The sequence below is a fragment of the Mesoplodon bidens genome (genome assembly GCF_964165515.1).
Source record: "Mesoplodon bidens genome assembly, chromosome: 14".
NCBI classification, from domain to species: Eukaryota; Metazoa; Chordata; class Mammalia; order Artiodactyla; family Ziphiidae; genus Mesoplodon; species Mesoplodon bidens.
Window position 1 is genome coordinate 12,484,971 of NC_138170.1, and position 112,791 is coordinate 12,597,761.

General features: G+C 44.9%; 3 protein-coding genes across 6 annotated transcripts; 2 read left to right on the forward strand and 1 right to left on the reverse strand.

The window, feature by feature from the left end:
- Positions 1 to 7,273: 7,273 nt before the first annotated feature.
- On the forward strand, positions 7,274 to 35,757 carry ZC3H8 (zinc finger CCCH-type containing 8). Of its 2 annotated transcripts, none has more exons than XM_081253767.1 (9): positions 7,274 to 7,461; positions 10,589 to 10,685; positions 20,356 to 20,593; positions 21,482 to 21,621; positions 23,950 to 24,072; positions 24,473 to 24,584; positions 25,305 to 25,414; positions 26,899 to 26,948; positions 35,168 to 35,757. In XM_081253767.1, the coding sequence occupies exons 1-8, from the start codon at positions 7,382 to 7,384 to the stop codon at positions 26,926 to 26,928; spliced, it is 930 nt and encodes a 309-aa protein (XP_081109893.1). In that variant the 5' UTR covers positions 7,274 to 7,381; the 3' UTR covers positions 26,929 to 26,948; positions 35,168 to 35,757. The 2 variants fall into 2 exon arrangements, with proteins under 2 accessions (XP_081109893.1, XP_081109894.1); XM_081253768.1 differs by lacking the exon at positions 35,168 to 35,757 and adding an exon at positions 29,502 to 32,162.
- A 9,430-nt stretch (positions 35,758 to 45,187) lies between these two features.
- On the forward strand, positions 45,188 to 58,426 carry LOC308627512 (uncharacterized protein). 2 transcript variants are annotated; one of them, XM_081253769.1, is made up of 4 exons: positions 45,188 to 45,270; positions 46,007 to 46,122; positions 49,052 to 49,146; positions 58,108 to 58,426. In XM_081253769.1, exons 1-4 carry the CDS (start codon positions 45,224 to 45,226, stop codon positions 58,300 to 58,302), a joined length of 453 nt encoding a protein of 150 aa, XP_081109895.1. In that variant the 5' UTR covers positions 45,188 to 45,223; the 3' UTR covers positions 58,303 to 58,426. The 2 variants fall into 2 exon arrangements, 1 of the variants encoding a protein (XP_081109895.1); XR_014017410.1 differs by lacking the exons at positions 45,188 to 45,270; positions 58,108 to 58,426 and having other exon boundaries at positions 45,839 to 46,122; positions 49,035 to 49,450.
- FBLN7 (fibulin 7) lies at positions 52,723 to 96,913 on the reverse strand. Of its 2 annotated transcripts, XM_081253765.1 has the most exons (8): positions 96,784 to 96,913; positions 75,334 to 75,493; positions 70,785 to 70,955; positions 60,710 to 60,835; positions 57,862 to 57,999; positions 56,708 to 56,845; positions 55,623 to 55,761; positions 52,723 to 54,181 (listed from the first exon to the last, which is right to left on the reverse strand). In XM_081253765.1, exons 1-8 carry the CDS (start codon positions 96,856 to 96,858, stop codon positions 53,809 to 53,811), a joined length of 1,320 nt encoding a protein of 439 aa, XP_081109891.1. In that variant the 5' UTR covers positions 96,859 to 96,913; the 3' UTR covers positions 52,723 to 53,808. The 2 variants fall into 2 exon arrangements, with proteins under 2 accessions (XP_081109891.1, XP_081109892.1); XM_081253766.1 differs by lacking the exon at positions 57,862 to 57,999.
- Positions 96,914 to 112,791: the final 15,878 nt, after the last annotated feature.

Sequence of the window (112,791 nt, forward strand, 5' to 3'; positions counted from 1 at the left end):
CTCTTTCGAACTTTCTTTAGGGCCTTTGGTTTGCTGTGGTGTGGAGCAATGAATACAGTTCTCCCTAGGTGAAAAGCCTCCTTCCTAACCCTTGATGCACACCACTCAATAGGGCATCATCAGGCCCTGGTCTTTTCCCTTGGGTAGCTGAAAGGGAGTGACAATGTGGGTGGTATGGAGGGCAGGAGGTGGTGCTCCTTTGAAGCTATGTGTTTCTAATCTAAAAGTGCTCAGAGATGTTAGATAAAAAATATTTAAGTTGAGGGCTCATCCAAACTCAGCATTCCTCACCTTTAACTGCCTAAATTAAGAAGGGGGCTTCCCTGGGGGCTTCCCTGTTGGTGCAGTGGTTGAGAGTCTGCCTGCCGATGCAGGGGACACGGGTTCGTGCCCCGGCCCGGGAAGATCCCACATGCCGCGGAGCGGCTGGGCCCGTGAGCCACGGCCACTGAGCCTTATGCATCCGGAGCCTGTGCTCCGCAACGGGAGAGGCCACAACAGTGAGAGGCCCGCGTACCGGGAAAAAAAAAAAAAAAAAGAAGGCATGCATTCATCACAGAGATTAAACGAGGTCATTAGTTTTCAACCTCGTAAATGTTACCTAACATTGAAAGATGGACCATAAGAACTGCAGAACTCTCTGCACATAACAACTCCAGGGAAACCTCTGCCCCAAGAGACAGCTGTATTCAAGCATGACTTCTAGTAGCATAAGACCAGACCCTTAGGAGGACTCCCACCTCCCATTAAAACGCCCGTCTGAGAAAGCTCAATGCTGCCAGGAGAATTACTGTTTGTTCTAGCCAACACATGACACAGGCCCCTGACCCCTGTACTTTTGTTTCTCCTACAATTCAGGAGTGTCTTTCTCAAGGACCTAAAAGCCATTCCTTTGAAATGTAATCATCAGGAAGATAAGCCCCTGTCTCCCAGTCTCTGGCGGGGGTGGGGGTGGGGGTGGGGCATTACAAATACCTGTTTTAATCACATTCTTTGGAAATTTTCCAAAGAAAAACAAGCACCTGGATATTAGCCCAGGCTTTGCAAAAGTGCTTTCAAAATGTTGCCTCCAAATAAGATTAAGATACTGACACAGATGGCAGGCTCCATCTCCAAAAAAGACGGCGGTGGTCCCTTCTCTAGTTCATGCTCTCTGATAGCCTCAGATGGAAAAGGTCAGGATTGGTCCATAGAACACTTCAGGTGTCTGTCTCAAACGTAGAATTCAGAGGTCAATAAGTCATATCAGGGGAATTCCCTGGCCGTCCAGTGGTTAGAACTCGCAGCTTTCACTGCTAAGAGCCAGGGTTCAATCCCTGGTCGGGGGACTAAGATTCCCAAGCTCCACAGTGCAGCCAAAAAAAAAAAAAAAAAGTCATCAGAACTTCCTTAAGCCTGTTTCTTAAATACTTGCCTCCAAATTCTTTATTATTCTTCCCCAAAGATAATGAACTCAGAGGCAGCTCTCAGCAGTTGTGAAAGCATTTTCTGATGCAAAAAACAAAAAAAAATAGTCTTTATTTTAGGATATCACTTATGTACACCTGCAGTAGAAATGTGGGTTTGTTTGTTTTTTCCAGTAGTAGGAATGGTATGTGCTGAGCTCTATATATCCCTGACCCCCACCTTTTAATCTTAGAAGAATTGAATCACTGATTTGTTTACTCAGCAAGGATTTATTGATCATGTCAGTATGCTTTAGATATTGTGCTATTTTCTGAGCACAGAGTTGTGGATAAACTACTTGGGATGTCTGTTCTCATGGAGCTTAGAGTCTAATAATTTGCACTTGTGAAGTTTGCATTTATCAAAATACTAATTGGGGTCAAGGGTGCTTACTCAGTTAAAATTGAACTTGACTGCATATAATGAAAACTCAGCTATATGGCTTAACTTAAAACAGGTTTTAAGTTTCTTTAATTACAATATATCTGGATGTAGGAGTCCAAGACTGATGCAAGTGCTCACAGAAGTCATTATAAACACAGGCTCCTGTTGGCTTCTTGCTCTGAAATTCATAGCCCAAAGCTTTCATCCTTAACTTCTAGCTCAACTATCATGTGTTCTAGGGCATGGTCTATATAATATCTATTCTTTAAAATGTATTGATGCTTTATGTACATGATTAATTTTTATAAATATTCCATGCATGCTTAAGAAAATATAAATTCTCTCAAATGTCCGTGATTCTGTTTCAGAAAAGTTTATTTTTTTATTTTCTCCTCCCACGAACCTCCCAAGCTGCCCCCATCCCAAGCTCAAGACACACACCATGGACAACATTTCAAAGTAGCACCTCCTCCTGTAAACTCCACCATTACCCTTGGATCCCCAGTGGTTTCTTACAATTTTCTGTTTCTTGTTACTTTGTTAATATTTTACTCTATTTGCTTTAGTGTACTACTAGTTATCTATATTTCCCTCTATCCATCCATCAATCCATCTAATTTTTTGACACATTTACTTGTTTTTTCTGTGGCTGATTTCAAATTTTTCTCTGCTTTTCTGCAGTTTCACTATGATGTGTCTAGGCGTGAATTTCATTTAATTATTTTGCTAGGTATTTGTTGAGTGTCTTGATGTGTGGATTGGTATGTTTCATCAGTTCTGGAAAATCTTAGCCTTTTCTCTTCAAACATTTCCTCTGCCTTGTTCTCTTTCTCGTCTCGTGATTAAAGTTAATTATATTTAGACATTTTGATTTATTATTGCTATTTCTAATAGTCTCTTTTGTAGATTCTTTTTTTTTTTTTTTAATTTTTATTTATTTATTTATGGCTGTGTTGGCTCTTCATTTTTGTGTGAGGGCTTTCTCTAGTTGCGGCAAGTGGGGGCCACTCCTCATCACGGTGCACGGGCCTCTCACTATCGCGGCCTCTCGCTGCGGAGCACAGGCTCCAGATGCGCAGGCTCAGTAACTGTGGCTCACGGGGCTAGTTGCTCCGCGGCATGTGGGATCTTCCCGGACCGGGGCACGAACCCGTGCCCCCTGCATTGGCAGGCAGATTCTCAACCACTGCGCCACCAGGGAAGCCCTAGATTCTTTTTTTAAAGGTGGGGAGGTCTCTCTGGATAGTTTCTTCTGACTTGTCTTCCAGTTCACTAATTTCCTCTTCCACCCTGTCTAGTTTTCTATTAAAGAGTGTCTTATTAATCAAGGTTCAGTCAGAGAAGCAGAATCACTAAGAGATAGATAGGTTTACAGGCAGTTGGTCTTATGCAGTTGTGGGAACTGTTTAAAATAATCTCTGTAAAGTTTTTGTCTGAGTCTAGAACTTAAGATCTTCAAGGCAAGGGTTCAGGAAGGGAAGTTGGATGTAAAGAAGGACAGTAGAAATGAACTGGAACCCTTAAGGACAAACTAGAACCTGTATTAGTCTCTCACCACATCCAACTTTTATGATGTGGGTGCTTTGAAGGAGAATCTTGTGCCTTTTATCATGGAGCTAAACATACCTTGCCCAGAATTTGGAGAAGCTGAAGGAAGATCTGTGAGAAAGTGTGTCAGCTGAAGGTCTGATTGTTGCCCCATTTCAGCAGGGTGAACTAGCAGATAAATGATAATGTGCATGTGTTGCACCAGCATCTGTCACCCCTGCAGTAACTTCCTGAGTATAAAAACAATATGACTGCTCTTTCACTTCCACCTTCCAAATTTTGTGCAAAAATCTCTCTGATAGCCCATTCTAACTGGAAACATGCAAGGATAGGAATCCTGCAAAATGTAGAGCAGCCCAGCCGAGATGACACACTAGAAAACCACCAAGTACACACTTTTCAACTAGGCATCCATATGTACCACTTTAACTCATACTTAACTTCCATCCAGAATAACAACAATAGTAAAGTCATGCCTTTGCCTATTATGATGCAGCTACACAATGTTCAGCCAAAAACATGTTAACCCTTTCCCCTAAAAAGGATAAAAACTCTCTTTTACATCTTTGGGTGATATTTATACTTCTAGTTTTTCCTTTAGCTCAGTCACACTCCTTTCATATCAAATAACTTGAGTAATGAGATATAAAGTTAACTACTATTAATATATCATGTGTTAGTAGGAGAATGGGAGAGGGGAAGATTTCATATATTATGTAAAATATACATATTTATATTTCACACACATGTATGTGTACACATACACATTTATATCAAATTGAGCATGAAATATTCATAACCACTACAATCATTTTTGCTACTGGCCATTTGGGAATCAATCTACCACAAACATATGTATAGCTTTTTATAGTCTTTATCTGAAAAGGCTAGTATCTGAAGCCTTTGCAGGTAAGTTTTTCTTGCTTGCTGATTTTCCTGTGTGTGTGTGTTTTTTTTTTTAACCTATCACTTTAATTTCCTTTGGTTGCCTGGTTATCTTTTGCTGTATGCTGGACATTTTATGTGAAAAAGTATGTATGGTAATAATTTTTTTTTTTAACTTGGGATCTTAGCTCCCCGGCTGCAGATGGAACCTGCACCCCCTGCAGTGGAAGCGTGGAGTCTCAACCGCTGGATCACCAGGAAGTCCTATAATTTGAGTTTTGAAATACAGCACTTTCCTCCAATGAAAGGATACTAAAGGTAGCTTAATTCAATTTCCCTCTTAATTTTTAGTAATGATTCATGTACAAAAGAAGGTGACTGCCAATAATATAAACAACAGGGGAAAGTACAGCTTCTCTGGGAAGATGTCTGGCTTCAAAGAACTTCCCTTGTCTTGTCTGTGAAGTGGACCCTGATTCCTGCCAGGAGTCAAACAGTCCTTCACTAAGAGAAGCAAGTCAGGCTCTCTATCATTGGTCCAACCTACCTTTTGAGGTTTTTTTCCCCACAATTCCCTTATACTGTCATTATATTAAGCAAAACTAAATAATTCCCCATTTTTCAGACTGTACTTTATTTTCCTGCCTTGATACATTTCTCTCCACGTGTGATGCCAATTTAACTTCATCTCTTTGAATGGAAATTACCTCAAGACCAAGCTCAAATATACCCCTTTTAAGAAGCCTTCCCAACCAATGTGCTTTTTTCTCTTCTGAATCCTCTTGGCACTTAGTACCCACTTTTTTCCCCCCAACTAACCCTGGGCATCTTCATTTCAGAAAAGCCCCCATCAACTGTTTTTTTTTTTTCCCCGGTACGTGGGCCTCTCACTGTTGTGGCCTCTCCTGTTGTGGAGCACAGGCTCCGGACGCGCAGGCTCAGCGGTCATGGCCCACGGGCCCAGCCACTTCGTGGCATATGGGATCCTCCCGGACCGGGGCATGAACCCGCATCCTCTGCATCGGCAGGCGGACTCTCAACCACTGCGCCACGAGGGAAGCCCCTATCAACTGTTTTTTAATAGACTTTGTTTTAGAGCAGTTTTAGGTTTATACAAAAATTGAGAAGTACAAAGTTTCCTTGCCCCCCCAAAACAGTTTCCCCCATTATTTACATCTTATGTTAGTTTGGTATATTTGTTACCATTGTTGAACCAATATTGATACATTAACATCCACAGTTTACATTGGATTCACTCTGTGTTGTACATTCTATGGGTTTTGACAGACATATAACAACACGTGGCCCTCATTACTGTATACGGAACAGTTTCCTGGCTCTAAACATCTGCTGTGCTCTTACCTATTCGTTCCTCCTTCCCTACCCTACCCCCACCCCAACACTTGGCAACTGCTGATTCCAAATAATTGACCCAAAATCCCGGAACTAATAAGCAATTAAAGCAAGGTTACTATACAAAAGTCAATTGCTTTCCTACCTACTAGCCATGAACAACTGAAATGTGAACTTAAAATCCTTTACATTAGTACCAAAAAAACCCAAAAAACCCTCAAGTGTAAAGCTAACAAAATATGTACATAATCTATATGAGGAAAACTACAGACCTCTGATGAAAGAAATGAAAGAAAATCTAAATAAATGGATATTCCTTCATTGAATTTTAAAAGCAAACTCTCCACTCAGTGAGAATCGGTGACTGGCAGAGCAGAGGGGCAACCACTCATTACAGCCCTTTATTGGCTTGGGCTGGTTACACAGGACCCACCTCTTAAATCAGAGATTTAGAAATGCCTTCCTTCACAATGATGGTTAACAAAAAAAATCCCCCAAACAAAGGTAGCCCCACAGGTGTGCAGCTTCCAGTGAAAAGCCCAGGGCCCTCACCCCTGTTAGTTGCAGCAGGGAAAGAGGCGCCAAGATAAAATACAAACAAGCGTTTCGTATACATGTATAAGTCCTAAATATTGCCTGGAACGTACTCATACTAAAATGTAAAAAAGTTATTTGTAGCTTAGCCAAAATTCAAATGTGTCTCCTGTATTTCTATTTGTGATATCTGGCAACCCTACTCCAAGGCCTCACTGTGGCAGAGACTTAGAACGAGGAAAAACAAGTATCTTAGGTGTATTCTGTGGTTGATATTTTTCAAAGCCTTTCAACTCTTTTCTCTCAGGATCTTCCTACAAGTCTGAGAGGAAAGCAGAACAAGCATTTCCATTCTCATTAACAAGATGGGAAAAAAACCCAGACACCCCCCCCACCCCCCCCAAAAGAAAAAAAAAAAAAAAACAGAGCAAAAAAACAAAACAGGGAACAAGAAATGGAGGGACGCCTACCCAGGTCAGGAACACAGCTGGCTCTGATCATTCTTAAGCCCACCTGTTGAATTAGCCCAGGTTCAACCTTGGACTCACCTAGGGAACTGCCCAAAACCTGCTGATGCCCGGACCCCACTCCTAAAGTCTGGGCGTCTTTTAAAAACATTTTACCTATCTACTTATTTATTAATTTAAGTCAATTTTTTTTTAACCTTTGGACCCCCTCCACTCATTTCTCTTAGCACGTGGTACTTTCAGTGGACTTTTCGGCCTTAAAGTCATCTTTATTTTAATCTCATTAGATTGTAAAGAGTCTGCAAGTCGCAAAATCAGTCCACCGCTCTGGTTACTCATCTGAAAATGTGGGAGGTAACAGTGTATTTCTTAGAGGGCTGTTGTTAAGATTAGGTGAGCAAAAATGTGAAATGATGCCTGGTACAAAGTGAGCGCTCAAATAAACGTCAGCTACCATGCCTTAGAAACACTGTGACTTCGATCGAAGAGTTTTCACTAAAGGGAAATAAAGCAGGACTAAGTTTTAAAATTCTACTAAATACTTGAGATAACGTGTCGAGAAGTATACACGCAAACGGCCAGAAGGAGAACAGCGCCTGCGCAGGACCGTGGGGGCGGGGGCGAGAGCGGGCATGCGCAGAGCCGGGGATGGAAAAGCGCATGCGCGGGGCGTCCTGCCCGTGGTGCGCGGCGTCCTTCTCGTGGTGCGCGGCGCTGTCTTCGCGCTGCGCCTGTTCCTCGGTAGCTGCCGGTCTCTGACAGGAATGATGGATTTTGAGAATCTTTTCTCCAAACCCCCTAACCCGGCTCTCGGCAAGAAGCCCGCCACGGACTCTGACCAAAGGTGACCCCCGTTTTTTTCATGCTTTGAACCAGGGGATGCAGTTAGGTTCCGCCCCTTTGTTCCTTCGGGAGACCGCGCAGGCAGGGCCGCCAGGTCCCGCGGGGAGCGAGTCGGGTCGGCCGGGCCGGTGCGACGGCCGGGCGCCCACAGGTCTTTCCGGGGCAGGGGTTAGAAGCCGGGGATGGGGCCCGGTTCCTAGGCCGCCGGGGCCAGCGGTGCCGGGAGCCTGGGCCGGGGGGAGCGGCGGGGCCCAGACGGCCAGGGAGGCCCGGGATGCTCCCCTTTCTCTGCGCCCCGGCCCCTCCGGCCGGGTGGGAACCCGCCTGCGGCCCCATAGCGCTTTGCCCTTGCAGGCAGTCAGCTCCTAGGGGACAGAGATCATTTGTCATTCTCACTGCACGTGCTAGGTAGGCGTTTTTGGGTAGAACAGACGTGCGGTGAGGGATAAAGAGTCTCCTGATTTACGTCGGAAGATCGTAAAGACCATAATAGAGCAGCGAACTGCATTGGGATATACTGTTTCCTTTAGGTTGAAAAAGGCATTGAGACTGCCACGGAGAAAATGGAAGCAGTTTAGGGAGGTAGGAGAGGATGGGATGGTAGGGAGGAGGTAGGTGTTTTAAGGAAGGGAGGTAAGGAAAGCCTCACTAATAACATGGATAATTAATATTTGAGTAGGGACCTGAAGGAGGTGAGAGAGGTTGATTATCTAGTGGGCAGAGTATTCCATATAAAGGCCCTGAGGTGCAGTGAGCTAGCCGTGATGGGGTGTTGGGAGCGAAGTAGCCAGAAAGACAACTGGCGTGGAGTAAGAATAGTGGGTCTGGAAGAGAGGAACTCGAGAGGTATTGGGATGGGGGGCGGAGAGGGAGGCAGCTTGTGTAGGGACTTGTAGGTGCCGTAATAAGGACTCTGGCTCCTACCCTGAGGGAGGTGAGAGATCTTGGAGGGTTTTTAGCCGAGAGTGACATATTAGTGGGACTATCTGGTTATGTGGAGAGTAGAACGGGGGTGGGGCGCAGAGTAGCTTGGATCGTAGTTTTAGCAACAAGAGGTGGTCAGGTAAGGATATATTTGGAAGATAAACTATTTCCTCACAGATTGGATGGGCAAGTTAAGAGGAGTTAAGGTCAACTTCAAGGTTTTGGGTCTGTATCATTAGAAGGTTGGAGTTGCTGTTTAAGATTGCAGGAGGATTAGATCAAGAGTTCAGTTTTGGGGAGTTCCCTGGAGGTCCAGTGGTTAGGACTGGGCGCTTTCACTGCCGTGGCGCAGGTTCAATCCCTGGTCTGGGAACTAAGATCCCGCAAGCCGTGCAGTGCGGCCAAAAAAAAAAAGAAAAAAAAGTTCAGTTTTGGATATATTGAGATTTTGTCTAGTAGATATCCAGGTGCATATTTTGAATAGGAAGTTGGCTCTGCCTGCCTGGACTCAAATCTCAGCTCCACCGTTTGCTAGATTTTAGGCAGGTTACGTAAGCCTTCCGTATTCCGTTTTCTTATCTGTAAAATGGGCTTTTAAACCATAGTATATATGTCATAGGGCTGTTCTGATGTGTGTAACGTGCATGGAACAGCGCCTGGCACAGAGTAAGCGTAATGCAAGAGTCAGCTGCTGCTGTTATTGCTGCTGTGGTCATTATTGCTCTGCCTAAGGAGAGGTTGCTTCCTACTCCGTAAGATGATTCATTACTGAAAACTAGAACAGTGAAAGTCCCCAGCATTTGGTTTATTGGCTCTTGTAACGATGGCCTCTGTAGAAGGCGCACACCTTAGTCTCTCATCTGATGGACGTGACTGAAGCTCTGACTAGGGACAGATGGGCGTAGTGAACTGTTGGATTGGATGAGGCTGTGAAGCCTGAGCTCCTCCTGTAACTTGGAAAGAAGCACAAAACCACCCTTCACATTCCAGTGCTAACAGTGCCTTTCCACTCGCAACATGTTCTTTTGAGAACATACACATTGCCTAGTCCTTGCCTTTATCTGGTGTGCAACTCAGATCTTAAGCTTTTATCTCTTGGTCACTACTTGCTGAGACACAGTTGTCTTCAGACTTCTGTGTCTATAGCATCAACCATTATTTAGATTTACCTGTACACTTTATTGGCTTCTTTGTTTCTTTTATTTCCCATCTTCATCTTTCTCAGGTTATTTTTAGTTTTGCTGGAATAACCTCAAGTAGTCATCTCAGATGGTATCTGTGCATGTTCAGCTTCTCAATCCTAATGACCCTGAAAACAACTTTTCTTTTTCTTTTTTTTTAAATTAGTTTCTGCTTTATAACAGAGTGAATCAGTCATACATATACATCTGTTCCCACATCCCTTCCCTCATGCATCTCCCTCCCTCCCACCCTCCCCATCCCACCCCTCCAGGCGGTCACAAAGCACGAGCTGATCTCCCTGTGCTCTGCGGCTGCTTCCCACTAGCTATCTACCTTACGTTTGGTAGTGTATATATGTCCATGCCTCTCTTTCGCTTTGTCACAGCTTACCCTTCCCCCTCCCCACAACTTTTCTTTTTCATCTTCCCACTTGAATATAAGTTGAGTTCTCTCCTGACCTCGGAAGGCACCCTGCATTCTACCTGAAATGCTCTCCTCCCTGACATTCCTCTTTGTTTTTCATTCTTACATATCTTTTAGGTTAGGAAAACTTTTGGCCCCCAGATCTAGGTTAAGTGTTCCTCATGTATGCACTGCTACTTAGCACACCATACTGAAGTTGCTTTCTTTTTTTCTCCCAAGTAGATAGAAAGTTCTTAGAAGGCAGGAACAAGGTCTTTTTCATTGTTGTATTCCAGGATTTAAGGTCCAGAGCCTGGTGTACGGAGGATACTCAGTATTTGTTGAGTGAATGGATGGTTTATATAGCTGCTAATAGTTAAACATTAAGGTTATGTAATATAAAGTTTCAGCTTTGCGGTTTACTCATAAACATATGTTGACATTTACTATTCATCGTAATTTTGGACCTTATTTCTCTGGAATATTTGGGGTAGATTTTGAATTTGGAATTTCTTTGAGGGCAAGTTGAAGGTAAACCAAAGCAGTGAACTTTAATGTTGTGGTATGAACCCTTTTCATGTTGAAAAACCCTTTTGTGTTACTTGATATTTTTGCTGCAGAATCGATGGTGAAATAGATGATACAGAAGTTGAAGAAACACAAGAAGAGAAAGTAAAATGGAAAGTAAAACTGAAGTGTGAGCAAATTTCCAAAAAAGTAAGATTAAGTTGATGTATTGAAAAAACAGACAGAAATGGATGTGAGAAGTTGATTAGGGATCCTTTTTGTCTCCTTTTAGTCAGCATTTGAGACCAGGTTACTTATGTCAAAGGAAACCTTGTTATACTTAAAAAAAAAATTAATCATTTAAGAACTTTGTTGTTTAACATGACCTGTTTTTAGTGCATTGTCTGTATTTTGGTTTCCCCTATCTTTGAAATGGTTGTTAACGGTTTCAAAAACTTCTTTCTTTTCAAATTAGATTAAAAATTTTGATTTGCTAAACTTAACTAACCGTAGTGATTTATAGCTTGAAGCTTGTATTCAGTTGCTAGGACTGCCGTAACAAAGTACCTCATACTGGGTGATTTAAACAACAGAAATTTATTGTCTTGTGTTTCTTGAGGCTTGAAGTCCAAGAGCAAGCTGTCGGGAGGGTTGGTTCCTTCTGACAGCCGTGAGGAGGAATCTGTTCCATGCCTCTGCCCTAGCTTCTGGTTGGTTTGCTGGCAATCTTTGGTCTTCCTTGGCTTGGCTTCCAGAAGCATCATCTTGATCTTTACCTTCATGTTTGAAGGGCATTCTCCCTGTGTGAATACGTCTGTGTCTAAATTTCCCAGTTTTATAAGGACACCAGCCATATTGGATTAAAGCCCACCCTAATGACCTCATCTTAACTAATTATACATATAATGGCCCTATTTCCAAATGAGGTCACATTCTAAGCTACTAGGGGTTAGGACTTCAACATAAGAATTTGGGGAGGACACAGTCCACCCACAGCAACACCAATATCTGCTCCTTCCTTGCTTTTTCTCTTTTTGAACTTTTTTTATTGTGAATTTTAACGCACTGCAAAAGAATGGGTTCAAATTGACAATGAGACTCACAAGACACACATGGGCTTTAATACGATATTCTTATACTCAGCTTTATAAAAGGATGCAGGACAGAAAATCCAGCAGGTACAGCATCTTCATCTCAGGAAGCCTCTCAGCTACCCAAGTACATAACTTCTTTTGCCCTTATGGGGCATATATGGCTGCTGTGGACGAGAGCTGTGGTTGACACCAAGAAACTGCAGTTTGGGTTTCCCACACCCTTTTTATGCTATTTTAGTCATGTAGGTCCCAGTCTTTCATGCCCACTTAAAGTTCCCCAGTCCGTGTATAACACCACACAGGAGATAGGCAGGTACAGCCTTCTACGATTATCTTAAGGAGTTTCCCAGAAACAATACTGTGAGAAGATGGATACCTAGATTATTTCTAAGTAGGCTTACTTCAGGCCAGGCTCTTTACTTATGAGTGTGTAAAACAGAAATGTGTAGTATCACAGCTAATTAAAAAGAGAACACCCATGTAGACACTGTGCAAGTCAAGAAAGCTTTACCCACAGTGCCTCTGATGCCTCCTTTTTCAGTTGTATTCCCTTTTCTCCTCCTGGAGGTAACTACTGTCCGAACTTGTGTACTAATCACTTCCTTGTTCTTCACAGTTTTACTACTGATGCTGTCACCCTTCAGAATGCAGTTTTCTCTTGCCTGTTTTTGCACTTTATAGAAATAGAATAGTGTTGTATGTGCCCTTTGCTGTCTTATTTTTCTCAACGTTATATTTATAAGGATCATAGTATACACGATATATACATGTAGTATATACATAGTATCCACAAGGGGCATATACTGATTTGTTCATTTTCTTAGCTGCATAGCATTCCATTATTTGAATATACTAGGTTCTGGTGTTGGTAGACATTTGGTCTCATGTCCACTTTTGGGGGTTATGGGCAGTGCTGCTACGTCTCTCACTTGCATCCTGCTGCACATCTACTCTGTTTACCTCGGAGTGGAACTGCTGGGTCTTAGAGTACAAGCATCTTTCCCTTTACCATGATGCCAAACTGTATTCCAGAGTGGTTCTACTGATTTTTATTCCCAAAGGCAGTGTATGAGAGGCTGTATTTCTACTGCTGCTCACTTGATATTTGTTACCTTTCTTATTTTCTGCCATCTGGTGAGATACCTTCATTGTCATTTAGTTTGCATTTTCTTGATTACAATTGAGCATCTTTTCATGTTTGTCCAACTTGGATTTGCCTTTTTTGTGTGCCACTTTAAGTCTTTTTTTCATTTTTTTCTTTATTCTGGATATAGGGGATTTTTTCCCCTTCTTTGTGGATTGTGTGTTGCAAGTATCTGCTCATTTTGTGGCTGTCTTTCCAGTCAATGACAGTTTTTGATAAAAGGTTTATAATTTTAATGTATTCAAATTTATTAATCTGTTCCTTTATAGTTAATGTTTTATATGTTTTATTTAAATATCCTGAGGTAATAAAAATATTTCCCTACAGTGTCTTCTAGAAGTTTTGTTGTTTTTCTTTCCCATTTATGTTTATAATGACCCAGAATTGATTTTTGTGTATACTATGAGGTAGAGGGGACAAATTTCGTTTTACTTTTTTTTCATTATCATACCCAATTGTTCCAGCACCATGCGTTGGGGGGAAAGAGCTGTCTTTTCCCCCATGAGTCTGCAGTGTCATTGGTGTCAAAAATCCAGTGTTTGTGTTCTGGTGGGTCCGTTTCTGGACTCTCTCGTCTCATCTGCTGGTTTATATGTCTGTCCCTTCCCCCAAGACCTCACTGTGTTGATTATTACAGTTTTATTATAATAAGTTTGGATATCAAATAAGTCCTCTCACGTTGTTTTTCTTCTTTAACTGTCTCAGCTATTCTTAGCCCTTTGCATTGCCATATAAACTTTAGAAAGAGTTTGTAAAGTTCCACAAAAAATCCTGTTGGGATTTTCACTTTGGAATGCATTGAATCTTCAGGTCATTTGGAAGAGAATTGACATCTTTAGAATATTGGATTGTCCAATCTTTAACTCCTCTTTAATTTATCTCAGCAGTGTTCTATAATTTTCTCTGTAGATGTCTTCCATCTTATATACCTTTTGTTAGATTTATTGCTAGGTGTCTGATGAGACTATTGTGAGTTACATCCTTTTTCTTTTTTTTTTTAAGCACCATTTTCTAACTTGTTTTCTCATTTAGCTGGCATACATTGTTATATAGGAATGCATGGAATTAAACTTTTGAGTTCTTGTAACATTTCTGAAAATATCTTGACTTTATTCTCATAGCTGATAGGTAATTTGGCTGAAATAGAATTAGGCTTGAGCTTATTGCCCCATTTTCTTCTACTGTCCAGTGTTGCTAGTGTGAAGTCTTGGCAATCTAATTCTAGTTACTTTGTTAAGTATCCTGTTCTCCCTGGAAGCTTTTAGAGTCTTCTCTTTATTCTTGGTGTTGTTAGAGACTGTGAATCTTTTTTCATTCATTGTGCTTGTGTTTGGTGAGACTGTTTACTCATACCCTTCATGTACAGGAAATATCTTCTATTTTTATTCTCTTTGCCTTTTTTCTTTATATTCTAAGACATTTCCTCTATTTCTATTTATCTTCATTTCATAAATCATAATTATCAAGAGTTCTTTCTTGTTCTGTTGTTACAGCTTTCTAGCATTTTAAAAAAATATACCATCTTGATATCTTTGTGTATTTATTTAAAAATTTTTGTGCTCTTTTCTTTTCCTTGAATTGTATTTGCTTCTTCTGGATCAGGTTTTCTCTTTCTCCTGCTTTTTTGTTTTATTCTGTAGATCAGGAGTCAGTAAATATTTTCTGTAAAGGATAGGCTTTGCAAGCGAAAAGCAAAATTGAGGGTAGAATGTAGCTACTGGTATAACAAGTGGGAGAAAACAAATTTCCACAGCATTTTTATTGACAAAATTTAACGTACAATAATAAATGACTTTTTTGTTGTACAGGTTTACTAATGAGAACGGGGGGGATTCTTCTTTTGGGGTAATAATTTGTTTAACTGGAGTTCAAAGTTAGTATTCCCTATCAAAATTGATTGCAAAGATTCATCTGTTAGTGCTGATCTGTAATTAGACTCTATACATCTCATCTTTAAAGGTGTCTTTTTACTGTAGGTACTGCAGAAAAAAACTCTTATCAGTTCACCAGCATGATTGTTATTGAGTATATTCATTGCTTGGAAGGCATTTTTGAAACTTTATTAGATTTTTCTCTTGAGATTTGTCTTTTAGCATGTCATTACATTGCAGATTAATTACTTCCAATTGAAGGTTAGGTAATAACTCCTCAGTTGCACAGTTAAATGGATTTTGAAATAGCGATTTCATTTGCATATATATTAAAATCTGAAAAACACTGCTGGAACTGTAGTTTGAGCTTGGAAGATAAATCTACTGCAAATTTGCGTGAGAATAGAGATCTTGCTTCTTGTTTTAACTTTGGACAGCACAGTGATGTGAGCAATGTCAGTAACATCTGTCAACTCATCAAGAGCCAAGGAAAACCACTTGATATCATTTGTCTTATTTCTTTAGTTGTCAGAGTTTCTCCCAGTTTCCTCACGTCTTTGAGAAACTTGTTGCCAAAAGGCCAATTTTCTTAAACAACTTTTTCTCTGGACAGTTCTTCAATCGCTGCAATCAAACATGATTTAATTAACACACCATCAGCTTTCTTTGGCTAACAAATGAACCACTCAGAAACTTACTTTGATTGCAACCTCATTTTCATTTTTGATTTTTGTGAGGAAATAATTTTGTGATGAGATATTTTGCTTAAATGTTCTAATTTTTCTCACCATGGCTTTCCTGTGAGTTGGGATTATTGTGATGAATGCTTAATATTGTCAATAATGTCAACATATATTGTGTTCCTTCAGCACTGCTGTAGTATCATTGTGTAATAACCGTAATGCTTTGCCACCTAATTTGACAGTAAAATAATCCACACTTTACTGTGTCTTAAATGCGTGGCATTCAAAGTCTGCTTTTCATGTTTTGACATGGTGGGTGTGCACTGGTAATGAAACAAAAAAGTATCATGACTGGGTGATATGTGACGTATTCAACATGCTGTCAAGTTATAACTGTCAGGGCTTCCCTGGTGGCGCAGTGGTTAAGAATCCTCCTGCCGGTGCAGGGGACCACGGGTTCGAGCCCTGGTCCGGGAATATCCCACATGCCACGGAGCAACTAAGCCTGTGCGCCACAGCTGCTGAGCCTGTGCTCTAGAGCCCGCGAGCCACAACTACTGAAGCCCGCGTGCCTAGAGCCCGTGGTCCACAACAAGAGAAGCCACTGCAATGAGAAGCCTGCGCACCGCAACAAAGAAGCCTGCGCACCCAGCTCGCAGCAACTAGAGAAAGCCCGCGTGCTGCAATGAAGACCCAACGCAGCCAAAATAAAATAAATTTATTTATTTATTTATTTATTTTTTTTTTAAAAAGTTATACCTGTCACTGAAATTCATGGTATGCTGAGCATGAGTGTAAAGTGATGAGAGAGCCACAGCCACCTACGGTCTCTTTTGTATCTGCTCAGCTCTGAAAGCAGCCAGTGTAATACGTAAATGAGTGAGCATGGCTGTGTTCTGATAAAACTTTATGGATGCTGAAATTAGAATTGTATATAATTCTCGTGTCATGAAATGTTATTTCATTTTTTTTCCCCCAACCATTTAAAAAATGTAAAGACCATTCTTAGCTTGCTGACTATTATGAAAACAGGTAGCAGGATAGATTTGGCCCTTGGTTATATTTTGTTTTGTTTTGTTTTTTTGCGGTACACGGGCCTCTCACTGTTGTGGCCTCTCCTGCTGCGGAGCACAGGCTCCGGACGCACAGGCTCAGTGGCCATGGCTCACGGGCCTAGCCGCTCCGCGGCATGTGGGATCTTCCCGGACCGGGGCACGAACCCGTGTCCCCTGCATCAGCAGGCAGACTCTCAACCACTGCGCCACCAGGGAAGCCCGGCCCTTGGTTATATTTTAATGACCACTGCTCTAGATTTCATCATTAGCTTTTGTTTTTCTTTATGTCTCTTGATTTAAGAAAGGCCTGGAGAGCTGATGGATGTTCTTTGCTGGTCTGTTGGTAGGTCTATGTCTCCATAGGCCTTTCTTCTAAATGGAAAGCCTGATGGGGCATTCAGTGCGTGAGTGGGCTGTGTGCATCTCTAGGTTTCCAGCAGCATAGTAGTTCTTAACCTTCTTTGTGCCATGCACCCCCTTTGGCAGTCTGGTGAAGCCCATGGGCCCCTCATAATAATGTTTTTAAGTGTATAAAATATGTTGGATTATAATGGAAATTGATCTTATTGAAACAGTTATCAAAATATTAAAGAACAAATGTGGTGGGAGTAATATACTCTTTATAAATGCACTAAATAATAAGATCCAGCGTTAGGTCTAATTATTGTAATTTTGACATAGTGATGAACATAAAAGATATTTTGAGGTCTGCAATAACTATAATATATGAAAGTGCCTGTGATTTCTAGTGGTGAGAGTCGCAGCTGCTGCTAATACTACTGTGGTTTGTTGCTGTAGTTCAAAGCAGAAGAAAATGCCAAATGTCAATTTAGAGGTTGATGAAAATAATGTGTGATTTTTATTACTATCCAAGTTCATTGAATTCTATCCATAGACCCTTGGCCAGGGGCAGGGCGGGGTGGAGCCGTCTCTGGACAGGAGGTTAAGAACCCTGATATAGGGTGAGTGGATAGAGTGTTTTTCTGGTGGGAGTTGCTCCCAAATGTCAGAATATGGAGGACTTCACTCTGGGGTCTTAGTACCCATACAAGAAGACGTGGCTTTTATCAGACATTTTAATACATTTCTTTAGCGAATAGCTCTCTTTTTGCCCAGGGTAAATTTTTTTTTTTAATAGATTTAAAAAAATTATTTATGGCTGCGTTGGGTCTTTGTTGCTGCGTGCGGACTTTCTGTAGTTGTGGCGATTGGGGGCTACTCTTCATTGCTGTGCACGGGCTTCTCATTGCAGTGGCTTCTCTTGTTGCGGAGCATGGGCTCTAGGCACGCGGGTTCAGTAGTTGTGGCACGTGGGCTCAGTAGTTGTGGCTCGTGGGCTCTAGAGCGCAGGCTCAGTAGTTGTGGCGCACGGGCTTAGTTGCTCCGGGGCATGTGGGATCTTCCTGGACCAGGGCTCGAACCCGTGTCCCCTGCATCGGCAGGCGGGTTCTTAACCACTGCGCCACCAGGGAAGTCCCCTGCCCAGGGTAAATTTTTGTTTGATTGTATTCTGGGTTGGGGGCGGGTGGGCAGAGATAATTTGTTACAATAGCTTTGTTTGTTTTTATGTAGAATTTTAAGTCATTCTCATTTATAGCCCTATTTCTCACACCACACCCTAAGCCCAACCTCCACATTATAACTTGCTTTTTGTTTGTCAGAAATTTGCCAGGAATTTGTTGAACTTTTCTTAATTCCTAATGAGTGTACTTCATTCCCCGTCTCCTTTACACACGCTATTTTAGGACTATTAATTTTTGTATTTCTGTACTTTTATTTCTGTGGAATTTCAGGAGGCCATACGAGTTCTATATACCATCCTGAATCACATGCAAGAAAATCTTTTACTTAAAAAAGAAGAAAAATGCTTTATGTAGACTCCTTTATAAAACATAAAAAAGTTGTAATATCATGTTCTTATACTTTCCAAATTATATAGAGAACAACAGACATCGAAGCAATGAGTTTATAGTTAGCTGCATGAAGAAAAGTATTTAAGCAATCATTTGTATCTTGTGTATTTCGGTGCCCTCTGAAAAGAATCATATCAATTAGAAATACTTCTCTATAGTAAAACAACATAGTTGATGATTGTCCTGGTTTTATAATGTTGCCAAGTCATCTCATCTCTTCATTTAATACAAATAAGTCAGTTTTGTTACTACTTGCAGTAAAAGGGGTCTGCTTCAGTACTGCAGGCCTCCACATCTTGTGCGGGGGAGGGGGAACACATAATCACTCATTTGGATCCTCGTAATATTTTGATTCAGATGCACTGAATAGAATCTCATGTTTGAGCTAAACTTCTTGTGAACTGTTGCATATTGAATGATTTTTTTGGTTCTCCCTGTGCCTACTAAATAAAATTAAAGGCCAAAACCAAGGTAAACATAATAATTATCACAGGAGTCAGCCAACTTTTTCATAAAGGACCAGATAGGTGCATCTTTTTGACTTTGTGAGCCATATCGTCTCTGTCACAGCTAAGCAGCCATAAATTAATGAATGAATGAGTGTGACTGTTCCAGCAAAACGTTATTTATAAAAGCAGGAGGCCAGGCCTAACCTCTGACCCGAAGCTGTTTACAAGTTTGTTCTATGGTATGTTGGAAAAGGGTGCTCTTTTCTTGAGGACTCGGAGATGAGAAACTTGGAGGCTTGAAGATTGGATTGGTTGGTAGTCTTGTCTGGTGTAATGAAGATAAGATGTACAGTGAAGCCCTTGTCAGGTTAGGCAACCTTCTCAGCTTGTTCGGATTCTTCAAGCAGGGGGAAAATTCATTTTCTAGGCTACAGTCAACCCTCCAGTGGTACAGCTCCTAGCTTGGAAGTTAACCATCAAAGGTAAACCATTAAACTGGACCACCTAGTATATTTTGTGATTCTCCTTTGCTGCCTTCATCAGTTATGTGAGGATAGATGAGACCAGGCCCAAAAGCTCTGGAGCAGGATAATTGGCCAATTTAATGATAGACATATCATCTCTTCCTGAGATCAGAATAGGAGCCCTTTGGCAGTTGGGCTTTTTAAAAATAAATTTTTTAATTGAAAGGTACTGGTTGTAATTATACAGCTTGATACACCTGTGTCACCAAGTATAGACACCTGTGTAACCAGTACTTGGAAATTTTTATATGCAAAATGCTTTAAGTTGTCTGCTTTGATCACCTCAGGCTGCTTCAGGGTCAGCTGCCATACCTGAGTTCCTGTTCCAGTGGATGCCTGTGTTTGTAGCTGTCACCTTGGGGCAGCTCCAACAACGGAGTTAGAAGACTATTTCTGAAAGTAAAATTAACTTAATTACAGAGAATGGGGCAATTCTTTCTTCTCATCATTGCTGCCACATTCTATGCCACCAGTGCTGTGAGTTATAGGGAAAAAGTAGGCTTTGGTATGTGTGATGTATCTTACTTAGTATAGAGGGTTTTCAGTTGGGCCATTACAGTGTACTTGTTCTTTTATGAAATGATGAGCTATTGAGTTAAACCGTTTAAAAGTGTAGTCTATGCAAAGGGAGAAATGAAATGTGAACTATAATTCTGTAGTTCCTTTATATCAAATAATTAAGATATAGGGCGTTAGTCTTTCTTTTTTCTTTTCTTTTTTTCTTTTATTGGGGTATAGTTGTTTTACAATGTCGTGTTAGTTCCTACCGTACAGCAAAGTGGAGTTCCCTGTGCTATACAGCAGGTTCTGATTAGTTATCTGTTTTATACAGATTAGTGTATATATGTCAATCCCAAAATGCGATTCGTCCCACCCACCGGGGCTTTAGTCTTTCAATTCAGTAAAATACACACAGTGTACAAATTCAGAATCTTCCCTCAAACCATCTTTAAGGATAGATTTTTTTTTTTAATTCTGGAAAATTTAAAATACATAAGAATGGAAAGAATAGCATATGAAACCCCTATGTACCCATCTCCCAACCTCAACAATGATCAATTCATGGCCAGTCTTTGCTGCTTCTTTATAACCAGATTGTTTTGAATCGTGCTAGGTTTTAAAAATTGAAAATGTAATTTTCACTTAGTTTAGGCACTTTGGAAACTCTACATCACGGAAGAATTTGCAACGTAGAAAATCAAGAAGTAAGGACTATGATGTATATAGTGATAATGATATCTGCAGTCAGGAATCAGAAGATAATTTTGCTAAAGAGCTTCAACAATATATACAAGCTAAAGAGATGGCAAATGTTACTCAATCCTTATCTCTTCCTGAAGAATCTGTGAAGAAAGAGGGAGCAAAGGATACCCAGAAGGGTAAAGGTAAGAGTCCAATTATTTTATCATTTAAAGTTATCTGGAGAAGCAGTCACATTTGTCCATATATGGATGGGGGGTGGGGTTCGCTTGCATTTTATCTCATGATAAGATCACGTTTTCCTGGATCTTTACACCAAATGTGAGCTGGTCACTTGGTGTACAAACGCTTAGTTTGCTGGAGGAGCGGAGAGTGCAGGAGGGTTTTCAAAGGACATGACTACTTTGAAAGGGAGAATGCTAAATCCCTGGCCTCCGCATGTGTGAAGGACAGGAAATACCTGTTTGCTGTCCTCTAAAGAAGAATGGGTTTAATTAATGTCTGGGATGGTAGTGTGTCAGACTAAACTCAGAAATATATTCTTTTAGATTACTAAAATGAAATTAAGCCACAGGTATGAGAATAAATGACAATTGTAAATGAAATTCTTAATCTTCTCATTTTATTTTTTCCCCTCTTTAAATATTCTTCTATTTAAAATGGATCTATAGATAAACAATATATAAAATGTTTTCAGTGAGTAAGCTGACAGCCATATATGAGGTCATTTAAAACATTTGAAGGTTTTACTGTTACAGTGTTATAGCAGTTCCTACTTAGATCCATTGTACTCTGAACACTTCAAAAGGATCTGGCTGATGGCTAGCAAGATTGATTTCATGAATTATCTTGTTTTTTTCCCCAATAATACCTTATATATTTTCACAAAGAGTTAATTTGGTATCCAGAATATATTAATCCAAGAGCTTCTAGAAAGACAGGTCAGCATCATCTTAGTTTTTACTCTTTGAGCAGTGGAGAAGTTTTCCTGGATTATTATAGAATATACTTCTTAAGAGTAAACTGCTGTTGTACTTTTATATCATCTTTAAATTTAACTTTCTTGCTTTTAGCTGTTAAACAAAAAAATAAAAATAAAAAACTTAAAGCTGTTCACAAGAATGGTAAACAGAAGAAAATGAAGCGAAAATGGCCTGGCACTGGAGACAAAGGATCAAACGCTTCCCTGAGGAACAATGGCTCACAGGAACAGGTATGAGAATATACGCCTGTCGGAGGGCACTGCCTGCCCTTGGATTTTTATCTTGCACCCCAGTGGGATCTCCTCTTACCTCCAGTGGGCTCCGTGGGTTCTTCTTTCTCACTGTTGGGCTGCCTTCCCTCACACTCGTTACCTGCCAGCGCGCACTCAGGCCTTAGTGTCGTACCTGTTGCCCCTGTATACATGCACACAAGCCCCCTGATTTCTGAGGGCTGTGCAAAAACAGATATGGGAGGCACGGAGAATATAAGATAGCCATGAGGACATTCCAAAGGCCACAGAGTCTTACAGAGTTTCTAGTCTTTTTTTTTTTTTTTTTGCGGTACGCGGGCCTCTTACTGTTGTGGCCTCTCCCGTTGCGGAGCACAGGCTCCGGACACGCAGGCTCAGCGGCCATGGCTCACGGGCCCAGCCGCTCCGCAGCATGTGGGATCTTCCCAGACCGGGGCACGAACCCGCGTCCCCTGTATTGGCAGGCGGACCCCCAACCACTGCGCCACCAGGGAAGCCCCAGAGTTTCTACTCTTAAAGTCCCTGGTCTGTTGGTTTTTGACTCCCTCTGGAAATTAAAAATGAATATTTTTAAGCTTTGACCTTATCAGACACTCCCTACCCTTCTGGAATTTTGATTTTGCTTTGTAGAAGTTCCTCTTCCTTGGTCTGCAGATATAATCACGGTAGAACAATAAGTGACTCCTCTGGACTCTGCTTTTCTGAGGGCCTCTAAGCTGGATGGCCACCTTTTTTTTTTGTTAGGCTTGGTTCAGGAGGCAAGAGTTGAGGGTGGTAAAATATTAGAAATACCAAATATTATAGATTGAAATGTATTTATATAAAATCTATTTTACAAAGGAGGAATCCGAAGCCCTAGGGTTTAGGTAACTGCCTGTAGTTACAAGGGCCAGGGCAGAGCTAGACCCAGGTAGTTTCCCTTTCCTTTTTTTTTTAATATATATTTATTTACATATTTATTTATTTATTTGGCTGCTCCAGGTCTTAGTTGATTCATGCGGGATCTTTAGTTGTGGCATGTGGGATCTAGTTCCCTGACAACCTGGGCCCCCTGCACTGGGTGCGTGGAGTCTTAACCACTGGACCACAAGGGAAGTCCCCCCTTCTGTTTGGTTTAGATTGACTCAAATGATTATTCAGCCAAAGCTGACAGCCCTGCTACATGAGGAACAAATTGTAAACATATATGTTAGAATTTAATAACATAATCAAAATAAAACCCAGAGTTAAAACTGACATTTATTAGATACATAATTTGGATGGTGCTAAGTGGAAGTCTGACATTATTGCAAAGCAGATCACATAAATATACAGCCAGCTCCCTTCTTTGTACTTACTGAATTCCTAAGACTGTATGCAGGTATATGGTACGTAGAAGCTGTAAGTTGTACCACAAGTTAACACACTAAAAATGATTTATGTTTCTAAAGACGTAAAATGAAATTCCCCTTTTGTTTTCATATCTTTATTGCCATTTTTGAGGGTATATTTCTAATTATGTTTGTTAATTTGAGCTCGTCAGTACACTCAGCTCACACGTAGTGAGCATCTCATTGTAATGAAAGATCACACTACTTTCGGTTTACCTTATGATTTTGAGGTTTGTCCCCATTGTTCTAAAGAGCCTTGTTCTTAGACTTCACTTTTTAATCAGAAGTAGTGGTACTTTCCTTTTAAAATTTTGAAATTAATTTTTTAAAAGGAGGGCAAGGTACAATAAAATATTCATATTCATAATGTTCAGTGATGGAATGCCGTTGAGACTGACAAAACATACATTTTTTTCAACTGATGTACAAAAGTCCACATCTTACCTGCAGGCCAATTCAGAAGAGTTACTTTTTAATGTTTTTAAAGGTGGTTTAAAATAATTTTGTATGGCCTTCCCTCGTGGCACAGTGGATAAGAATCTGCCTGCCAGTGCAGGGGACACAGGTTTGATCCCTGGTCTGGGAAGATCCCACATGCCGTGGAGCAACTAAGCCCATGCGCCACAACTACTGAGCCTGCGCTCTAGATCCTGTGAGCCACAACTACTGAAGCCTGTGTGCCACAACTACTGAAGCCCGTGTGCCTAGGGCCTGTGCTGCACAAGAAAAGAAGACACCGCAGTGAGAATCCCGCGCACCACACTAGAGAGTAGCCCCCGCTTGACGCAACTAGAGAAAGCCTGCACACAGCAACGAAGACCCAATGCAGCCATAAATAAATAAATAATTTAAAAAAAAAACACGTTTTTTTGTACAATGGAATAAAATATTTAATTTTTTATTTCTCACATTCAGTTTTTTGTTTTTGTTTTCAAAGGATGGTAAACCTAAAGAGAAGCAGCAGCCTGTGAGAATGAGTCAGGGATTCATCAACCAACATACGGTGCAACGCCAGGGAAAACAAATTTGTAAATATTTTCTTGAAAGGAAATGTATTAAGGTATAAAAAATGTGTAAGCAAAAATATACTAAAATGTAAGATATAGCAAAAATGTACTAAAACCAACTCCTCTTTCCATTAGACACTCCAAAAGCATACCTGTACAATTTTAGAACCATTTCCTTCTGGGAAAGTTTCAATTAGAAAATTTTACTGAAATATTCTTTTGTGTTTACGAAAGTAGATAATTTTTTTAAAATGCTTTGTGTTAAAAATATTAAGGACTTGACAGATTTTTAAGTAGATATATACATGTGATGTGGTTATGATAGCTCATTAAGAATTAGACTGTACTGCTTCTAAGACTTTGTTTTCTTGTAGAATCATTAAGTTAAGTAGGAATTGTAATGACTTAACTATGAGGAATAATGGTTTTTCCTTGTTCCTTCTTTTGGCCCAGGGAGACCAGTGTAAATTTGATCATGCTGCAGAGATAGAGAAGAAAAAGGAAATGTGTAAGTTTTATGTACAAGGATATTGTACCAGAGGTGAAAACTGCCTGTATTTGCATAATATCCTTTATCACAAGGTACAGTAACTTTACTTTTCATAAAAGAGGCAGGAATTGCACAGTTTGGGAGTACTCGTTTTCTGCACATTCTGTACTGTATAGAGGTTAATTGTCCCTTAATTTGAAGAATAACCCTAACTCTTCAGTGTAAATGGTCTAGACATGTTGTAAAAATACGAACATAAACATTTCAGGGTAATTGGACCTTTGACCAACACAAAAGTTGTTTTCCTTCAGTCATTCAATACGAGGAATCGCAAATTCTAACTTGAGAATTTTTTCCTGGAAAACAATATTGAAGCTGTATAAATTGTTCCTATTTTATACAAACCTAATATCTGAAGGATCCAGATTTGTAAGACATATCATTGTCATTGACTTTAATCCCCCCACCGCAAAAGAATGCTTTAAAAAGAATCCCATTTCTCAAAGTATTTAAAATACACATCCCTCTCTTATATCGGTGAAATATACCTGTAGTTTATTTTAAGAATGGGTATGAAGGATAAAAGTGTCCTGTGATAGCCAATAAACTTTATAATCATCCTAAAATTGGATTTTTCTTATAACCTAGTTAATAATTTACTGTCTCATATTTTAAATAGAGAATTTGTTTCTACTAGGAGAAAAGAACTTTACGTAGGAAAAACAAAGTTACTAAATTAATAACAAATTATTTTAGTTGGTTACAGTTGTTCTTTTCCTTAACATTTGGGTTAACATGAGTATCCTTGCAAGTTTTACCATACAGGAGCAAAATGTTATCAGGGAGAATGTTGCAAGTTTTCACATGATCCACTGACTGCTGAAACACAAGAACTGTTGGCTAAAGTAAGTACAATTTTAATTTTTCTTTTTCTTTCTTTTTTTTTAAATTTCTTTTATTTTTTATTTTGTTTCTGGCTGTGTTGGGTCTTCGTTGCTGCGCGACGGGCTTTCTCTAGTTGTGGTGAGCGGGGGCCACTCTTCGTTGCGGTGCGCAGGCCTCTCATTGCAGTGGCCTCTCCTATTGTGGAGCACGGCCTCTAGGCGCACAGGCTTCAGTAGTTGTGGCACGTGGGCTCAGTAGTTGTGGCTCGCGGGCTCTAGAGCGCAGGCTCAGTAGTTGTGGCGCATGGACCTAGTTGCTCCGCGGCATGTGGGATCCTCCCGGGCCAGGGCTTGAACCCGTGTCCCCTACATTGGCAGGCAGATATTTAACCACTGCACCACCAGGGAAGGCCCTGTTTTTCTTTTTTAAAGAATACTTTTGAACTAAGGGTGGAATTTGAAAAGACACAGTTCCTTAAGGAGAGTGCCTCATAGGGTAGCATATGGGTTATATTAGGACTGATAATCTAAGGATTTACTTCAGTTTAGAAAATTCATTTGTATATTTTTCCTTGTAACTTAAAGGAAAATTTATACTTACTGCTGGTGTAAATTGGAATGTTCTTAAAACCTTCAGTGTAGTTAGCAACCTTAGTAGCTAAGTTAACCAAAGGAAAACAAAGCAAATAGGAGAAATAGTACTCCTGTTAGTTATACTCTTAGAAGGAAAGTTAAGGATCATTGGTTGATAAATATTTTAGGGTTACATCAAAACATACTTAAGTAGTTATTTCAAAGTTTTCCTCAAATATTCTTTCAGATGTAAGAAAAGATAACTGAAAAATAATAGTTGTTTATGTTCTTTCATTTCCCATGTGTTAATCGGAGCTAGTCTCTTCAAAATTAAACTGAAATATAAGTGAAAATAAAAGATTCTTTTAAAACCAAACCATTCCATCTTGTGGCAGAAGTTCCCTTGACTATATGCAAATATTAGAAAGTCAGAGGTCCTTGCTTCTGGATATTTTTAGTTGTGAAATATGAAGGGTTACCCTGGAATTAGAAATTATACCGAATATTTGGTTGTTTATTAGCATGAATGTATGTGGGATAAATATAAAAGTCATTTTCCAGTTCCCCTTATAGTAAATATTATTAGATGATTACTGGGATGAATATTATTGGAATCTTTAGAAAATTACAAGAGTATGTTGATGTACCTGAATTTAATGCATAAAAATGATTGCATGGGGCTTCCTTGGTGGCGCAGTGGTTGAGAGTCCGCCTGCTGATGTAGGGGACATGGGTTCGTGCCCCGGTCCGGGAAGATCCCACATGCCGTGGAGTGGCTGGGCCTGTGAGCTATGGCCGCTGAGCCTGTGCGTCCAGAGCCTGTGCTCCGCAACGGGAGAGGCCACAACAGTGAGAGGCCTGCGTACCGCAAAAAAAAAAAAAAAAAAAAAAAAAAAAAAAATGATTGCATGATTTTTTTTCCCCCATGCTAGGTTTTGAATCCTGAAAAGAAGTCGTCATGAAAATAAGATACATAAAAAAGGTAAAATGAATGATTTAACACTTTTTCCCCCTCTGAAATGTCTCTAGAAATTGGCATGGGGACATAGGCCTTTTTACATTTTCTCAAATAGAAGTCTTTTTCTCTCTCCTACCCCACTAAAAACTTATAAAATATTTGATACATATAAATAGATATATATGTGGATCTCCATGGACCTACTTCCCTTTCTTCATCTCCAGTGAAATGCCATTAATGTCTTTTACCTATGCTTCTATTGGGCTGATTCTCCTTTATAAATTGATTTTTATATATAAATTGTTTGTGATGTATGTGTGACAAGTCTCCCATTTTGTGGGCTGTCTTTTCGCTTTTTTAAAGGCGTTTCAGTGAGCAGAATTACTTGTTTTGGCAATCTTTTTCTTTATGGTAGGTTTTGTGTTTTGTGTCTTACTTAAGAAATCCTTCCCTATCATGAGGCTGTAAAGTACTTTAATTTTTTTTAGGTTTTTGTAGCTTTGCTTTTTACATTTATATTTTAATCCTTTGGAAATTCTATCAGTTAACAGTTGTCACAATATGGTGTTTAAAACCAACCACAAGACTCGGTAGCATATAAAAGTAAACGTTTCTTTTTCCATGCATCTGCAGATTGGCTGGGAATAGGCTGATACAGGCTGGCTCTGACTGGGTTGGTTGTGCTTCATAAAGCAGAACCACTGGGATGGTTCTGCCCCACATTTGTCTCACTCTCCTCCTGGGACCAAGGGGCTAGCGGGGGCATGTTTTTCTCATGGCATTGGCAGAAGGACAAGAGGGCAAGGCCCTGTTTGTATCACATCATGTTTACTTACAACCCGTTGACCAAAGTAAGTCACATAGCCAAGCCCAAAGTCAGGAGTAGGAAAGTATAATCTACTTTCTGTACTTTCCATGTGGGAGGAATTGCTAAATTACATGAAAGTTTTTCTGAAGGGACCTTGAGGGAATTACGCTAAGCAGAATAAGTCAGAGAAAGAAATATACCATTAGGATTTCACTTATGTCTAAAAAACAAAACAAATGGACAAATAAAACCAAACCAAAATCATAGATACAGAGAACAGAGTGGTGGTTACCAGAGGGGATGGGGATTGGGCAGTGGGTGAAACAGGTGAAGAAAGGGATCAAGAGGTACAAACTTCCAGCAATAAAATAAATAGATCATGGGGCTGTAGTTTACGGCATGGTGACTGTAGTCAGTAATGTTGTAGAGCATACTTGAAAGTTGCTGAGAGAGTTAATCCTAAAAGTTAAGTATGTATGGTGTTAGGTGGTAACTAGACTTATTGTAGCAATCATTTCTCAATCTATACAAATAATGAGTTATTATGTTGTACACCTAAAGCCAATATAATGTTATATGTCAATTATACCTCAATTAAAAAAATTTTTAATTACATGAAAAAGAAGGCAGCTGTGGGTATAGGGAAAAGGGAAGAATTAAGACTAATTGATTTTTTTTTTTTTTTTTAAACAGTGTGCTCTAGGGACTTTTCTTTTTTTTCCCCATACGGATAACCAATCTCCCAGAAACATTCAACTGAAAAGACTGCCCTTTCTCCACTCATTTGTAATGCCCCCTCTGGTATATATTGAGTTTCCTTCAAACAGAGGTCTATTTCTGGGGTCTCTGTTCTGTTCCTTTTGTCTTTTGCTCTAGTACTCTACTGCCTTAATTACTGGAGCTTTGTTGGATTTTGATATAGTTTGATAATTTTTCTAATGTTGTTCTTCAGGAGCACCTTGACTATTTTGGACCCTTTTACTTTGTTAGTTTTTTTAAAAACGGCTTTATTGATGTATGATTTATATTTCACTTGTTTTAAGTGTATAATTCAATATTATTTGGTAAATTTACAGAGTTGCATAGCATCACAAAATCTAGTTTTAGAAGGTTTTTGACACCCCCAAAAGATTCCTTTTACCATTTGCGGTCACTTCCCAATACCACTAATGAATTTTCTAGATTTGCCTTTTCTGGATATTTCATATAAATTTCAACATGTGGTCTTTTTTTGTTTTTGTTTTTGTTTCATTTTTTAAATTTTTGGCTGAGTTGGGTCTTCTTTGCTGCACGTGGGCTCTCTATAGTTGTGGTGCACGGGCTTCTCGTTGCAGTGGCTTCTCTTGTTGCGGACCATGGTCTTTAGGTGTGTGGGCTTCAGTAGTTGTGGCACACGGGCTTAGTTGCTCTGCGGCAAGTGGGATCTTCCCAGACCAGGGCTCGAACCCGTGTCCCCTGCCTTGGCAGGTGGATTCTCAACCACTGCACCACCAGGGAAGCCCCAGCATGTGGCCTTTTGCTTCTGGTTCTTTTCATATAGTGTAATGGTTTTGAGACTCATCAGTGCTTTAGCATATATCAGTGATTTTTAAAAAAAATAATTGCTCCATTATTCCATTGTATGGATATACCACTTTTTTTTTAATCCTTCCACCAATTGATATTTGTGTTATTTCCAATTTTTAGTTATTATGAATAATTCTGCTGTGAGCATTTGTGTGTGAATCTTTGTGTTGTGGACATACTTTTTTTTTTTTTTTTTTTGAAAGTGAGAACTCTAAATATATTGTCAAAATATGCCTTGGAGATATCACACAAGATCAATGTTACGAAGCTACCAAATGCATAAATGAATATTCTCTTGAGGAACTTCTCATCTAAGGACTTTTTTCCCTTTTGGTGGTACAATTAGGAACAGGTGGGTTTTGTGGAACTTTTTGGTGCTGGTGGGGTGGCTGTCAGTTCAGGGTAGATTCGGACCTGTATTAATTTGAAGTATTTTTTCATTTCCTCAAGCAGAGATGACATATTTCTAGGTCATGGGATCAAGAGGTGACTACCTGAGATCACAGAAAACCTTAGGTTGCATCAAGGAAGTATTGGTAGGCGGAAAAATCAGGATGAGCTTATTATTAGCTTTGTGGACATACATTTTTATTTATCTTGAGTAGGTTACTACTTTAGTGGAATTTCTGGGTCCGACAGTAAATACATGTTTAACTTTTTAAGAACTGCCACATTGTTTTACAAAGTGGCTGCATCATTTTACATTCCAGACAGCAATGCAGGAGGATTTTAGTTTCTTCACATCCTCACCAATGCTTGTTACTGTCAGCTGTTTTGATTATAGCTTTCCTGTTAGGGGTGAGCTGGAATCTCATTGTAGTTGTAATCTGCATTTTTCTAATGACTAATGGTGTTGAGCATCTTTTCATGTGCTGTTGGTGGATTCAGATCTTTGCCCATTTTTTAATTGGGTGGTAAGCTTATTATTGAGTTGTAAGAGTTCTTTATATATGTTGGATACAAATCCTTTATCAGATATATAATTTGCAAATATTTTGTCTCAATCTGTGGCTTTGTCTTTTTGTCCCAATTTGTGCTTGCCTTTTAAAAAGCGTGTCTATTGAAGCATGAACGTTGTCATTTTGTAGTAGTACACTTTATCAGTGTTTTTTTCGTCATGGATCATGCTTTTGGAGTTTAAAAATTCTTTGTCTAATCCAAGGTCACAAGATTCACTTTTATGTTCTAACTATTAAAGTTTTAGCTCTTGTATTTATGTCTGTGATTCATTTTGAGTTAATTTTCGGGAATGGTGTGAGTTAGGATCCAAATTTTTGTTTTGCATATAGATACCCAATTGTTCCAGCAAGCATTTTAAAAAACTACCCTTTCCCCACTGAGTTGCCTTGGCACCTTTGTCAAAAATCAGTTGAACTAAATGTAAGGATTGATTTCTGGGCTCTCAGTTGTGTTCTCTTGATGTATAATGTTTATCCGTATATACTGTCACTGTCTTGATCATTATAACTTTATATAGTTGTTCTTCGGTATCTAAAGGGAATTGGTTGCAGGATCCCACAAATACCAAAATCCATGGATGCTCAAGTCCCTTATATAAAATGGCATATTTACATATAACCTAAGGACATTCTCTTGTATGCTTTAAATCATCTCTAGATGACTTATAATACCTAATACAGTGTAAATGCTGTGCAGATAGTTGCTGACGCATGGAAAGTTCAAGTTATGCTTTTTGGAACTTTCTGGAATTTTTTTCTCAAATATTTTTGATACACAGTTGATTGTGGATGCGGAAGCTGCAGATACGGAGGAGTGACTGTACTAACTTTTGAAATAAGGAATTGCAGGCTGTCTGGTTTTCTTCTTCTTTTCCAAGATTGTTTTGGCTATCCTGTATTTTGCTTTTCCATGTAAATTTTAGGATCAGCTTGTAAATTTCTGCAAAAAACCTATGCTGGATACTAAAAGGATCACACACCATGATCAAGTGGGGTTTATCCCAGGAATGCAAGGATTCTTCAATATATGCAAATCAATCAACGTGATACACCATATTAACAAATTGAAGGAGAAAAACCATATGATCATCTCAATAGATGCAGAGAAAGCTTTCGACAAAATTCAACACCCAGTTATGATAAAAACCCTGCAGAAAGTAGGTATAGAGGCCTCAACATAATAAAGGCCATATATGACAAACCCACAGCCAACATCGTCCTCAATGGTGAAAAACTGAAACCATTTCCACTAAGATCAGGAACAAGACAAGGTTGCCCACTATCACCACTCTTATTCAATGTAGTTTTGGAAGTTTTAGCCACAGCAATCAGAAAAGAAAAAGAAAGAAAAGGAATCCAAATTGGAAAAGAAGAAGTAAAGCTGTCACTTTTTGCAGATGACATGATACTATACATAGAGCATCCTGAAGATGCTACCAGAAAACTACTAGAGCTAATCAATGAATTTGGTAAAGTAGCAGGATACAAAATTAATGCACAGAAATCTCTGGCATTCTTATACACTAATGATGAAAAATCTGAAAGTGAAATTAAGAAAACACTCCCGTTTACCATTGCAACAAAAAGAATAAAATATCTAGGAATAAACCTACCTAAGGAGACAAAAGACCTGTATGCAGAAAATTATGACACTGATGAAAGAAATTAAAGTTGATACAAATAGATGGAGAGATATACCATGTTCTTGGATTGGAAGAATCAACATTGTGAAAATGACTCTACTACCCAAAGCAATCTACAGATTCAGTGCAATCCCTATCAAACTACCACTGGCATTTTTCACAGAACTAGAACAAAAAATTTCACAATTTGTATGGAAACACAAAAGACCCCGAATAGCCAAAGCAATCTTGAGAACAAAAAATGGAGCTGGAGGAATCAGGCTCCTTGACTTCAGACTATACTACAAAGCTACAGTAATCAAGACAGTATGGTACTGGCACAAAAACAGAAAGATAGATCAATGGAACAGGATAGAAAGCCCAGAGATAAACCCACGCACATATGGTCACCTTATCTTTGATAAAGGAGGCAAGAATATACAGTGGAGAAAGGACAGCCTCTTCAGTAAGTGGTGCTGGGAAAACTGGACAGGTACATGTAAAAGTATGAAATTAGAACACTCCCTAACACCATACACAAAAATTAACTTAAAATGGATTAAAGACCTAAATATAAGGCCAGACACTATCAAACTCTTAGAGGAAAACATAGGCAGAACAGTCTGTGACATAAATCACAGCAAGATCCTTTTTGACCCACCTCCTAGAGAAATGGAAATAAAAACAAAAATAAACAAATGGGACCTAATGAAACTTCAAAGCTTTTGCACAGCAAAGGAAACCATAAACAAGACCAAAAGAATGGGAGAAAATATTTGCAAATGAAGCAACTGACAAAGGATTAATCTCCAAAATTTACAAGCAGCTCATGCAGCTCAATATCAAAAAAACAACCCAATCCAAAAACGGGCAGAAGACCTAAATAGACATTTCTCCAGAGAAGATATACAGACTGCCAACAAACACATGAAATAATGCTCAACATCATTAATCATTAGAGAAATTCAAATCAAAACTACAATGAGATATCATCTCACACCAGTCAGAATGGCTATCATCAAAAAATATAGAAACAGTAAATGCTGGAGAGGGTGTGAAGAAAAGGAACACTCTTGCACTGTTGGTGGGAATGTGAATTGGTACAGCCACTATGGAGAACAGTATGGAGGTTCCTTAAAAAACTAAAAATAGAACTACCATATGACCCAGCAATCCCACTACTAGGCATATACCCTGAGAAAACCATAATTCAAAAAGAGTCATGTACCAAAATGTTCATTGCAGCTCTATTTACAATAGCCAGGAGATGGAAACAACCTAAGTGTCCATCATCGGATGAATGGATAAAGAAGATGTGGCACATATATACAATGGAATATTACTCAGCCATAAAAAGAAACGAAATTGAGCTATTTGTAATGAGGTAGATGGACTAGGAGTCTGTCATACAGAGTGAAGTAAGTCAGAAAGAGGAAGACAAATACCGTATGCTAACACATATATATGGAACTTAAGAAAAAAAATGTCATGAAGAACCTAGGGGTAAGACAGGAATAAAGACACAGACCTACTAGAGAATGGACTTGAGGATATGGAGAGGGGGAAGGGTAAGCTGTGACAAAGCGAGAGAGTGTCATGGACATATATACACTACCAAACGTAAGGTAGATAGCTAGTGGGAAGCAGCCGCATAGCACAGGGAGATCAGCTCTGTGCTTTGTGACCACCTAGAGGGGTGGGATAGGGAGGGTGGGAGGGAGGGAGACGCAAGAGGGAAGAGAGATGGGAACATATGTATATGTATAACTGATTCACTTTGTTATAAAGCAGAAACTAGCATACCATTGTAAAGCAATTATACTCCAATAAAGATGTAAAAAAAAAACAACTGAAAGTATATGTTATTGATGATAAAGTTCTGGCTTTTGAGCAAAAATTACAGTTTTGGAACAGTTTGGATCTGCCTCTGTGAGCTTGAAAGCTTTCCTATACTTAAAGACTTTTTGGTAAGATTGGTTGGTGATGATATTAAAGAACGTGATTCTTAAAGTGCTATAGAATGAAGCATTCGAAAGATCTGCATAAATTAATAAGGTAATATTTTCCAAATAAATAATGCATGATATTATAAAATATGCCTGTGTATAAAATATACATCCAACCTACAATGTAGATTAATAGATTTTAATGTAACAGTACAGAAAATTTCTTGATGTGGTTTCAGATTCTACATTGCAGCCAGAGATTTGTCTGTGTTTGCTTTTAATATTCATTTGCCCATCATTTTATTTTTAGCTTTTCTGAGTCAGTTTAGGTTTGTTTCTTTAATAGTGCATATAGTTGGGTTTTGCTCTGTGAACCAAACCAGAAATCCATTTTTTTCTTTTGGTAAGTGAATCCATTCACATTTATTGAAATGACAGAATGTTTGATTTATAGTTACTATGTATATTATGATATCTCTGATGGTTTTTCTTTTTTGTTGGTCTTTGTTTTACTTTCTTCATCTAATTTTTATTCTTCCACTTTTGTCCAATTACCCTTATTAAGTTTCCATTCAAATCTGGTCTGTATTATAGTCTTCATTTTTGATGTGATTACTATTTCTTCTGTCATTTCTGGGTCAGTCAACTTTTGTTTCATTACTTTTTTTTTTTAATCTTTATTGGAGTATAATTGTTTTACAGTGGTGTGTTTGTTTCTGTTTTATAACAAAGTGAATCAGCTATACATGTACATATATCCCCATATCTCCTCCCTCTTGCGTCTCCCTCCCATCCTCCCTCTCCTGCCCCTTTACAGATCTCCCTGTGCTATGCGGCTGTTTCCCACTAGCTAGCTGTTTTACATTTGGTAGTGTATATATGTCCATGCCAGTCTCTCACTTCTTCCCAGCTTACCCTTCCCCCTCCCCATGTCCTCAAGTCCATTCTCTATGTATGTCTGCGTCTTTATTCCTGTCCTGATCCTAGGTTCTTCAGAACCTTTTTTTTTTTTTAGATTCCATATATATGTGTTAGCGTACGGTATTTGTTTTTCTCTTTCTGACTTCCACAGACCCTAGGTCCATTCACCTCTCTACAAATAACTCAATTTTGTTCTTTTTTTATGGCTACTTCCATTTTTTTGGTTCAGTTTTGGACTTAGTTTTTGAATTGCAATTCAAGCTGTTTTTTTTTTTTTTTCATATACCTAAACTGGGATATTTAATTCAGTTTGGATTTTTGTGTTAGTTTTCTTCTGTGCATGTTGCTTTTGGTGGAGTCAGTAGCTAAGTTGGTAATTTTTACCAGCTCATGTGTTTCTGTTTTCTCTTTTCTTCTGTAGCTTTGTATGGGTGAAAAGTGCTTGTGTCTGCCTGTTGAAGACTATTCAAGACTTGATTTGGAGTGGTTTACAAGATTCCTCATTTAAAGCGCCCTCTTGTGTCATTACAATCATATGCAACTCTTCAGTGGGTGGCGCCGAGGGACAGAATGTAGTGTCTAAGTGAAGGGTTGGTCTTCACCAAGATGGTTCCAGCCATTGAAACAGGGGAGGAGCATATGTGACAGAGATGCTGGCTGGTGGGTAAATGTTGTGGTAGTAGATTGCAGCAGTCTCTTCTGATTGATTGCGTTTTCTCAATAAAATAGGAAGAAGGTTAGGCTGAATGAGGATGGAAGAGAGAAAACTACTAGGTTCCACTAGGAAGACATTGGGATAATAGACAATGAATATACAGCTAGATCTTTTCATGTCGTTAAATACATTCACAACATATTTTTACTGTTTGCTCGCAGTTCTGTTTTATGGCTTAAACTATGGTTCTGGGATTTTTTAAAACCAGTTTCCTATTGTTGAACAAAAAAGTTGTTTCCGATTTCTTACTGTTATAAATAAAACGGAGCAGTGTCTCTTGCTATACCATTCCTAAACCTGGAGTTCTTAAATTTTTTGTTGTTAAAATATAAGAATGGTTATCTTTCTCATTGGTTCATAAACTGTAGTCAGATTATACACTTGTAGAACATAAATTTTAGGAGTGTGATACAAAATTTTCCAAGCATGAATAATAAGATTCTAAATATGTACTTTTATATAGTGGTACTGATTATTATTAGAAAAATGAAATTGAAACTATTATCATAATATTGTTTTATTGCTGGGAAAAATAATAGCATCACTAACTTGCTGTATACATTAGAGTCTACCAAAGTTAGTGACGCTTCTTATCAAAGTCTTTTCTGAAAATATGAGTCAGAATTATTTTGGTTGTAACCTAATCCCAAAAAAGCAAGAAAGGGAATTGCTTATACTCAAGCAAAGGTATATCAGACAAGACCTGGGAAAGTAAGGAACAACGATGGATCCTGGGCCCTTAGCATCAGGGGTATGTGAGCTGAGAGTGAGTCATCTCTCAGCGCCCATTGCAGTCTTCCATGTTCACTCCATGGCTGTGATAGGAAGGAGGGAAAGATGATGCACTAGAATCATCCAGAGGAAGTCACAGGGGAGAGGGGCTGAGTTGATGCTTTAAGAGGGTTCATTACAAGAAGCTTCAATAATTTAATGAAATTGTGCAAGGGAGTGGTTATATTACCTGTAGAATTGATACTTCACGTTTTCTTTAAAGATCACATGCAGTTTAAAGGAATTCAAGATCTTGTCATAGGGCACAATTGTAGAAGGTACATTTTATGACCGATCTGTACGTAAGCTAACATTGGCTGACATAAAGTTTATGTGTAAGAAAAAAGTAATTCTTATATTCCAAAAGGCAGTACCCATTTCACCTGTAAACTTAAAAGACCAAGCAGAGATTTGAGGGAGTGAGAATCAGAGAAGTTTAAATAGCTACAACTATCATTATTTTGAAGAGGCAAACATCGCTGTGTCAGTAAAATCTCTTAACCTGTGTTAAGTCAAGTTGAGGGAGAGACATTTTCCCTCCTATGTGCCCTGTGCACCTAAAGCAGCCATCAGGCTGTGGGTCTCTAGTCTGTGGGTTATTACAGCCCTTTCTAACTGGACTCCAGCCTCCAATTTCCACTTTCTTCTCTACAATTCTCTAAAGAGAGCTTTTCCTCAGAGCAGATTTCCCAATGTACTGCTTCAGTCATGCCTTCACTGTGTTGTACCTGGAATCAGGGTCTGTTTGTCTGCCTGGTTGTAAGTGCTCTGAAGTCTGGCCATCTCGGCCATACGAGGCTCTAGTGCCCATCGGCCTCTGCTCCTCTCTGCTCCCTTGGTTTCCTCTTATGAAGTAAATCTCACTGGCCCTTGATGCAGCTCCAAGCAAGTATGAGTATAATAATACCATAGGTACAAAAAAATCTGAACCAGGGGAAATATAAGCAAGAAAGTTGTAATGGGGAAAGCTGTACATGGATTTACATGTCATTTGGTCAGCATGGTTATCATGGCTGTATTAAATTTATCTCTGATCTTTTAAAAAATTCTTTTGGCTGCACTGCGTGGCATGCAGGATCTTAGTTCCCCAACCAGTGATTGAACCCATGCTCCCTGCAGTGGGGGCATGGAGTCTTAACCACTGGACCACCAGGGAAGCCCTATCTCTGATCTTTTTTGGAGCCCAAACAAAAAGGATGAAGTGGTTATCTATTTACCTCTCATTTTCAGAAAAGAGGGAGAGTGCAAAGCCTAACTCTTCTAATAATACTTTCATAAAACGGTTCTTACGTAGGTCTTCATTATGGAAATCACTGAGTAGAATGGAGAGAATTCTTATTTCTAAGATTCTTCATGACAGGTTTCATGTAACTTTTTTACGGTCAGTTACTGAAAGCCACATGACAGCAAAACTCAATTTTTGTCGTTTGGTAAGAGAATATAAGTCAAGTATGTAGTCTTCCAGTGTGTTAACTTGATCTAGTTGTAGAATGTCAGGAATTCAGGTGCAGAGGTATTGAATGACCCGCTCCCTGTCTTAATAGGATTCCTGACTTCCAGCACAGGTACCTCAGTTCACTGACTAGTTTTAATAAACATAACCATTGAGGGGTTAAAAAAAATACTGATGCCTGTGGCCCACTCCCAGAAATTGTGATTTTGGGGAGTTTGCGGGGGAAGCCTGGGATGCGGACATGAGATTTTTCAGTAGTTCCCAGATGATTCTACATATGGCCGTTGAAAACCACTGGTCTCAGCAACTAATGGAAGTGCCATTCTTGCCAGTAATTGGGTTAAGCTTTAAATACGAATTCATGTCCTCTGGTGTGCTTCTGGAAAAGCTAACATCTCTTGAGATAGACGGGAAGAGGTTAGACGTTGCCATGTCTAAATAGACTCCCAGAACTGATGCAGCTGTCTTAGGGACCTCAAGGGGAGCCAGCTAAGCAGCTGAAGATGACAGAGAAAAGAGATGGGAAGAAGCTGGGTCCGTGAGAACAACTGAACCATGGAATTCACCGCTCTTAGAGAGGAGATAGCCAACCTTCAGATTTCATGTTATGGCACATGAAATCATATATTCTCCTTACTGTTTTAAGCCATTTTGATTTGGGCTTTATATTACTTGCAGCCAAAGGCAGGCTAATACATGTGAGCCAAGGATAAGCTACTTTTGTCCATCCAAAGGCCACGGGTCCCCACTTACCTCCCTCTTCACCGGAGGCTGTATTCACCATCTGGGCTCCTGCAGGCAGCACACAGTAAGAAACGAGTGTATTTATTTTTGTGGTTGACATCTCTGAAATTGGGATGCACTTTACAGTTGATAGAATATCATATTTTCATTGGCAGGTTATTTTTTCTTATTGGTACATTAAAAATGGTGGCTCTTATTAAGTTACTGACATTTAGATTTGGTTGAATGTAATTTTTTTTTTTTTTTTTTTTTTTTTTTTTTTGCGGTATGCGGGCCTCTCACTGTTGTGGCCTCTCCCGTTGCGGAGCACAGGCTCCGGATGCGCAGGCTCAGCGGCCATGGCTCACGGGCCCAGCCGCTCCGCGGCATATGGGATCCTCCCGGACCGGGGCACGAACCCATATCCCCTGCATCGGCAGGCGGACTCTCAACCACTGCGCCACCAGGGAGGCCCTGAATGTAATTTTTAAATGAAATTATGTATATAGGGAAATATTTACTGTGAAATGAAATTATATAGGGAAAAATTTACTGTGAAATAAAATTTGTTATGAGATTTATTTTGGATTAATGAATTATGAAAACATAAAAAGGTTTTTAATGAAAACGAGTGATTCCCTGTATCCTCCCTTTTTCCTACCCCCTCTGTGGGAGGTAGAATTCTAAGACGGCTCCCAAGATTCCTCGTCCCCAGTGAACACAGCCTGTATAACCTGCTGAGCGTGAGCATTACTGTGAGTAGGATGGACTTCACTCCCATGGTTAACTTAAATTATATGCCAAAGATGAAGTGGTTTTTACCTTTGGTGTAACTAAGATCTCAAATCAGTTGATTCTGAGTTAATCAAAAGGGAGATGATCCCAGGTGGACCCTAACTAATCAGATGAATCCTTAGAAGAGACTGGGCTCTTCCTGAAGTCAAAGATTAGAAGTGTCAGATTCCCCTACTAGCCCTGAAGTAAGCTGCCGTGTTTCGAGAGGGCCGTGTATCCAGAACTGTATCCAGAATGACAGGGAAGAAATGGGAGCTTCAGTCTTAAAACCACAAATTACTGAATCCTGCCAACAGCTTTAAGAACTTGGAAGAGGTGCTCCAGACTTGTTTTGTATGTTCCTAGCTCGGTCCTTGAATGGGCCATTTCTCTAAGGAGTCCAGATTCCTTTTAATTGAGAAGACAGTCCCCAACTTAAAATGGTTCCACTTAGTGATTTTCACACACGATGGTGTGAAAGTGATGTGCATTCAGTAGAAACCATGCTTGGGTTTTTGAGTTATGATCTTTTCCCTGGGCTAGTGGTATGTGGTAGAACGCGCTCTCATGATGGGCAGCCCTGCAACATGAGAGTAAACAACCAAGAACTTAACGACCATTCTGTACCCAGACAACCTCCTGTTTTTCACTTGCAGTACAGTATTCAATACATTACATGAGATAGTCAACACTTGATTATAAATTAGGCTTTATGTTAGATGATTTTGCCCAACTAACTATAGGCTAATGTAAATGTTCTGAGACATTTCAGGTAAACTAGGCTAAGTTATGATGTTCAGTAGGTGAGGTGTATTAAATGCATTTTTTATGATATTTTCAACTTACAGTGGGTTTATTGAGACAGAACCCCATCGTAAGTTGAGGAAAATCTGTAGTAGTTACAATCCAAGATCTGGATGCTGGATGTGCTTATTGCTTTTGAGTCTGGTCAGCTGAAGACAGGCCCTGAGAATGTAGTGTGAACTGTCATACAAATCAAAGACCATTTAGGGAGGAGTGAATTCAGCTTTTGAGGAGCTCCCCATCTCTTCTGCCTGGTCTGGGGGACTATGGGTCCTGGTTTTCAGTTGTCATTTTGGGGCTCTTGATTTTCAAGGCTGCTGTGGAGCTGGGGAGAGGAGAGTGAGATTAGGGCAAGTCATTGTCACGAGGCATTTTACCCAGATGCAGCTGTTTTTCATGAGTAAATTCTCTTTGAATTGTTGTAAGGCTTTAATTTCCAGAATTCTGAAAAAGTTGATTTTCACTGTTTTTGCCAGTGTTCTCTCATGCCTTTTATGGAGTAGTAGGTTTCAGAGATTCTTTGTCTGTCATTCCAGAAGTGGTAACAACAGTTCACTTTTTCTTTTTAAAGAAGATGTTGGGGGTAGGTGTTTATTAATTAATTAATTTATTTTTGCTGTGTTGGGTCTTCGTTTCTGTGCGAGGGCTTTCTCTAGCTGTGGCAAGCGGGGGCCACTCTTCATTGCGGTGCGTGGGCCTCTCACTGTCGCGGCCTCTCTTGTTGCGGAGCACAGGCTCCAGATGCACAAGCTCAGTACTTGTGGTTCACGGGCTTAGTCGCTCCACAGCATGTGGGATCCTCCCAGACCAGGGCTTGAACCCGTGTCCCCTGCATTAGCAGGCAGATTCTCAACCACTGCGCCACCAGGGAAGCCCCAATAGTTCACTTTTAAGTATTTGACTTTTTTTTTCATGCCTGTACTTTAGAAATATTTATCTTTGATATGAAGACTGAATGTGTGCCATTTTCCTGGTCCTTTTATTTCAGAATCCCCCTTTCCTGCCTGGCGGTCCAGGAACTCATCTTCCTGGCAGGATGCTCCTCATTCCTGAGTGTTTAGGGCCTTCGTTCCTGCTCCAAATGTTTAAACTGCCTTTTTCTGTGGTTCCACAGAAGTGGCCTTATTTACCGTTCACATAAGTCTTAAATAAATACGAGTTTTGTATCCCAGCTGTATCCTGCGCAAAAATATTTCCAATTTATTTGCCTGGATGTGTTGCTTGGCAGGTAAGTTTGTTACATAATAATATAAACTGGACTTTAATCTTGGACTTCCTGAACAGATTTGTGATTCAGCCCATATCTGCTGACACACGAGCTCTTTCAGCCTTCTGTGTGCCTGAGAACTGCAAGCCAACTTCAACTTCCTCGTGGAGCTGAGCTCAGTTAGGTGAACCCGGAATCAACAGAAATGCTCCTTATTTCAGCCAGAGGAACATGAAACAGTCATTTCAGTCCATGAAGAAGGAAAACCTGGTCCCAGTGAATTCCTGATTGTCTCGGGGGCTGAATGGCTGTCCTTGTGCAGCTGTGAAGGGTTCTGTGTTCTTCCCAAGCTGGGGAGGTGATGCAAGCTGCCCGTCAGGAAACAGAAGCCGCCTAGCCTCCCGCAAGACCGCCAGCAGCTCTGCAGGGCTGTGCTCTTGGGGATGCGCCTTCCAGCTAGATCTGCACCAGAAAAAAGAAGGGGGAAAATGACCGTGACTTTCGAATGGGATGTGCAGGCCCCTCCATCTGGGGGGCCAGAAGGCAAGAGGGGAAGGAGGAACAGATGGGGAGACACTGCTGCTGCCCTCGGCCTCTGTTCTGTCAAATTTCAGCAAGCTACCGTGGCTGTAGTGCTGCGGCTGCATGAAGGACCATGGAACCGGCCTCCTGGGCCCACCCACGAATTAGCGAGGGTCTGTTCAGAACCGTCCAGGTCAAACTGCAGGAGTGAGAAATGGGGGTTCAGGCCAGCAGTTGTGTCCATGGCCTCAGGCCCTCACTGGCCTTCCCTCTTCTCTGAGGCCTCACCCACATTTTCTCTGTGTCGGGGGCAGCTTTAGCGAACTTAAGGCAAGGGCACCCCTCGCCCTCCACCCTCCATTGGGCTCAGCAGCCCTCACACCCCTTAAATTGCCCTCTCTGATATTCTGGAACTGTTACAAGGAGTGTGCAGTGTCTCTGTCTTGTTGAAGGCTGTATGCCCTGCGAGGATCAGGCACATAAAAGGCCCTCACTCACTAGTCATTAATCATTAAAATATTTCCCCCAACCATAGGAAGAAGGGTGGCCCTTTAGGTGAAAAGGATGAAAGTGGTTTCTTAAAACGTATAAGAATTCAAGTGGTAGAGGCCAAACCATGAAACAGCGCAGATGGGGGTGATGGGTCCTTCTGCTCAGGTACGTCCCCAGACAGAAGGGAAGGAGAGTGGCTGACGGCCAGGGTCCCCTGTGTGTCAGCCCGGCGCGCACACACCTCCCTCTGTGTGACATTCGCGTGTGCGTGTGCATGGATGAGGGGCCCTCCATGCTTGGCATGGTTCCTTCTCTCATTTCCACACTTGGGCCTCTTAACTAGTACCAGTCGCCAGCTACCTAGCACACGCCTCCCAGCTGGTCACCGCCTACCAGTGTGTGTGGATCTGGGGAGCAGGTGGATCCATGGTGGCTCACATTGGAGGTTGGTGCCCATCAGTCAGAGACCACCCGGCACCCCCTTAGGGTCCACAAAGCAGGTTTATAATTTGCTGCATCAAGACAGAGATTGCATTTCTGGGGACTGGGGGCAGCTCAACAGGAGGGAGTTAGGGAAAGATAAACACAGAGTTTTTGAGTCAGTCCTGGGATGGCCTTGGCGGGGGTGGGGCAGAATTTGTCAAGTACAGAGTTGCTGGAAGAGCCGGTGGTCTTGTCCCTGCGAGTGAGCAGGTGTTAGGAGTTTACACTTAAGAGTTTGCCATGCTCACGCTCTGAATGGGTGTAGTTTCTGGGTGGTGTGAGTCCCAGAGCAGCCTGTTTTGAAAAGCTGTGGCTTCTGTTTCAATTTTTGGTTTCCCCCTAAGGTTGGCTGGCAGCCGAGCAGTTTTTCGCTCTTATCAAAGTGTGGCAAGTAAGAGATGGAGGGATGCTAGGAAATGACCTTTTCCTGTCCAGCAGTGGGAGGGCATTGCCTGCGTGATGCCCGAGGACACGACAGGATGGTTTCTCATTCAGGGAAGGCCCCGACTCGGAAGGAACTTGTGCGGAATTTCTGTCCTTTTTTTTTTAATATAAATTTATTTATTTTATATATATATTTTTAATTTTTGGCTGTGTTGGGTCTTCGTTGCTGTGCATGGGCTTTCTCTATTTCTGGCAAGAGGGGGCTACTCTTTTTTGGGGGGGTGTATACTATTTTATTAACATGTAAATTTCACCAAGAGTTCAAGCATATGCTATAGCCATTCGTTCAGATTTTTGAAATAAAGACAAAATGGGCAAACAGCTTTATGGGTGTGATGTACTTAACACTGCACAATATATTCACCAACTAGACAATCTAAGGGGTGGGATAACTGTACACTTAGGAGCACCAAGTATAGGAACAAGCCCTGGAATTGGAGGAAAAACCCGCCATTCAGGACTGCACAGAGGTCCTTGGTTGCTAATAGAATCTTCCCTTGACTTGAGACTTGAGACAAACTAAGGGAGTCTGTCAGTATACAAAAACCACTGCCTTCGGTAACAGGATGGACTGGCCAGAGCCAGTTCAGATTGTGGGGGCCAGTCTGAAGCGAGCAGGGTTGGCTGGAGGCTGGACATGTTGCAGCTGAAGTCCAGCATCGGCAGATGAGAGCAGCCATATTCTAAAAAATCGCTGATTTCTACACAAGTCGGGGCGGGGGGGCTGCTCTTTGTTGCGGTGCGTGGGCTTCTCGTGGTGGCTCCTCTTGTGGAGCACGGGCTCTAGGTGCGCAGGCTTCAGTAGTTGTGGCACACAGGCTCAGTAGTTGTGGCTCACGGGCTCTAGAGCGCAGGCTCAGTAGTTGTGGTGCACGGGCTCAGTAGTTGTGGCTCGCGGGCTCTGGAGCACAGGCTCAGTAGTTGTGGCTCGTGGGCTCTAGAGCACAGGCTCAGTAGTTGTGGCTCGCGGGCTCTAGAGCGCAGGCTCAGTAGTTGTGGCGCACATGCTTAGTTGCTCTGCGGCATGTGGGATCTTCCCGGATCGGGGCTCGAACCCATGTCCCCTGCATTGGCAGGCGGATTCTCAACCACTGCGCCACCAGGGAAGTTCCCTGTCCATTTCTTTTGACTCAATTTTTTTTTGTGTGGCCGCGCCCCACCGCATGGGAGATCTTAGTTCCCCCACCAGGGATGGAACCAGTGCTTCCTGCAGTGTAAGTGCAGAGTCCTGATCACTGGACCGGCAGGGAAGTCCCTCGAGTCACTTTTGATCTAACTTATAAATTGTGTTCCCCTTCTGTGTGTGTCAGAGGAAAAGGAAATGCAGCCCTTGCATTCCGGTTTTTAGGGCAGAACCTGACTTTATCTGGTACTTGACTTGCTCCACGACGTCCCCGCTGTGAACGACAGCAGTTTCATTCACTGTAGACCATGGGGGAGGGGACTTCTGAGGCTGCACTGCGGGGGAGGGGGGAGCAGGGAGAGCCGCCTCTCCTGCTGCTGCAGGAATGTTGCTGGAGAGGTGGTAGGGGTGCGGGGGACCCAGGGTAGGGGCTGTGGGGAGGGGAGGAGAGCTGCGAGAGGAAGCTTTTGATCCTGCAGACCCTGAGGGGGGAATGGTTTTGATTTCATGTCCAGTCTTCTAGGCTCATAATCCAGGGTTGGGATGAAGAGTCCAAATTCCTTCCTTTATCTGGACTCAGTGAATCTCTTTATGAAATATGCTGATTGAGCCCCTTGTTTCAGCTCTTACTGCTGAAATAAGTAGAATTATGTCACTGCTGGTTATAAAATTAGTCAACTTCTCTTTCAAAAAAAAGAAAAAAGGCCACAGTGTTTGAAAATTAGCGTCCTGAAGGTCCCCAACGTGACTCTGCACTCATTGCAAAGTGGTCTTCTCTGACTCTCAACTGAGCAGGAATTACACAAGTTGATCGTTTTTTTATCACTTGTAAGGGCTCCAAGATTATTGACAAAGAAAAGGATGACCAGGCTGGGATGTGGGCTTTTGAAGAGAAGAGTGTGCTTGGCACTGGGTGGCTGTCCAAGTTCCCCAGAATGGAGGTGCCCCCTCCCTCGGTGAGGTGGGATGGTTGACCCTCAGCAGATGCTCTGCAGAGGAGGCCAGGATACAAGGTGTGTTCATTTGCTGTAACAGAGGACCACAAACTCGGTGCCTAGAACAACGGAAATGTATTCTCTCTCAGTTCTGGAGGCTAGAAGTCTGAAGTCAAGGGGTGGGCATGGCCACGCTCTGAAGGCTCCAAGGGATGATCCTTCCTTGCCTCTGTCTAGTTTCTGGTGGTGACTGGCGATCCTTGGCATTTCTTGGCTGTGACAGCCTAACTCCAATCTCTACCTCTGTCTTCTCTCCCTGTGTATGTCTGCATCTGTTTTCTCTTCTTAGGATACTGGTCATTGGGTTAAGGCCCACCCCAATCCAGTATGACCTCATTTTAATTAACTAATTACATCTGCAAAATCCCTATTTCCAAGCAAGGTCACATTCACAGGTACCAGGTGTTAGGACTCGAACATACCTTTTTGGCGGACACAGTCCCGCCAAAACACAAGGCCTGTCCTGCTCCCGAGGCAAGAGGTTGCAGTAGTGCTGAGGCTGGGCCTTTGGGGCCTCCTAAAACTCCTCCGTGTTGCTGGGAAGCCTACCTCCACCTTTGAGACATACCACTGCAGCCCAGTTTTGCAGTTTAAGGTATCACTTGTGTGTGTGGCTTTTGTGTTTGTTTGGTGTTGAGCACGTATAAATAAGGAGTTGAGTTCATCCCACCCCTCAGTCCATAGCATGATCTCATCATCAGTGATGGAGGGATTCTCCCTTATTTTATTTTTTTCCCTTTCTGCCCTGCGTCAGTCAGGATAGTTATGCCGGAGTGACAGCTCTAAAATCCCTGTGGCTTGAAACAACCAAGGATGATATTTTTCTCATGCTGCGGACATCGTGGGCCGGCAGTTCACTGTGTCACACAGGTAGGCACCCAAGCTCTCAGCTCAGCCTCCACCTGAGTGGGGCCAGATGCCATCGGGGAAGGGAAAGAACTCTGCAGTAGTGCGACCGAACCACAAGGGGGCAGAAGTGCCCAGAGGTGGGAGAATAGGAGCGATTTGGCCAGATTTGCCCATGTTTGCCCTGATCGCCAGCTCTTTTATTGGGTTGGCCAATTGGGAAAAACTGGAATGACCGTTTTGGCCAACCCAATATTTTGCGGCTTGTCTCTCACCTTGTCCATGGGTTTCCATTAAGGATTTCCATCTTTAGGAGGCTCTCACTACTGTTTCCTTCCTACTCATCTTTCTAATAGTCCCTTCCCCAATCCACTGCCTCAGGGCCCTGATCTTTACAAACTAAATTAAAGCCAAGTTGTTTGTGGGTGCGATGGGTGGCCCCTCTTAATGCATTCACGTTGGTCCTCATGATTTAAAGTTCTCCAATCATCAGTCTCTAGGCAAGTGTTGAGCACCTGCCGGGGAGAGCAGGTGCTGGGGCTGCACCACTTCCCTGGTGGTCCAGTGGTTAAGAATTCACTTTCCAGTGCAGGGGACACGGGTTGGAGCCCTGGTCGGGGAACTAAGATCCCACGTGCCGCGGAGCAGCTAAGCCCTCGAGCCGCGACTACTGAGCCCGTGTGCTCTGGAGCCCACGCACCACAAATAGAGAAGCACTCATGCTGGAACAAAGACCCAGCACGGCCAAAAAAAAAAAAAAAAAAAAGAAAGATGCCTGCTCTCATGGAGCTGGGATTCCAGCCAGTTAGATCCAGGATGCTTTGGGCTACAAACAACAAGAATTCCATCTCAAACCCACTTAAACCATAGCCACATTATCATATATAACAGGAAGTCCAGAGGCAGGAAAGTTTCCAGGGGTACTTCGGTTGGGACCCCAGCTCCATTTGGCTCTGCCTTTCACCAGGAGGCTTTTTCCTTATACTAGCTTCTTTCATTGTCCGTAAAATGGTTTCCAGCAGCAACTGTGAGGACATATTCCCTCTTATTCAGTGGAAAAGATAGAGACCTTTCCAACCATGTAATAAGAAAGCCGTTCCCTTCATTCTGCCTGGGACATTCACTGTGGTTGCCTTGGAGCCTGGAGGGTGGGTGGTGGGTGATCGCCTTCCCCTGAGTCACAGGCTGGAATGAGGAGTGTATTGGTTTACTAGGGCTGCCATCACAAAGGACCCAAGACACAGTTATGGAGGCTAGAAGTCTGAGACCAAGGTGTCAGCAAGGCTGAGTTCTGAGGCCTCTCTCCTTGGCTTGTAGATGGCTGTCTTCTCCTCCCTGGGTCTTCACACGGTCTTCCCTCTGTGTGTGTCTGTTCCCTAATCTCTTTTTATAAAGACACCAGTCCTGTTGGATTAGAGCCCATCCTAATGGCCTCATTTAAACTTAATTACCCCTTTAGAGACCCTATTTCCCAATACAGTCACATTGAGGTACTAGGGGTTAGGATTTCAACATCAGAATTAGGGTGTGGGTACACAGTTCAACTCATAACAAGGAGGGAAGGGGCTCTGAGCAGAACAGGTTTCTTTATGGAAGGTGGAAAAGGGAAATGGATATTGGATGGGCATCCAAGAGGCTTCATGCTATGGGGAGAGACAGAAAACAGGTAAACAAATACGATCATTTCAGATAGTGAAAAGTACTTTTGAAGAAAGTGAAACAGGGAAAGGTAATCAAGAGGGATGGCAGATGGGTGAGCAGCACTGGCAAGGGCGGCTAGGACGGCCTCTCTGGGGAGGGGACTTTAGAACCCACCCAAGTGGAGAACAGAATGAGGGGCAGGGCAAGGAGGAAACGGCAGACCCAGGAGCCCCAGGGTAGGAGTGAATTTGGCAGGGTCCAGGGCAAGGAAGGAGGCGGGTGCATTTCGAAGCATCACAGGCAGTGGTCCAGGAGGTCGGCAGGGGCCAGCTCACTCAGGCCTCTGGGATGTGGGGTTGCCCGCTAAGATCCGGCTGCACTCAGGGAAACAGTGATCAGGACTGAACATGTTGCATTTCCACGTGGCCGAGTAACTGCAGAGATACATCTGTCCCGTGGGCAGGCTCCAAACCACTGTAAAACCAGCATTGGAGGGAGAAAGACCCCTCAGAGGATGGTGCCCTTTCTCCAGCTTCCAAGGCCCAGTCCCCAACCCAGTCTGGCACTGCCTGCCAGCTGAAGGCAGGAAGGCAGGAATGAGGACACAGCTCAGCTTAGCCCACAGGACTCTGGCAAGGGGTGAGGAACAAAACAAACTCTCCCTGTGATGGAACTTGATGGCTTGGGTGGGGAGGACAGATGAGTCTAAGAAACAGATCTTTATCTCCAGCACCGTGTCTGACCACTCGGCCAACTGTAAAGGGAAGGAAGGCGAGATACTGTCCAGGTGCCACCACATGACGGTTGTGAATCCTGGCTCAGGCCAGCAAGGTATACATACCATGGAGCCTGTTTTTCCTCTAGAAAGTGTATCTAAAGAGCTTCCTGGAGGTGAAGAACTAGATGGAGAAAATCTGATTTTTCATTTGAAGGTGGTGGTCAGACTCAGAAAATTCTGTCAGCCCAAGCCCAGTTTTCACCAAGTCATAATACTCTCCTGGGTGCATGTCAGCTGACTTTCCCATGCCTTTGCTGATGCTGGATTTTGTTGGCAACGCTCCTTGTGCGAGTGAGTATACCAGGAGATGGCTTGCACGTCCCACTAGAGTTCCCTAGTAAGAACCATTTCAATGCCAGCTCCTCCATGAATTGGTCGCAGCCCTTCCCTCGACCTCTGAGCTTGGTGAACCTGCAGCACCATGCATGGGGACTTTAACTCTGTTTCTCCCATTGTCCCTGGTGAGATATGTGAAGATCTTATCTCCCAGCCTGAGTATAAACCCTGTCTTACGCAGGGATCATCTGTTTGCAGAGAACACCCAAAAGGGCTATCTGATGAAACCCACAGGTCGGAAGCCAGATTTCAGGAGGCACTGGAGCCCTAAGCAGGAAAGCAGGAGTGGCACGGTAAGAACATGGCCCTAAAATCCTTTGAAACCTCTCGGTTCAACTCAACTCAGTGAGGTCACTGGTCCATGTCCACTTCCCTCGACTCAGTGGCTGCTTGTGACTATGTCAGCCAACAGTGTGGTGGAGGTGACCTTACGTGACTTCCGAGGCTGGGTCATAAAGGCCATGCAGCCTTCTACCTTGTTTTCTGGGACATGCACTCTAAGAGCCCTGAGCCACCATGTCAGAAGTCTGCCTACTCTGAGGCCACCATGCTCTGAGAAAGCTAACCCACAAGGAGAGTCCAAGGATAGTTTTCCCGTTGTCAATGCTAGTCTCCGAGTCATCCCAGCCCAGGCCAGACATGCAAGTGAGTGAATGACCCTTCAGGTAAGCCCAGCCCCCAGCCAAGGAGTCTTCCCAGCTGAGGGAGGCACAGACATTGTGGAGTAAATATAAATCACTCCACTATGCTCTGTCTGAATTCCTGACCCACAGAATTTATGAGCATAATAAAGTAATTGTTTTAAGCTGCTAAGTTTGGGGATATTTTATACAGCAGTAATAACCAGAACACAGAACTAGGCTCCCTCCCTGCAAGTTTCCTTTCTTCCCATGTAGCATCATCGTCCTCTCTGTGTAGACGAGCCCAAGGTGGTCATCCCAGGCCTTGCTTTACATCACGACTTCCTTCAGACCCTTGAGATTCTGAGTCCTAATTCCAAACACCAGGAAATGAAATCTGATTGTCACCACACACGATCACAGTGTTTGCAACACCTAGGCTACATGGATTATCATCTGCATACAGTTAGTATATACTGACCACCCTCTTTTGCTGCCTTTATTTTCATAGCACTCATCACTCTTTGAAATTACACACTTTTCTTGTGTATATATATTATCTTCTTACTTGCTATAGTGTAAGAGTACCATTAGGTCAGGGTCTCTGTCCATCTTCTCTTCCATTGTATTCTGAACAACTAAAACAGTGCCTGGAACACTGTAGATATCCAGGAATATTTATGCAGCTTATAAACACCTACAGATTTTCACTGTACAAGGTAGAAGTCGTAGAAGTCCACTTTTCTCTCCCTGCACTGTGAGCTTGGTGAAAGCTGAGTCAGTGGCTGGTGGACCCATTCAAGGCTGACCATGTCTCTCCTTGGGGCACATGCTCAGATGCCCAATAAACCATGCAGTGACCATGACCATGCAGTTTATTGTGACCATGCAGTGGTATTTTGTTTTCGGCTTATTTTCCTTTTAGTTTGCTAGTGTTGTAAGTATAACATTTTAAAAATAAGATGATTTTTAAAAGTTATACCAAAACCTAGCTAACTTTCCATCCCTTAGGAGCCCGTGATCCAGTTGGCTTGTCCCTCATGTCTTCCTAGTGAATGTTGATTGCTACTCAGAAGTCCAGGACAGGCGGGTGGGCTAGCTGTGGAATAGCCCTCCATTCAGGCTTCTCTGTCCTTCCAAAGGAGAGTCTGGTGGATGCACAGATGTGAGAACTGGGGACAGCACTGGGGCCTTCTTTGGTTTTAGGGACACAAACTTTCATACATTGTTCATGGGGATAGAAAGTAGTATAATCCTTATGGAGGAAAAATTGGCCCTAGAGATAGGCAAAAATGCAAAAAGACAAGTGCATATTGTTGCAGTATTTTAATAGCAAAGGACTGGAAACAACCCAAATGTCAGTCAAGGGTGACTGGTTGAATAAACAATGGTATGTCCTCATAATGGAGCATTTTATAGGAGAACATTCCATCTGGTTCTATGGGATAATATTCAATATATTGTTAAGGAAAACAAGCAAGATCAAGGAAAGTGTGAAATGAATTAGTATGCTATCATTTATCATGTGTTTATATGTTTTCAAATGGAAGGGTAAAATGGAAAAAACGGGATTATCTATGGTAGAAGGACATAGGGCGGAGGGGACTGGGTTAGTATATAGACTTCTCGGATTACAGCTCATTTTGTGACTTTGACTTTGGAACCATATAAATAGCTTACACGATTACTTTTAAAAATTAAAAAAGCAATCTCTAAAAATTTAAGCAAAACAAAGCGAATAACCATAACCCTGATTCAAGCTTGGGGCATAACCACAGAGAGAGGAACTATTCCAAGTTATTTGATTGTCCATCCCTAATAGCAGAAACCCTAAGGACAAAAAGAACTGAGAAAGAAAAATCTTAACTGTTTTCAGTAATTTTTTGATGATAATTTTGTTATCATTGCATTGTTATTCTGAGGATTTAAAACAGTGTATAATTATTTTGGTGATTTTGAGAAGGAGGTCTTCAGAATGAGAGAAAGAAGAGCAGATGTAAGATCAATGAGGTTACATGAAAAACCCTGTACTCCTGAGCTGGATTGGAAGTATCGGTATAAACTCATGTACTGTTTCTTCTTAAATACTTATTTCCTAGCTCTTTCCACTAAAACCAAGAAACAATGACCAAACCACTACCAATGAGCCCTCCTTACACTCAGATTTTGATCTCTAATGACCATTCCCCATTGAAAGGAACCAGGGATCCCTGGGCAAAAAAATCGATAACTTCAGGGCTGGAGCATAAAATATACAAGATGAGCTTGAAACATCTTGTCATACAAGATAACTACAAAACTCTTAAAGACCACTAGGGTCATGTCAAAAAGAATCAGCCAACTTGAAGCAGTTCACAAGAGCCAAAGAGGACAATTTGAGTGACAGGTAAGATAATAACTGCAATGGATTGAAACATACATATCAAATATGTTTAAACCATGAGTTCATAATGTATCCAATAAGAAAACAACTCTCCCTGGACAGCTTGGAAAGATGCCAGGGAACCACCTTGGAAACTGACAAAGGGGAAAAAGTCAAAAATTTATCCAGTCTTTCCTGTACAAACCAAACCTCAGGGTAACCAAATAACTGATGAAAGGAAGTTTCTCCTTATAAGGTATGCCAGCTAATAAACGAAGAAACAGTAGCACTAGAATATTACTTGCAACCCCTAAAGAAGTAGTGGATCTATGGAATAATCATCAATAGTTGCTAACATCAGAAAAGAGAGGCAACTAGAGATGATACGGCTCCCCCTGGAAGAACCTATCACCACCAATAAAGTAGTCTTGCGAAAATAAACCTAACTGGAGTCTGCTTGAATTTCTAAATATAACTACTGATATATAAGAAATAAACAGGACAGAGGACCATGTTAAAAAGACACTACAGACAATGCAAAGCAATTATACTCCAATAAAGATGTTAAAAAAAAGAGAGAAGACACTAGAGAGACAGACTCAGGAAAACCCAGACTGTGAGAAATTCTGTAGGACAAAGGACCTTGTAACAAGGACAAAGGAGGCTTCTTCCAACAAGCCTCCAGGTTATCTCAATAATGCCAAAGCGTGAGAACCACTGCTACAGATTACAGATTTAAGAAGTGAATCAACAAATTACAGAGCATGGACCTAATTCAAACAAAAAAAATCACGAGCCACTCAGAAACTTGAACAATGACTAAATATTTGAAGGTATTAAGGAATTGCTGATTTTTTAGGTGTGATTGATATTGAGGTTATGCTTTTTTAAAGTTCTTATGGTTTAGAGATAATGCTGAAATATTTACAGATGAAATGATGTGAGGTCCAGGATCTGCTTCAAAATCATCGTGGGGTGGGGTGAGAGCAGAGATGAAGCCAGATTGGCCGTGAGTTGATTGTTGAAGCTGGTGATTTGGACATGGGGTTCATTCTATTGTCTGTACTTTGGTATATGTTTGCAGTGGTACCTTACAAAAAGTTTTAGAAGCCCCTTGCCAAACAACATGAAACTGTATTACTTGGAAAGGGCTGTGTTTTCTTATTCATTTATCCCAGTGGGTCCAGCCTAGACAGGAAGAGGACCAGGTACCCCCTCCTAGGAGGAACTGGGCTAGCTCACGTTCGGGGACAGGCAGGGTGGGCAGGGATGAGCCACAGACTTTATTTCTTCAGTTATAATAGCAGGTTACGTTTTGAGATATGAGTTCTCGAAAGGGAACTAATTCAGGCAAAATCTACACGTGAACACTGGTTCCTTGATCTGGATGAATCTGCACCGGGGTCCAGGCCCTGCCACGGCCCTCTGATGAGAAGGCTGGCAGGCGTGTCACAGAGGGGAATGCAGACAAGAACGTGCTGGGTCGTGGAAGGGAACCCTGCCCCCCCGTCCCATGCCACGTGCACAGGGGCATGATTTGACCCTCAGCATGACCAGAACTACTTCATAACAAGGCTTGACTATAACAGTACAGGAGGCTGGACAATCATCTCAGACACATGCCATAAGCTCTTCCCTCCCTAGCTAGTTCAAGCTCACAGTGCCCCTCAACACAGCATTTTGAAAAGCTGCCCACCCTCTGTTAAAAAAAAAAAAAATTTGCGAAAGTGCATAATCTAAGGGGAGGGCCTTAAAGCAGAAAAAGGTGTGATGGCAGAAGTTTGGGTTTTGGGGCTGCGCTTTGGTGCCACTTCCTGGGACAGAGTGCAGCGCTGCCCTAGGAACGTGGGGGACAGGCAGACGGGCGGTGGGCAGGGTGGGGAGAGATGTCTGCTGCAGTCAACGCCTGCAGCTGAGTCTTTGAGGAAGAGAAATGAGCCCAGATTGCTGCACACCGTGACCCCATGGCACCCTCAGAAGTCATAAGGGGACACAAAGATGGTGACCTTGGACACGTGGTTGGCCTGGAAGGAGCGGTCCAGGTATTCGGACATGTCAACATCCACCTCCAGTGTCTGAGGTCCCTCCAGGGTCTGGACCAGGATCAGCTCCCCTGTCTGGCGGTCCGAGCGCTGCATTACAAAGTGGCCACGGCTGTTCCCACCCATGATCCCAAATCGCAGGCTGTTGGGTCCAGGCCGGCCGGGGGCCGAGGCCGTGGCCATGCGGAAGAGCGTGATGGGTGTCTTCAGGTTGGAGGGCAGAGAGAGGTAATGGAAGGAGATGGTCTTGGGCATGTGGCGGCAGGGCCTGCTGTCCATGGGGCAGGGGTTCCGTTCACACTGGCTGGAGCAGAGAGGCAAAACGTAGGGAGCCGTCAGCCTTGGGGGAAGACAGGAGGGGCTGCTCTGACGGGGCTTGTCTGCCCACCCGCCCTCCTGCAGAGGCCACCAGAGTGACCCTTCCAGCCACGGGTCCCTCGCCATGGGCGCTTCAGAGCCACAGGCCAGTGAGTGTGACTGGCGTCAGGCCTGGCCATGACTCACCTGTATATGTATGTCCGGGTGTGCATGCATGTTTATATACGCTATTACTACTGTTTTTACAGAAAAATTAAGCCGGGGAAGATTAAATAACAACGGTGCTGGCATTCAAACCAGGTGCCCCTTCTACACGTGCTGAGACCCCAGCAGTTAGCTGGCAACATCCTGGAATGTGGTTCTCCACATGTGGTGGGCTTTCTAAACACCCAGTGTCTGTTCTTTTTTTGGGGGGAGGAGGTGCGCCCCATGGCTTTTGGGATCTTAGCTCCCTGACCAGGGATCAAACCCAGGTCACGGTAGTGAAAGCGCCAAGTCCTAACCACTGGAGCACCAGGGAGTTCCCCCAGTGTTCACTCTTAAAGCAGGACACCCTGTCTTCCTCAGCCATGTGGAGCCAGGGTGGTGTGGAAGTGCTTTGATAGTTTTCTGCCTTGTCCAACGCAAGAGACAGATGCAATTTAGCGATTCTGGTGACTCAGATCGTCACCGTTAAGGAGGTCAAATAGCACTTCCAGATGTTAATCGGGGGTGTCCCCAAAGGCTGTGACATACAGGTCTCTCTGTCCCTGCACTACGTGACACCGGAGGAAGATCTTCACTCTCAGTGAATAACTGCCACTCTTCAGCGCCACCGACTTTCTTGCTGCTTCTAATCTGCTTTAGCCTTAAAAGCAATTCAGGCAGCTAAACGAGTGAGGTCAATGCATTCTAAAGACAATCTAAGGCTCCTGTGATCTCTTTCTCAGAAGAAAACGTGTACTTTGTGATAGCTGCAGTTATTCTCCTTAAAAGCCTGTCTCCCACCTTTTGGAAAAAAAAAAAAAGTCTGTTAGGTGCTGAGGTTACTAGAAATTGAACTTCCTAGTAGCAGTGGAAAAGCAGAGTAATATAATGCAAAGTGTACAGTTACCATGTGAACAAAGGAAATGATCCTATCCTGAACCTGTGTAACATACACCTGCCTCCTGGCCGCCTCACCATGGCCCTCTTCCCTCCAGTGGCCTCCCTGTCAGCAGGGGAGCGCTCAGAACATCATTCTTAAGTGCGCAGGGCAGCAGTGCATTCAATGCAACCTCTAAAGGGAGATGGGAGCTCTGAGAAGCCAGACTCCCAGCTCCGTGCCTTTCATCACACAGAACTGTACCTTCTCCCAAGAACGCCGAAGGAAGAATGCAGCCCAGCCCCCAGGAGGCCTGGGTGAGGGATGTACGTGCTCAGCCATGGGTGGCCCTGGCTATACTCACAACGGAGAGGTCTTCACGTAGCTCACGTTGCCGCTGCCCTCGGGGCACTCGGGGCTGACGCACTGGAAGCCTCCACCCGTGTTGATGCACACGGTACCCCGGGGGCACACGTGCTGCGGGCTCACACACTCATCGACATCTGAAATACCGGACACCCAGTGAGGGTGAAGACCCCCGACACCCCCTCCATCACTGACGGGACTACATGAATGGCCCGACAGGCACTGGAATGAGCTGCTCCACACGCAGTGAACTTTCCAAATACCCAGTACTGATTCTTAAAACTGGAAGCCCGGTCGCCCTTAACCATTTGAAATCCAGACCTGGTGGAAGTGCTGGGGAACTCCCCTCCCTGGATCCCATCCTCCTCCCCCGGCCATGACAGGTTACAGAGGTGCTGGAGGGCACGGACGAGTGCTACTGGTCACAACACTTCTCCCAGACCTGCCTCCTCAGCCAGAGGGCCCAGGACTCTGCCCTCCGTGGCTCATGTCATGCCCTTTATATGTTCTCTGCTCCCTTCACACGTGAGTTCCCGGGCTGGAGGCTGGGTTTCTTCCCAACCTCCGCATAATCCTACGTGGGCCTTCGTGAATACTTGTGGGATGGAAGGATGGATGGATGGATGGATGATGGGTGATGGCTGTCTGGATGCTTTCTCCCTCTAGTCCCAGGTGACCCACTCCTCTGAGCCCCGCAGTGGAGCCCCACTAGGACGTCACTGGGGAGCTGCCTGTTCTCTCAGGTTCCATGTCAGCCCATGGAGGAGCCCTGTGCCCTCTCCTCCTCCCCCAGTAGTTCAGAGCCATAGTCTGGGACCGGGGCTTCCCTGGTGGCACAGTGGTTGAGAGTCCGCCTGCCGATGCAGGGGACACGGGTTCGTGCCCCGGTCCGGGAGGATCCCACATGCCGCGGAGCGTCTGGGCCCGTGAGCCATGGCCGCTGAGCCTGCGCGTCTGGAGCCTGTGCTCCGCAACAGGAGAGGCCACAACGGTGAGAGGCCCGTGTACCGTGAAAAATAAAAATAAAAAATAAAAAGAGTATCATAGTCTGGGACCACCTGCCTCTGCCGCGGCCTCACTTACCCTCACAGCTCTTGCCATCGGCCAGGGTCCGGTATCCGCTGGGGCAGGCACAGCGGTAGGAGCCGGGGGTGTTCACGCAGGCGTGCATGCAGAGCCGGGAGCGCCCCTCCTGTCCGTAGAGCTCGCATTCATTCACATCTGGGGACAGAAATGCCCAGTATGACTCCAGGAGCCACCAGGCGGGCGGCCACTAACCGTGACCCAGGATGGCTGCTGGGTCACCATCTCTGGCAGCTGTGGCTAACTGGCTGGGTCGGGTGTGGCCACCAAGCCCCATCCCCCCGGCAGAGCATGCAGGAGCGCTCCCCTTTGTCCCAAGCCAAGGGCCCCGAGGGCTGAAGGGAGGAGTCGGGGGGCTGATGTGGTCGACCTGAGGCCAGCTCCTCTCAGGCTGATGACTACCTGGGGAGACCCTGCAGAGGCTGTCAAGTCAGGCCCAGCAGCCCAGGGAGGAAGGCGTGGGGCTGCAGACCCAGACTCCCACCCTGGTTCCCAGCCCCACCTTAACCCTCCTCATCTTTAGGAGTGGTGTAGGAGGGTTTCTGCTGCTGTAAAATGAGGCTGTTGGCACCAAACGGCCAATTCTTAGGTTTGAACCAATGGTTTGAGTTGTTTCCAGAAGGAACTTCAGTAATCGGGAGAGGTTTGCAAAAGTGGGCCAGTCAGTAAAGCTAAGCCGAGAGGGGGCCAGAGAATGAGCCCAGTCCCCTGCACAACTCCGGGGGGGCGGGGGGCGGGGAGCGAGGGGCTGTCTACGTCACAGCGACTCTAGCTCCTGCCTGCCACCTGCCCTGCGATCCCAGCCAAGAGGGAGCGGATAAGGGGCCTGAAGGCTCTCCTAGACGAGTGTGCGTGTCCGGGGGGAGACCGGGGACCCCTGGCTGCTTTCTCTACAGTCTGGCTTTCTTAGGACCGCTCCTGATATCTCCGCACTGGCTGTGTCCTAGCAACCATCTGCGCCACACTTACCTAAGCCGCAAGGTGGGCGGGCCTTTCTGAGACCACGCCCGGGAAGCCGCCCGGCCGCGCGCACTCCGCCCCTAGGCCGGGGCGGGGAGCGCCCGGTGGGGGGCGTGCTGCAGGTTGGAGACCCTCTCCTCACAACACCAGCGTCCCCACCTCCGCCTCCCTCCCCCGGCCGAGCCCGCGCCTACCCTGGCAGACGCTGTCTTCGGCGGCGCCGCTCAGGTGGAATCCGGCCTCGCAGCTGCAGTGCTGCGTCCGCTCCACCTGCGCGCATCGCGGCGCGCGGCTGAAGGCAAGGTCCCCCGCCTCGCTGCCCTCGAGGGCGACTGCGGGGAGAAGACACCCTTAGGGCCGGGCCCGGCGCACCTGGGCCTGACCTTGGAAGAGCCCCGAGATCAGGGCGTGGCCCCTTCGCAGAGCTTACTCTGTTGTAGGGAAAGGAAAGGCACGGAATTAACCGAAACCCAGCCGTCGGTCCAGGGCCCACCGGAAGGGGCGAAGGACAGGGGACGCACCCGAATAGAACGACGCACGAAAAGCAGGCCACGCAACTGCACCCTGAGGACCACAGCGACGTTAAATCCGCGTTTCACTTACAAAGGCTTAAAACACCAAAATTCCAGCCGTGATCACTGTAGTTTAAATAAAACTATGCAGCTTATCGAAATAATGCCATTTGCAGCCACATGGATGGACCTCGAGATTGTCATACTGAGTGAAGTAAGTCAGACACCGAGAGACAAATATCACATGGTATCGCTTATATGTGGAATCTAAAAAAGGGTGCAAATGAACTCATTTACAAAGCAGAAATAGAGTGACAGATGTAGAAAACAAACTTCTGGTTACCAAGGGGGAAGGGGGGAGGGATACATTGGGAGATTGGGATTAACATATACACACGACTATATATAACACAGATAACTAATAAGGACCTACTGTATAGCACAGGGAACTCTACTCAATACTCTGTAATGGCCTATATGGGAAAAGAATCTTAAAAAGAGTGGATATATATATCTGTATAACTGATTCAGTTTGCTGTACAGCAGAAACTAACACAACATTGTAAATCAACTATACTCCAGTAAAAATTAATTTAAAAAAAAACTATGGAGCTTAAAACACTACTTCTTTTTCAGGGTTCTTTTTTGTATGTTTAAAATACTTTCCTAAAGTGTCTAAGCTTTTTGTTGGTTGTAACTAAGGACATAAATCAATTTTCTTATCAGAAAAAAAAGTGTTAGTTTTTGAAAGTTTTCAGAGGATTGAGAGCTCTCGTATGGTCAGAAGAGACTGCAAAGGAATCGGTGGTAAATGTAATGTGACGCACAAGAGGACTCTTGCTGTATGATTCCACTTACGTGAGGTTCTTAGTGGTCAGATTCATCCAGACAGACAAGAGGATGGTTGTTGGGGGAAGGGTGGGGAGGAGTTGCTGTTCCACGGGCACAGAGTTTCAGGTTTGCAAGATAAAGAATTCTGGAGGTGGATGGTGGTGATGGTAACACAACAGTTGGAATGTACTTAATGTCACTGAACCATCGTACACTTAAAATGGTTAAAATGGTACATTTTATGTTATGTATAGTTTACAATAGAAAAAAATGGTGAATGTATTTTTTTAAAAAAAGGAATCGGAGAGGCTCCCCACTGGGAGCTGGAAAGACACAGGGAGAGCTGGTGGGAAGGAAGGCTGCAGGCTGGGGGACCAGGTGAGCAAGAAGCCTTGTTCATGGATCCTGTGAGGACGTGAACTGGCTTCCGATGCTCCTGCTCACTCCTGCCTTCCACTTCCTCGCAGATGTTCCTGGCATGGGGATAATTTCTATATAAACCGTCCCCTGGGCCTGAGGATCAATTGCCTGAAGGTCCCGACAGCAGAAGCCCTGGCAGTTGGGGCTTAGAACACTCAGTGTCCAGGACCAGCCCAGTTGGGTTGAAAGGGAGCCATTTCTTTTTCCTTCCTGGTTCTAAATAGGGGGAGAAGCAGTGAGGCTGCCAAGAAGGCCCTGTTTCCACATAGGGCAGCCCCAGGGACAGGCGCTGTCAGGGGGCCTCTGGGCTCTTCCTGAGAAAGTGCAGCAGGGTGACTCAGCTGAACGGAATCAAGACACATTAAGCAGCAGATCTCTGGGGACAACATTTAAACCTGACCTTGAGCTGGGTCCAATGCGAGGATATCAAGTATTGACAAAGCTTGTACTCTCTGGACACCAATTCCTACCCCCCCACCAAGATTCCACTCAGAAATCAAGACAGTCAGACAGGACACTTCAGGCTTTTCTGGCAAAGGAATAAGACATCTTTAGGTTTTGACTTTTTTTTTGTTTTACTTCATGGCATGCAGGCTCTTAGTTCCCTGACCAGGGATCGAACCTGCACCCCCTGAAGTGGAAGCATGGAGTCTCAACTGCTGGACCGCCAGGGAAGTCCTGGTTTTGATTTTCTTATATAAGAAATGTTGGCTGCAGCATAGTGTAGAACCGCCACCCATCCGCCATAGAGTCCTTACCACTGGATTTTCTTGGCACCTGCAAAAACAGCCACAGTGTGACAGCTAGACCTTCAGGCTGGACAAATGTTGAGACTCAAGTGTGGATCATAATCTCATCACCAGTGGAACGTCTAGTTCATCCAGCTCTGAAAATACTTTGGCCTGTGTCAGTAACTACGAATTTTGCAGGATGGGATGAGAGCGTCTGCAGGAGAAGCTGTTTGGCTGACGTGCAGAGGAAAAGTCAACCATGTGAAGGTGGCAGCAAGGGAGCTTCTCAGGCCAAGTTCCCAATCTGGAGGGTTTTCAGGGTGGGGTCAGTCCTTCCACTTGCATTTTCTTCCATAAGAAGGATCAAAACTCTGGTTCCACAAAAGAACTAAACGCCATCCCAAAGAACCACTTCAGGGAACCAGAGGGATCCTTGGATGTAAAACAGAGGACATCCCGCCTGGTCTGCCTTTGGTGACCCATGACCAGGGTCCTACTTCTCTCTCTGCAGCAGACCATCCTCCCCCAGCCCCACAGCTGCTACGTACCAGTCTGGGCCTGATGCTGACAGCGGCTCCCCGTCCTTCCCGGAGGACAAATGCATTTGTACTGGTTGACGCCTTCCACACATGTGCCACCATGCTGACAAGGCTGGCTGGAGCATTCGCTGATATCTAGGAAAATAAATACGTTTCCAATACAGGTATGTGAGTTCTACTTCTAAAATGAACAAACAGAAAACAAAGATGGGGTCACTTTCTCTCCATGGCAGGTGACTCCAGTTTGTCACCTCCCCACTCTGCTCATGCCACGGCCCCTCCCAGCAAGAGCAAGAGCTGGGAGGGGGCCAGTGGGGCTGAGACGTAGCCTACCCTCCATTCAGCAGGCCACGGACCCTGGCACACGCGGCGCCCACCTGGAGCTCTGCCTGTGGGAGCTGGCCCATCACCCAGCTGTGTTCCACCCAGAGGCACCATTTTCTAATTTGCAGCGTAGACGCTGTAGCGGGGCAGAGGCAACTACGTGTGGCCTGTGCCCCCACTGCCTTTGCGTCGAGCCTTACAGCTCCCCAACTCTGCCCCTATCAACCAGCTCCCAGGTAGAACACCTTCTGAACAAGAACTCAATTCAGAGGGTTATAAGAGAGAGGCGTGGCCCATCAGAATGTCCAGAGATGGGGAAAACGAACTCTTTCCCAATTCCCACCCAGACACCCTCCTGTGCTCATTATTTCCTGTGCGACCAGGGAGGAGTTAATCTTGACCTTGACATTTCTTTAATGTCGGAAAAGGGAAATGTTCTTTGCTCATATACACAATGGTCCTGTGGGAAATACATAGAGAGATATATTAAACACGTTTAAAATTTTAATAGGTTTAGGGACTTCCCTGGCGGTCCAGTGGTTAGGACTCAGCGCTTTCACGGATCGGGGCCCAGGTTCAATCCCTGGTCGGGGAACTAGGATCCTGCAAGCCGAGTGGCGTGGCCAAAAAAATATGATAGTAATAAAGTAAAATAAAAATTTAATAGGTTTAATAGGTTTTAATAGATTTTTCTCTGTGTGGTAGATTACAGGTAATTTTTGCTTATTTTTTATACTCTTCCGTTTTTCCACAATAAATTTTCTAATGAGAAAAAATGATTTTTTAAGACCCTACGCCCACATCTGCTTGTTGTGAGCTCCTTAAGCCCAGTTTTAATGCACAGAGCACAGGACGTTTCCACCAGGGAGGAAAGGTTTGTCAGTTCACTGACTTGACCACAGCATCTTGGGAAAGAAAACTGGAAGTACCTTCTTGTTGGCATAAGAGCATCCTTTCCTGCTGTATCTATCAGGAGGGAGGAAAAGGTGCTTTGCTCCTGATGAGAACAGCAGCCTTCCTGTGGGTGGGTTGGCAGGGACTTTGGCTTCTCCTCAGCCTCCTCGTAATTGGGATGTTATGTAGACGATTACATGGATTCTATTAATTGTGAAAGGGCCCAGACCATCCAAATGCTGCTATCCCCGGAGAAGGAGCCATTCCAATTCCTCAGTAACCTCAGCCTGGGGAGGGGAACCTCAGCGATCGCCCCCTCTATGTTCTGTTTTCAGATGACCGGTTTCCAGGAATGTGTCTGGAACGACACAAATGCCCCAGAGCTTGGAATCCTGTTTCTGCCCACTGTCCAGCACCATCATTGCTCCCCAGCAAAGTCTGAAAGTGGGCAGATCACTAGGCTGGGAAGTTATGGGCAGAGGGCCAAAGACCGTGAACCGGAAAATCTTTCGGTTTGGCCCCGGGGCGGTGACCAGCGCCATTGTCTGTCCCCTGCTGGGCTTCCAGTGGAAGGCACTGAGTCTAGCTGCACCTGGCTGGTGTGGGTGTGGGTGTGGGTGTGCATAGGGTGGGATGGAATCATTGGCTTGATCGAGAAATGCAGAGGTGCCCCGCTCCCGTCTGGATCTTGTTCCCCAGGATTTTCATTTCTAGACAGGCTCCATTCGACTCTCTTTATTTCTTATCTTGATACAATGTCAGGCATTCCATGGTCTGATGTCCAGTTCTGGCGCCCCATCTGTGACCTGATTGAGGTACAGTTGTCATCACATTCTTATCTGTCCAAGCTGTGGCATTTAGCTAAATGCATGGCGACTTCAGAGCTATAAAGACGACACTGGTAGACCTAAATAGACATTTCTCCAAGGAAAGCATACAGATGGCCAACAGGCACATGAAAAGATGTTCAGCATCGCTAATAACTAGAGAAATGCAAATCAAAACTACCATGAGGTCCCACCTCACACCGGTCAGAACGGCCATCATTAAAAAGCCTACAGGGGCTTCCCTGGTGGCGCAGTGGTTGAGAGTCCGCCTGCCGATGCAGGGGACGCGGGTTCGTGCCCCAGTCCGGGAAGATCCCACATGCCGCGAAGCGGCTGGGCCCCTGAGCCATGGCTGCTGGCCTGAGCCACAGGCGTCCGGAGCCTGTGCTCCGCAACGGGAGAGGCCACAACAGTGAGAGGCCCGCGTACCGCAAAAAAAAAAAAGCCTACAAATAACAAATGTTTGAGAGGGTGTGGAGAAAAGGGAACCCTCCTACACTTTTGGTGGGAATGTAAATTGGTGCAGCCATTATGGAAAACAGTATGGAGGTTCCTTATGGTAGAGTTATATGATCAGCAATCCCACTCCTGGGCATGTATCTGGAAAAGACAAAAACTCTAATTTGAAAAGATACATGCACCCCAATGTTCACAGCAGCACTATTTTTTTAAATTTATTTTTACTTTTTATATTTTTGGCTGCGTTGGGTCTTTGTTGCTACACGTGGGCTTTCTCTAGTTGTGGTGAGCGAGGACTACTCTTCGTTGTGGTGCGCAGGCTTCTCATTGTGGTGGCTTCTCTGGTTGAGGAGCACAGGCTCTAGGTGCGTGGGCTTCAGTAGTTGTGGTACGCAGGCTCAGTGGTTGTGGCACACAGGCTCAGTAGTTGTGGCTCACGGGCTTAGTTGCTCTGTGGCATGTGGGATCTTCCCGGAGCAGGGCTCGAACCCGTGTCCCGTGCATTGGCAGGCGGATTCCCAACCACTGCGCCACCAGGGAAGTCCCCATAGCAGCACTATTGACAATAGCCAAGGCATGGAAACAACCTAAATGTCCATCGACAGATGAACTGATAAAGAAGATGTGGTATATAAACAATGGAGTATTACTCAACCATAAAGAATGAAATATTGCCATTTGCAGCAATATGGATGGACCTAGAGATTATCATACTAAGTGAAGTAAGTCAGAGAAAGACAAACATTATAGGATACCATTTATATGTGGAATCTAAAAAAAAGAATGCACATCAACTCATTTACAAAACAGAAACAGATTCACAGACATAGAAAACAAAATTATGGTTACCAAACGGGAAAGGGACAGGGAAGGGATAAATTAGGAGTTTGGGATTAACATAGACACACTACTATGTATAAAATAGATAAACAACAAGGTCCTTCTGTATAGCACAGGGGAACTATACTCAATATCTTGTAATATCTATAATGGAAAAGAATCTGAAAAAGTATATATATATATATATATATATATATATCCGAATCACTTTGCTGCACACCTGAAACTAATACAATATTGTAAATCAACCCTACTTCAATTAAAAAAAAAAAAAGAGGGTACTGGCAGAGACTATGGAGAGGCTGGAAAAAGCATGGATGATAATTCCATTTTAATCTGTTTACTGAGCACTTACTGTTTCCCTGGAACTAAGCTAAGTGTTTTACATGCATGAGCTGATTTTTCCTCTTTTATTTCTGTTTCCTGTTGTTTTATCATCTTGCTTCAAATTTTCCATTTCTCTAACCACCTCATTTCTAAGGTTTTCTGATTTTTATTTATATTGTCCTTTCATCGTTTTCATCTTTTTAAAATTTCTTTCCACTTGTTTGGAAATGCTAGGTTACAGTTTTCATCTTTTTTTATGGTCATGTCTTTCTGGGATTTCTTCATTGACTGTAGAGGGTTTATTCTGTTTTCTTATAATAATTTGTATGGAATTTGGCAAGAGTCCTGTTCTGTTACTCATATTGAGCGGAAATAAGTTTTCCCGCATAGCTTTTCTGACTTCCTGACTCTTAATCTCCCCCTTTAGTTGTTTGTCAGGGTGGCTCATGCCTTCTCTGCTCCGCCCCATCCTCTCTCTTACTTTTACCTGGACCATCCCTTTCATTCTTTTGCGCCGATTTTCCTTGTTGGGCTCAATTTGGATTCTCCTCCTATTCGAGTCTCCTCCACACTGGAGCTTTGAAGTGAGAAGTTTCCAGAGATCCTTGGGGCCAGATTGCTCCAGCCACTGAAACTTCTTGATGCAAAGATGAACCCCACACCTGAGAAAATTGACCCAGAAAGACCAGTACTGAGCCGGATCCCAATACAATTATTGGATTTTCAAGAAAAATTTAAAAATCCTTTGGGCATCCAGGCACAAAGACTTATGATAGCAACAACAGTATCAGTTAAAACAGGAGACGTGGAAGAACACATTTAAGATACTCAAGAAAATGTGAGACAGGTATTTGATGTCCAACAGTCGTTGGCTGGTAAAGCTGTACACTTTTTTTTTTTTTTTTTCTTTTTGCGGTATGTGGGCCTCTCACTGCTGTGGCCTCTCCCGTTGCGGAGCACAGGCCCTAGACGCGCAGGCCCAGCGGCCATGGCTCACGGGCCCAGCCGCTCCGCGGCATGTGGGATCCTCCCAGACCGGGGCACGAACCCGTATCCCCTGCATCGGCAGGCGGACTCTCAACCACTGCGCCACCAGGGAGGCCCAAGCTGTACACTTTTTGAAAGTGTAAGAACTCAGGGAATTGCCCCCTGAGTCCCTCCTTCAAGGAACTACTGGAGAGAGGTCAGCATGAGGACAGTGATGCTTACCAAGGCTCAGCATCACAGGAAGAGAGATGACGGACAGCAGGGACTTCCCAGCAGAAGTATGTACTGCCGCTTTGCCCAAACAGTACAAAAATCTCACCAGAATCTGATCAAGCCTCTGGAGTTAGCTGCCAGTTTATAAGAAATACAGAGACCAAAAACTTACAAACTTCCAGTCATAAGATAAGTACTAGGCATATAATGTACAACGTGATGACTGTGGTTAACTCTGCTGTGTAGTATATTTGAAAGGGAGTAAACCCTAAGAGTTCTCATCACAAGGGAAAAAAAAACATTTTTTTTGTATCTGTAGGAGCTGATGAATGTTAACTAAACTTCTTGTGGTAATCATTTCACAATTTATGGAAGTCAAGTAGTTATGCTGTACACCTTAAAACTTACGCAGTGCTGTATGTCATTATATCTCAGTAAAACTGGACACACAGACAAAAGAAATGCAGGTCATGTTAAATGACCCCACAGGGATGCAGTGAGCAAGATCAAGGCTGTGGGAAACAACCCATTTTCTTCAACAAATAAACTGCAAAGGAATGGGAGACGGGGAAGAGGAGTTGTCTTCTTCAAGACGACGATGGATTGAAAAGGTGTAGGAGACACATCAACCAACTGCAACGTATGGAACTTATTTGGACCCTGGTTCAAACAAAGTGTTAAAAATATGAGAGACAATTGGAGAAACGTTTACCCTGACTAGATATTTCAAGATATTAAGGGATTTGCTGTGTTGATAACTACTGGGCTATGAGTAACTGAGAACCATTAAACTATTCTTTCTACTTTTGAATGTTTGAATTTTTTCATAATGAAAAATGTTTTAAGATTGCCTGTCTTGATGAATGGATAAAGAAGATGAGGTATATATATATATATATATATATGTGTGTGTATATATATATATATATATATATATATATATATACACACACACAATGGAATATTACTCAACCATGAAAAAGAATGAAATAATGCCATTTGCAGCTACATGGATGGACCCAGAGATTATCACACTAAGGGAAGTAAGTCAGGCAGAGAAAGACAAATACCACACTGTGGCAGTGGGGGGGGGGTGGAATGAGAGGTTGGAATTAGCAGATGCAAACTATTACATATAGAAGGGATAAACAACATGGTCCTACTGTAGAGCACAGGGAACTATATTCAATATCCTGTGATAAACCATAATGGAAAAGAAAAAAAGCTTGCTTGTCTCAGCATTGGTTATGATTATAGAAGCAACAGAGGAATAGTTAAGTATAGAATAGCCCTTATGAGGAAGTGCTTCATAATCATTAAAAGTTATGTTTAGAAAGAAGAGTTAATGGAGATTAACTTGTGTTAATATCTACACACAGAAGATGTTGAATATGTAAAATTTGCATATATCTGCTTAGATAAAAGTCTGGAAGGAAATTCATAGTTTCTAAATATAATCCCCCATTCATTCATTCACTCACTCAAGCATTTGGTAAATCAGCCAGCCAGTCAGTTTCACAGTAACTAATTATCAAGTGGCTACTATATCAGAGGTCTTTCAATTGATGTTTAAAGGTCTCTGAGGAAGGGCCTCATGATATGAAGGCAAGGGAACTGAAGCTGTGCTCTATTCTGACTCCAAGATAACCTTCCAGACACCAAATCCAGTGCACGACCCTACTTTTCCACAGTCTCGCTGTGGTTTGCCTCTGTGGGCTCTTCCTGTCTCCTTTGCCCTCCTTTGTCTGGGTCCTGAGCTACTTCTTCTTTTTTTTTTTTTTTAGAGGCAGGATCTGATATGAGTTTATTTATTTGTTTATTTTTGGCTGTGTTGGGTCTTCGTTGCTGCGTGCGGGCTTTCTCTAGTTGTGGCAAGCAGGGGCTACTCTTTGTTGTGGTGTGCGGGCTTTTCATTGTGGTGGCTTCTCTTCTTGCAGAGCACGGGCTCTAGGTGCGCGGGCTTCAGTAGCTGCAGCACGTGGGCTCAGTAGTTGTGGCTTGCGGGCTCTAGAGCACAGGCTCAGTAGTTGTGGCGCACGGGCTTAGTTGCTCCATGGCACGTGGGATCTTCCCGGACCAGGGCTCAAGCTCATGTCCCCTGCATTGGCAGGTGGATTCTTAACCACTGTGCCACCAGGTAAGTCCCTTGAGCTACTTCTTTTCTCTCTCTACCCTCTTCTCTGGGTGCTCTTATCACTGTCCATGGATTTAAACATCATCATTATGCTAATATTTCCCAACTGCTTCTCTCTGACCCTCCTTTGCCCTTGACACCAGACTTTACATCCAACTGTCCACCTAACTCTATTGGGAAAGGAAGTCTTTGGCCCCCCACTGGGCCTGGCACACTCCCTCAACATGAGATAAAGCATCCCCACAGCCTATGCTGGGTTTACCACCTCATGTGGCCATATCTTTCCCTGCTTCCTGCTCCACCAGTGCTCTTTTGTTCTGCTGAAGTTGTTATGTCGATGGCCCTCAGGCACGCCCTCAGCTCCAGTGTTTCAGCTTCCTTGGGGAAGTGGAGGGGCGGGGAGAGGGTCCATCCACTGCATGCAGGTGAGCTGCCCTGTGCAACTGCTGTTGAGAGAGACCCACCCACCCTGGGGGACGGACGCCCACGGCTGGAGCTGATCTTGCTCTGTCTACGCTGTATGAGGACAGCATTGCTCCAGCCAGGGCCCGACTGCTTTGTGTTTTCCTTGGCGACACCAACACCGAGATGCAGTGGGCAGAAAGTGCTTGGAGCCTCACTGGGACTGGTAACCAGGGCACGGCACTGTGCCCGATGGTCTCTGTGGGTTCAATGTATGGATCTCTACTGGGATGTTGCACAGACATGTTAACGTGACCAAAATGGAATTCTGTCAATGACCCACATACAGGTTGTTTAAAACAAACCACTAATTTACATTCCCACCAAGAGAAAAAAGAATGAAATAATGGCCAGTTGCAGCCACACGGATGGACCTAGAGATGATCATACAAAGTGAAGTAAGACAGAGAAAGACAAATATTACATGATATCACTTATATGTGGAATCTGAAAAGATAACACAAATCAACTCACAAAACAGAAACAGACTCACAGACACAGGAAACAAAATTATGATTAAAAAGGGGATACGGGAAGGAAGGGGTAAATGAGGAGTTTGGGTTTAGCAGATACACATTAGTATATATAAAATAGATAAACAAGAAGGATTTTCTGTGTAACACAGGGAACTATATTCAGTACCTTGCAATAATCTGTAATGGAAAAGAATCTGAAGCCGTACATCTGAAACTAACACAGTATTATAAATCAACTACAGCGAAATAAACACAACAACCCAAAACAAACCTACATGTGTCGCTGGGTCTTCGTTGTCTCATGCACCCTGTCTGGGAGCCTGGGAGCCTTGCCTTCTTTTCCTGCTCACATCCCACATGGGATAAGTTCTATCAGTTTTGTCTCCATGTTTACTTTCAGTCTCCCGGGCTGTATCTCTGCCCTGGACCTGCTAACAGCCACCTAAGTGCTTTCCCGGCGTCCATCTCTTCTAGTCACCTCTAGTGCATGTCTACACAACAGCAACATGCCCATCCAATCAGCACATCCCTCTTCTTAAACCTGCTTATTGTGCTCGGATCTAAAACGCCACCAACAGCACAGCCCCTATGGCTACAAGAGCTGGCCTATGAGTCTCTCCACCTGGACTCACTCACCCTCAGCTCACACGCTGCTCCAGCAACAAGGTTCTATATTTTATATTTTCGTTTCCTCAAACATGCCACATCCTTCCCTGTCAGGGCCTTTGCATGTGTCACCCCCTCTTCCTGGAATGGCGTCCTCCTCAGGCCGCCCGTAAGTCACCATCATCACATGGCTGGATGCCGCTCATCCTTTCAGTTTTTGTCACCCCCTTAGAGCGACCCTCAACTGTCCCTCACCCCATGGGATTTATTCCCAGTCCCTTGTTAGATCCCTTCGAAGCACCGACCACAAATGTCGATTTGGTGACCTGTCTTGCCTACACCTTGGAGTGTGAGCCCTGCGAGGCTGGGCAGTGTCTGTTAGATTCAGCATTGAATCCCTAACACAATGCTTTGTGCATAGCTGGTACCCAGTGAAAACTGGTTGAATGAATGGATGAATGAAGGTTTAAAAAAAGGGAGGGTGGGGATGACGAATGAAAACAATTCTTTTTTCCCAGCATGGCGGTAAGGGACAAGGGTATTTATTTCTCTCGTGTTGTTTTTTGGTTACCCATGTTGTCAAAGGGACAAGGTCTGTGGCTATGATTTCCTCAATTCAGGAAGCTTCAAATCTTAAAAACATGCTCTTCTGAGTAAGAAGGGAAAAAGGGAACTAATCCAGGAAGCTAAATGGCTGTTTTCCATCCTGGAGTTCTGGAGCCTACCTCTGCCCACTGAGTTTTTTTTTTTTTTTTCTTTTTGCAGTACACGGGCTTCTCACTGTTGTGGCCTCTCCCGTTGCGGAGCACAGGCTCCGGACGTGCAGGCTCAGCGGCCATGGCTCACGGGCCCAGCCGCTCCGCAGCATGTGGGATCTTCCCGGACCGGGGCACGAACCCGTGTCCCCTGCATCGGCAGGCGGACTCTCAACCACTGCGCCACCAGGGAAGCCCTGACCATATACTTTTAAAAAGCCAACAAATTATGCGTGCCAAGAAAGTACTGTTTTCAAGCTTCACACAGAGAAAAGAAGCCTTTTCATGCCTCCCTCTCATCCCAATGGTCTCTCCTGGAGCCTGTCTACACCAAGTCCCAAAGCAGTCACAAAGGACACCTGAGAAATTTCCTCAACCAAGAGGCTCGCCAGTAAACTACAACCCCAGAACAAAGCAGCCCAAAGGAGGAACATTTCCCTGCAGTACCTCTTCTTGCCCCTCCCCTAACCCACTGAAGACTTCTTGCCCCAACTCTGGGGTCAGAGTGTATGGTATGAATCAGTTCAGCCTGTCCCCCCGCTGTGTGGCCTTGGGCAAGTTCCTTCACCTCTCTGTGCCTTCATTTCCCCATATGCAAAACAAGAAGACTCAATCGTTGGGAGGGTCTGGTGAGGGCTTATGTAGATAGATGCCAGCCCAAGCCAGGCTGTGGTCATCAGACACGCTGGCTGCTGTTCTGCGGTTGAGGAATCAGGCAGAAAAGTGTCCCCCGGAATGACCCTTCCCATCTGACAGGCCCCTGGGAAGGAAGGACCGTACCTCTACAGCGGGGCCGCTCTCCTGTCCAGGTGCCGTTGGGAAGACACACCACACTGCTGGGCCCGACCAGCCGGAAGCCAGCGTTGCAGGTAAAATGGACTTCGTGATCCACTAAGTACTTGCTCCCAAACTTTCTGCCATCCGGAGGGGTGCTCAGAGCAGGGCAGGAAACTGTAAGGAAAAGAAGAAGGCCCACAGCCGTTTAGACATCACTCTGGATGACAAGGCTTCTCACCCTCAGGTTGAGTGCCTGCTCCGGGCTGTGCACTGGGCTGCACATTTTATTTTTTCTTATCTTTTGGCTGCACCGCGCAGCTTGCGGGATCTTAGTTCCCCAAGCAGGGATCGAACCCGGGCCCTCAGCAGTGGAAGCACAGAGTCCTAACCAGTGAACTGCCAGGGAATTCCCTGGGCTGCACATTTTACATACCACGTGTCACCGAACCCTCAAAGCACCCTTGGGCACAGGTAATGCATGCCCGCTTGGTGACAGATGAGGAGACCGCAGCTCAGAGACTCCCAGGGTCGTGGGCAGGGCCTGGCAGCCTGGGAGGGTGGGAGCTGGGACCCCCCCCCCACAGGGCCCACCCTCTCGCTCTGCTCTCTCAGAGCCCCAGCCGTACCCGGGGTTTCCTTGGTTCTCCTGAACAGGCTGGGCTCAGCCCCACCTCCAGGCCTTGGCTTTTGCCCGTCTCCCTGCCTGGAATGTTCTTTCCCCAGAACTGCCCATCTCTGGCTGCTTCTCACTCTCCAAGTCTTGACCCGAATGCCCTCCACCTCCCAGAGTGTTCTCTCACCACCATGTACTGCTCAAACCTCCCCTGTGAGCTCACTTTGCTTTCTTCTAGCACGTGTAACTGTTGGCCTTATCTTATTGACACGCTTGTTTCCACATTTGTTGTCAGTTTCTCCCTCAGAATGCAGCTCCAGAGGGCAGGGACCTTGCCCAGCCTCCTGTCCCTGCTGTATCCCGGCACCAGCCCAGTGTCTGGCACATAATGAGTGCCCAGTAAAGAATTCTTGACCAAATGAATGAGTGAAAAATTGTTTACTGGGTTCTTACCATCTGCCAGGCACCATATTAGGAGTCTGACACTTAGTGAACAAAACAGATGAAACCCAGCTCTCGGGAAGAGCCCTTCTAGCAGGGGAGACACGTGATAAGCAAGCTCCACAAGCAAATAGCAAGGAGTGACAAGAGGTGACAAGTGTCATGTAGAAAATAAAGTAGGGAATAGTGCTGGGGATGCCAGAGGACGGCTCCATTTGGGTATGGTGGCCGGGGAGGTCTCCCTGGGACAAAACGTTGAATGAGGTGAAGGCATGACCATGCAGATATCTGCGGAGGAGAGAGGGATCCAGCCGGTGCAAAGGCCCTGAGGCGGGTGTGTGCCGGGCAGGTCTGAGGAATGTCCAGGAGCCCACCGTGGCTGCAGTGGACAGGATGAGCTGGACAGTAGCTGGGGATGAAGCCAGAGAAGCATCAGGGAGCGACATAGAGCAGTGTCACGTGGCCCAGAAAAGGCAAGAAAAGGCCACGTAACTGGCTCTTGGCATGAGATGGGGTCGCTGGAGGGTCTGAGGAGAGGCAGGAAGTGACTGACCTGTACGCGAACAGCATCACTCTGGCTGCAGCTTGAGTGCAATGTCCAGTGCGAGAGAGGACAGACAGGGAGGTAGAAGCCAGAGGCAGGATGAAGGCGGCTCAGCCCAGGGTGGGAGCAGGGAGCCAGGAGCGGTGGCTTCAACCCTGGCTGTGCTGTGAAGGCAGAAGCAATCGGATTTCCTGAAGGACCACCGTGGGCTGGAGAGAGAGGGGAGACGCTCCCCGTTCCTCCTCCACCTGCAGCAGAGTGCCACGCATGGTCCACGCTTGTCTAAAGGGAGAGTGTCCCGAGTTGTGACAGGTTGGGTTTCGATTTAGCTGAGCTGGAAATTCAGAGCCACTTCTAACACGTTTTAAAGTAGGTTCCAAGTGTCATTTGTAAAAATATTTTCAGGGTTCTAGACAGATGAAAACGGAGCTATTGCTTGGTAATGACCTTGTAAGCAGGAAGCCAGGATGAGCCCACAACCCAATGCTTGGGCGCTCCTAGCTCGCTGTCTCAGTCCCTGTAAATACACGACTTTATATTTCTCTCTGAAAAATCTACTACTGCATTGTGCTGAAAAAGATTCAAAATGCTTTGGGGGAAAGGAGTAGGGTCTCTTTGGGGAAGAGAAATCTTTAAAACCCTCAAAAAAGAAAACCTACCTGCTGGAGCAACTCACAGGTAAATGGTACCAGACTGGATGGAGTCAGTATCTCCACACAGCTCCATAAATGTCAGTAGACTTAATGAATGGATACATATTAATTAAAAGTCAATTTGCAGGGACTTCCCTGGCAGTCCAGCGGTTAAGACTTCGCCTTCTGATGCAGGGCGTGCGGGTTTGATTCCTGGTTGGGGAGCTAAGATCCCACGTGCCTCGTGGCCCAAAAAAACAAAACATAAAACAGAAGCAGTATTGTAACAAATTCAATAAAGACTTTAAAAATGGTCCACATCAAAAAATCTTAAAAAAAAAAATAGCAAGCACTTCCCAAATGGGAGCCGAAGGTTTCTGTTGGGTGGAAAGATGTGCCCCTTGGCTGGTTCATTTCATCATGATCGTGTCTTGGTGCGTCTACAGGGCCACAGGGAAGCTGCCTACACCTTCCCAAAGGAGGATAACATGTAAGAATGAGCTTGGCAGTGAAGGTAGCCATGGTTAGAAAGGTAGCTGTGGTTAAATTACTGGTGATTTGAGAACATGATTGGAATGAGGGGCCAAGATAAGCCCTAAAGCTCATGGATTGTGATGTTCCTAGGAAAACAGGAGGGAGATACTTAGAACACAAGCCAGAAAGAGGAAGGCCAAGAATTTTCCAGGACTAGAAATTATTCTTCCTGACTGCCTGCAAATGCCCTTCTAAAAAAAAGGAAAAGATAATTTTCCCACTACGTGCAGTTTGATCTGGAGCAAGCTTCTGGCTTCCCCCGTCACCTGTGTGGCGCCCCCCTCCCCTGCAGGCAGTCCGGACAGCTGCCAGCCCCATGTCCAACACACAAGAGAGACAGAACGCATGACAGCAACTCTTTAAAAAGAGAACTGGCCACTTTGAAAAATCTTGTACGGTTCAGAGGAGAAAGACCTTGAACCTGGTGACAAGAGGATTAGTAATTTAACCATAGCTACCTTTCTGTATATACTCGTGGACAGGGACCTCTAACGTGGGCAGAGCAGTTGTAGAAATTATCTCCTGCAGGTTCTTCTTGGAAACTCCCAGAAACGGCAGGAGCTCTGATCCCATGAAAACTGAAGGGATCTGTGTGGGTGAACCTCTAGCAGAAGACAAAATCACCAGAGCTGGGACCCACTACTGCTAACTCACTTCTCTTGGCCTCAGTTTCCCCATCCGCAGGAGAAGGGAAGGATGCCCTGCCTGCCTCTTGGAGTCCGGCTGTGATGAGCCCCACCAAAGGCTGGGGCCTCTCGACGCCTTGGAAAGTGTGAGGGGTTTGGCCGGCAGGTCTAGCTCTGCACCCGTGGAGCCAAGGAAAACAGGAGTCGACTCAGGGCTGTGGAGACTCTGGATTTGCTACCACAGTCTCTGAAAAGGTAGGAAACCCAACTCAGGAAACTTCATCTCACATCTCAAAGAAGGCCCTTGAGAAATGTGTCTTAAGTGAGTAAATGATGTCAGATACTCCGTAGGTTCACGACTCAGAACAAACATACGACCTTCCGCCTGACCCCCATCAATCATCCTGAGGAGAGGCCAGAGGAAATCCAGCCGCCCACCCCCGGGCCTTGACAGCATGGAAGCTTGTCCCTGGGACAACCAGGAAAAGGCCCAGTGTCTGTCAGTGTCCTACCCCCCAGGGGAAGGGGTCTGGGGGGCCCCCAGTAACCTCACCAGACAAACGGGACTTGCCCTCAGCAGCCCCTCCCTCCCACCCCACCGCACTAACGGGGGACTCATGGAGGAGGGAGGACTTGTTTTCATGCCTGGAAAACGGAAGCCAGTGTTGGTTCATAGGCTGTACCCGCGGGTCACACGAGTGCGGGATGTTGATGGTGGGGAGGCCGTGTGTGCTCGGGAGGGTGTGTGTTGTGGGACCTCTCTGTGCTTTGCATCCAGTGTTGCCGTGAACTGACAACTGCTCAAAAAAATAGTCTATTAAATTTTAAAAAAAAGGAACTACCTAGGGTCCACCTGCATAGGGACAGGGGAGAGCAGTGATGCTCTGCAAGTGGTGCCTTTTGACAATTCTCTGGAGACGCTATGCAGACGAGAGGGTTGCTGAGCCTGGACTGAAAAGGTCTAAGAGGAGATGGGGGCCACTCAGAGGATGGGGGGAGACGGCTGACAGAGGCCGTCTTCACACGCTCCTACCGTCCAGCCCCAGACAGAAGGGGAGGTAGGGGAAGGCCCGCGACGCAATCCCCTGCGAGCCCTGGCCAGGCAGGGAGATGAGGGCGGGGAGAGGACCCCGGGGCCCGGGGTGGTGACTTGGGGACCCACCTGGGGGCGTGTCCGGGCCCGCTCTGCTCACAGAGCTCTGCAGCGCCACCAGCCGGCTCTTCATGTGACGGACGCCCTCGGCGAAGCGTGTCTCCTGGCCCTTGAGCAGCTGCTGCAGCTGGCGGATGGCCGAGAGGAGCTGCTGTTTATTGAGACAGTTCTGGGGAGAGAAAAAAATCACCACCACCAGCAGTATGGGGGCTGGTTCAGTCCCATTCTCCTCCCGTGGGCTTCCAGAAGTCACCCGGCCCTTGGGCCCAAATACCCTGGATAGTCACTGAGCACAAGGTAAAAGTGGCCCCATCAGGCGTCCTGACATCTGTCGGGTTAGGTCACCAAAAGGCGGCCTCAAGTGCACGTTAACGGAGGCCCAGTTCACCCCTCAGCGAAAACAAAAGTCCCATCTTCAGAGCGCAGGGCAGAAGCGATGACTCTAAGTGACTGGGCGGTGTCACAGTTACCTGAACGCAATGTGCCTTGTATCAGCGGTCGTACCCCAAAGAACCCCCAGCAGCCCCCCCAACCCCCGCAATTCTTCACTCTAAGTTAATGCTCTGAAATCTGGGCCTCAGGGAACCTTTTCTTTCTTTCTCCCTTGGATTTTTTTTTTCTCCCTTGGGTATTTTTAACAGCAGATGGATGATAAAACATATAAAACAGGCAAAACAGGGATCCCCAATGGTTCTTTTTTTTTTTTTTAAATAAATTTATTTATTTATTTATTATTTTATTTTTGGCTGCGTTGGGTCTTCGTTGCTGCGCGCGGGCTTTCTCTAGTTGCGGCGAGCGGGGGCTACTCTTCGTTGCGGTGCCTGGGCTTCTCATTAAGGTGGCTTCTCTTCTTGCGGAGCACGGGCTCTAGGCGCGTGGGCTTCAATAGTTGTGGCACACGGGCTCAGTAGTTGTGGCTCACAGGCTCTAGAGCGCAGGCTCAGTAGTTGTAGCGCACGGGCCCAGCCGCTCTGCGGCATGTGGGATCTTCCCAGACCAGGGCTCGAACCCGTGTCCCCTGCACTGGCAGGAGGATTCTTAACCACTCTGCCACCAGGGAAGCCCCCCAGTGGTTCTTATACTTTCAAAAATCTAACAGGGCAAATAAGAAAAAACTCAATAGAGTTAAAGAAGCATTCACTAGAAGTCAACACCGAGTTCTGACAATTTTTAAAAACCTTAAAAAATAGAAAAAGGAGGCTTGTGTTTATTCTGATAAAGACTAACTTAAAGCAATACCCAGCATCATGCTTAGTGATAAAAATCTGAAGGTTTCTGATCCTAACTGCCTTTAAGAGTCAGGAAATGAACAGGAGGAAAGGAGAGGTGAATACAGTGGGCACTTATAGGACCATGGCCGTGGCTCACATGGGCGTTGTGTGTTACCTCAGCACAGCCTGGTCCAGCCTGACTCATATGACCTGCATGGAACAAAGGAGAGGAGAAGGATGGCTTTCTCTAGGGACAGGCTTGTGGATCACTTTTTATTTTATTTTTTATACTTATTTTTTTCTACAACGATTATTAGTTTTATAATTAGAAAAAAATGTCTAAAAGTCAGCAGGCGGCAGGCAGGCATGTGGCCTCTGCAGCCTGGGTGGCTTCCAGCTTCGCCAATGGAGCACTGCCACCGCGGTGGAAACAGAGCTACAGCCTCTCTCCCAGCGAGGCTGCCAGGCCGCTGCACCTTGGAGATTTCACCAAACAGATGACTCACTGGCCTGGTTCAATGGATGCTTTTGACACAGCTGAATCCCCAGTTGCCCCCAGAGCTCGTTAATCCATGGGGGCTCCTTGGCCTCCACCCTAAGCAGGGCCCGACTGCGCCTGGCCCCAAACGCAATTTCTGGGAAGTTCTGTTTGTTTTCCTTCTCCTTCCCTTGTTGTGGCCCTTCCCACACAGGTTCTGGGCACCTGGGCAGTGACCTCCTGCAGTCCCCTACCTGCCCAGCACAGCACAGACATCCACCCAGTTCTGATTTCCCACACCCATCTCCCTTCCCTTTATTTATTTAATTCTTTTTTAAAGATTCCTTTTTTTTTTTTTTTTTTGATGTGGACCATTTTTCAAGTCTTTATTGAATTTGTTACAATATTGCTTCTGTTTTATGTTCTGGTTTTTTGGCCACAAGGCATGTGGGATCTTACCTCCCTGACCAGGAATTGAATCCGCACCCCCTGCATTGGAAGGTGAAGTCTTAACCACTGGACCGCCAGGGAAGTGCCCTCCCTTCCCTTAAAAAAAAAAAAAAAAAAAAAGAGCCGCTTTCAGAGATGGCTTCGTGGCTCATGTGTGATTCACATTTCTGAAGTTCCTCAAAGTTTACAAAGCTATTTCCTACTTCTAAGAGGACTACTGGCTTGCAGCAACCCTGGGTGAAGAAGGCCTGGGATTGTCTCTATTTCACAGTCAAGATACAGAGGCTGAGAGTCAGGTGACTTGTCCCAAACCATGTGGCTCATGAGCGGTACAGCCAGGCTGGGGGCCTGCTGACTACCGCCCCAGTGCCCCCGCCAAGCAGTCCTTGCCCCAGTGGCTGCCTTATGCGCTAGCGCATTTCACAAATGCCCCTGTGTGGTGAATGGTCTTCTTGATTAATCTGCACTAGGGACTGATAACTCTGTGACCCAAGCCAAACATCCCACAGGAGTGGGTTTCTAACTCCCGTCCAGACTTCAGGTCCGGGGAGCAAGGGCAGTGGGGACAGGAAGTGGGGAGGGCTGGAGGAGACAATCTCACACACTGAACCAGGCCAGCAGTTGCCTCCAGGGTGTGAGAGCTGGGAGAGGGCTGTCCCAGGGGACAGGGAAGGGCTAAGTTTTGAAGTAGGGGACAAGAGATCAATGCCAAGGCCTCTGCCGGGAACCTGGGGTTGGGGACATGGGGCTCCAGTCAGTACAGAAAGGAAGGCAGCGGGAGTGGAGCGTATGGGGCCTCTGGGCAGTCAAGTGAGTCGAACCCCAGTGCTCCTGGGTCCGGGAAGGCTGTCTTCTGCGTGTGGGGGCACTGCCCCCGAGCCCTCCTAACCCCTGCACCGTGGATGGCAGGCACCAGTGGCTTTTCCTCAAGGTGCTCGTTACAGGTGAGATGTGCTCATCTCTCCAATCACAGTGGAAAAACCTTCCAGATCAAGCACACTAAGGCCACATCCAGGTGGGGAAGGAGGGGGAAGGGTGGTGGGCGGACTTGCTGAGGGAAAGTCAGGAAATGTCCATCCTTGCCTCTGACCTCACTGGAGTGATTCTAACAGAACAAAGTGTTAGAAAATCCTTGTGAGCCCAGAAATCAACCCATGCATATATGGTCAATTAATTTATGACCAAGGTGCCAAGAATAGACAGTGGCAAAAGGACAGTCTCTTCAATAAATGGTGCTGGGAAAAACTGGACAGTAACAGGCAAAAGAATGAAACTAGACCTGTCTCTTAACATCATACAAAAATCCACTCAAGGGCTTCCCTGGTGGTGCAGTGGTTGAGAGTCTGCCTGCCGATGCAGGGGACACGGGTTCGTGCCCCGGTCCGGGAGGATCCCACATGCCGCAGAGCGGCTGGGCCCGTGAGCCATGGCTGCTGAGCCTGCGCGTCCGGAGCCTGTGCTCCGCAACGGGAGGGGCCACAACAGTGAGAGGCCCGCGTACCGCAAAAAAAAAAAAAAAAAAAAAAAAAAAATCCACTCAAATTAGATGGAAGACTTGAACATAAGACCTGAAACCATAAACCTCCTAGAAGAAAACACAGGCCGTAAGATTTTTGACGTCAGTCCTGGCAATGATTTTTTGCCAAGAGCAAAGGCAACAAAGAGAAAATAAACAAGTGAAACTAAATCAAACTGAAGAGCTTCTATACAGCAAAGGAAACCATCCGCAAAATGAAAAGGCAACCTACAGAGTGGGAGAAAATATCTGCAAGTCATCTGCAAAATATCTGATAAGGGGTTAATATTGAAAAATATACAAAGAACTCATACAACTCGATAACAAAAAATAAGAAACAAACAAACAAACAAAAATCTGATTTAAAAATGGGCAGAGCATCTGAATAGACATTTTTTGAAAGAAGGTATTCCAAAGAGGGCCAACAGGTACATGAAAAGATGCTCAACATCACTAACCATCAGAGAAATGCAAATCAAAACAACAATAGGTATCACCTCACACCTGGAAGAATGGCTATTATAGAAAAGACAAGAAATAACAAGCATTGGTGAAGATGTGGAGAAAAGGGAACCCTTGTGCACTGTTGGTAGGAATGTAAATTGGTGCAGACACTATGGAAAACAGATTGGAGTTTACTAAAAAAATTAAAAATAGAACTACCACATGGTCTACCAATTCCAAAGGAAACAAAATCATATCTCAAAAAAAAAAACAAAAAAACAAAAAAACAAAATCATATCTCGAAAAGATATATGCACCCCCATGCTCATTGCAGCGTTATTTTCAATAGCTAAGGCATGGAAACCACCTAAATGTCCACTGATGGATGAATGCAAAAAGAAAATGTAGGAAAAGCCATAAAAAAGAATTAAGTCCTGCCATTCGTGACAACAGGGTGGACCTTGAGGACATAATGCTAAGTGAAATAAGTCAGACAGAGAAAGATGAGTACTGTATGATCTCAGTTATATATGGAATCTGAAAAAAATCCCAACACATAGATACAGAGAACAGATTGGTGGCTGCCAGAGGCAGGGGGTGGGGGGGTTAGAGAAGTGGGTGAAGGGGGTCAAAAGGTCAAAACTTTTGGTTAGGGGTTTCCCTGGTGGCGCAGTGGTTAAGAATCCACCAATGCAGGGGACACGGGTTCGAGCCCTGGTCCGGGAAGATCCCACATACCACGGAACAACTAAGCCCTTGTGCCACAACTACTGAGCCTGCGTGCCACAACTACTGAAGCCCACGCTTCTAGAGCCCGTGCTCCACAACAAAGAGAAGCCACCACAATGAGAAGCCCGCGCACTGCAATGAAGAGTAGCCCCCGCTCGCCACAACTAGAGAAAGCCCGTGCACAGCAATGAAGACCCAACACAGCCAAAAATAAATAAATAAAATAAATAAATTTATTAAAAAACAAAAAACTTTTGGTTATAGGATAAATAAGTTCTGGGCATGTAATGTACAGCATGGCGACTATAGTTAACAACAATATAGTGCATATGTAAGAGTTGCTAAGAGAGTAGATTTTAAAAGTTCTCATCACGAGAAAAAAATTGCAACTGTGTGAGGTGATGGATGTTAGCTAGACTTACTGTGGTGATCATTTCACAATATATACACAGAGCAAATCACTATGTTGTATACCTTGGACTAATACAAGGCTAAACACATTTATATTATATTATACAATGAGATCTCAATAAAACTCAGTGGGGGGAGACATAACGTTTGCAAGGAAAGAAAAAAAAGGAAGATCCTTGTCTTCCTGGCAAGCCAGCATGGCAGGAGCAGAACCAGGGTGCCTCTCGACACGAGGTTTGATGGGTCTGTGCAGCAGCTGCTACTAACAGGGCAGCCCCTCGATCCCAAAGTGCTGGAAATGGAGTCCACAGGAGCCACGCTCAGGATCCACCACCTGCAATGGACCTCAGCATATGCCTCAGGGGCATAACTGAATTTATCTGCAGAGATGGATGACAGGCTAGAAAGCTTCGCACCAAGTCAAATGCTCAAGAGGTCTGCACCTTGCGGACATTAGGGGGCATCATGGGGACAAATCACGTCATAGCAGGGGGACTGAGAACCTAAGTGTTTCCCCTTTTCAAACTGAGAAAGCTTTATCGTTTTGCTTGATCGTAAAAATAAAGCATGCCTCCTGCAAAACCATTCAAAATGCAGAAAAACACATCAGAACAAAGGACAAGTCCCAGGACCAAAGACAACCACTGTTAATTTTTTGTGAGGCTTTAACTTTTGGATTAGATACACATGCACACACACACACACAAGCATCACCTTGCAGGTGCTGGACCAAGGGACGCAGGTTCTACATTAGCTCTTTACTCTCCACTCTGGGTTGTGGCATCATTTCCATGTCAACGAGCAGAGCAAAAGTTGGACCCTGAGCCTCAATTTCACTTCGGTTCCTCTGTGTTCTTTTCTGTCCTAGAAGGGGGTCTCCTTGCCCCCCTCCATTTGTCTGCCCACTTCCCCTCCCACACCCACCATCTGCTCTGGGCCAAGAGAAGCCACACATGGGAATGGATCATTTCCTTCTTTATAAACATAGCTCGTCAACGAGGTCGGCCCGAGGGGGCTTTGAGGGGCTGCCAGGGTCTCAGAGGCCGGGGGACAGGAAACAGGCTGGACCCTCAGGTGTCACCCATCTGAATTTCAGCCTGGCCCTGCCACAGTGAAAGCTGGCTTCCCATCTCAGGGTCCCAGACCCCAACTGTAAAAAGCAACCACCTACTTGGGCAGGAAGGCTCACAAAGGCTGTGACCGGGCAAAGGTCAAATCCATGCAGGGGGGTGGGGGGGAGGGGGGGAAGGGCTGGGAAGAGGAAGGCTCCACACCAGGGGGAAGGAAGGCGTATCTCAGAGGAAACTGCCAAACCAGGGCCCCCAGCTGCCAAGGTCTCTTCCAGGACTCTTTTTAAAATTAATTAATTAATTTTTGGCTGCATTGGGTCTTCGTTGCTGTGCGCGGGCTTTCTCTAGTTGCGGCGAGTAGGGGCTACTCTTCCTTGATGTGCGCGGGCTTCTCATTGCGGTGGCTTCTCTTGTTGTGGAGCACGGGCTCTAGGCATGTGGGCTTCAGGAGTTGTGGCATGCGGGCTTCAGCAGTTGTGGCACGCAGGCTCAGTAGTTGTGGCACATGGGCTCCGTTGTTGTGGCTTGCGGGCTCTAGAGTGCAGGCTCAGTAGTTGTGGCGCACGGGCTTAGTTGCTCCGCAGCACTTGGGATCCTCCCGGACCAGGGCTCGAACCTGTGTCCCCTGCATTCGCAGGCAGATTCTTAACCACTGTGCCCCCATGGAAGTCCCTTCCAGGGCTCTCATTTTTAATATTTTTCTCAAAGAAGAGACCCTCAAATGGTCTAAATTTGCATCCTTTCAATACCTGGCTCCAAGCCTGGCTTATGCCATTGACAATAAATAATGAAAATTCGTTTCCATTTCTTAGAGTTAATAACGTATTTGTAATGGAATCAAGAAAAGACATGCAGTGAAACTCTTCCATCCTTGAGTAGGAAAAAGATCAAGATTTACCGCTTCTGGTATCAAACTCCGCCTCAGAGGGCTGGTTGCTTCCCTGAACTCAACACCAAGGGCAGTGTCTGCAGAGAAGAGCAGAAGCAGAGAGAGAAGCAGCAACGGCAGTCGCCCCAGCCAGCTCGTCCTGAGCTGGGACGGAGGTCAGGCTCCTGGGAGCAGGGAGGTCGCAGAACTATCCTCCATCCACCCCACCGCACCTCCAGGCAAAGTCCTGTCCATCTTCTCTCCAACCCACCCACCCTCTCACATGGATCTAATGGAGACGCCTCAGGGCTGACAACACCCCTCTTCCTGGGAGGCTGACCAGCTCCTGAGACCCCCCTGCTGGCCCAGGGGTGGACACAAAGATGATGCGTGTCCCCCAGCTCACCCCACGCCCGTGCCAGAACTCGGTAGGCGGACCTTCCCACCCCATCCAGGCCTCCTTGCTGTCCAGGCTCAGTTTACAAATGAAGCCCAGCTCTCAAAGCCCTGAAGGGCCCAGGCATTGGGGGGGCACAAGGATGGGGGGTCCTTGAGGCTCCATTCTCACGTGATCTGGCTCGACGGTCATCCTGACCGTGACAGTCTTGGCACAGTGGCTATTTCTGAGAGCCACCTCAAGGATAACAGAGCCCCAGACCCCTCCAGGCAGCCACGGATGACCCCTTGGACCTCGGAGGGGCCATCTCACTCTGGTTTCTCCTAAGCCACAGCTATGTGTCATGTCAGCATGTTGTTAATGGGAACACAGATGTTTTGATGCCTTTAGATCTATGAAAGGACGGAGCACACTTGCCAAGTGTGTGCCTGCTAGCCAAGGCTCAAGGCCCTCTGCATCTGAGTCATGTAGAATTTGCACATGATTTTTTTTTCTCCGAAAGTTTTTTTGTTTTGTTCTGTTTTGTTTTTTTAATTTTAGACCAAATCAGAAGCGGGTTATAACTCCTCAACTTCTCTCATCCCAGTGACCTTGACCCAGCACCCACACAGAAGAGTAAAGGAAGGACACTTCTGGGGGAAGTGAGGGAATTTTGCTTGGGGAGGTGCCCAAGGCCCTTGTCTTAGGGTTCTCCAGAGAAACAGAACCAAGAAGAACCAATTATATCTGTACACACCCTGTAGAGAGAGAGAGAGAGAAGGAGAGAGATTTATTTTAAGGAATTGGCTCATGCAAAGTGTGGGCTGGAGACCCAGGGAAGAGTTGGTATTGTAGCTCCAAAGGCCGCCTGGAGGCATAAAGCCCTCCCTCTCTGGGGACCTCAGTCTTTGGGATGAAGCCCACCCACATTATGGATGGCAACCTGCTTTACTCAGAGCTACCATTTAATGCTAATCAAGTCTAAAAAATAACTTCACAGGGGCTTCCCTGGTGGCGCAGTGGTTGAGAGTCTGCCTGCCGATGCAGGAGACACGGGTTCGTGCCCCGGTCCGGGAAGATCCCACATGCCGCGGTGCAGCTGGGCCCGTGGGCCGTGGCCGCTGAGCCTGCGCGTCCGGAGCCTGTGCTCCGCAACGGGAGAGGCCACAACAGTGAGAGGCCCGCGTACAGGAAAAATAAATAAATAAAAAAAAAAAAAAAAAAAAAATAACTTCACAGAGACTTCCCTGACAATCCAGTGGTTAAGACTCCACGCTTCCACTGCAGGGTGCGCAGGTTCGATCCCTGGTCAGGGAACTAAGATCCCGCATGCCGCACCATGTGGCCGAAAAAAAAAAAAAAACCTTCTCAGCAACATCGAGACTGGTGTTTCACTAAATATCTGGTCTAGCCAAGTGGACAAATAAAATTAGCTATCACAACCCTCCAGCAGAGTCTCCCTTTGTGTACTCAGGGCATTTTGGGTTCTTACGATGCCGGCTGCCCAAAACTCTATATTTTCGCCCCAACTCAATTCTTGTCTACTTTTTGAAATGGCCACGGGAGCGATGACAACAGTGGGAGCCAAGAGGCAGCACTGCCACCACGCCGCACACAAGCGAACTTGTTAGATGCTCACAGCAGCCCCCGGATATGGGCACCGTTATTACACCCCCTTACAGGCAAGGAAGCCAAGTAGTCACTTGGCCATGGTGACGCATCCAGGATTGAAATCCCAGCAGGCCCCCTCCAGACCCTGATGTGAAACTTCAGAGGGGGGTCCACGGAGACCCCCCCAGGAGCCCTCCACTGTCCATCTCCCAACTCCTCTCCTTTTCTAGCACCCCCTCGACAGGCAACTCTGGTCACCTCGCTCCTGGCCCCGTTGCATGCCTGAGGGCAGAGAACAAGTTATAGACAACTTGGAATCCTCATCACTGAGGACAGGACCTGAGTGCACACGAGATGCTCATCTGAGCAAACCAACAAAACAGATGAATGAGGCGCGAAGGAAGATGTAAGTGTGAGCCCAGGGCAGGCTTCCTCATCTTACTCCCCAGATCCACCATATTCTTTCACCTGCTTGCTGCCCAGCCAAGCTTCCAGTGGCCGCATTCACCTGCAGACTTGGTTGTGCCTTTAACTGCATCACTTTACCTCCAGCAAATATCTCCCCTAACGCCCAGCCCAGTGGGGAGCTCCGTTCACACACACACACATTCACAGACACACATACACAATACACATATACACACACATACCACATACACGTATACACACATACACAATACACATATACATACCACATACACATATAACACACACACACACACACACAAAACCAGCCACAATCCCCTGTGGAGCCCGCTGGTACTGGGCCTTCCCCTCACCTCTCTCCATAACTTGAGGACCTCCTGGCTGCAGAAATGGGGCATGTTTTGCTTACTTCCTTTTGGGACTTGACCCAATATGAGTAGAGAAGGAGACAGGAAGTTGAGAAAATAAAGAGGAAAAGAAGAGAAAAAGGAACTTAGTATATTGCACCTTCTCCTCACTTACTCATTTTTTGTTTGATTTTTCTTCTTTGTTATATTACATTTTTAATTGCGGTATAATTGACATACAACATTCTGTTAGTTTCACATGTACAACAGAATGATTCCATAATTCATTCATGTATTCATTATTCCACAAATATTCACTAAGCATCCTACGTCGTGCCAGGCACTGACATAAGAAACGGAGCCATCGTTAGCTCACTTAGTCCTCCTTGCAGCCCCCCTAGGCAGGCATGGTTATCCCCATTTCACAGCTAGAGAAACTGAGGCTCAGGGCATCTCGTTGGTCAATGGCAAGGCTACCTTGCCAGTCACATTGTGCCCAGTCCACCCACTGGGAAAGTACATTCTTCTTCTCTCTTCAGCCCGAGGGAACCAGGACGAGGGGCTCAGAGGCCCCAGTGTGCTAGCCGACCCTCTCAGTCCCCCCACTGTCCCCCCCAACACACATGCACGGACCCTTCAGAGAACGTCAGCCCACATGTGTGCACATTCACACATGATCCAAGATCTCTGCGACTTGTGGAAGTGGACGTCTGGATCTGACCGGGTCTCCTGGGGCTGACGCCGAGGAGGCGGAGGGCGCTGGGGGGCCCGGTCCTGGTGGGCAGCGTGGGCAGAATGAAGGGGACTGATGAGGTGAGTGCGGTAGGCGTGGCCACGCGTGAGAGGTGGAGCCTTGGAGCCCTTAAGGTAGTTCACCTGGATGGTTGTGAAGGTCGAATGACATGCGCACTTTCAGGTCTTCCTACCTTCGCTAGCGAAGAATCCCGAGCGTTTCCCCGTGAGCAGGCAACGGTGCGGCGGAAACTACCCTGTCCTGCACCTGCAGCTGCATCCCACCCGCTCTCCCTGCGTCCTCCCGGGCCCTCCTGCAATCTAAGCTTCCCAAAAGACAGAGGTCAGAACCCCGACACAGGACTCACTGGGCTAACATCAGGGTAAGATTCTCAGGTTTCTGGGATAAGAACATAGGTATCTTGGGGCGGAGGGCATTATTCTGCTTACAGAGCCGTATGTGATCAAGCCTTGCCACCTCCAACTGGGTCCAGATCAGGCACCTTCCGTGTCCCAACATTCAGACCTCCTCTGTGTTTCTCCACACACCTCAGCAAGCTAACTTCTACCTCAGGGCCTTTGCACTGGCTGTTTCCTCTGCCCAGATTCTGCCCCTGGTCCTTGAAAGCCAGGCTCCTGTCTTTCCATTTTCACTTAGAAGCCCCCTTCTCAAAGAGCCCGTACCTGCCTACTGAGTATAGAGCAGCCTCCTGGCCACCCTCCCACACAACACCCCATTTCCATGGTCTGCCTCCAGATACTTTCAGGTTTGTCTTGTTTTTCTCTGCCTGCTTGGTGAGCCACGTGACAACAGGGTCTGTGTCCACCGCATCGTTCTCTCCCCTAACACGTACTGAGCCCTTAGTTTGGACCTGTTCTTTGAATGTCACTCATCTTCTCCTTCCTACAACGCCACGAGACAGGCATCTCAGAGGAGGCGGCTGACTCACAGAGGCAGGAACGTGCCCCAGGTCACTCAGCCGGGAAGCATGGGAGCCAGAACACAGACCAGGCACTCAGGGTCTTCTCCACTTGCTACACCGCCTCGGGCCCTGCTGCCTTGCCAGACCCAGAAAATCACCTGGCAGGAGAGGCTCTCAGGACATAGTTGTAGGATGAGCACATGACCTTACTAGTTAGATTCCTTCTGGGAAGGTAAAATCTTTAATTATGCAATCAGAGAAGGCGCTGGGAGGTGATACTGACAAGTTTGTATGTTTTTCACACCACAGTGTAAATGACTGATGGTGTCCTGGCTTCTCTGGAAGAAGCTTTTCTTTTTGTCTTTTTTTTTTTTTTTTTTTGCGGTACGCAGGCCTCTCACTGTTGTGGCCTCTCCCGTTGCGGAGCACAGGCTCCGGACGCACAGGCTCAGCGGCCATGGCTCACGGGCCCAGCCGCTCCGCGGCATATGGGATCCTCCCGGACTGGGGCACGAACCCGTGTCCCCTGCATCGGCAGGCGGACTCTCAACCACTGCGCCACCAGGGAAGCCCATCGTTTTGTCTTTTTTTGCCTACAGACACCCGTGGCGCTTTCCCTTTCTTCAAATCAGCCAAGAATCATCTGATTCTCTCAGCTCCCTGGGCCGTGCACCCAGTTACCGATCACACTCTGCCTCCAACCCCTCCTGCAGAGACGGGAAACCCAGCCTAGGGGAGCAGAGGGAGGGGCATCTCCTGAGCTGGCAGTGCGCCACTTCTGTTGAGGGTCTACAGGTAACCTAATCCCCAGCATAAAGAGAAATGTCTGAGTCAGGAGCCAACCAGATGACAACAGGGAGGTCAGGGGGCAGCCTAGGGTCTCCTGAGTCCCTGGAGTTGCCATCCCACCCCCACACCGCCAGTCTTTGATGTGAATGATGTCACGTCTCAGTCTTACTTGGAAACCCAGCCCCAAGAGGAGCTCCCTGGGCTTTGCTTCCCATTTAAGCTGCTTCCCTCTGGAGAGTCTGGGGCCCAGACTGCCAGAGGTTCCTGCCTGAAAGACTCCAGGCCAACCGGAGAACCCAGGGCATTGCCTTCTTCCCCAGCTGTTCACATCCAGTCCACACCCTCAGCACTCACTGCCCAACGCCCCCGGGGGCCAGAAACTGCCCCACGGAGCAAAGGGGTCTCCACTCTTCTCTGTAATCAGGGCCGTCCTTGACAGGACTTGGAACGAGTCCCCCTCCTGAAGGTGCCAGGAAAAGGTGGGGGCTGCTGGAGAAAGTGGAAGATGGCAGGACAGCCTCCCGGTCACCCATCCTCACCCTGACCCCACCCCTTCATCTGAACACTGTCTCTGGGGGAGTAAAGCCCCGGATCACTACTGATGAAGGTTTGCAGAATGGCAATCTCTTCCTCCCCACACCCACACCATCTGCAAGGAGGCTCTGCCAGTCTTCCCATCCAGAGGGAGGTCTGTTTTCCCATCTCCGGATATGGGCGGGTCTTGTGACTTGCTTTGGCCAACAGAATGCACTGGAAGCGATATACCAGTTCCAAGGCTGGCTCTGGATTAACCACATTGTCTAGTTTCTGTATGGGATGTTTTGACATCTGGGGCCACGCTGACTTGGCACAGACTGCCCCTCTGTGGCAGGGCCAGCAAATTCCTAGAGGCAGCAAACAACACAACACCCTCCCTGCCCATGCCCAGCACACCTTTGGTAGCAGACCAACTGAACCAGAGCCCGTCCGCCTGCTTATCTGGCTCCGAAGCTTGTGAGACACTAACAGCCGCCCAGTCCCCGCCAACAAACCTGGGAATCGGCATCAGACAACTAGGGTCAGCCCTATACCACCAACCTGCTACAATTATTCCAACTAGCCAATCCTAACCCGGTTAGCCCCCTTAACCTGTCTCACCCATTTCTTCCCTCAAAATCCCCAGTAAAGGCTTTCCAGAAGTTTCCCTCCCTCTCTCTCTGCCTGCTGTTCTCTCTGTAGCCCAACTTGGTACGACATGCTCCCTCCTCGAGAGAACTGTATGTAACACACTATCCTTTTCCGGCAGTGTCTCCTGATCTGTTGGCCTCACCACACTTGGAGGAAGCCAAAATCCCAGCTTCATTTTAGAACAGTGTCTCAAGAAGTCTTGGGCATTCTGCTAGTCCTGGCCCTTGACCGCTTTCTACCATGTGAAAAACCCAGGCTAGCCTGCTGGAGGATGAGAGGCTGCACGGAACAGAGCCACCCTGGACCAACCAGCCTCAGCTAACCTGGCAGCCGTCCACAGGTGAGGAGGAGCCCAGACCCGAAGAGCGGAGCCTGGAGCCAGTGAGCAGAACAGTCCAGCTGAGCCCAGCTCAGAATGCCACCCTGCTCGGCCAACTCCAGATCTAGAGCAGCCCTTTCAAAACCAAATGCACGGTCCTTGTCTGTTTTGTTCCCAGCCTGGGCCATGGTAGTCACCAAATATTTGTTTTACGAAATGCCCCATTTTCAAAATGGATGATTCACATGTCCCCGGTAGCTTCCGCTCACCCCCATGTATTCTTATAATACAGGCGCTGGTGTATAAAACCCTGCTGCAGGGTAGCAAATACTCCTGGTGCTGCGAGCACGGCAGATACCTTTAATCAAGCATGGTATCCTTTTGTGCTGAGTTCTGAAGTAAACAGCAATCCATGTCAACCTGGAGTCCAGCCAATCCATCGAAACTGGCAGTAGAATTGATAAGCTGACCATACCACACCGGGAAGGAACATACTTGGGTTGTCACATTTCCACCCTTCTTCATCTCATTTGTTCTCAGACCAGGGAACAGATCTCAAACCCTTCCCACCTCCTTCCCTCCCGACTCAGTCAGTGGGGGACACTGGATCGGGGCATTTTCCCCCCTCTCGCTCCTTCCTCTGGCTTTGCTCCCAATATGAGGATTCAGCTGCCACTTCCTCAGGCACATCAGGCTCCCCATCTACAGCGTGGGGATAATGGTGCTACCGTTGGCTGCTTTAAAGTTTCAGGGTAGAAAAATGGTAACATCTACAATAGGAAAGTGATCTGGGAAGGCCTAAGGATCGCGGATTAAAACATCATTTTCCTGAGAATGTGTTCAAAAAAACAAGGGAAGAAGCCAAGAAAGAGGAAGACATATGATCTAGAAAACATAAACTCCAGCGCAGGCCAAAGTCCCTGGGTAGCCACAGGGCCATGAGCCCAGAGAAAGGTCAGCACGACTGGGATCCAGGGGGAAAGCAGCCCGACAGAATATGGACTAGGAAAGAGATTATTGGAAACAACTGTGCTTATGTAGAGGACGAACCGGGCAAAAGAGAAAAATCTTGAGGAAAACCAAAAAGTTACACAAGAAAGGAAATTAATCATAGTAGACTATTTGGCCCTGCAGCGAACAATGGAACAAAGTACTCATCTGTCGTTACCGGAGATCAATTGTTTAGAAACGGGGAGTAATTTCCAGGGCATTTAAAAACAGTTGCCTCAAGAGAGAGTGAGGACGGTGGAACAATTTCTTGAAAGCCACAAGCTACCAAAAGTCACCCAAAGGAAAAAGGTTACCCTAAGTAGTTCTATATCTGTCAGAGAAATTGAATTCATAGTTAAAAACCTTCCAGAAAAGAAATCTCCAAGCCCACATGGCTTCATTGGTCAATTCTACCAAACATGATAGAGGAACTGACACCACCTCTGCACAGTTTCTTCCAGAAAACAGAAGAGAAGGGGACAGCTCACAACTCATTTTAGGAAGCCAGCATTACCCTGGTAAGAAAACCAGGTAAAGACAGTAGAAGAAATCCATAGATGAGGGATAGCAAACTGTGTCTGTAGAAAGAGGGCCAGAGAGTCAGATTTTTCATCTTTGCAGCCCATAGGGTCTCTGTTGCAACTGCTCATCTCCGCAATTGCAGTGCAAAAGGCAGGTATGGATGACGTGTAAGTAATCAGTGTGGACAGATTTGACCAGCAGTGTACTGGATGTGGCTCATGGACCATAGTTTGCTGACCCCAGCTATACACCAATATCCCTCATGAACAAGATACAAGAATTCTCACAAAACATTAGCAAGTAGAATCCAGAAATATAGACGATGTATACGATGCCATAATCAATTAGGGTTTATCTGGGAATGCAAGGCTGTTTCAAAATTAGAAAATCAATCACACAGCATTGTAAATCAACTGTACTTCAATTTAAAAAGATTAAAAATAAATTTTAAAATTCAGTCAAAGTCATCCACTTTAATAACGGACTGAAGAAAAACCACAGGATCATGTCAATGGAAGCAGAAAAAGCATGTGATAAAATTCAACATCCATTCATAATGAATACTCTATCAAACTATGGCTAGAAGAGAACCTTAACCTGACAAATGGCATCTGCAAAAACCCACAGCCTAGCATCCGACTTAATATTAAAAAACTGAATGCATTCTTCCCAAGTTCTAGAACAAGGCAAGAATGTCCACTCTCTTACTCAACACAGTACTGGAAGTTTTAATAAGTGTAATAAGGCTAAATAAATAAATAAATGGCGCATGGATTAGAAAGGAAGAAATAAAATTGCCCCTATTCACAGATAACATGATTGTTTATGTAAAAAAATCTGAGGGAATCTACACACACACAAAATGCCCTATAACTAATAAGTGAGCTCCACAAAGTCACAGGACACCATGTCAACACAGAAAAGCCCACTGAATTTCCATATACAAGGAATATAGCATTGGAAATGAAAAAATTTAAAACCTAATACCACTTAAAATAGCTCCAAAAATGAAATACTTAGATATAAATCTAACAAAACATGTTTTTGTTGGTAACTAAAAAATGCTGATGAGGGAAATCAAGGAAGATCTAAATAAATGGAAAGACATATTGTTTTCACAGATTGGAAGACTCAATATTGTTAAGATGCCAATTCACTCCTAATTGATCAGTAGGTTTAATGCAGTTCCAATCAAAATTCCAGTGGAATTTTGTGGATAGAGACAAGCCGATTCTAAAATTTTAATGGAAATACAAGCTATGATAACCGAAACAATTTTGAAAAAGAATAATAAAGTCTTAAAATCTATCCAATTTTAAGTCTTATATAAAATTACAGTAACGGGTCTTCCCTGGTGGTGCAGTGGTTAAGAATCCGCCTGCCAATGCAGGGGACATGGGTTTGATCCCTAGTCTGGGAAGATCCCACATGCCTCTGGAGCAACTAAGCCTGTGCGCCACAACTGCTGAGTCTGCGCTCTAGAGCCCGCAAACCACAACTACTGAGCCTGCGCACCACAACTACTGAAGCCCGTGCGCCTAGAGCTCATGCCCTCCAACGAGAGGCCACCGCAATGAGAAGCCCGTGCATGGCAACAAAGAGTAGATGCCCGCTCGCCACAACTAGAGAAAGCCCGTGTGCAACGAAGACCCAATGCAGCCGAATAAATAAATAAATAAATAAATAAAATTACAGTAATCAAGATAGTGTGTTACTGGCAGAAATAAACCCATATGATGCACTGATTTTTCACAAAGTTGCTAAGACAATTCAATGGCAATTCAACAGTCTTTTCAACAAATGCTGTTGGAACAACTGGATATCTACATGCAAAGTGTTTATCTCAACATAAACCTCACACTTTACACAAAAATTAACTCAAAATAAATTACAGATCAAAATGTAAAAATGCAAAACTACAAAAATTTTAGAAGAAAACATACAAGAAAATTTTCATGATCTGGGGTCAAAGAGTTCTTAGACTTGACACCAAAACCACAATCTATAAAAATAAAAAATCGATCAATTGGACTTCATCAAAATTTAAAATCTTTGCTCTGGGAAAGACACTGTTTAGACAAGCTGTAGTGAATGAAATAATGCCATTTGCAGCGACATGGATGGACCTGGAGATTATCATACGGAGTGAAGTAAGTCAGACAGAGAAAGACATATATTATATGACATCACTTATGTGGAATCTAAAAAAAAATGATACAAATGAACTTATTTACAAAACAGAAATAGACTCACAGGCTTAGAAAACAAATTTATGGTTACCAAAGGGGAAAGGTGGGGTGGGGAGAGGAATAAATTACAAGTTTGGAATTAACATATACACACTACTATATATAAAATAGATAATCAACAAGGATCTACTGTATAGCACAGGGAACTATACTCAATACTCTGTAATAACCTATATGGGAAAAGAATCTGAGAAAGAATAGGTATAGGAATATGTATAACTAGCTCACTTTGCTGTACACCTGAAACTAACACAACATTGTAAATCAACTATACTCCAATATAAAATTAAAAAAATTTTTTTAAAGACAAGCTGCAGATAGGGAGAAAATATTGGCAACTCACACACCTGATAAAGGATTTCTATTTAGACTGTATAAAGAATACTCAAAACTTAACAATAAGAAAACAAACCACCCATTTGGAAAATGGGCAGAAGGCCTGAACAGACACTTCACCCAGTAAACTATTCAAATGGCAAATAAGCACATGAAAAGATGTCAATATTTTCAGTTATTAGAGAAATGGAAATTAAAACCACAATGAGATACCATTCCATACCTATTAGAGTGACTTAGAAACAAACAGACAAACCCGATAATATTAAGTGCTGGTGAGGATGCACGGCAGCTGGGTCTTTATGTACTGCTGGTGGGAATGCAAAATGATACAACTGATATGGAATACAGTTTGGCTGCTTCTGACAAAGTTAAAGATACACTTACCATATAACCCAGCAATCCCACTCCTAGATATCTACCCAAGAGAAATGAGTGTTTACATTCACACAAAAGCTGTATGGGAATGTTTACGGCAGCTCTAGTCATAATCACCAAAAACTGGAACTGATACCATGGGTGTCATTCAGTTCAATGGCTGAATTGATTAAAAAAAAAAGCTGTGATATGTCCACACAATGGCATACTACCCAGCAATAGGAAGGAACTGTGCATCCCCAGAACGACATGGAAGAATCTTAAATGCTTTATGCTAAGTTAAAGAAGTCAGTCAAAAGTCTATGTACTTTTTGCTTCCATTTATATGACACTGTGAAGATGAAAAAACTATAATGCTGAAGAACGGATCAGTGTTGCCAGGCACTGGGGTGGCCAGAGGGTGTGACTACACAGGGCATGAGGATGTCATTTTGGGGTGGTGGAACTGTTCTGTCTCCTGACTGTGGTGGTGAGTACCACATATAGAACATAGTTCTATGGTTAAAAGCATGGAAATGTACACCAAAAACATTTCTTTCCCATTAAACTGTAAAAAGCAATGTATCAACTGGGAGTAGACAACCAAAAGAATGAATCTCTAATGGTGGAATTTGGAACCCTGTGACATGTGATCACAAGGAGAGGTTTTGGAGAAGGGGAAACGTTCTGAAATACCATAGCCCCCCCCCCACACACAGGCAACGAGGAGGCCGAGAGCCATCGTGGGGGAAGAGGGTGAGGCGTGGAGTGTGTTAAATGTTCTCCCTTTCTTGTCTCTCCAGCAAGGCGGTTTCTCTTCTTGGGGGAAGGCCACAGAGTGGGCAGTAGTGTTGGGAAAGGGCCCCCACTTACGGGACCCCCACATTGTTCAACCTCCCCTCCTTCCCCAGGACCACTGGCTCTCCAACAGCAGGTCACAGAAATCTTGCAACGTGACCCAGGACAGATGTGCTGAAAAGTCAGACAAGGATTAGGGGTGAGATTCCCCCGACTACATAGGACTTTGGGTGAAGGACAGTTTCACTAGAATTTTTAAACTAACTTCTGTGGAGAATCCCTTCTGCTCCCTTTCCCCTTCACAAAGCCCAGTGAGGCATGTGCTCTCGCAGGTAAAGAAACCAAGGCTTAGAGGAGAAGGAATTTGAGAAAGCCTGGACGTGGCAGGGCAGGGATGGGACCCAGATCTCCCCCAGGAACAAAGCCTGAGAGAGCTTACTTCCCTGCTTGAACAGCAGCTGCAAACATCTGAGAACTGCCAAGGTGTCACCACTTTTCCAGGTAACCTTCAGAGATCAGATAATGGCAATGCAGAGCCCCTCAACTTCCTCTGGCACTTCCTATCCACCCTGCCCCCTCTCCTGGCCTGGGTGGGGAGCCGGCTTAGGGGTGCACCTACCTGTGCTTCTGGCTTTGAGCTCTGGGCCTCAGGTTCTATTACGTAATCTGCAAAGTGGGTGGGACACCCCACTGTTCTGTTGGGTGGGTTGATTGTGGTCCTAGACCAGGCTTCTGCTGCCTGGTGGCTGAGTGACTTCCTGCAGTGGCAACTCACCATATTCTGCACTCACACGGGCCCGTGTTTGGTCTGAACTGAGTTCTCCCTGCCTGGAACCCCTTCCTGTGCCCCAAGGGCTTCTAGGTGGCCACGGATGTGCCTGTTAGGTATTCAGCCCATGGGTGAGAGTCTGTGGGGAAGGGAAAAGGCTTGGAGACTAAGGAGAGAGATTAAATTTACTCCACTCCTTCCTGGCCATGTGAACTTGAGTAAGTCAGAATCTCCCTGGGTCTCAGCTCCCTCATCTGCAAAATGGGGATGACAATAGTTCCCAACTCACAGCGCTGCTCTGAGAATAAAGAGCCTGGAAGATGCTTAGCAAAGAATACAGCACTCATCACTCAGTGAGCTTTCTTTCCGTCTGCCGTTACTATTATTGTTATGGACGGTATTCTTGGGGTAGCTGCCCCACAGCCCACGGGACACGCCGTCACAGAGGGAGGGGTCTCCAGTTTCCAGAGCCAGTCTGGTGATAGCTGGCTCTGAATTGAGCAATTCCAGTCTCACCTTTGGAAGACGCATTTTTATCTGCATTCTCATCTTAATTTTAACCATGAGTTTTTACTGCTTAATGTAAAAGTGAATCTGGTCAAGCACATAAATCCAGTGGGACTCCAACAGACACAAACGTCAGGGAGAGAAAAATTAAACGGCAAGCTGCCTGCAAGTGTGGGAAAGAAATGCAGTCCCAAATCTAAGCTCCCCTAGGCTCAGGTGAGGCTGCTTCAGAAACCTCCCACCTGTTTCTGCCTGGGAAACGCGGCGAACTGCTAAGAAAGTTCTGAGCCTTTAAAAGTTGGTGGTGGGGCTTCCCTGGTGCGCAGTGGTTAAGAATCCGCCTGCCAATGCAGGGGACACGGGTTCGAGCCCTGGTCCGGGACGATCCCACATGCCGCGGGAGAACCTAAGCCCGTGCACCACAACTACTGAGCCCACCGCCGCATCTACTGAAGCCCGTGCGCCTAGAGCCCGTGCTCCGCAACAAGAGAAGCCACCGCAATGAGAAGCCTGCGCACCGCAACGAAGAGTAGCCCCCGCTCTCCACAACTAGAGAAAGCCCATGCGCAGCAACGAAGACCCAACGCAGCCAAAAATAAATAAAATAAATAAATTTAAAAGTTGGTGGTGGTAAGAATATTTCAGTTAGAAATTTAAATGTTGGAAGTTGGAGGGGAGCGGACAACCTCTACCCTAATTGGGTGAGCAGGGAGCTCTTCTGGAGACCTGAGGAAGACCAATGTCTCATAAATCCCAGGGCAATCTTTCTACAACGCACGGTTCTCACGCGGAGCCCTCTCTCTCCCTCCCCCCCAGCGGACCGAGGCTTTCGCACAAACTGCTCGGCTAGACCAGCCCGGGTTCTCCCAGACGCCCAGCCCGCGATGCTTCCGATGACAGATGGGGGGATCTCACGCTTCCCTCTGAAAACTGAACCCCAGCTCCAGCCTCGCTCCAAGCCCCCAGCCCGAGCATTCCGGTGGAATGTGGCGAGCCCAGGTCCTCCGGCCTTGGCGTGGCCTCCCCTGCAAGCGGGACAGGGGAGGGGCGGGAGGGACACTGACCTGGGAAGCCTGCGATTCGGGGCAGGCGAGGAAAAGCAGCAGGAGGAAGAGCGCGCGGGGACAGTTGGGCACCATCTTGCCAATCGGAACCTTTCTGCTTGGGAAGGGGAAATAACTTTGTCTGCCTTCCCTGCCGAGGTTGTCCCAAGCCGATGCCGCAGCCGCCCCTGCGGGGAGCGGGGCTCCGCGCGGACCCGAGAGGCTCGGGCAGGGAGGGAGGCGGGAGCCCCGGAGCGCAGCCGGGCCCGCCGCGCTCGGGAGGCGCAGTCCCGGGTCCAGGTGCGCCGCGCGCAGACCTGCAGCCGCAGCGGCCAGGAGCGTCCGCAGCCGCCCGCACGAGACAATCGCGGCGAGGCGGGGAGGCGCCAGCCCCTTGGCCAAGGCCGAGGAGGAGGGGCTGCCCGGCCAGGAATGCGCCTGGGAGCGCGCCCAACCCGCGCGGCTCCCCGAGGAGGCCGGGCGCGACGCCGAGGACGAGCGCGGGCATCCTCAGCGCCCAGGCGGGGGAGGCGGCCGAGGCGGCGCGCACGTGCGTGCGGGATCCCGGGAGCCCACCCCGCGCCGGGCCGCTCCTGACCCGCCCCTTTCCCAGCTGGGGATACTGAGGCTGATATCACCCAGCAGAAAGTGGAGCTTCAAACCCAGGTGTGTCCAACTTCAGAGCTCACGTGAGGACATCTTCCTCCACGGCCTTCGGAAGACGGGACTAGAATGGCCAGGAGACGGGCTTCATGAACTTAGACCAAGTTCTCCACCCGAGCAGACTAGTGTCTTTTTAAACAATGCTATGGGGGTACAAGAACACACACGCACGGTGACTCAGAATCGACAGCCCTCCTCATTTGCTGTCCTCCACTCCCCAAACGGAAGGAGAAACTCAGTTTGGACCGGAGGCCGGATTATGGGAACACTGGATGCTCTGCTGAGGTCGGGTGGGAAATGCCGCTGGGAAGGGCAGACATGAGCAGTCTGAGTCCTTGCATCCAGGGGCTGTGGGAGGAACCAGATGGCCTCAGCCCCAAGCTCCTGGAAAACATTATTTAAGTTCTTACTGGAAGAATGTTTTCAGAAGGCAACACTGCAGATGTCATGGTGCACACCAAGTCTGGCCAAGCCTCAAATCTATTTTTCCTTTTCCGAATTTCACTTAGCAGAGCCCACTCAGAGCTCAAGGCACAGAGCTCAGAAGGCTGCAGCCTCAGAGCAGGGAGTGTTTTCCTTTGGAAAGGAAAGTTGGAGTCCCCTGGAAAGGGGACTGGTGGCGCCTGGTGCAGCCTGGCCACCTGGGCAGGAGTTACCCAGGAAGTCCTGCTGGGCTGCCCCCTCCACCTTCCTGCCGGAGGAAGGAGAGCAGGTCTGGTACTCTTATCTGCATTCCTGGGGAGACGGCTTGAGAGAGACCTGGGCAGAAGATTGCTTTTCCCTGTCCAGGTGGAGGGCGCTGGGCAGCGGTGACCTGAGCCCGGGCGGCCTGTGGAAATAGTGGTTTTCTGCCTTTGTTCTCTGGGCCAAAGCCCAGCGTCCCCCTCTCTGTCTGCACTCTCCCCACCCCTACCCCCAAGGAAGGATTCCTTCTGGTCACTGTGGCTGTGTTTATTTGGTATTTTGTCCTACCTTGTGTTTACATGGCAGCCCCCAAAGCCAAGGCTTCTCAGGCGTGTTCCGGCTGTGTGCTGGAACCAGACAGATGTGTGCTGGAAGCAGACAGATGTGCACAAGACCTATTGTCCCCTTGAGCCCTCTGAATGGATTCATGAAGCTGGAAGGCACTCCTGATTTCACCAGTGAAGAAACTGAAGCCGGGAATGGCTGAGTGACTTGCCCATGGTTTGCAAACCCAAAGGTCTCCAGAGCAGGGCTGGTTCCAGCACAGGCTCCCTTATCCCACATTTTACTTAAATAATGCAATCATAGGATTTCAGGAGTTTTATTTACAGGAACAGAGTTTTTCCTGTTTCTTCTTTTTTTTTTTTTTTTTTTTTGGTTTTCTTCTTCTTCTCCTTTTACTTGTCAAGCATTTCTAAGTTTCAACACAGAGTTTTTTTCCCTATTATCGATTTCCATTTGTTTCCCTCGTCCTATGGCTGACTTCTGTCTAGTGCTCTGGCATCTGCTCCGAATTAACCTTCTAAGGTCCCACTGCCCCAGCAGTACCGTCCCTTCTCTCTCTGTCCTCAACCGCCCTTGACCTGTGGTCATCAAGGCACACCCTCCACAGCCAGACTTGCCAAGGCTGCGAAGAGCAGACAGACCGTGAGAATAAACCAAGCGCCCTCTATTCAGGGCTCCGAAAACCAACCTTTGCCTTGATAAGATGGGCCTACCTCGATATTGTTTCTTCTGTTTCCTCTATATTTCATTTGCAAGAGACTATTCTGGAATGTCAGGGGATGAAGGGGGCCTAGATGTCTCAAGAAAATATTGTTAAAGCCTTTGGGCAGAATCACTTGCCATCTCCTGGGCTCCGTGCTGTCTCTCGGATACACTCACATCCCCTGTGTAAAGTGGGAATACAAAATGGGGGAGGAAGCTATGCTGTAGAAATCTGTTTAAGACCCGATCAGAAGCAGCACCCAGTCTAAATCAGCCATTCCAGAGCCGTTTCCTGGGACCCTCACAGTGACCGACACGTCGCTTTTTCTTTCGGCTTCCTCGGGCTTCTCTGTGGCTGAATCTTGTCTGTCACTCAGCTGCTTCTCCCTCTTTGTCTCCTTCACTCACCTCTATCTGTGATTCTAAGTGTCATCGACCCCCACTAAGCACCTGCGAAGGGGCCCAGGAACAAAGCCCAGCATGTGAGCCTGAGCCAGGATAACAGGATAGGAAGAGGGGGAGGACGGTCTAGCGGGAGTGCAGTGACTTAGTCCAATTTACTCTTTACGCAAATATTTATCAGGTGCCAGCTCCGAGCATGGCCCTTTTGTGAGGGGCTACGGGAGGCTTTCACACTAAATCTCGAGCCCCAGCCAACAAAATCGTGTACTCCTGTGTTGAACTTTGAAGACTGTCCGCTTATGTATGAGGTCATGACAGCTAGAAGAGACTTTCCTCCCTACAAAACCGTTTCCAATTTTATAAAATGAAAATCTGTAGGAAAACAGATTCAGTTGTGCCTTGATTAAAGACCAAACACCAGTTAACATCTGCCAAAAGGAGGAAATGCTGCAAATCCATGAATGCCATTCCACACTGAAGTCCAAGTGCCTGTGGGAGGGGCAGAGTATGGATGCAGCCAAGGACACACAGCCCTTGAAATCAGACACACCTGGGCCGGATCTTACCCACTACATGTTGCCAGTGTGACCTTGCAACTCTCCTAAGCTTTGCAGGTCTCAGTTTCCTCAACTATGTATGGAAACAGCATTTATCTGAAGAATTATTAAGGGATTTCAAAATGATGAATATAAAGTGCCTAACACAGTGCCTAGCGTATAGTGGTGCTTAGTTAAAGAGTCTTTGCCTAAACTGACTCATGGTCCTCCACACGGGGACAACATAAGAAGGGAACCAACATTTCCTTAGCACCTGCTGTATGCCAGGCACTCTGTTAAGCGTTTCATGAATGTTCTCATTGATTCCCTCACAACCCAGCAAAATAGGTCCTATTATTATTCCCATTTTGCAGATTGGGAAACTGAGGCTTAGAATGCTTGATCACCCAAGAGCAACATCAGGTGAGTAATCGGGAGAAACAGGATTTACACTTGGGTGTGTCCGATCCCGAGGAGCATGCTTTCTGCTGCATTAGAAACTAAACACAAGACTTTGCTCATTGTTCTCCTCGGCCAATGTTTGATATCTTCTAAGGCAGATATATCAAAATTAGCTTCGGGAGTAATTTTTCAGGGATACATTTTCACTGCAAACTGAGATTACACCTATACAATTAGGCCTGATTACAATAACCTCCGAGGAATTGTTGAAATTAATTCCCGGGTCTAGAATTTCATACTTAATATTGTTCAAAACAGGACGGCTTTGCCAGATGACTCTATGTGTCCCTCCGGAGGCACTCTGCACCCGTTCCCAGCCTGCCCTCTGCCTCGATGCCAACCTGTAGGGATTGCGTCAACACCCTTCGGTGCTCTGTCCTCTGGCTGTGTGTAGCAGGTGGAGGCGCTCAGTGGGAGGTCCGATAGAGAACGGTGAGGTCCCGAGCTTGACTCAAGCCTCGATAGAAGATCACTGCTCTTTTCAAGGCAATCTGTTCTCCATCCCTCTCTTTCTCTGGGATTCCAGCAGCCCCTATCCCTCTCATCCTCCTGGGTCCAGAGACAGGAAGAGCACCTGCATTAGAAGCTCTGGGATAGGGCACTCCCCTGGTTGGCGTTTGTACATCCTGTTCATATCCTGTAAATAAATCATCTGCACATTATACTAACTTGAGCAAGCCATCTCTCAGCTTTTGACTGATAGAGTGGCCATTGGCAATAAGTTGAAAATAATTTTTTTCTCCAGAATTGTGGCTCTAACAGGAAATGAGGTGGCACGCACACACGATCAAGCTTGTGCACACACACTCTCTGGGCGAGGCCCTAAGAGGTTACTGACGATCTTTCCCCTTGGTTAATACAATACTATTTTTGTCTAAGGTTGTAATATACCCAGTTAAAATACCCCTCTACCACCTCTCCAGACTCCCTAAATGTGGACTCCCTCGGCTGCGTGACCCAGTGCTGACTGATGAGATACAAGTGAAGTCTGGTGAGTGGGGCTTCCAGGAAAGCCACTTTCTTGATAAATAGAAACAGACTCAACTGGTGTGTGTCCTTCCTCCTCTTGCCTGGAGCATGGGCCCAGTGCCTGGAGGTGCAGCAGCCACCCCATGACCATGAGGACCAGATGGAAGTTTAGAAAGAGAAAAGGCATAAGTTCATAGCAGCAGTATTCACAATAGCCAAGACAGGGACACAACCTAAATGTCCATCGACAGATGAATGGATAAAGAAGATGTGGTACATATATACAATGGAATATTACTCAGCCACAAAAAATAAAATAATGCTATTTGCAGCAACGTGGATGGACCTAGAGATTATCATACTAAGTGACGTAAGTCAGAAGGAGAAAGACAAATACCATAGAGTATCACTTATATGTGGAATCTAAAACGTGACGTAAATGAACTTATTTACAAAACAGAAACACAGTCATAGACATGGAGAACAGACTTGTGGTTGCCAAGGGGGAGGGATGGATTGGGAGTTTGCCATTAGCAGATGCAACTATTATATAGAGAATGGATAAACAGCAAGGTCCTACTGTATAGCACAGAGAACTATATTCAACATCCTGTGATAAACCATAATGAAAAAGAATATATATATATAACTGAATCACTTTGCTGTACAGCAGAAATTAACACAACATTGTAAATCAAGTATACTTCAATAAAATAAACTAAAAAAAAAAAAAGAAAGAAAGAAAGAGAGAAGGCAGAGGGAGCTTGCTTCCTTAATGATTTCTTTGAGACATGCCAGTCCTGGGCCTCTTACTTCCAGATGTCTTGTTTGCTAAGAAACATAAATCCCTGTTTGGTTAAGCCACTGGTAGTTGGATTTCTGTTTCATGCAGTGGAACCCAAATCTATGAGTCCCTTGGGTTATACATATATAAATGATTAAATAAATAAAAAGGGGGGGACAACAACTCTTCCTTACAGAAAAATTGCAATCAGTAAAAGTAGAAAAAATGTAAAAAATAGAAAAGTCACCTTTAGAACACTACAGTAATCATTGCTGCAGGTAAGACCCACCAATGAATGCTAAAATTACTGGGTAAATATTTAAGCAGAAACAGGAGTTTTGCATAGCTTCAAAGTATCTCCCCCAAAATATTTACAAATATTAGAGAGGGAAAAATTTAAATTTACAGTGGATCAATGAGGCATATCAACATCAATATCATGTACCCTCTGATCTGAGGCACAGAGAAAGGTCCATCACTTCTGTGACATTCTTGCCCAAAATGCATAGCATCAATCCAAACATGAGAAAAAAATGAGATAAACCCACATTGAGAGACATACTACAAAATACCTAACTGGTATTATCAGGCAATGAAAGATCTGGAAGACAAGGAACTGCCCCAGATAAGAGGTGCCTAAGAAGACATAGTAAACGCAGTGTGGGATCCTGGAGTGGGTTCTAGAATGGAATATGGACATTAGTGGAAAAACGGATGAAATATGCATAAATGCTGTGCTTTAGTTAAAGGTACTGTATCAAGGTTTCATTCACAGCTTTGACAAGTGTTCTGTGGTTATATGTTAACAAAGGGGGAGGCTGGATGAAAGGAGTAAGGGAACTGGACTAATTCTGCAACTTTTCTGTAAATCTAAAATTACCTCAAAAAGATAAAGAAGCATGTCTGTATGTTATAAAATTTGATTTTAAAATTTCATCTTATATCAATTATGGTAAATTAGAATATTCAAGAACTTTTCCCATTTTATCTAATTTTTCAAATTTATTAGCATAAATTATTGGTATTATTCCCTTTTTATCTTTTAAAAATCTGTTGGATATGTAGTGATAGCCCCTCTTTTATTCCTGATATGGGTAATCAGGGCTCTCTCTCTCTCTCTTTTCTTTTTTTTAAAAATAAATTTATTTATTTAATTAATTAATTTTTTGGCTGCATTGGGTCTTCATTGCTGCATGCGGGCTTTCTCTAGTTGTGGCAAGCAGGGACTACTCCTCATTTCGGTGCGTGGGCTTCTCATTGCGGTGGCTTCTCTTGTTGCAGAGCACAGGCTCTAGGCACACGGGCTCAGTAGTTGTGGCTCGCGGGCTCTAGAGCGCAGGCTCAGTAGCTGTGGCTCACGGGCCTAGTTGCTCCACAGCATGTGGGATCTTCCTGGACCAGGGCTCGAACCTATGTCCCCTGCATTGGCAGGCGGACTCCCAACCACTGCGCCACCAGGGAAGCCCATCGATCTCTTTTCTTTTTTTTTTTTTTTTTACTAATATAGGTAGACATTCATTAATTTTGTTTATCTTTTCAAAGAACAAACTTTTGGCTTTGTTAACTTTATTGTTTGTTTAAATTTCATGGGTTTTGGATTTTTTTAAAAATTGAAGTATAGGGGACTTCCCTGGCAGCGCAGTGGATAAGACTCTGCTGTCCCAATGCAGGGTGCCCAGGTTCAATCCCTGATCAGGGAACTAGATCCCATACACATGCCGCAACTAAGAGTTCACATGCCACAACTAAGGAGCCCGCCTGCTGCAACTAAGACCCAGTGCAACCAAAAACAAAAAAAAACCTTTAAAAAAAAGTTTGAAATATAGCTGATTTACAATATTAGCTTCAGGTGTACAACATAGTGATTCATTATTTTTACTGATTATATTCCATTTTAAATTATTATAAAATAATGACTATATTTCCCTGTGATGTACACTATATCCTTGTTGCTTATTTCTTTTATAATTAAGAGTTTGTATCTCTTAATCCCCTACCTCTATCTTGCCCTTGTCTCCTTCCCTCTCCCCACTGATAACCACTTGTTTGTTCTCTGTATCTGTGACCCATTTTTGTTTTGTTATATTCTTTCGTTTTATTTTTTGGATTCCACCTGTGAGTGATAACAGAGTATTTCTCTTTCTTTGACTTGATATTACACTAAACATAATACCTTCTAGGTCCACCCATGTTGTTGCAAATGGCAGAATTTCATTTTTTATGGCTGAGTAGTATTCCATTGTACACATGTACCACATCTTCTTTATCCATTCATCTGCTGATGGACACCCAGGTTGCTTCCGTATCTTGGCTATTGTAAATAATGCTGCTATGAACATTGGAGTGCATGTATCTTTTGAATTATTGTTTTCATTTTCTTCCAATATATATCCAGGAATGGAATAGCTGGATAATAATGGCAGTTCTATTTTTAGTTTTTTTAGGAACCTCAGTACTATTTTCCATAGTGGCTGCACCAATTTACATTCCCAGCAACAGTGTACTAGGGTTCCCTTTTCTTCACATCCTCACCAACACTTTTTGTGGTATTTTTGATGATAGCCATTCTGACAGGTTATCATTCTGACAATGATATCTCATTGTGGTTTTGATTTGCATTTCTCTGATGATTAGTGATGTTTAGCATCTTTTCATGTGCCTGTTGGCCATCTGCATGTCTTCTTTGGAAAAGCGTCTGTTCTGGTCTTCTGCCCATTTTTTACTCAGGTTTTTTTTTCTTTTTTTTTGATATTGAGATGTATGAGCTGTTAATATATTCTGGATACGAACCCCTTATTGGTCATATCATTTGCAAATATTTTCTCCCATTCAGTAGGTTGTCTCTTCATTTTGTTGATGGTTTCCTTTGCTGTGCAAAAGCTTTTAAGTTTAATTAGGCCCCATTTGTTTATTTTTGCTTTTTTTTTTTTTTTTTTTGCCTTCAGAGACTGATCCAAAAAAAATATTGCTACAATTTATGCCAAAGAGTGTTCTGCCTGTGTTCTCTTCTAGGAGTTCTATGGTTTCAGGTCTTAACTTAGGTCTTTAATCCATTCTGCCCCCCTGCAGTATTGGGAATGTAGACCCTTAATTGTGAAGGCTACTGCTGAGCTGGGGAACAGAGTATGGTAGTAGGACAAATTAGAACACCACCAAGCTTGATGTTCTCACTGAAATTCAGGAATTTTTCTTGAATAAATGCTCCCTAGGTTGCTGCAAGACTGGTCAATTTCCAGAGTTCAAAAAAGGTTAATTCTGAAAGTTTTCATGAGGATTTCCATTGTTTATATGATAAATTTTCAGAGGTCCTTAGTCCCCATTTTCTCTGATGTCACCCCACATGATGTTTTTAAGCAGGCAGTTTACATGGTTGGACTCTAGCCAAACTTTGTCTCTTATATTAGCAGAAATCTTAGTTTCATTTTTTAGCCTTAGATGGGTACATGGAGTCTGTACCACCATACATGCATAGTTGAGGGCAAGCCCGTGATTTGGGAGGTTTATGCACAGAGAATGGTTCTTACGTTTTTGGTTCTCTCTTTCAGTAATTCTTTCACTTTCCAGCTGTTGTGGTTCTTCTAATTTCTGTCTTCCAGCTCAGGTAAAATTCAGGTTTTATATCTGGGTTTAATCTCCACTTGGCACAAACTGTGGCCTGCCCTGAGTATAAAAGCCATAAAAATGGGAAATGCACCCAGTACAATTCCCTTCATCCAAGTGTTGAGTACCTTCCAGTGTCTCCCTGTTTCTGTCTCTCTCCGATGTCTTCAAAGTAGCTGTTATTTAAATTTTATCTAGAGTTGTTGTCTTCGGGTAAGGTTGGTTCAACAGAAGGTAATTCTCCATTATCAGAACTTGAAATCCACAAATACATTTTATAATAATAAATCCATTATTTAAAAAGCAATTTCTTAGTGAAAAGGCCAGCTTGTTCATTCCCCACTTAATTTTCTTTTTTTAAAAAAGGGGACTTCCCTGGCAGTCCAGTGCAGTGGAAGTCTCCACGCTTCCACTGTAAGGGGCGCAGGTTTGATCCGTGGTCAGGGAACAAAAATATTGCATGCCACACAGTATGGCCAAAAACTTAAAAATAAAAAAGAAATTGAAAAAACAAAAAAGGAAGATAAAATTTAGAATAGAATATTTTATTATCAGTATGTTCAGTAGCATTAAAAATAAAATAGACACTGTCTTTAACTCTCTGGAGTCTACTATGCCTCAAGGAAACGTCTACTTATCAAATTAAGAACCAGAGAATCAGAATTATGACTCTTTATGTAGAGACAAGAATTTGGTGGCTAGAGTGAAAGACAGCATAGTACTATAAAATGACATAGCAAGGGATAACCAAATCATAGAAAGTATATTTCAAGTTTTGATGTGCAGTTCAACCTGCCTGTGGCACCTCCCTCCCTCTGACCCTGAGGATCCAGAGTTGAGAGAAGCAATCTAGGAGAGAGGCTCCCACTCTGGCCTGAGAGACCTGGGGCCAAGGAAGCTTTGCTGGTTCATTATTTTCTCATCTGTATAATGAGCTCAGAGGCCCCTTGGAGCTTTCAAGTTCTAATTCTGAGAGAGACTGGAAATATACCTAAAGGAAAAGTTTTTTTTTTTTTTATTTATTTTTGGCTGCGTTGGGTCTTCGTTGCTGTGCTTGGGCTTTTCTCTAGTTGCGGCAAGCTGGGGCCACTCTTCGTTGCCGAGCACGGGCTTCTCATTGCGGTGGCTTCTCTTGTTGCGGAGCACGGGCTCTAGGCACGTGGACTCAGTAGTTGCGGCTCACGGGCTCTAGAGTGCAGCCTCATTAGTTGTGGTGCTCGGGCTTAGTTGCTCCACGGCATGTGGGATCTTCCCGGACCAGGGCTCAAACCTGTGCCCCCTGCATTGGCAGGCGGATTCTTAACCACTACGCCACCAGGGAGACCTGAAGTTTACCTGAAAAGTTTTTTTTTTTTTTTTTTTTACCAGGATGGTGGTACTCTTTGTGTACATTTAAAAATTTTTTTTAAATTTTATCCTTAAATTGGCATTTGGTAAGTAAAAGTAAATGAATAAAAATTTTGAAGGCAAGAATTAGAGGCCAAAAATAGAGATTAGCCCTCTTCAGAGACATTACTTTGGCACCATCTGCTGGATAGTGTTTAAAAGCATTCCTGTACATAAACTTGCACTGGAGCTTCTTATTATTTCCCAAATGATTTAAAGGAAATATTGTCAAAATTATTTACATCTGAATTCAGTACCATACCAGCTTATGTTAGTAGGAATTTAGCTGTCAATCCACTATCACTGAAGAGGCATAGGACATGCCTTGGGTAACTTCATTTTTTTTAAAAACTTAGTTGCTGATTCTTTTATTTATTTATCTATCTATCTATCTATTTATTTAATTTATTATTTTTTTTGTGGTACGCGGGCCTCTCACTGTTGTGGCCTCTCCCGTTGCGGAGCACAGGCTCCGGACACGCAGGCTCAGCGGCCATGGCTCACGGGCCCAGCCGCTCCGCGGCACACGGGATCTTCCTGGACCAGGGCACGAACCCATGTCCCCTGCATCGGCAGGCGGACTCTCAACCACTGTGCCACCAGGGAAGCCCTAGTTGCTGATTCTTTTATTCAGTATTAATGTATGTCCGCCATGTGCCAAAAAGTGGTGTCACATGATTTTGGCAGAGACCATTGTTGCTCATGGAATACCACAAATCTTCCATATTTTCCAGGAGTGCACTCTTCCCTTGAAGGTCAGGGGAAAGGGAAATGAGCCCTTGTGCTTTGGAGCACCAAAAATTCTGTGTGCTTCCTTCATCCCACATTTATCTGCCAGAGAGACTCAGAACCTGTATTAGTTTTCTATTGTTGCTGTAACAAGTTATCACAAACTGGTGTCTGTAACAATTCAAACTTATTATCTTACAGTTCTGGAGGTCAGAAGTCCAATATGAGTCTCCCAGAGCTAAAATCAAGGCGTGAGCAGGGCTGAGTTCCCTCTGGAGGTCCCAGGGAAGAATCTGTTTCCTTGAGTTTTCCAGCTCCTTGAGGACACCTGCATCCCTTGGCTCATGGCCCCTTCCTCCATCTTCAAAGCCAGCCATGGTGGCTCAAGGGCTTTTCATAACGCATCTCTCTGACTCATGTCCTGTAGTCACATCTCTCTCTGAGTCAGTTGGGAAACATTCTTTTTTTTTTAAAATTGGAGTATAATTGATTTACAATGTTGTGTTAGTTTCTGCTGTACAATGAAGTGAATCAGCTATATGTATACCTATATCCCCTCCCTTTTGGACCTCCCTCCCACCCATCTAGGTTGTCACAGAGCACCGAGCTGAGCTTCCTGTGCTTTATAGCATGTTCCCGCTAGCTAGCTATTTTATGCATGGTACATATATACAATGGAATATTACTCAGCCATAAAAAGGAATGCAATCGGGTCATTTGTAGAGATGTGGATGGACCTATAGTCTGTCATACAGAGTGAAGTAAGCCAGAAAGAAAAAAACAAATATTGTATATTAACACATATATGTGGAATCTAGAAAAATGGTACAGATGAACCTATTTGCAGGGCAGGAATAGAAAGGCAGACATAGAGAACGGACATGTGGACACAGGGAGGGAAGGGGAAGGTGGGACGAACTGGGAGATTAGGATTGACATATATACACTACCATGGGTAATTCATTTTAATGCACGTAAAGAAACCTTAGAATGTGTTTGAATTTTGTATGGAGTTTCTTTCAACTGAGTCTCAGTAGCATCTACCATAATCACTGTTGCTTTTTTTTTTTAACTGTTGCATTTTTTTATACTAATCTTATCTGTCGTGGGAAGGCCTGTACACCAGGCACTTTATTTTATTTTATTTTATTTATTTATTTATTATTTTTGGCTGTGTTGGGTCTTTGTTGCTGCACACGGGCTTTCTCTAGTTGTGGTGAGCGGGGGCTACTCTTCGTGCACGGGCTTCTCACTGTGGTGGCTTCTCTTGCTGCGGAGCACGGGCTCTAGGCACATGGGCCTCAGTAGTTGTGGCACGTGCGCTCGGTAGTTGTGGCTTGCGGGCTCTAGAACGCAGGCTCAGTAGTTGTGGCGCATGGGCTTAGTTGCTCCGTGGCATGCGGGATCTTCCCGGACCAGGGCTCGAACCTGTGTCCCCTGCATTGGCAGGCGGATTCTTAACCACTGCGCCACCAGGGAAGTCCGCACCAGGCACTTTAGATACAATATCTTAATCCTCTAACGAGCAATCACATGTTTGTTAAATGAAATTTCCCTTCTCCCCAGGACTTTGAGGACAACCCTTCAAGGACACTTGTCACCCACAGCTGGTATTGTACCAGTTTTGTCACTTGTCAGGAGGGTGACCTTGGGTAAGTTATTTAACCACCGTGTCTCAGTTTCTTATCTATAAAGTGGCTACACCTCCCTCATTGTCTACTATGAGACCACAACGGTTAACAAAGCCTGGCACTCTCCAGCACTCCCAACACTCCCTGAATTGTCATCACAGTCATGACAACAGACCCTGCTTTTTCTCTGGGACTACCCATCCTGACCACCCCCCAAGGCTGGGAGAATTCCCATGAAGAAAATCCTCCACGTCCCATCTACTTGGGGCCAGATGGATTTTATTGATTAATGGACTCAGCTGTGATCTGAGAACACATTTGTTTCTAAAGTTTCTGACCTCATACAGTCTAGTTATGGCCCTTTTAACATATTTATTTCTCAATATGCTGACCTTAGAGAATTGGAAAAACATAGGTTTGGAAGTCTCCCCTAGGCCAGTGACCCCAAATAATCTGTGGCAGGAGCCTTCGTTGTCCACCGAAATCCATCCTCTCCTTTCACAGTTAGAATAGCAGGCAGGGATACGGCTCGCGCCATTTCCCAGTCCAGCTGGCAGTTTGGTGTGGCCACGTGGCTGAGTTTTGCTCATGGAATAGGCTAAGAAGTGACGGGCACCACTTCCAGGTCTAGCCCTGCAAAATCCCCAGGCGGGAGCAACTCTCCCCTTCTGCTGGCTGGATGCAGAGGACAGGCCCCAGGAGACGGTGGGCCCACAAGATGGAAATAAACCTTGGGCCCCTGAGGGACTGTGTGAGGAGGGCGGCCCTGCTCACCTCTGCACCTATCCTAGCACAGTTACAAGGTCAAGAAATAAACTTTTTTGTCTTAACCTACTGAAATGGGATTGACTTATTATTAATTATTAATTACAGCCTAGCTGAACCTGAACCTTCACCCTGAGTGCCACGGTGATGTGTTCTCACTCGGTCCTTTCCCTACTTTGTGCTTACATAGATGAGGTCACATATGTGACTTTGGATTATATTTCTTACAAGTACGTTTCTACGTTATCATATATTCTTCATAATTTAATGGTTGCAGAGTATTCCATAAAGTAGCTGGTAAACCATAATTTACTTAACCATTCTACTGTTGATAATTAGTTTGCTTCTTGTTTTTTCTCTACTTTAAATAATGCTATAATAAACATTTTTGTGCAGAAGCCTGATTCTATATTTTGAATCATTTAAAAAAACGTCACCACAGCTGGTATTATTCAAAGGTTATGAACTGGTATTATTCAAAGGTTATGAAAAGGTTGAACTTCTTTTCACAAAGACTGAATTGGTTACATTACCATCACTAATGATGTGCTCATTCCATCAGACATTAAAAGCAAAAGGATTTTTACAAATACTCAACAGCATAAACATATCAACTTGATTTTTTAAAATTTCCCCTTTTATTTTGCATTTCTTTGATCACTACTGAGATTGAACACTTCTTCATGTTTGTTAATTAGGTGTACCTCGTCTTCTGAGAATTTTGTTTGTCCTGCCATCTATTGGAGTCTACATTTCCTGTAGATTTAAGTAATCTTAGCACTCATAAATCCTATCAAGAATGGATCATCCAGGGACTTCCCTGGTGGTGCAGTGGTTAAGAATCCGCCTGCTAATGCAGGGGACATGGGTTCGAGCCCTGGTCCGGGAAGATCCCACATGCCGCGGAGCAACTAAGCCCGTGCGCCACAGCTAGTGAGCCTGCGCTCTAGAGCCCGCAAGCCACAACTACTGAGCCCATGCGCTACAACTACTGAAGCCCGTGCACTTAGAACCCGTGCTCCGCAATGAGAGAAGCCACCGCAATGAGAAGCCTGTGCATTGCAACAAAGAGTAGCTCCCGCTCGCCACAACTAGAGAAAGCCTGCGCGCAGCAAGAAAACCCAACACTGCCAAAAATAAATAAATTAAAAAAAAAAAAAAAGAATGGATCATCCAAAATTTCAGAAAGCATTTTATTGTCATAACAAATATTAAGGCACAAAAATACATCAGTTTTTTCAAACAAAAATCTTTGAAATAGCTTTGTCCTACATTCAGAGCAGCTTCTTCCAAATAATACAATAATTTAAACTTTTAAATAAAAATATATAACTTCTTAAGCCCCTTTCTTCCCAAATACATGTTTTCCTAGTTCTAAAGAAGTTTCTTATTGAGCTCCTGTGTTGTAATGTACATTTCCTTAAATCTAGTTTTGTCACTTATATACATTCGTTATGTAATTTAGTACTTTAACCAACAGGTTAAACTTCTTTCTTATAAGGCATGGTATTTTGTATTGCTTATCGCATGCTGTTGATCGTACGAAGACACAAGTACCGAAACTAGGGACTTATAAATCTAGCATAATACGGCTCATAAACCAGTCCTGTATGGCCTAGTGCAATAGACTCAAATTCCTTTTGAAAAAAGGATATAAAAATCAATGTTTTATACTTTCAGGTACATGTATGTCTTTTATACTTTCAATCTTCACATTACAGTAGTGCAAATATAATATACTGCCATAGAGGGGGAAAGTCAGTCCTCTCTACAGGATATGTGAAAGATTTTAAATATTATTTTCTTTACAGGAAAAGTAAAAAGTATGGGAGCATCTTATCTCTTGGGCTTAAAAAATTCACATATTCATCTATTTTTCCTTATTTTTTGAAATAAACTAACTTAAAGCTCCGCTAAAGCAGATACTAATACTAATCTAACTCAGATCATGAAAATTCCCTTTTAAGCAGATTTCATACATCACATAAACCTAACATGAATTGCATAATAAAAACACTTAAGCATTTTGCCCAGGAACACATAAAACTGGACTCTTATTCGCGGATCCCTGCATTAGTGGGGAAAACCCACATCCTAAGAATAAAATGATGTGAGACCCTCGAAGACCCTGATGCCCAGTTTCTGGAAACTTTGTGCAGAAGCGGGGATGACGAGCTGTACGGTGGCTCTGAGTGTGACTTCTCCCTGGGGTCCTTCATCAGAACTACGGCTAGAGCCCCAGGGAGCCCCTCCTGCGCACACGAGGGGGCCGAGAAGGTCCGCTGTAGTAACACTCGATTCAGCTCACGAGTCACCAACAAACACAAGTGCCACTGAAGGTGACAGACACAGTATACACCCCTTGAAAAACATCTCTGATGAGGTTATCAGGAGAAAACACTGCTTTCTGTGATTTGGAGAAAAGTCTGCA

What these genes read in the sequence shown, in the direction of transcription:
- LOC308627512 (XM_081253769.1), top strand. Translation starts at nt 45,224, where the DNA reads ATGGTTGACCCTCAGCAGATGCTCTGCAGAGGAGGCCAGGATACAAG. An exon ending in CAGTTCACTGTGTCACACAG is followed by an intron (nt 46,123 to 49,051) that starts GTAGGCACCCAA and finishes ATCTGTTTGCAG; the next exon opens with AGAACACCCAAAAGGGCTAT. An exon ending in AGGAAAGCAGGAGTGGCACG is followed by an intron (nt 49,147 to 58,107) that starts GTAAGAACATGG and finishes ACTCTGTTGTAG; the next exon opens with GGAAAGGAAAGGCACGGAAT.
- ZC3H8 (XM_081253767.1), top strand. Translation starts at nt 7,382, where the DNA reads ATGATGGATTTTGAGAATCTTTTCTCCAAACCCCCTAACCCGGCTCTC. An exon ending in ACAATGGCTCACAGGAACAG is followed by an intron (nt 21,622 to 23,949) that starts GTATGAGAATAT and finishes TTGTTTTCAAAG; the next exon opens with GATGGTAAACCTAAAGAGAA. An exon ending in TTGAAAGGAAATGTATTAAG is followed by an intron (nt 24,073 to 24,472) that starts GTATAAAAAATG and finishes CTTTTGGCCCAG; the next exon opens with GGAGACCAGTGTAAATTTGA.
- FBLN7 (XM_081253765.1), bottom strand. Translation starts at nt 96,858, where the DNA reads ATGGTGCCCAACTGTCCCCGCGCGCTCTTCCTCCTGCTGCTTTTCCTC. An exon ending in AGAGCGGCCCCGCTGTAGAG is followed by an intron (nt 60,836 to 70,784) that starts GTACGGTCCTTC and finishes TTATTTTCCTAG; the next exon opens with ATATCAGCGAATGCTCCAGC. An exon ending in CGATGGCAAGAGCTGTGAGG is followed by an intron (nt 55,762 to 56,707) that starts GTAAGTGAGGCC and finishes CCGGTATTTCAG; the next exon opens with ATGTCGATGAGTGTGTGAGC.